A 144,179-nucleotide genomic window follows, 5' to 3' on the forward strand; every position below is an offset into this window, starting at 1 on the left:
TCCTGACTAGGTGGGTTGCAGGGGCCCCCTGAGATGAAATGCTCTACTTCTGCCCCTATGAACTCTTCCTCAGTGAGACTGTGAAACTGCCCACACATGGGAAAGATTTAAGCAGAGAAGAAGTTGCGGCATGATATATCAGCCTTTTCTAGGGTTAAGCATGTTTTCTCTAGCTAAAGAGACTGCTGTGGTCTGGGGAGGACCAGCTTAGTCCAGGTGGACTAAGAATTTTCCAGACTCTGCAACAGGCAAGGAAACACATCCCCAAAATGAGAGTTAAAATGATGTAGCTACATCATTTGGACAAACGCTTCTGTTGAACCATAGCAAATCGCAAGTGTTGTGAACCAGTTTAAAAAAAGAACAAAAGAAATCTGTTTTGGAAATAATTTATTACTGTAGCAAGAATTTTTTTTTTTTTTTACAGTGATGTAACTTCTGCCATTTCAATTTTAGATTTTGTTTTCCAGGACCATGCAGCAGAAGTGTGGCTGCTAAATAGGTCATTCTAGTTCAAACTGAGAAAAGGCCTTTTGCAGAGCCAGAGGATTGGAGCAAGGATGGAGTGTGCCTCAAATGAGAGCCCAGAATAGAGGTTAAACTAGAATTTGAGAAGTGACTTTTAGTGTCTGCATTTGAATTGCACCATAAGATTTGTATGTACCTTTTTTGGAGTCATTTAGCCTCCTTGTGTCTTCATGGCTACTGAAAAGTAGATGTAACAATAATATTTGTACAGGTCTTCTCTTGGTCTCTTACCTATTCTCTGAGATAGTGCCATCCAGGAGAGACCATAGCTAGCCTGGAAACAGATTTTTGCCTCTATAGTTAATTAATCTTTTTAAGCTTAAGTCTGAAACTTGTCTGCACCTGCTGGTGAAAGAGAAAAATCTAAAGCGGTTCAGCTAATAGTGAGACAGAAGCATGTGGTGGAGGTACCTGTAATCTGGTAACTCCAAAGGTTTGATCTTGTGCATTCACAGCACATCGTTCAAAGGCTTTGAATGGGAAGAAGATTTAGATTAGACATTCAGAAGAAATTCTTAATGATGAGTGTGGTGAGGCACTGGCACAGGTTGCCCAGGGAAGTTTTGGCTGCCCCATCCCTGGAGGTGTTCAAGGCCAGGTTGGATGGGACCTTGGGGAGCCTGGTCTGGTGGCACGTGTCCCTGCCCATGGCAGGGGAGTTGGGACTGGATGATCTTTAAGGTCGCTTCCAACCCAAACTATTCTATGATTCTATGCTTCAGAGCTGATGGAGATCTGAACCACTCAGTGTCATGAAACTCTGAAGACCCTTCCTCCTGACACTGCTCCTGCATATCTATGCTGTACGTTCCAGACATAATGTCAGTTTGTAGAAGCTATTAGGATATCCCCTACTCCTTGGAACTCTCCAGTTTTGCTTTCATTTTTTTTTGCAGAACCTACACTGTGTCTTCTCATGGCTATGTCTGATCTTCCCCAGGTCCCTCAGGCAGCCCCAACAGTCTCTGCTTCATTCCTGCCTTGTTGGCGTGGCTGAGGGTGGAAGATCAGCCTGAGGACTGGTATCTGGTCTGGGTTGCAGTGCTGTAAGAGTGCTGGCAAGTAGATGAGAGGTGAGGTGAAATGGATAAATGAGAGGAAAAAAATCATCCCGGAAGAGTGAACAGCAAATTCTGCCTCTGGGAGAGGAATTTCCGGGATGAAAAGTTGACAGGGTCAGAAGAAGGGAAAAAGAGAAACAGAGGACAATGATAAATGAGGGAAAGGAGGGTAGCAATGGTTTAAATTATATTTGAGATGGTAGAAAAAGGGGAAAAGTTAAGACTGTGGAAGAGAAGAGGCTGAGCTTGGATGGTGAGGGAGAAGTAGAGAGGATAGAGCTGAGGAGGGAGAGCCTGTGTTGCAATCCAGAAGTGTTTGTACAGCTCTTGAAGATCTGAGGCACTTGGTCAGATACTGCTGGCAGCACGATTGTTGTAGCAAGGCTTCATAACCTGTGTGACTGTCTTTGGATTGGGTCATGTTTCACAGCTGTGGTGCTGCTATGGGCTGCTGCTGGGCATCGAGGTGGAAGTGCTGGGCTGTGGCCTGGGGGAGGTAGGAGAGGGAACTGGATAATTCTGATCTTTATATACAGAGTAGGGTGCTAAAACAGACTCTACTTCACTCCTACACGCAGTGTGCTCAATTGCTCAATTTTTATATAATGGGAAGCACTGAAGAGTGTGATTCTGCAGGTAGTGGGTGGAGGGCAGAAAATCTTGCTATTAATGGTAGGAGAGGGGAGAAGGGGGCTTTGTAGACAGGAAGCATCTCACCTTTACAACATCTCACTTTTTTTCATCTGAATATTTTAGAGGCTTGTGGATTTCCATACATATCTGGAAGAAGACACTTGAAGTGTGGACACTTAGGATCTTGCAGGCATCAAATGCCAGCTTGTTAAACTGACAATTTTTTTTCTGTATCTAGATATTTGATAAGCTCATATTTTCTTGCACAAGGTAGATTAGGCTATAACGGGCCTGGAAAGGAAACTAAAGAGGAGAGTACAAAAAACATTTCCTGTTTCTCCAGTCACTGCTTATAGGTCAGCCAAATGTGGTTAGGAAGTAAAGAGACCGTGCAAAGACCTTTCTTAATGTCTCGCTAATTAGGCTTGGCTGTGGAAGAGCCCGTCCCCATCTCTGGGCTTCCCAGCTGTTTCCCACTTGGCTGCTAGTCTGCATTCACAACTGGGAGGCAGGAGTTCCGCTTTTGTTGTCAATCCCTGTCTTCTGTTTCTCTAGTATAGACCAGGGTTCTGTGTTTTCTCTTTGCACTTGAGCTGATTGTGAGGATAATGAGCTCACGAGTCTTTCTGTAGCTACCTGGTCTACTCAGCTCCCTGTTAGAAAGCTCATTCTGAATAGCTATCTGTTTCCCTGATCCTCTGAGCCATCCTTGTACTTGATACATTTGTGCTGTTTCCTTCTATGTAGTCAATTAGCATCTGTAAGAAATGGGATTTTTGCAGGAAACCAAAGGGAAAGCATCCCTTGAAGGAATGCTCTGAAATCCTCTGAGGAAAGGTGTTCTGGAGACTGAAGGTATCAATGCTGTGTGCTCAGCAGCACATTATTAAAATAGGATATGGGTGAATTTCCTGCCTGACAGCAAGATTACTAAGAAGTAAAGTCTGCGGTCAGAGAGCTCTCAGCAGTCACCAGGTGGCTTTTGCACAGAGCTGTGCTCCAGCCTGCACACACAGGGTAGCTTTGCTCCATAGGAGATGCCTCACTCATGGTGTGAAGGTACCTGTAAACAGTGTTGAAAAGCACCTCTCACGAGCACTGCCCGTAACTGGGAGGTGTAAGGAGTCCCTTTCCTGGTGAGCTGGGAAATTACTCTGTGCTGAGTGTGTAGAGTAGCCACTCCGTGTGAGGGAAGGGTTGTAGAAACTTTGAACAGCCGTTCATGGCTCTCACTGAAGTACACTGGCCACATGAATACTCTGAACCAGACCCACAGGAGCTTCACTCCTGGAGTTTCTTGTTGGTTAATAATGCTGTGTTGCAGGAACTCCTGCCTTCATCTGTCACTGTTGCATTTGGGATTGTGAGGAGTGTGGGCTGCTGGCAAGAGACCAGTGAAAGGATTTTATCCTTTAAATCTGCCAGCAGGAAACCTAGTAATATAGTTAAATATCCACAAATATGGAATCAATCTGAGCATTAAGCAAACAAAGAACTGGAAAATGAGATGTCTTCTTGCACATGGCTAATGTTACTTGGGAATTGGAAGTGGTTCTTCAAATAAATGTTTTAAATGTGGTTTGCATAGATGCCTAAGTATCAAGAATAAAAGACAAGGGTGGGTGGTTTTGTACTGAATAGCAATGATGTATCCGCACTGCTGCAGAAGCATTACTGAATTGTCAGGCTGGGTAGAAGAGAAGAGCGCTTGCATGTCATTTTGACTCTCACAAGGCAACACCTTTTGCCTAAGGCCTTATTTTGAGTACAGACTTACATCTTAGCATTTGATCCTGCTCCTATTGAAACTGATGGGAGTCTACTTATTGAGGAAAGCAGACAGCAGGACTGTGGACCTGGGTGAATATATTCAACTTAAAAGGGTGCAGTATAGAGCTTTCTTCTGTTCCAGCAGAAAGCACTGTAAAGGGATTTTCCTTATTGTTCAGCAGCAGATCTGGGAAAGAGTCTCACATTACTCTGTTATTTCCTAACTCTGCAAGGAAGCACACTCTGTATTTTGGCCAGATAGGCAACAGGACTGCTCTGTTCTTTTGCAGATGTAGTATTATCGTACTGATGGTTTCTAGTGGGAAATTCCGCCTGCCACCTGCCTTGCCAAAACACAGCATGGAGGAGAAGAAAATGAGTCCTGTGATGATGGTGATTCTTTCCCAATAAAACAAGAAGCAGGGAAATCCATCAAGCTGTTAGTCATGCATGTATACATATCTATATCATGGTGTGAGTGTATGTGTATATATATATATAAACTAAATTGCACTTACACTGTCTGTATAAATGCATCATCAATATCAGGCTTCAGAATGATAAGAAAATTGGTTCATAGAATATAAAGATACATCCAGTAGAAATTGGCCCAGCAGGTAAATTTGTTAATAATCCTTATATTTAGTTTTTATGAAAGATTTTATGATTACTGTGGCTAGAAATTAGATTGTGCCTCTTTAAATGAGCCTCCTTTCTTTGTAGCCTTGTGAAGCCTATAGGACATTTTTAATCATCTTTAAATGATGCTTGTTAAAAACAAGTGAAACTAAAGAGTATTGTGGCATGTAGCTTTTTCTTTAAATGCATTCCTTCTGGAGAAATCTACAATTGTTCACACCGTAGGTGCTCAAGCTCCTTTAATATGTTTTTGTGTGCATCATTTGTATGTGAGGGCATGAGGTGACAGCATCTTACGAACTGGTGTAAAAAAGATAATTGATTTTTGATTCTTACTAAAATGTGGAGCATAAGCATTGAGCAACCATTGTGAGTATGGAAGTGTGGAAATTTGCTTGAGAAGTAAGTCAGAGGAGGTTTTGATTCTGACCACTTCTTAAGTGTATAATACTCTACATGTGCATCCAGGGAATTTTATATCTTCCATGAATGCAGCACATATCTTCAAAAAATGTGTGTGCTTTACCTCTTATCAAAGATTAAGATATGGAGGACCAGATCTTCAAATGTACTGTGACTGTGGGCAAGATCCTACTTGATGCTTGAAAGTGTTTTGAAGATGTGCAATATACTTCTGAAAACCAGGAAGACATCTGGGGTTTGAATGTTAGTAGAGCAGTATCTTGGCTGCAGTTTGGAACAGTGAGATGGTGGCTTTGTTTTTAAATGAGACGCTCCCTAAGCCAAGCTAATTTCTAGTGTAACATTGCAAAAGTCAGCGTAGCAAACTGGTCTTCAGGATGACTTTGGTTAAGAAATTACATGGAGGATTTTATGCCCATAAATGTGCTTTCATATCGTGTTTCAATACAGGATGGGGTATGATGTGATTGAGAGTAGCCCTGGGGAGAAGGACTTGGGGGTGCTGGTTGATAAGAAGCTCAACATGAGCCGGCAATGTGCTCTCACACCCCAGAAGGCCAACTGTTTCCTGGGCTGCATCAAAAGAATGCCAGCATGGCCAGCAGGTCGAGGGAGGTGATTCTGCCCCTCTATTCCATTCTTGTGAGACCCCATCTGGAGTATTGTGTCCAGTTCTGGAATCTTCAACATGAGAAGGATGTAGAGCTGTAGGAACGGGTCCAGAGGAAGGCTACAAAGATGATCTAACAGCTGGAGCACCTCCCATATGAGGACAGGCTGAGGAAGTTGGGGTTGTTCAGCCTGGAGAAGAGAAGAGTCCAAGGAGACCTTATAGTGACCTTCCAGTACCTAAAAGGGACTACAAGAAAGCTGGGGAGGGACTGTTTACAAAGGCTTGTAGCGATAGGACTAGGGGCAATGGGTCTAGACTGGAGAGGGGCAGATTTAGACTGGACATAAGGAGAAATTTTTTCACAAGAGTGGTGAGACACTGGCACAGGTTGCCCAGAGAGGTTGTGGCTGCTCCATCCCTGGAGGTGTTCAAGGCCAGGTTGGATGGGGCCTTGGGCAGCCTCATCTAGTGAAAGGTGTCCCTGCCCATGGCAGGGGGATTGGAACTGGGTGATCTTTAAGGTCTCTTCCAACGCCAACTATTCTATGAATCTATGATTCTATGCTTTATATACTTTTATGTACTTTTTATATACTTTTTTTCCTTCTCAGAATTGGAATGTTTATACTTCTGTGTTTGTCTGATGGTAAGTTATTTAAAACAAAATTGCAACAGTGCTTAAATATTTGAGACTAATGGGAATTTAGCCTCTAGCACCATCATCAAGGAAAGCCGAAGAAGTCTTCAGAGCAGAGCTATTTCTCCAGGCCCCTTGAGGAGAAAGGCCGTATTCTGCAATCAGGGCTCTGTCTCTCAGGCTGTTTTCTCCGCAAAGGGTACTATGAACTGCAAATGTGTCATCAGTCATTAATTGTGTATTAATTAGTCCTGAGTCCCCTGCTCGATATGCTATCAGTGTCCAAAAAGCAGAGAGATACTTCTGAGTATGGAATCGCAATTTTGGTTTGTATTTTAGGTCCTTGCCTCTAGTGCTTGGGCAGAAGTGAGCTTTGAGGGCAAATGTGAGCAGAAATTTGAATGTATGATGAGACTTGGAGAAAAAACACCACTTCCTTAAAATCCACTCAGAATCTACCATTATCAAATATATATAAAATTACACTTGCCATTCACTTTGATTCCTCCCCCCTAAATTAACTACAGTCATTAGTATGTTTCCCCAAAGGGTTCTTCAATGATGAATGCTTCTTCCCAGCTGATTTTATTTAAAATGCAACTTCTAGTTTCCCAGCATCTATTCAGAAATGTAATACATAACCTACAAACCATCCTTCAGAACAAGGCAGAGAATTCCTCTCTCTACTCCCTCCTCAGAGCACAGACGTTTCCCTCTTTTCCCTGCCAAGTGCTGTCTGCATACTGAGGATTTCCATGCAACCAAAAAATGAGGTTATCTGGCAAAATCCCCCCAAAGTAAGACAGTAGCAGTGCTCCTGGCCAGAGTGTCACCCTTGCGTATGGATACCTGTGTGCCAGGATTTGGTGTTAACACTAAAGTTGCCCCCTGCATGGCTGCTGTCATATCACAAAACAGAGGCACTGCCTGGTGCAATTAAATTGGTTGCCGAAGTAACTTGGATCGTGTCTCTCCCTGCACCAGCACCCCTCCTTGTGCTTTTTAGTCGAGCTGTACCATCTCCAGGAAAGCTTGTGTCAAGCTGCAGCCCAGCCTGGCAGGTCTGGGCTAATTCTCTGCTGCAGCTTCTCCGGAATCACATTCGTGAAAGAATGAGCTATTTCTTCCTGCCTTAAGTACACAGTGCTTTGTTCAAATATTGAATGTTTGGGACTAGGGTTTTGAAATATTGATGCAGGAGAAAGCACAGGCCATTTCGGTCAAATCCTGTGCAGGCTCTACTCAGCTATTTTGGTGCATGTAGGACCTGTAGGGGAAGTGAAAAGGTCGGTATGACTGGATTTCTGGGAGCGGGCTGGGGAAGTGTCTGGCTTTTAGGGTATCACGTAGGAGAGCTTTGCTGGGGTGAGATCACTCATGATTTGGCAAAAGTAATACTAAAAGCTGTTGTTTGCAGTTGACTTCTTGTACCGTATTGACTGGTGGAAAAGCACCTAGGGGTGTTGGTCAACATCCGGCTGAATATGAGCCAGCAGTGTGCACAGATGGCCAAGAAGGCCAAGAGCATCCTGGCCTGTATCAGTAACCATGTGGCCAGGAGGACCAGGGAAGTCATCTTTCCCCTGTATTCAGTCCTGGTGAGGCTGCAACTCGAATACTGTGTTCAGTTTGGGGCCCCTCGTTGCAAGAAAGACATTGAGGTACTGGAGCGAGTCCAGACAAGGGCAAAAAACTGGTGACAGGACTGAAGCACAAGTCTTATGATGAGCACCTGAGGGAACTGGGGTTGTTTGGAGGAAAGGAGGCTGAGGGGAGACCTTATCGATCTCTACAACTACCTGAAAGGAGGTTGTAGTGAGGTGGGTGTTGGTCTCCTCTCAAGTCATAGTTGATGGGATGAGAGGAAATGGCCTCAAGTTGTTCCAGGGGAGGTTCAAATTGAATACTAGGAAAATTTTCTTCACTGAAAGGCTTATCAGGCTCTGGCACAGGCTGCCCAGGGAAGTAAGTGGTTGAGTCACCATCCATGGAGGTATTTAAAAGTATGGTTTAGTAGTGGACAGGTAAGGTTGGGCTCGGTGATCTCAGAGGTCTTTTCCAACCAAACGATTCTATGATTCTGTGACTTAAACGGAGCATGAAGCCTGCCTATGTGCTGTGCACAATCGTTCCTTGGATACTTCAAAAGCTCTGCCACCCTTTGGATAGAACAGCAGTTCAGCCAAACCTATATCATGAGGGAGAGAAAAAACTAAGCATGCAAATAACATTTTAAAGTCTTTCATTGATCTTCATGTGTACTGAATAGTCTGCCTTTCCGTTTTCCATCAAATCTTTCTCTTAGAACCATGTCTCTCCTTATGCCTTAGTGATGTCTGCAGCGATGACAGAAGGATGACCCGTACATTCTTCAGTGGTTTTTTTATATATAAATCTTTCTGATGTATTGGCTTGACATAAAATGATCTCCGTGGCCTTGGGGCTCTGTGTGAGATTTCAGAACCGTGGGGAAAGAGGCCTGTGTACTCGTACCGGCGCCGAGCTCTGCAGGCAGTTCTCCCAACATGCTAATTCCACTCTATGACTGAGGAAGGAAACAGCTTGCTCTGCCTTAATGGGAACAGGTTGATGAATTCGGCAGGAGGTTTTTTGAGCTGTGACAATCAAGGGGGCTGTTGTGGTGGCAACAGAAGAACAGAGCCCTTGCTCAAACATTACAGATCCTTTGGGGAGGGCATAATCTGCATGGGAGTATTTGCGTACCCCAAGCAGCAGGCAGTGCTTTGCGTAATGTTGCTGTGGGTCATGCTGAAACGTGGCCAAGCTACAGTAGCTGTTTTACTTAGCTTCGTTTTCTAGAACTGTAAGCAATAACAGCAGGATTGTCAGCATTAGTTCTCCCATACTCTTCTTCATGTTTCCTCTGGTCTTTTAGAATGATAAGAACTTTGGACATTTGACCACCATGGTATTGGCATAAGCCACAGCACACCAGGTATGAGAGACACCAGGGCTCTGGAAACACCTGGCTGTTTGTACACATTGAATTTCCTTAATGGACAGCAGTGACAGTAAAACACTTTGCTTTGGCTGTTAGAGGCTTTTTTCCCCCTCTTTTTTTCTCCTTTACATGATTTCTTCTGCTGTGAGAAATGAAGATGTTGCAAACAACCCATCTGCGTTTTTGCAACACCTCCTCTGTGCCTTGATTATTTTAGTTTGTTGGTGTCATTTTGCATGTTTATACTATTTTCAAATGTTTGTGCCACTCTCCTCTCCCTCTCTTTTTTTTTTTTTTTTTTTTCTTTCCCAGTTGCTTTACAGTGTTTGGAAGATCTTGACTGCTTTTCTTTTGAATTTTTATCTTCTTCTCTTTGCTGAGATTTTTATTTTCATCTTCCATCTCAAAAAGTTTATTCCTCACACCTAAACTTTTTTTTTTAATCTTTTAAAAGGAGTTTTCTATCAAAAATTCTAGAATCATTAAGGTTGGAAAAGACCTCAAAGATCATCAAGTCCAGCCTTCAGTCCAACACCACCATGTCTACTGAACCATGTCCTGAGGTGCCATGTCTACACACTTTTTGAACATCTCCAGGGATGGTGGTCACCACATCTTTGGGCAGTCTTCCCTGGGCAGCCTGTTCCAATGCTTGGTAACCCTTGCAGTGAAAAAATTTATCCTAATATCCAATCTAAACCTCCCCTGGCGCAACTTGAGGCCGTTCCCTCTTGTCTTATCACATGTTATTTGGGAAAAGAGACCAACACCTACCTCGCTACCACCTCCTTTCAAGTAGTTGTAGAGAGTGATAAAAGTCTTTCCTCAACCTTTTCTTCTTCAGACTAAACAGCCCCAGTTCCCTCAGCCGCTTTTCATAAGAATTGTTCTCAAGACCCTTCACCAGCTTTGTTGCCCTCTTTGCACGCACTCCACCACCTCAATGTCCTTCTTTTATTCAGGGGCCCCAAGCTGAATGCAGTATTTGAGGTGAGTGTTTGAGATCCCACCAGTGCTAAGTGGGATTAAATCAAAAGTGATACTTACAAGGTGGGTATATTCCTCATCTGTTTGGAATGACTTGTTACACTGAGAGGGAGTGAGGAAGCAGTTCAGTGCAGTTGTGTGATTTTAGGAAAGGCCTCGGTTCAGCCAATCACCACTTCATGCCTTATTTTTCATAGGAGAGTAGCCTGACCCACGTGCTCTGGTGGGACTGTCTTCTCTATGTCTTCAGGAGGGCAAAGCATAATGTTTTTCCTTTTCAAAGACGAGGGAAGACACTGTTAACCTCTCTCTGGGCTCACTGCGAGGAGGGAAGTAATTGTTTAAAATGTTATGTCTTTTCCGCAGCCCACTGAGGAGATTTCAGCTGTGGGAGAGATAGGTGGGATTCAGAGGCACTGGAGCCCATCCCTGCTGGCTCACTGCTGGTCAGTGTTCATGTGCCAGTGTGGGCACTACCCTGTGATTAAGGAGACCCTCATCTGAAGTGCTCCACTAGCCGGGGGACATACAGGTACAGAATATCAGTGCTTCTTGTAAGAAGTTCCTTTTCACTGGCAACAAAAGGACACATCTTTAGTGTCTCTGCATCCAGGAGGTACAACAGTGGCTTGCTCAACTGCCACACAATGGAAGTCTGGGTTTCATTTGAATTTCCAGAGTTATCGGAAGTGCCTTTATTATTTTTATCATCTTGGGAGAATAGTGGAATCATTAAGGTTGGAAAAGACCTCTAAGATCATCCAGCCCAACCGTCAGCTCAGCATCACCATGCCTGCAAAACCATGACCCAAAGTGCCACGTCTACACATGTTTTGAGCTCCTCCAGGGATGGAGACTCCACCACTTCCCTGGGCAGGCCATTCCAGTGCTTCACCACTCTGTCAGTAAAGAGATTTTTCCTAATATCCAATCTAAACCTCCCCTGGTGCAAACTGAAGTTGTTTCCCCTTGCTCCCCTTTTCTTCTCCATAGATACATCAGCCCCCAGCGGAGCGTGGAGAAGAGGAATGAAGAAAAGAGGGGAGGGGGAGTAAAATAAAGAGAAAAAGCAGGCAAGCTATCACTGGCGTTTCCCTGCCCCTGGAACGATTCATTTGAGCATTCAGGGAGGGCTGTTTCCAAAGGCTTGCAGTGATAGGATGAGGAGTAATGGGTATAAAGTGGAGGGGGGCAGATTTTAGGCTAGACATGAGGAAGAATTTCTTCACAATGAGTGGTGAGACACTGGAAGTGGTTGCAGAGGGAAATTGTGGCTGCCCCATCCCTGGAGGTGTTCAAGGCCAGGTTGGATGGGGGATTTGAGCCAGTGGGAGGTGTCCCTGCCCATCTCAGGGGGTTGGAACTGGATGATCTTTAAGGTCCCTTCCAACCCAAACTAATCTATGAATCTATGAATGCAGCGAGGGGGAGCCCCGAGCACGAACACGAGCGCTGACACACGCACCAGAGGCGCCGCGGGGCGGGGAAGCGAGAAGGAGGGCTGGAAAAGAAAGGAAACCCCGCAGTCCTGCGCTCATTTCCTCTGCGCGGCGCGAACGCACAAAGAGCCGCGGGCGCTGCGGGGAAGGAGAGGAGGAGGAGGAGGAGGAGGAAAAGGAGGAGGGAGAGGTTCCCCCGTAGGCGGGGCGGCAGAGCCGGGCCCGGAGCAGTGGGCAGCGGCGGCGGCGGAGCGGCGGTGCCGGCGATGGAGCCGGGGAGCAGGCGCGGGCGCGGCGGCGAGGAGGGACCGCGCCCCGAGGAGGAGGAGGTGGATCCGCGCATCCAGGTGGGGCGGCGCGGGGGCTGCGCTGCTCGGGGCTGATCCCGAGATACCGCGCTGAGCGAGCGCTGGGCTCATCGCCGTGCCCCTTGCTTTTGCGGTTTAGTGCCTGTATGCGCGCACAGACGTGTACGCGCGTGCATAGACAGACGCATACACGCGTATGTGTGCGCCTAAAAATATGTGCGGACCCGTGTGTGGGTATATATGTACACGTGTGTGTGTGCGCATCGGTAAAAATGTGAATAGTTGAGTTTGTATATATATAAACATTGAAATTTTCAAGTGGCAAGGGAACAGGCTGATGTGATTTTATGCTTATAAAACCATTATATGTATTAGATGTTATAGGTTAGATCATAAACCCATTATATATATAAAATATATGATATTATCTATATTATATATATAATATAATTATATATTATATATAATATTATATTATATATATAAAACTAACTATAATATATATAAAACTATATATAATATACATATTATATATAAAATATATATTATATATAAAAATCATTATACATTACACATTACAGTAATTTTATATATGCATTTTAATATCTGTTATATACAATGATTTATAGGTAATTAAACTATTACATATAAAATAATTATATATTACATATTGCAGTAATTTTATGTATGTATTTTAATATCTATTATGTGTAATGATTTATAGATAATATATATAACACGCCTGTGTGTGTATATATAAAAATATGTACACACATATATGTGTATATGAATATATATGTATACATATATACGTATGTGTTTATATATGTGTATCTAGAAATATATATATGCACACATATATGTGTGCGTATATAAAAACACATATGTGTATCTAGAAATATTTGTGCGCACATATATGTGTGTATATGTGTGTATGTAAAAACATATACACATATATATACATATGTATATACACATATTAATGTGTGTGTATGTGTGTATAAAAACATGTATACATGTGTGTATGTAAAAATATATGTACACACATATATGCATATATGCCTGTATGTGTATATACATAGTATGTATATATACAGACACGTATATATGCGTGTATGTGTGAGTATCCATATATTTATTTGTGAGTGCCAGATGGGGATGCAAGCAGACCCGGGCTTCTAGACACCCACTGGGTGCCGGGGAAGCAGCCTTGGGGCGCCCCAGCCCTTTGTCGCCCCGGGCACTGCTGCTCCAGGCTCCATTGGGCGTCCTTCCCTTCATTCTTGGAGTCAGAGAATCAAAGAATTCTATGATTTACCCCACAGCCCCAGGCAGCGCTGTGCTCTAGGCGTCCTTCCCTTCCTCCTTCTCCTTCTGATATCCCCCTCCCCTTTTATATTTGACCATGACAGCGTGACCTTGCTTGTGAAACAGAGCTGATGGCCAGAAATTCATAAATAGGGGAGAAGATAGATTTTTTGTTTTGTTTTAAATGATTATTTTCATTTGTTTAAAAAAGGGAGCTTTAGTGGAAGATGTTTTTTTCCTTTCTATGAATGCCTTCTGAAATGCTTTTTATTGTTGCGTGGTTTTCTAAACAAAGCTTTTCTCTCCAAAATCATGTCTTGACGAATCGCCTGGTGCAAACTCGAGCGTGCTGTGGTCCCTGAAATGAAATGTATTTTTAGGTCTCTGCAGATTTATGGCTTTTGCTTCCAGCGTTGCTGGGACCATTTGTCACGAGTCAATGTAAGCATGTGTGTACATCGCTGAGGGGATGGAACCTTGGCGTAGGGCCCTCCTTGCTCTAATTGTCATTCTTTTCTTTATCGTGAAGCATTTCTTTTCCAGGGCTGAGTAGGGTGATTGCAAAATTCACAAGCCATGATTACACAGAGCAAGGCCCTTCGACAAAAGCTGCGCTGTTACTGCCCTGATTTTGAGAAGCTGAGCTTCCATAGTGCCTATTGCTCTAATTTTGACCTCAGTTCTTCGGTTTGAAACATGTTTCCATATACCTGATTTGCAAGTTATCAGTGAAGCAGTTTTTTTTTTTTGAGTTTTCTGCTTGGTTGAAAGAACAGGCTGCTATTTCTGCCTCCATGAGAGCCTTAACGTTCTTCGCCTTACAGTAAAACCCAGTTAGGTAATTTCTGTATGAGTGGCTGTTTCACAAAACATGGGTGTGCAAATATGTATCTTCCAAATCCTAGAGGCTGGAAATGAAATCTGACCTCTGAGGAAAAGGGAGCTAAACTGTTGCAATTAATTCCTTTCTGATTGTAACCAGAGTAATTCATGTAATCCAGGGGGAAATCACTCAAGTGACAATCAATTTACAGTTGTTCGATTATACAGCTGAACATGTCAAGGCAGATACTGTTACACTGGTTGAAAATTAAATAACATTGGAGTTAGAGAACACTCTGGTTGAAATCTGGGACCTCACATGGAGTAACATGTTGCTCAAATAAAGAAGACTATTAGAGTCTGCTCCTGAGGATTGCTTTTTGTGGTAAGAAAGTAATTAAGAATGAGCTTTATTTTTACAGTGACTTCATTCATGCCAACACCACCTCTAGTAAATATTTATTCATGGGATTTAACACCTTTGGTTTTGCTGTTAAAAGATCAAAATATTGGCTAAGTAAACATAATCGTATGTCCCATTGACTGGCTATGTTAGAAAATGGTTTGCCAAAACCCAGAAAAAAACGCCTCTCATGCTGCAAGACGTGTTTCTTATCAATGCTGGGCTTTCACGGTATGTGATAGTACTAACTTTGAAGTAATCCTTTTGGGAGGTGTTTGTGTATCTCACTGGCAACTAGCAGATACTGACTACATTGATTGATAAGACAGAACTTGCTGTGCCTTATGTTTATTTTTAATGGCGAGCAATAAGCCAGAACAGGAAATGTACTGCCTTAAAATAAAACTATAGAGCTTCTCCTGATTATTTTTCTTCTAAGTAGCAAAACAGAACACCAGTGGTAGAGTTATACTAAATGTCTCAAAGTTTCCTCTTTTCACTGACTCTGTAAGCCACAGCCCTTATGAGCTTTTGGTGGGGATGCTAAATGAGAACAGACATATTCTGCCTCAATTTCTTAATATGCCTTTAACTTTTCTTTCTTTCTTTTTAGGGGGAGCTGGAAAAACTAAATCAATCTACAGATGCTATCAATCGGAGAGAGACAGAACTAGAGGTACAGAATTCATCCTTGCATTTTCCTTTTGTGCGTGTTGGATTTTGTGAGCAACAGAACAGTATTTCTGAGAAGGCTTCCCCATGAATTGTGCTATCCTGAATGGTAGTTTGGCAGCAAAAGTCTGGTCATGATTTTTTAAAGGTGTGAATTGAGCTAGCAGCTGGAATGGAAAGGGAGAAGGTAGAGGGATGCTGACACAGTAAAAGCCTGATATGGAGAACCCCACCCCTCTCACACTGCCAAACCCTATTTTTAGGTTTTGAAACTAAACTTAGACAAGTTCTTGTGGTTATAGACAGTGAAAGTTTATTTGGTTAAGTGGTCTTTGCCATACAATTACCTGCCAGGATCTCTTGGTGGCTGGTTTTTTTAGCTTGTCATTTTTGCCTGTTATGTCATCACTTTCTGAGTAAGGAAAGTAATGAATGAGTTGAAGGAAAAGACTTCCTAGATGGAAAAAGAAGTTTTCTTGGGTACTTAAAAATCTTATAGAAAGTTCTGAAGAAATTTTTTCTGAAGCCACAACTTTGAGCTTCGGCCACTTGGTAGTTATTCTAGAAGACTCAGCATTATTGATCTGAGAACAAATAAAACCGAACTGTCCTACTTGTGTGTCTGAATTTTCTTTTGTAACTGCAAAGCCAAGAAAATAAACCCAGGGGAACTGTAAGATGAATATTCTCCTAAAGGAAAACTGGCATAAAATGCTACTTTACATCCTAAGTAACTTTGATAACGTTACAATATTTTGCGTACTGTATGAAAACTTGGTGAGGTTGCAGTGATGAGCGTACTCTAAAAGTACTGCATCTTCCAATATCAAAGTCTGTGTTGATTTTTTTCCCTGATTGTATGTGTGTTTTCATGAGATGGGTACCTGGAGCGTGGGATGGTTCCTGCTAGTATTTGTGAATATTGGAGTATCCACTGTATGCATTGAACAGAATATAGGGCTGTGTACTTCTTTAAAGACAAAGCAGCCCTGTGTGTGGCTAGTTCCTTCTCCACACTCATTTGCAATTTCTGTGCTTTGTGGCATGAATTTATTGGCAAATAAACTTAGTGAAATGGAGGATGATTTGTTATGCAAAATTAAACTATATTTCAGCTGTGAAAACTGTTCAGTGTCACTAGCTTGATTTAAATTCTATGAGTGAACTTTAAAAATCAGTATGCTAGTCTGCAACGTTTCCAATTAAATGGACTTCAGGACTATTTCTATACATGTATTGAAAAAAAATCATTATATATATATCTCTTCAGTCTCCTTATTTCATGCTGAGGTACTGAAATTGAAAGATGGTGCTGTGGATAGTTGCCTGGATTTCATTAATCTTGTCATAACCTTGCACTGAGGATGTATTATGAAGCAGATAGAATAGTAATAATAATGCAAATGTATACTCATGAAATAAGTCCCAATGATTTAAGATGGGATTTTACTGCTTGATTAAAATTATTCATGTGTTCAAGTGTTTGTAGAGCCTGGAGATTTGTAGCTACTCTCTCTGTGTGAGAGGCATGCTGAGCTCTAACGGCCGAAAGGCTCCTGGATATATCATTGCAAATAAGAACAGTGTTTCCACATTAGGTTGATCTTATATTGTTGCTTACTCGGTTTAGGAAATATTAGGTGTCAGATATGCAGAGAATGGCTATATGGTGCTTTCCGCCTCTATGTCATTGAAAGTTTGGTACAGCTCTGTCTGTAGTACATAGTGCAAGCAGTGTTTGAAGGAATTAAGTTGAAATATCATCAACAGTATGCTTCGTGACTGTTTCCTCTTTGCTTTTCATCCGAAAAATCTTACTGGATTGAAGCCAGTTTGTGGCATCAATGCAACTGCATAATTTTTAATCTGGGAAGATTTTCATTGCTTTTGATCTGCTTAAATTTTGAGGACAAATGCAGCTGGATGATGTAAGCAAGGCTTAATTTATTTAAGTTGATAAATGCATTTTAAATAGACCTAAGACCTATTTAGATGAAAGATATTAAAAAAGCATCACAACACTTGTGGTTAGAAGAAAATCCCTGCATTTCATACTCTGGACAAGAAAAGAAAGCTTTGCCAAGCAACCGTACAGGATAAATCCAGAGTTTGGAAGGGAGAGTTTAGAAACTGGATCATTCTTCTTCAAAGACGTCCAAAATACTTGAATGCTGGGCTTTTGGGAGAGCCATGCTGAATTTGCCTTTGAAGATTTGCTATTGTGGCTATTAGCTGCTTCGGGTCCCTTTTCCTACCCCTTCCTAGTTTGTGGTGTTGCTGCTGTTGCAAGATATTTCATTAGAAGAAAGATATGCGGGGGGTTAAACTGAGAATAGACTTATGTTTATCCTATTCTTCTATTATTATTTTCTTCATCTTTCAATGAAAACATAGTCAGTGTCATTAGGCTGTTGACAGCACAAAATGCTGATTGCCAGCTTCCTGTAGAATTACTTTATGGTCCATACGTCCCTACTGTTGACTTTTTTCCTTGGAATAATCTGGAAAAGCATAATGAGAGCATTTGAATAGAAGGTATATTTCTTCGAAGGAAGTCCAGAAAAAGACACCCATGTTTTTGTGACTTGATGTACTCTCTGATAAGCAGGAAGAGTAACCTTCAAGAGCATTGAAGTACTCCAAGTGTGTTCTGGACTTCCTGTAGCTTTGCACGAGTTGCTCTAAAGAGGACTGCTGACTGTCTCCAGTTCCTGTTAACTGGAAAAAAAAAACCCACAACAAAAAGCTGTAGATGTTAAATGCTTCTAAACCCCATGCTTTTGTTCTCACTGTGCCACAAGCCTAAATCTGCAAAAAAGAAGTAAAAATGTTGCCTTAGCCAGTGGAAATGTTACGGTGCTGAAATAAATCAGTAGAGGCTTGTGGGGTTTTCAGGCTTGGGAGGAGAAGTCTTAGAGGAGACCTTTTTACTATGTACCAGTACACAAAGGGTGCCTACCGAGAGGATGGAGACTCCCCTTTTTAGAGGAGTCACGTTGACAAGGGTTAATGGGTATAAGTTGGTCCTGGGGAGATTCCAGTTGGATTTCAAAAGATTTTTCATCATGGGAACAGTTAGACATTGGAATAATCTCCCTAGGGAAGTGGTAGATTCCTCTGCACCGGACATCTTGAGTCTCAGCTTGACAGAGTTCTGGGCCTTCTTGTTTAAACTAAAGCAGACCAGATGATCTCTGCGGTCCCTTCCAACCAGATACTCTATGATTCTATGACGATGCTCTCTTGGTGTAGTCACAGACATTTCCGTGTTTGAACGATGTAGAAAATATTGGCGCTTGCTGTTTACAGAAGTGATAAAATGGGTTGTTCAGCCTGACTTACTTACTTTATTTATTTATTTATTTAAAGTTCTGTACCTGAACTGTTATGGAATCCGTTCTGAGCTGATCAGCCTGCCTTATTTTAATCTTTTAAAATAACGTCTGCACCCAAGCCACCTGGGACAGGGGTGGATTTACCTGACTGACATGACTTGAACAGACACATTGAAGTTAGCTACATCTATTCTTTTACTTGATACAGTTACTCATTTTTTTGCTCTTTTGACCCTATCCTGCTAAACCCTAGAGAAATATCCTGACCTGATGATACTCACAACCTGTTCGGGAGTTGTGGAGCTGCTAAAGGGCACTGAGATGCTGATAGCTGTATATTGTGTTAATGTAGTGCCTGTTAATGAATCTTTGATTAGGCTTTATTTAAAATCCATAACGCTGCTCCTCGTAAGTGCTACTCTGAGCATTACTGACACAGCAAAAGGATGATGAAGGTCCTCCGGAGAGGTTTAACGCTTGACTTCGCTAATGTCCCTGTTTATCTTTGAAGTGTCTGTGAGGAGGAGGTGGCGAAAACATCTTGCAGTGGAGATAAAAGTTAGAGCGGCACTTTGCTGTTGGAGGCTTTTCCCTGTTTATTGGAAATGCACTTCTGTCTGAACTCATATCAGGAGTTGCAAATGTACTTAACAAATGTGCATGACTCGCCTGTCCAGCAAGCTCATACTCTTTGGCTCCTGAAAGTACAATTCCGATGTAACAAACTCACCCAGGGACCCTCTGGCAGAATTGCAAGGAGGGGAAATACAGCACATGCCATTAAAATTACCACTGGAATCTCAGCTATCCCAAATGTGGTTTTTGTTAGAGTTTTTGTTGCCGGAGCTACGAGCTTGCCGATGTTTGTTAAGGGGAGATGACTGCACGGGAAAACTGGAGCTGAACAGTGCTGCTTTCAACCGTGCTTGTTATTAGTAGGGCTTGGTAAGGATCCTTCTTGTACTCTTTCTTAGATCCTCTAGTGCTGATCTGCAAGACATTGTGTTACTTTTATTCCTGGATTTATCCTAAAGGTCACCCTGAGTTGGTGTTAGAGTCAAAGGAAAGGGGAGGGTGTTATCAGCTGTGTTGCTCTTTCGCTTGTGTGGCTTGTCCACATTTGAACCCTTCTGTGAAGGGGAAGGGCTATTTTAGTTAAAGTTACTTTTACTTCCTTACTAAATACTTGGGTTTGGGCTAAAAAGCTCAGCCTTCTGACCGTGTGACACACAAGAATTCTAAGTAGACTTAAAAAAAAAAAAAAGTCCTCAATCTCTGAATTTTTAGAAAAATGGGCTGTCAGTGACAGGAATCTCATTCTGGACACGCCTGGTTGGCCTGGGGAAACGTTTGTCTCGGCTCATCTCCATTGCTCATGAGAAACATCCATAGCCTTATCAGCATCCCTGTGCAGCTCTTTCCAGTGTCCATAAAAGAGTACACAGATAAGGGAGGAGCAGCTCACTGGCTCATGTTCCTGCTGTTTTTTGGAATGCACATGCACGATGGATTTGTCCAGCACCAGCCAAATCTTTCCATATCTCTTGTTTCCACAGGAAACGGCTCCTGTGTATGGATTGCTTGTTATTTTGCCTTCTGCTTTTATCCATGGATGAGTAAGGAAATGCTCTTTCCTCTGCTATGGCTCTGGAAAGATTTTGTTGCCTGAGTGAGTCAAAAGGCTTTACTTGGTTCATGTTCTTGAAGCAGATATGGGGAGGAAGAGAGGAAGGAAGGGTTAGGCAGAGAAATCTTATTTTGGAAGGAGCACCCAGTGCCTTTCCCTGCCTGCATTCCTCTCCTTTATTCTAAGAGGACTAAACATACCAGTGTATTTGTAGTCTCAGTCTGTAAGTGCAAGCAGGAGGTTAGAACAACTTCCAGATACCAATTTGTATTGTTCTTAGATGACAGATAAGTAGTTGTGTGGAAAAAGACTTTTCCCCATGCTTAAAAATTGAGATGTTACTTAACCCCTTCCTTCCACTTTTTTTTAAGGTTCAGTAGTCAATCTGGTTTACTTGAGCTACTCAGGCACCAAATAGATATTAAAGATGTTGTTAACCTGTTCAGTGCTCCGAGGTAGATCGCAGAGCATGTGCATATGTGTAGTGATGCTATCTTAACTTGGAAATGAGCTTTTGCAGTTGGTAGGTCTCTGTAGCAGAGGAAGGCAGGTACAAATACTGCCTGCCTCTTGGAACTAGAAGAAGCCTCTCTCTCAGTCAGCAATTTCCTTTCCCATTCACTTCCCAGGCTGGTTTAATGGGTTGTTGGAGGTTCAGTACACCAAATTGTCTAAAGGGTCCTAGGTTAACCTTTGTAAATGAAATTTATATGTGCTTGGTGCTAAAATGCTTCATACACAGTTGTTAAACTCATTCTAAAAAGACAACCGTTTGCAAATATATGCTTCACTTGATGGGCAGAAATAGTTATTTGCCTGTCATCTGGCGTCTGACACCAGCTCATCTCCATTGCTCATGAGAAAGGAAAAAACAAGTGTGCTTTATTCTTCAACAGGTGCAATATAAGTGTAAAATTGTGTTTTGTTTTTTTTTTTCCACGTTTGAAAGTGGATCTCCAAAATGCTCCTGTATGGATGGCCTCTTGTTAAGTGTGGTCCCTCTTTTGGTGGAGTAACAGAGAGCTGCCAACAGAAAGTTACTGGAAACAACGTCTGCTTTTAATAATGAACTATGGTAGCAAAAGCATATATGGGGTAAAAATCAAGCATGCTCCCTAAAATTTGTGAAATCTGTCACTTGGGAGAAGAGTGCTAAGGATTTCCAGGAAGGAATTTGATGAGAATGGAGCTCTTATACCTGTAAAATAAGGTGATTAAAAGTAAACTGCTGTTCACAAGATGCGCTAAGTGCTACACCTGCTAGAGCATGTGTATGACAAACACCTAGGTAGCGAGAGCCTGGTTATTAGGGCTGTAAGTTAAGTAAGTTTTGACTGCTACTTTTTTTTTTCATACACCTTGCAACACACAGTGAGGTTAAATTGCCTTAATTAGCTTTTGTCCAGCCTTAAAAAGGTTTATCACCATCTCATTTGAGCAAATAGGAGGGAGAAAACACTGGAAATGATAGCCAGCCAGCTTTCAGTATGGTTTTTCTGCTTGCAAAATCAGTAACAAGGCATTCTTAAAAATGATCACAGAAGATTATGAGCTGCCAGAGGGGAAAACATGCTTTTGAAATGTTGTCTGGGCATTTAAGATGTCTCGTCGGTTGCTTTGCTTCTGTTGCAGTTTATCTGGTCTGTGCATGTATGTGTTCAGTGATGAGAAAAACAAGACCATGTGGGTTTTTTTCAAAAAATCCCCCAGAAATGCTGAGTGTGACTCACAGGGTTTGTACCTACGGCTGAATTCTCGCTTTTATCAATAACTTGCATTTCTGCTGGGAAAGCATCATCTTTCAAGGAGCTGAAATACAGAAGCTAGGAATTAAGGACTGTGCTAGGAGAGTTGCATGGCATGTGCTGAACTGTCTCAGATGCTGGCAACTCGTGGCAGCGAGATGCAGAAATTGTCATCTTTTCCTTTCCCTGTTGTCCATATGTGCTAGGTAAAGGTCTGAATGAAGCAATTGTTTGGCAGTTGTGCAGTAACACTTGTAAGGAGGTGCATTATTTTAGAGGATTTCATAAGTAAGGTGAAGGTGGTATGGTTGTTTTCCCAGCTTCACTAAGGCTTCCCTCATGCTGGGACCATGGATGAACTTCACTGCTGTGGTGTTCCTCAGTCTCTAATTTTTTGACGTGAGTATTCTTACAGAAAACACTGTAAAAGGGATTTATAGCTTTGAACCACTTCACATGTGGGTCGGAGTCTCTCAGTGACAGTAACACAGGAAGCTGTACATAGAGCAGGCGATTAAATTGATTCCCAATTTAAGTTGATTTCCAAGTTACTGCCTTGACCACAGGCCCATCCTTCCCATGGACCACAAAATGCGCTTTTCATGTCACGTAAGTAGCAATTGCACCAAGCCCAGTGCTCCTGGTGCAGTTGGCTTGGTGGTTCTGACCTCCCCAGTTTCACATGAAGAGTAAAAATAGCTGCTGCACTTCTATTTCTTACTTACCAGGGCACCTGCCAGGGGATTTTTGCACTGACCCAAGTGTGATGACTTTCACAGCTGCTCTGCCAGCACATGGCAGGGCCGATGCACTGTGTGGCTGCGTGTTTGCAGGATGGAGCTGTGCCTCTGCTCACTGGAGATGTTGCTGTAGCTCTCAGATAGGAGCTGCTATCACTGAAACCATGAGAGCTGAATCAGTTTGGACTGAGGAGGCTGAGTGTTGTGAATGCGCTGGGATGCTCCTGGAGCACACACAGTGTAGATACATAAGTGGAATTGCTTGCTTTTGTAGTGTTGTTGGGGCTAGGCAGAGTACGAGTGGTGCGTGTGGTGCAGGAGAGGATATGTCTTTGGCATTACACCTTCTCAGAGACATCTTCTTGTAGTGTCCAGTGGGGATGGCTGGAAAACTTTGGTAGGGGGACTGATCCCAGTAAAGTATGAGAATCTGCTTATTCTCTCATCTGGAAGGTGGTGGAGTCTGCAGGCTTGTGTTCCTGACAATCAGGAGCCTGAGAATAAATGTCATTTAAAATAAGTCAGGTGATGATGATGCGAGTATTAAGTTTTGGGGTGTTTTGGCTTTTGTTATTGCTCTTCACCGGAGAAAATGAGATTCTGCCCCTCTATTCTGCTCTTGTGAGACCCCCATCTGGAGTATTTTGTCCAGTTCTAGAATCCCCAACATACGAAGGATGTGGAACTGCTGGAATGCATTCAGAGGAGGGCTACAGGGATGATCAGAGGGCTGGAGCACCTCCCATATGAGGACAGGCTGAGAGAGTTGGGGTTGTGCAGCCTGGAGAAGAGAAAGCTCCAATGAGACCTTATAGTGACCTTCCAGTACCTGAAGGGGCTACAATAGAGCTGGGGAGGGACTGTTTACAAAGGCTTGTAGTGATAGGATGAGGGGCAATGGGTATAAACTGGAGAGGGGCAGATTTAGACTGGACATAAGGAGGAATTTCTTCACTATGAGAGTGGTGAGACACTGGCACAGGTTGCCCAGGGAAGCTGTGGATGCCCCATCCCTGGAGGTGTTCAAGACCAGGTTGGATGGGCCTTGGGCAGCTTGATCTGGTGGGAGGTGTCCAACTCAAACTATCCTATGATTCTTTGATTCTGTAGGACAGACTTCTGTGTAAAGTGCAGTTGTGCTCATGGATGAACGTGTGCTTAACCATTTGCCAGACTTATGCTTCAGGTGCCAGTTATAGTTTTCCTTATGGTTTAGTAATTTGCGTGTGCTTTATCTAAGTAGATAGGAGATCAGTGGGTACAGAAGTTGCTGTTAGTTTCTCTGCTCTATCCTTGGTGCTTTTTGGTATGTTTTTATTGGAAACTAGTCCTCTTTTTCCTGTTGGGTAAGAGTGTATGTAATTATCACGTGAATAAATTTGGGGTAGCTTCCTTAAGCACAGATTTGGTAGTAATGGTTTCTGTGTTCTGAGCACTTATCTGACAAACATGGGAACCAAATTTTGGAATATATCACAGCATAGGGCTTTTTTTACTTTATGCCTATATTTTTAATTTTTTTTTTTAACTATTTGCTTTCCACAACAAGTATCCTGATGCAGCTTTCACAAAGGAAATGAAAAGTAAACCTTCAGGGTCACTCGTTTAACAAAATAGTTTTTAACTTTGTTTCTGCATTTCTGGGAAAAATAAATTGTTAAATATACTTCAGTACTTAACGTTTTTCTTGTAATACAGTCATCACGCTTGCAATCTTATTTCAGTTACTTGTGAAACTCATTCTGTGTAGTGAACCATGTATCGTCCAATACTTTATTTGGAAATATTCAAACTCTTTTCACTGAGAAAATCATAGACTCAATACATATTGTTTGAGTGATACATTTCAGGCTTTCACTAAGAAATGAGATAATTGACTGGGTTGGAGCTATTTTTGTAGGACTAAAATATAATTAATGCTGGTTAATGTTTTAGGTAACACTTAAAAGGAAACATTTGAGATTTCACTTAAGTATGTTTTTGTTCTGTAAAAAATAATGTATTACAGCAGGTTTTTTTTTCCTCTTCTGAGAGCATAGTGGTAGGTTCCAAAGTATTTTAATTCTTCCAATGAATAAACAGTTGTGCATTCTAGAAATCCTCAACAATAATGACAAAAACCTCCTGAATTAGAGCGCTTCTTCAAGCCATCTGCTTCCTGATAATCAACATGTCACTCCAGCAGTCTGTGCAAATCCTGCTCTCTAATTAGAATTACAAGGCTTGTCAAGAGCTCACATGGCCCTTCCTCTTCATCTCCTTAAATCCTGGGCCAGGTCCCAGCCGGAATCTGCATCTCTGCAATAATTCCATAGATTTAGAATCTGTGTCAGATGCTGAGATCAAAATCAGAATCGCTTTGCTTAAAGGTGTGGAAATTTCAGTGGAGCAGAGAAAATATTTTGATTGTTTCAGCTAATCCTGTAAAGAGTGCAACTCATTCAGTTTGGAAGTAGTTGGAATTCACTTTTCTTATATATGTAATAAATAACAACAATGAAGTGGAAAGTAGATGTACTTACACATTGATACAAACTGCAGCTGAAAAAATGGGGGTTTATGGCTGGAAGTCTTGTCATGAGGACTTGAAAGCTTTTTTGCTGCCGTGGAAGCAAGTAGGATGTGTTTATAAAAGGAAAGAGGAGCTGACTTGAAAACATACCATGTGGGGAGCATCCAGTTTTTCCTGCAGAAAGGAGATCCTGCCCATTCTCTCTTGTGTTGTGAAATGGTGTCTCTGGGGGTAACAGTACTAGGGATGGGACACACTAAGGTTTAGGAGACGTAGATTCCAGATGATTTGCCTGCCTGCTGCTGGATTTGTCCTGCTGCTAGCTGTATCCTAGTGTTGTCTAGATGAGGTATCTTTGCCACTAAACTCCCTCTTAGAACTGAGTCATTTGCAAGCTATTCCTGTCTGAGAAAGCCTGCTAGGGGTGACATCTAGCACTGGCTGTTGCAAGCTGTGTGTAAAAGCAGTCTATGGAAGACAGGTGTCTAGGATGTGAGTGTTTGGGTATGGTTCTGGGTTCCTATTATTACCTCTACTGAAGAAATCTGACTCCGTCCAAATGACAGTGGTTGTTTTGAATGTATCAGCTTGTTTGTGCACATAAAGAGCAGCTTGAAGGTGGGAACAAACAGGTAGAAATACATTTTAAAGCTCTAACCTATCTTTGTCCTTTCTTTCCCTTCTGCAACATTTTGAAGGATGCACGCCAGAAGTTCCGCTCTGTGCTGGTTGAAGCAACAGTAAAACTGGATGAACTGGTAAAGAAGATTGGAAAAGCTGTAGAAGACTCTAAACCTTACTGGGAAGCTCGGAGAGTGGCCAGGCAGGTGAGAACTTTCTGCCATATAAGCTTGTGATTGGAGAGCACATATTAATTGCATTGCTTTCCTACTATTAATAACATCTTAAGCACATGCTCTTGGCTGACAGCGTCTGTGTCTTGAATTGCATGTAAGCCATGTGAATTAAAGGCAAAAATGTGTTTCTTCATAGCTACAGCTGCTCATGTTCTTCAGTTCAGGAACAGCTACAGCAGACGCAAACTATCAGTAGCGAAAGACTAGTTCTGTTCTCCTTTCATTATCAATGGCCTTTCAGAGCCTTGTTCTTTCCCATCAGTAGTTGTAATTATTTGAAAATACAGTGTAGACTTTGTGTATCTGCTTTTTCTTCTTAAAGCAAAATGCTCAGCAGCTAAATTGGTTGCAGCTGGAACCTGTTGGGGAAGGGGGCTGGAGTGGGGCAGACCTGGGGACACCTGCAGGGTTTAGTGCTGTATTAGGTTGTGCTGAAGCAGGAACATGCTAAATGCGGCTCTAAAATGTGCTGGTTTGGGGACAAACTGAGTTCTGCTTTCTGTGCTGTCACCAGGACCTTACCTCCCTTGCCCAACTACTACTTGATTATTAAGAAGCACCTAAAATAGTTTTTTTGGGAGGGTTGGAAAGGGCCTGTGTAGCTGAGACAGGGAAGGATGAGGTGTGGAAGTAAGGGTGTGATCTACTACCTGCAAGGAAAGCAAGAAAGCTTTTGAGGTGACGGGCAGCTTCTCACTTTAGTGAAAAAGTGGCTGAGATTTGAGTGTGTGGTGGCATAGGCAGTGCTTCTGCTTGGTGTCTGTAACAGGGTTTGCTGGTGTCTGAGGCTTTTTGGTTTTTCCCCAAGGGGGAGACTGTTCCTGAGTGCTGCTTCTATTTTCTCTCAAGGCAAGGAGGGGCAGAAGTGGAAGAAGAGTTGCCTAGAGGGGCTACTTCTGTGTATGGCTAGAAGGATGTGTGCAGTGGCATCTGGCTGGGTAGCCAGGATGTGATTGTGTTCAAGGTGGGAGTGAGAGATAGGGTAGCAGGTGTGAAATACATGAAAATTACAGAATTGTAGAAATAGCTAGGAGATGAGGTTGAGGAATGAGAAGATTCGTGTAGGGGTGTGCCAGAAGGCAGAATGTAAACTCACAGGGTAAGAGAAGGGGAGAGAGGGTAATACTCGTAAATCCTCTGAACAAGACACAGGAAAGAAAGGCCTGAATGCAAGCTTTATCACTTTGAAAGCTGATGAAGCAAGACTTGAGTTGATGGGATATGGCATGCAAGGTAATACATAACCCTGTTGATCCTTTAAATTGCAGAGCATTGTTTTGGACCTATTGTCTCAGGCAGTGGGGTTGATGTGTGTGGGGCTATTAAGCTTAATCCTTCGGACTACAAGCAGGGTGGCAAATAGGTAAACTTTGCTTCAAAGCTCAGTAAGCATAGTATCTACTACTCATCTGTAACTGCTGCAAAAGCAATCCCTGCTCGCGGAGCCTGTGGTGTGTGCTAGAGAGTAACCAGTAGTGAGGAAGTTAGCAACAAAATAAGATCAATAGACGAATGGATCAATAAGATCAATTGATTATATTGTGTTAATTAGCATGCGCAATTTAAAAAGAAAAAAATCTCTAAACCCCACCTCAAATATGAATGTCTACTTCTGTTTCTGTAAATAGCTATGTAGGGCACGGAATGCATAGGGCTCAGAGCTGTACTTGGAAAAGTCAATGATAGAAATGTGTACTCTGCAGTACAAAAAAATCGGATAACTTTGAAGTTTGTGACATCAGGCATTGAGAGCAGTGAACTTTGTCCTCTGTCCCGAAGCTGGCAGCAGATTTTGTCCTGGAAATGGATTTTTTTATTCCTATGTCTTTGCCCCTGAAATCCATTCAGTCATGCTGGTTCAAAGGTGCTTTGCAAGAGCACTAAAAAAATCCAAATGACTTAAGGCCCTTAGGTTTGTGGAATCACTGCTCTTATACTGGGCTTGTTAGAGAGAACCCTATTTTATTCCCGATTCATACTGCCATTAGCAGGGTTTAAATGCTCCTTATCCCAGATCTGCTGATTTGCTGCACACTGAATTTTCTTTTAATTCCTGATAGCAATTTTTTTTTTTTTTTTTTTTTTTAAAAACTGGGGTTCACCTTCTAAGTGTTCATTCCACATTTTCCATTTTCTGTTACGGAGCCGGTCATGGAACAGAGCTCCCTCTTTGTATCTGCTCAGCAGGAAGAGCTGGAGAACGATCTCTGGTTTCAACCCCTTTGGCTCTCTGTCTAATAAAACCTCGAAATAGGAAATGTGAGTGCCAAGAGGAATATTAGTGTTGAAGAACAGCAAATCTATGTGGGAACCAGGAGACTGGAAAGATTAGTACCAGTCATCAGCAAAGCACCTGCCTAAAGAGTTGATCCAGTCTTAATTTAGTCTAGAAAAGTTCCATTTAACTGGAATCAAATTTCTATATTGAAGTGGGGGGAAGGAGTGGGTGGGAAAATGGAACTGAAGGAATGTGCTGGAATATTAATAAGTTGAGGTGCCACTCCATCTTTATTTTGTACTTTGATTTCTAGAACTGTAGAGAAATCATGCGAATAGCTTCGTGTTGTTGTGTTCAAATTTATAAAACCACCTAGCCTAGGAAGACTGTCTTCCAGCTTCTGTCTTTATGGTTATTTTAGAGCCACTAGGCTGCCTCTGAAAGCGCAGGCACAAGGTTTTTGGTGGTTGAACCAGCTTTAGTTAAACAATAAGGGAAAAATGCATGACTGTGCCTGCAAGAGAAAGGGAAGTGTAAATTCTTGTTTGTTCTCAGTAAAAGGAAGTAAAAATATGACCTATAAATTGAAGTCTTCTGGGAACAAAGAACTGCATAATTAATGCCATCTAGTTTGGCAGAAATGCAGGAGTCATCCAGACTTGCTTGCATTTAAGAGGTCAGTTGTAGGGTGACTTGGCTGATGCAAGCTGTGTTTAGTTATATTGAGGGGCTTGTTTTCACTTGGCATGAACATGATTCCCTTCTGGAAATATTTGTTTAAAGATAAAACCCATTAAAATGGTAGGAGGGCACTAATGTGGGGTCAGCAAAAAACAGGTTCCTGAGTCAAGTACTTCCCTGGAGAAGTTTTAGGACCTTGAGCCCTTTCATCTCCTCACCCTTATACCCGTCTTGTGCAATCCTGTGTTGGCAAAAGATGGTGGATTCAAAACAAATTAATTCTCCCATGCAAGAGTCCTGTAACATCTTGTTTGTGTATTATATGCCAAGAGAATTTCAACTTGTCCTGTCTCAGGGTGAAACTTCACTCTAACAGAACAATGGGCTCTTAGCATTAGGATATGAGTGCTTTGCCCTCTGAAGTGGTGGCGCAGGGAATCGGGATGCTGTTTGTTGGCACTCTAAAGCCATAATATCTAGCTTTTGCTGAGGCTGAAGCGAGAGCTGGCTAATATTCTTGCCCCTGCAGATTTCATGCAGTTTCTGCGAAGACATCTTTGTTGTGATTCCTCATTTGGTATTCCGGTGGGCCTTTCATGTTGATTGCAGGAGCACCTTACTGCCTTGGAGCATTTCAGTCCAAACTGTTTGTTTAATCAAATTTTAATTTATTTCTGCTGCGAGAACTTATTTTGCTTTTAGCATATTCTTTTTTCATGTTGTTCTTTAATTTATGCCATAGTTCAGTGGAAGAACCTGAGCGTGCAGCTGAGGGTTGTGTATGGACACAAGCAATGACCACATTGCAGTGATATGAAATTTCTGTAATCCAAAAGATGGTCCAGGTTCTAACAGTTGGGAAGGCCAGTCTCCCCATGCATGTATTATTCTCCCCTCTCACTGAGTAATCTGCTTCCCTGGTTAACTAGTCAGAGAATTGGACTTTTCACAGAATATCAAGTTGGAAGGGACCTGAAGGATCATCTGGTTAAACCTTTTTAGGTGATGTATAGTTTAAACGAGATAGTCCAGCACCCTGTCAAGCTGAGCCTTGAAAGTGTCCAGTGTAGAGAGATCTATCACTTCCCTGGGGAGATTATTCCAATGTTTAATTGTTCCCATGGTGAAAAGTTTTCTTCTGGAATCCAGTCAGAATCTCCCCAGGAGCAACTTATACCCTTGTATTTTCCATGTGACTCCTCGTAAAAAGGGAGTCTTCTTCCTCTTGATGGACACCCTTTATGTACTAGTACATGGTAATGAGGTCTTCCCTAAGCCCTTTCCTCCCAAGGCTGAACAAAGCCAGTTCTCTCAGCCTGACTTTGTATGGATGTTTTCCCAGTCCTCTGATCATCTTGGTAGCCTTTCTCTGGACCCTCTCCAGCCTGTCCACATCATTTTTGTACAGTGGGGACTAAAACTGAATTTAATACTCAGGTGCCACCTGACAAGTGCTGAGTAGAGTGGGACAATGGCTTCTTCGCTGCTGGTGATGCTGTTATTGATGAGCTCCAGCATCTTCTTGTCTCTCTTTGCTGCTGCAGCACACTGTTCACTCATGTAGTCTCTTGTCCACCAAGACTTCCATGTCCTTCTTCCCGTGGGGAAGAAGGGTGAAGTTGCCAGGAAATATAAATAATGTCAACAACATTGTAGGTCTTGAGTCTCTGAGGTAAGGAGTGTTGTAAGCCACTGTTGACTTAGCATTTTGCAGGGCTGGCGCTGGAAAGTGCCTGCGCAATGGTGTCTGGGCAAGTGATAGAGTTCAAGAAGTGTGTTATCTCCCTAGTGACATTGTGCTCTGGGACAGGATGCTTTGCGGATGCTGTACAAAAGCAACTGTGGTGTATTGCATAAATCACTGGGCTGGTGGAAGCTGATTTTGTTCTGCTGCATGGTGTAGATAAATTGCTTCATCTTTCTTTTAGTTCCTGTGTAAAATGGAGCTGTCAGGTTACTGTGAAGCCGAGTTCATTAAGGAAAGTAAAAGCACTTTGGGGTCTTTGGGTGAGAGGTGCCACTAAAACACTGTTATCTGTATGTCATCACTTGTGAACCCAGGGAGAAACTGAACAGGGTGACTTGCCTTTTTGCTTTGCTTCTGCTGGGAAAAAAAAAAAATCTGACAGAAGTGTGCTCCCACCCACTCTCAGAAATAAAACAATCTGTGCCTTTGTAGTGACCCTAAACAGAATAAAAGCTCTGGGAGCATTGCTTATAATCAAGCTTCAGCTCCCATTACTGAGCGATTTTTTGCAGAGGAATCACGTTTTATTCCCCAGTACTGGCTTACATTGGGGGTAGGAGCAGATCCTTTGCTCAGTTTTAGTATTAAGCTTGTTTGGGAGGGACATGGTTTTGCTTTGTGATATTCCCCTCACCCTCTCCGCACCATTTAGCTTTTACAAAAGAGTGACAGAAAACTTGCTTCAGGCAAAAATAGATGAAAGATCTATGCTAGGTCATCTCTATATGTATCTCTCGCTAAGGGACCCGTCTGTAGCAAGTGTTCAGACAGCAATGTGTTGAAGGGAGTGCATGTTCTGCTTCCTCTGGGTCACTCTTCCTGGTTTGGTCTTAAAACTAATTCTTCTTTTTATGTTGTTGGCGTACATTCTTAAGCATCTCTCTTTTATCTTAAAAAGCTCATAAAAACATGCTGGAATCCATATGTATAACGGTTCTTCCTGTCTGAAGTCTAGGCATGTTTGAGAGGAAATGAAGTTGATGGACAAGTAGATGGTGTTCAGTAGTGACAGGTAACCTGTCCTGTCCACTGCAACTTTTTATGTAGTAGAGCTCCTTCCTCTCACTTCACTAATAATCTTTCTCTTGTGTAATATGTTTATACTGGATTTCTACATCTGTTTGAAGAAATTGAGTGTGTTGGGCTTGTTTAGCCTGGAGAGGAGGAGGCTGTGGGTAGACCTTGTGGCAGCCTTCCAGTACTTAAAGGGACAGAGGAAAGCTGTGGAGGGGCTTTTTATTGTGGAGGTAGTGATGAGACAAGGAGTAATAGTTTTAAGCTGAAAGAGGGGAGATTTAGATTAGACATTAGAAAGAAATTTTTTACTGTGGGAGCGGTGAGGCACTGGCACAGGTTGTCCAGGGAAGGTGTGGATGCCCCATCCCTGGTGGTTTTCAAGGCCAGGTTGGATGAGGCTTTGAGCAACGATCCAGTGGACAGTGTCCCTGCCCATAGCAGGGGGGGTAGAAACGGATGATCTTTAAGGTCCCTTCCAACCCAAATCATTCTGTGAGTCTATGATTCTACATCAACTGACGAAGTAAAGAATTATTAGGGCTGAACTTTCAGATACATAGACCCTGGGTCTCTATTCTGCCTGTCTTCACAAAACTTAGGGCCCTTTAATCACTGACTGTAGTCAGTGGTGAGAGGCAGGCGCATGTGAAAAGCCTTTTGAGCTGCATACATCTTCCTTAAATGCAGAGGGAGTTAAGCTATTTTGTCTTGGGTTGTTTAGCCATCAAGTGGTTCTATGAATCTTATATCCAAATTGAATCAGTATGAGAAGTAGCTGCTGTAATCTTGCAGAACAGGAACAGAGGAGGAATTGAATCACTTGATGGTGAAGGTGGGGAAGGTGTAATCATATATAAACACACTTACCTACTTGGAAGACTTTTCCTCAGCAGATGAGACTGATACCGTTCTTTGCAGAAGTCAGGATTGCAGTGCCTGTACAGGAACAAAACTTTGCAAAGGGGCTGTTGCATCTCTGTTTCTAGGTGGTCAGCTTGAGATGTCTGAAAGTAGAGTGACAAGTGTGGAAAGACAGATGGTAACTTCCTTATCTCAGGAGACAAAAGCTCACATAACTTGGAGGTTCAAAACTGCCGATCAGCCTTAAAAATTAATTAGGAACTGGAAACTGTGGTCTTGCCAGTGTTGCTTCCTGCATACCCAAGTTTCCCATCCAAATTTGCTCAGTGAGTGAGAGCTAATTGGATCAAAGCATCAGCCAGTTCTACTGTGGACAGGAGGGCAGCACTGAATGTGGGTGACAGAGAGCTCCTGGGTCCAGATCCAACAGTGATGAGTTACCAGGTTATTCCCCTCTAGTTCATGGACACTAGATATGTTGCTATCCACGGGTCTTCATGCTCATGTTTAAGACAACAAAGAGTTAAACTGATTCATGTTATCTGCTAAGCTTATCTTGGCAAAAAAGGTGAAGGGAGGGGGAACTTGAGAAGCAAAAATTAAATGTCAGCAGAACTGTGACAGACTTGCATTCCTGTTTGGCAACTTGCCATGGAGCTAGTAAAAACCAAAATTATTGGCACGGTTACAGTGGAACAACTAACTGACCTTGCCTGGTGGAAGGAGTGTTGCTGGTTAACTGTTTAGAAACCAGAAAGCTACCTTGTGGATTCACGTTTTCAAAGCAGGGGTACAGAAACTTGAAAATTGACTTTGACAGACCTTCTACAAATCCTTCCAATTGTTTAAGAAACAACCCCAACACCCAGAACACTTGACTGCTTTCCATGGCTGTAGGTCAGTGCTGCGTTTTCTTAGGTAAGTAACCATTGTTTGTGTAGTGTTGCTGCTAGTGGAGTATTAATTCCAGTCTCCCTTAATGACTTGTTCACCTTGAACATGGAGAAAGCAGTAGAAGATAATGTGTGTAAAAGTGTCTCTTTTATCAAATGAGAATAACTCCCATCAATGTGGGGGCAGTAACTCCCATCAGCTCCTAAGGGTATTTTTACTCCTGTTTGTGGTAGTGAAGCATTCAGAAGGTATTTTATATGGACATTGGTCCTCCAACTATTTAAATAATTAGTCTAGGCTGGCAGTAGAGGTTATGTTACTTGTGGTCTACCTATGCGGATATCTTCTGTTTTAATTGATGATGCTGTGTTGCAGCTGCCCTGGTGTCTCCTGGGTAGCCTCACAGTAGTGTGAGGATAGCGGAGGTAATGATTTCTGATTTTGGAAGGTGAGATAAATGGTGTGAGAATGGGCTCGCTCCACAGGTGTATAGATCAACCATACAGAAATGGCTGTGATTTGTTTATTTGGATGACTTAGGTGAGTGGAGTGGAGAGGCTGCTCAGAGACGTGGGAGCAGCTCTTTTCCTGAATAGGGACTTACCTGTTGGTGGTCAAGAGACCTGTCTGTTGGGTGAGGCTGACATGATGGCCTCGGTTTGCGCTGAGGCAGGGCAGGCACTGGAGGAAGGCAGGCAGATAGGCTGCACAAGTCTTGCCTGGAAAGAGAGGGCTGAAGTGCTCTGAAAGGAAAAGAGACATTGAAGTTGCCAGGTAGGCAACTGGGAAACCCAGTGCTGTAAAGAAATGGTAAGGAGATGAAGTACAGGTGGGCTGTGCAAGAAGTGGTGCCTGAAACGAGGAAGCCTGGAGGCTGCACATCGTATCTGATGGCCTAAGAAGTTTTCTGTGTCCTTTTTCCCTTTCTGCTCCCTGTGGACCTGCTCTACACCTGAACCCCTTCTTCCCACCAAGACTTTTTTTTTTTTTTGTTATAGAAATACATCATTAAATCTTAGGGAAACCATGTCGATGTGACGTCAGTCCTCTTGTGAAATGTGGAGTTCCCATTGCTGTGATCCCAAGGGGCGTTCTCAGTGTGTTCATCTCACTTCCCACATGATGCGTGGCTGGCTGTGGGGCCAGGCACCCATCTAAAGAGGAAATAAGCCAAGCAAGGGAATCTGACATCAGTAATTTTATTATTGAGGGTGAGGAGTCACTTCCTGGATTTCCACCAGGGAATCCACTGAGTTTCGTAAACTTTGTTTCTAAAGTAGAATGCACTTCGGGTTAAGTAAAGAAAATGTTTTGCCACATTTAAAATTTGATGGAGTGCCTCTTGTGCTCTCTGGTCATATTTGCACAGTTGTGATTGAAATCCTGGAAGTAGTATGTAGAAGTCACAACTCCATGTTCAGGTACATGTGGCTCAGTGTTTCATTGCTGCCAGGCGGAGCTTGTGCTCAGCGTGTTCAGTTTGCTCTGCTTGAATGCTTAAAACCTCAAAACTGTATTTCAAGTCTTGCATTATGGTTCTGTTGCGTTTTTCTTCAGGACAAAGTCATGATGATGCTTAAGAATCAGGGACCTCGAGGAGACTTACCTGGGTCAACCAGATGGGTTCTGCCTCTCTGATTTACTAACACTGTTATCTGAGGCTTTAAACTTTAAGTAAATAATTTTACATTTGTGCTCTGGCTCTGTCATCTGGTTGAGCAGTGTGGTATCACAGTGTCTCAAATTAGCTGTCCTTAAACCGATGAGAAGGTAACAGATGTTGCCTGGTCGGATTTGGAAAGTTACACCAAAGATCTGATCTGTGATGGAAAGCTCCTGAATGTGCTTGTCTTCCCATCAGCCCTGCTAATGCAGGATAGTAGGTCAGTGTGACTGGCAGGTTTCTACCCACTTAATCCTGAGCAGCTGGAAAGCTGTCCAGTGTTTGGGAACACTGACAGCTGCTGCTTCACAGCTGGACTGAAGAAAATCCTTACCTGACTAATATTCAGTTCTCTGTGACTTGGTATTTCCTGCAGACTGGGTGGCACCTGTAGCAAAACCGTCTGTGGATACTGTGTCCTTGGCACCTTTGGATAGTAGGAACCAATTTTTAGCCACTTGGTTGTTGAAATGTGTATTGATCAATTCTGTGCAAGTATGTGCCCTCTCTGAAAGTTAGACCTTCTGTGTCTGTCTGTGCTTTTGCCTCACTGAATCGATTTGGTTATTTTGAGATGTATTTATACATCGTACTTTTTCATGTATTGTGAGCCCTACTCTGTTGATAGGTGATTAGTTTGTATAAGCTATTGATGCAAAACCTGTAACTGGTTTTCTCATTGTTAGTAGAAGATGCACCTGGGTGGGCTCCATTATTTAGATTTGTTAGCTCCATACTGTGAATTAGAGGTTCTTCCCTCTTCTCTTTTCTTTCCAGAAATAGAAGGAAATACTGTTTTCATCTAAGTGTTTTGAAGAATTTATCTAGAAGAGATGAAAAAAATTCTCTTTTTCTGGTCTCTCTCTTGCTTGCTTTCTCCCATGTCACAAAGCACCCATCGGTCCTTAGCTCTTCTGGATAGCAGCATTACAAAGCCTGCTATAGCTGTTCAACCTCGTCTCCAGTAATTGCCAACAATGCAATTATTTTCCCAGCCCTTCAAGAAAATTTTTTCTCATTCTTCTTCTGTTGTGAAATACTAGAGGTGTTGGGCAAGTAGGTCTGAAATGTGGAAATACTGGAGTAAGCTGGTGTAGTAACATAGAGTCATGGTTTAGGTTGGAAGGGACTTTAAAGGCCATCCAGTTCCAGCCGCCTTGCCATGGGCAGGGGCACCTCCCACCAGACCAGGATGCTCAAGGCCTCATCCAACCTGGCCTTGAACACTTCCAGGGACTGGGCATCCACAACTTCCCCGGGCAACTTGTTCCAGTGCCTCACCACCCTCATTGTGAAGAATTTCTTCCTAATGTCTAATCTATATCTTCCCCCCTCCAATTTAAAGCTGTTCCCTGTAGTCCTGTCATTGCATGCCCTTTTCCAAAGTGCCTCCTCAGCTTTCTTGTAGGCCCCTTTCAGGTACTGGAAGGCCACCATAAGGTCTCCTTGGAGCCTTCTCTTCTTCAGGCTGAACAACCCCAACTCTCTCAGCCTGTCCTTATAGCAGAGGTACTCCAGAAATGCTCTCCAGTCATTGGAGTTACAAGGAAAGGGCTAGGGTAGGAAAGTTGTGTTTGGCTTTTTTGTTGTTAGTTGTCAGCTGTTTTAGGCAGAAAGAAGTAATGCAGATGATCTGGCTATTGTGCTTATCCACAGATGCAATAGAAGATGCTGGAACTGTCAGTAAAGGTGTAAGCAGTTCTCAAAGGGTGCTGGGATGTGAAAATAGAGATGAATTCCTGTTTCCTGTGCTGTTGCCTGAATATTTGATGAAGAGGATGCAAAATTATGTTAAAGTTGGAAAATCCCAAGAGATTTAGGTGGTGGGTTCCTTTGCATAGCTGTAGCACTTTGCATAATTATGGCCAAAAGGCAAATTTACAGCATTTGGAAAAACAATAACTTCAAGGAAAGAGTTCCTTGCTTTGTTCTCTCCTAGTGTTACCCCTCCCAGTCTTTTCTGGCCATTAGTAAAGGTTATTTCAAGAGATTGGAAGCCCCAGACAGGATCATCTGTTAAAAATAGTAGCTGGCATTTGAGCCTGGGTGACTTGATGTTAAGGTGATATCTTATGTACCTGTTTTGCGAGGTAGTTACTCAGGGGTGACTTCTGAAGGCAGCACAAGTCTTGCAACTCTGAAGAAGTTGTTCAGCCACCCCACAATCTTTATTGTTTACTATGGTCTAAATACGTGGGAGTTTATTCTGAAATGATATGTGCTCCTGGTAGGGGTGGCTTCTGAAACATATCTGATATGGATGTTGTTTACTGCCTTCTGAGTGTGTTTTGTTATGTCTTCTAGTAAAACAGTATGAATTTATGAGCTCTTGCCTGTTCTTGCTGGAAAAGATTACCCGGAGAGTCTTAATTTCTCTGTAGCATGTTTGGGAATGGTTCTGTCTTGCCTCAGTTTCTGTAAGAAAAGTCTCTCTTAATTGCCTCAAACTCACAGTTCCACTATTAGAAGGTCAATTTCAGGCCAGGATGTGGAAGAAATATATCTACTTCTGGTATTTGGTTGTTTTTTTTTTTTTTTTTTTTTTCACTTTGTAAAAGAGTGCTAATGGTTTGTTCTTAAAACAGGATTTTATTGCTGTGTAGTAAAACTAAAATTTTGTCTATTCCTGCTGCTGCCTAGTCCTTTTCCTTCAAAGAATGGACTTAGTCCTTCATTGGTCCAGGACACCACTCCCAACTTTTTCCTTCCTGTTATTCACACATGCCATGGAGACATAAATAATTCTATGAGGAAAAAGTTTGAAGGATCAATAGAGTCATTCTCTTCAACAGGCCCCTTAGGAAAGTGACTGTCTCAAAAGTAGCTGTGAGCATGCTGTCAAAGATGTCAGCCGAGGCTTTTCTTCCAGAGTGTGTCCCTGCTATTGAGGATGGGCAGTTCCTGGTGGCTGTGAGGTTTTCTGAGGACTGGGAGAACATGCCCAGAACAGCCTGTCATCCAGGTGGAACTCCTCGCTGTGCATATTTTCTCTGCTATGCTGGTATCCATGCATGCACAAGATGTTCTTTCAGAAGCAGCCTGCTATTTCCTTGCCAAACCTCTGGAAACTTCTACAAACAAACACTTGCTGGTTTTGTGGCAATTAGGTGAGATAACAATCTGGTGTTTCTCTGGAACGTATCTGTTTCATCTATATGCACTGAAGGTTTATTTTCTTGGATAATTAGCAAAGTCCACTAAGGCAGGCTCTGTAAATCTTGCAGTGTGTATTCGTGGGCGTTTATTATTTGCTTCTATATTTGATTTCAGCAAAGGCAGCTGCTGCCAGGTGCAGATAAGCACACAGAGAGCCTCTGTAAACTTAGAAACCAGATGTAAACCTAGAAATCATCTGTAAACTCTAGACTCGATGAGTCACTGCCTAAGCCCTGAGAATGCAGGTGCATATAGGGAGGAGGGTTATCCTGATATTTTTTTCTGTTAATAAGATATTTTACCTTGAAGAGAAAAACGTGGAGATATTCTATGATCCCCTCTTCCAGAAGGCAGCAGCTTTATACTTTTGGCCACAAATAAGTATACGACTAACAAGCAGATGGCAGCAAGTTCCCGAGAAGGCTGTGTCTGGATATTAGAATGAACAATTTGTTGTATTCTGGTGCCATAGACTTGTTAATTAGCCTGAGTAACTCCAAGCAGACCACCGTCTCACTACAACCTCGTGAAAAATGAGGCAGGGCCAAAAGGCTTGCTGTAGCATCCCCCATATAATGTTTGTGCCTGAATGAGCATTGCCTCCCTACTCCTGTGTGGCAAGGAGCTAGATCAACTAAAACGGGCAAGGACTCTAAGAGGTTTCAAATGTCTGAGTACATAGTGGTAATGATTGGCTCAGAGATTATATTCTTGCCCTTGTTTCACAAGATCCTAGTGTACAGCCTAGATGGGAACTACTGGAGGACAGAGGAAGGCTGGCAACTGTTCGTTCCATCCAGTCCATGGTTGGTCTTAATAGCATTTAAGGAAATTGTATGTTTAGATATTTTCTTTCTCATTTCCTTCCATAGGTCCTAAAGAAGGGAGGTGGGATTCTGTCTTTGAGGAGACCAGTGGTCTGCATGCTGGTAACAGAAGTAGCTAATGAAGTGCCCAGAACTTCTTGTCTCTTGGAATGTAGCTTGTGATCCTGTCTGAAGCGGAGTTACACATATAGCCTAACTTTAGCACAGAGCTAAATGTCTCTCAGAACATGCCTTGTAGGTCTGCTCTGATTTCCTGGGCCTTTTTATAGGCTACAAGTTTGCTAGAAAATAAAACAGAGCCTGGAGTCAGGTCAGTTCTCTAATAATTAAGCTGTTTGAAGAGAAGGGATAGATGCATGGACGGGACCAAAAAGCCCAGCACAAGAACAAGACACCTAATCAAAAGTAGAGACTAAGGGACATCTGGTCATTGTCTTCCACAGGCAGTTCATTAGTAAAGCAGCAGGGAGGAGATTGTTTGTGCTCCAAGAAACTCTAGCAAGGCTTATTTTCACTTTCTCCCTTTCCCTTCCCTTCCCCACCCAAATAAAAGAACCTTCAAATCTGCTTTTGAAAAAGTAAATTTTAACCTGTGTGCAATTTTGTATTTTCAATAAATAGCTTAAAGAATACAAAGATGTTTCAGATTCTTGAGAGATTGTATTTTCTGTTAGTAATGCAAACCATCATAGATTAATATATAGCTCACAAAAAGCCTCACCGATCTGCCAAAATGAGGTCACTCCCGAGGCTTTGGATTTTATAAGTTGTTTATAAGCATCTGTACATGGCCTATAGTGCAATGAGGTTTCTGGTTTTTACTTGCAGTTCTGGTTTGGCTTGGAATTTTTAGTCCATAGGGAGAGGGGAAGGAAGGTCATGGTCCTTGAAAAAGGCAAGCAAAACCTCCACCCCTACTGCATCCCTGTTCTGATTATTTAAACAAATAAATGCATGTATGTGAGAATCTAGGAGAACATTCAGCATCACTTTTTTTTTCTACTATTTTTTTTTTTTTTGAGAAGCTGTAAGGAAAAATGGTGGCATTTGGTAGACGTGCTGGTTGTATAGGACCTCTAGAGGTCATCTGATCAGCCTCCTGCTCAAAACAGGAGTGTCACCATTGCTTAATCGCATCAACCATGGCTTTGTTAAGTCTTGAAAACCTCTAGAGATGGAGATTTGTAACCTTTCTGTGGGTCACACTGCCCTTCTGGTAAGAAATGTTTTTTAATGTGCAACCTGAACTTCTAGGCTGCTGTCTTTGGCTGCTGCTCCATGTTATATCATCCACTAGGGCTGAGAAGCATTTGTTTGACTCTGTCATTTCTGCAGCTCCCCTTCAAATTTTAGCTGGCAGCTAATTGGATCACTCCTTAGGCTCCTGCTTGCTACAATAAAACAGCTCGCATCCCACAGCGCTCCTTGTAGGAGTCATTGTAGGCCTGTCTTCACATCCCACTTGAACTCGTGGGCCTGAATGTGATATTCAGTGTGCAACCTCACCAGCAGTGAGTCAGGAGAAGTGACAACTTCCCATGACTGGTCAGCCATGGCCCTCCTAATGTGGCCTAGGACATGGTTTGCCTCACTTGCAAGAAGAGAGTACCTTTTCAGCTTTTTCAGCCTGACACTCACAGTAATGTGCTGGTCGTTTTTGGCAAGGCTGATCTTCCTGTCTGTGATGATCATTGGATTACTCCATGCCAAGTGTAGGACTCTATGCTGCTTCTTGTTGAACCTTGTGTAAAGTCCTTTGGCCCAGTTTAGTTTCACAAGGTCCATTTGGGTTGAAGTTCTGCCATTTGCCTTTTCGGCCGCGTCCTCTAACTTAGTATCATCTGCAGATTTGCTGGGGGTGCAGCTGCACTGGTATTGAGGTGGTTGTTAGGATGCTGAACGTTATGGAAGAGTTTGGCCAGAGAAGTTGTGGATGCCCAGTCCTTGGAGGTGTTTGAGGCCAGGCTGGATGAAGTTATGAACAGCCTAGTCCAGCAGAAAGTGTCCCTGCCCATGGCAGGGGGGTTGGAACTGGATAATCTTTAAGGTCCCTTCCAACCCAAACCATCCTATGATTCTATGGGATCTTGTGTTGAAGTCTGGGCTGCTGCTCTTGTTACTGGCTGCCAGATGCATTGGGACAGGTTGAGGAAAACTGGAGCCAAAATAGCAGTACTCAGTGACCAGTTACTGTGAACACCGCAGCAAACTCTTAACTGCCTCCACCTGGTAGGATTCTGGATTATTGAACCCACTGCAGTGGTGGGCAAGACAGATATGCCATGGTCAGGGTGTGGTGATCCTGCTGTCCTCATCCCCACTGGAAGCTTGTGCAGGATGCTGTGGTGCAATCGCTGCAGTCAGAGTTATCCATGAAGACAGGCAGTGCCATGGAAACTCTAGTGGGCGACTGATGGAGGGAAGTTTCTGTTTTAAAACATGTTCCCCTGTTGTACTTTGTACAGCAAATTAACTGTGGAATGTTGTTGAATGAATTAGAGGGGGTCAGAAGAGAAACATCTGAAACTTGCTTCCTTCTGAAGACTGTGACTGGAACACAGCTAATCATTATCTCTTTGGTAGTAGCATGTATGTGTTTGCTGCTAGCAATTAAATTATTGTTTTAAAGATTAACAAGTGGGAGAGATATTGGCTTCACAGGAACAAACAAGCACGTTTTAGAGCAAAGGTCTTGGGCCAGCACGTAGTGTGCCAGTACCTTGTTCTGAGCGGCAGCTGTGTATTCCCTTTATGCTCCAGATTACAGTGGTTTTTATAAACAGAGATTGTTCCTGTGTTCTATTGATACTAACACACAGATGTTGAAATAAAGTGGGTGTCAAACCTTGGCAGTGTGGGATGAGAGGTTCACCTAGATTAACGAGAAGCCACTTTAGTAAATACTTGGAAATAACTGATCTTTGCTGACTGCCATTTCTAATGGGGGATTTGATGGTTGTGTCAGCGATGCCCTTTCATGAATTTACTGGCACTTGTGGTCTGGCCCTTTTGTGAGGGAGGCTGGCCAAAGGGAGAGATTCTGTAGCAGGCTTGGCCCCACAAAGATGTACCCTCTGCATCTATTTCTGTCAATCTGGCTTGGCCGTTAGCTGTGTGCACATGTGCTCACGGGTCAGAGGCTCAGCAGTGTCTGCCAGGGTGTATCTGATGTCACCTGACCTTGGAGGAATGCTATAGCTGTGTTGCACCGTGCTTTTGAAATTGTGTAGTCCCATATAACTAGATAGGCAAACGAAAATTGGAGATGAGGGGAAATGAGGAAAAGGAGTATATGTCTTGGTTGATGCTACCGCAGAAGATTCAAACTATGTGGGGAAAATCCTCTGTTAGGTCAGAAGAGCAAAGGCTCTGGCCATAGGGCGAGTTTGAGCCAATAAAACCAAAGTGAACTAAGCAGAAAATTGCATTTTATAATTAAGGAGTACAGGGTTTTCTGCTTTGAAAGTGGACAAGCAGATGTGTCTGTGCTGGCCTGAAAATCTGCCTGTATGCTGCCTCCAGTTCCAGGAGAATAACTGCATTTTAAAAAGTGCCTAGTTTTGTTTCCTTCTATTAGCTTGACATGACCTAGCTTTTTTGTTTTCTTCACTATCTTTAGCTAAAAACATAATCCAGCTGTTGTGTGTGGTTCCCTTCTGTGCAAGTCCCTGTGTAGACTAAGCAGAGGATTACACATGAGGGTGCAGCTTTTATTGCCCCAAGAGGGATTTGTCAGGACTGAGCTCCCTTCTGGAATACATGAATAGGTTGCAATTATGAACCCTGTCAGTACCCCTTTAGTTTTACATCATTGTTTGTTTCAAAAGTTGACAGATTTTGTATCTCGGTGTTCAATTTGCATCTTTGGAGTGCTGCTACTGCATTTCACCTCTGAGTCTTTGGGAGCTGTCTAGGAAATTTGAGGCTGCGCATATCAGAGCCAGGGAGATCTGCAGCAGATGAGCTGTTGAGAGGAGATTGTCTGTGTGGAAGAGTGCAGGGTGAATAGTGGTGAAGAGAAAGCTCTCAGGCATGAAAAGAGGTGGAGAGGAGAGGGCTAGGTGAGCAAAGCAGGTCTCTTGGCGTGCAGCTTGTTGTAGGGAAGGGATTTACTATTGTGGGGCACTTGTTTTTAGCAGGTTGATTGTAGAATACTGAGGTGCAGAGAAGGTATGAACGCAGCAGCAGCAGGAGTTGGTGCTCTGTGTGGATGGTGTTTGACAGAGGCTGCTGTGACCATGGGATTCTCCTTAGCTGAGATCTCTGTGGCCGCTTAATTGCATTTCTCAAGGGGTCACACTTTGTGTTTTATGTGGATGGGGGAAGGGTTTGAAGTGGTGAAGATATTCAGGTGAGTTTCCTGGGAGAAAGCTCTGATGGTGAAGCGCAGTGAGCTCCCAGTCACTGTGGCAGTGGAAGCTGGGGCACAGGTTCCCCAGTTCCCAAGGTCTCAAGGCTTTCTTGTTTTCAATAAGGGGTTTCCCCGGTCTAGCTCGTTCTGACTTCTTCTGAAAGAGATGCTCAGTTTTATATTGGGTAGACTCTGTCAAGCACGAGGAATATGGGTGACAGGTAAGAAGTTGACATCCTACTTGCCTCCAACCTCCCTTGGAGATTTTTGTCCTCATCCCTGGTACATTTTCCCTACCCCAGGGCTAAACCTCTCTCAGTGCAAAAACTGGTTTGTGCTTGAAAGCAAAATAACCTAGTTTTCAGATATTCATTTGAATTTTGAATTCTGGTCTTTCGAGAGAAACAGTCTCTGTCTAAAATGACGAAATTCATACACAATGTCAGGAGGCTGGATGGAGACATGAACTTCTGTTGTTTTCTCTAGTTTTAAAAGCGCATGAAGAATGTGGCTACACTCTCTTCCATCAAACTGAGTGACCTACAGGCTTGAGACTGTGAGCGTGAGAGCAATCTGTTGGTGATGGTGCAGAACAACCTGTAGGTGCTAGAGGGAGTTTTAAATGAAGGCTAATTATTCAGTAACTGTACTAACTAAAATGTTACTTAAATATCCTTTTTCACATTGGCAAAACCACAAACCTGTTGATGTTTCTCTAATGACTAATGTATCATTCTTTACCCTAGCGTTTGGCTTTTTTTCTTTCCCAGGCTTTCTGTAAGTAGCTTAAAACAAAAGCCTGTAGACTGACTTAGGATAACTGTCGAAGCTAAATTGCTATTTGGACTAATTCTTTTGCTCAAACCAAAAAACTTTTGTGTTCCAAAATAGTGTTTCCAAACTGCCATTGCATAGTAGCATTCAACAAATACAGCTGGGATAGAATATTTTAGTATGGTCTTGTTTCAGGTTTCCATTTTCCCGCACAATTACAGCTGAATGTGGCCAGAGTTATGGACCTGCCTGTTAATAGCTTCAGCTCTCAATGCCCTGCTGGTCCAGGTGCAAGTAGAAATCTAGCTGAACTGTAAATTTAGCTTCTGATTTCCTTATCATAAAGAAAGTTTTCCTGCTGTGCAGCCAATTGTGCTTTAGAGGCTTCATCAGAAGAGCTGCTAGTCCTGCAAGCTACCACTAAATGTTGTTTTCTGTGAGGTTTTAGTAACTCAGCTCCTAATGCTCTGCAGACTTTTTGCTGGCTTAGGTGTGTTTATCCCTGACCTGGGTATCTGTGCCAACAGAAACTTCCAAGTGCTGATGCAGTTACAGGGAGAAAACTGTACTACTTCTGAGTTCACATTGCCCCTGGATCTGGTTTTACTAGAGTTTCGAAAGCAGTTACTTGCTAGTGCAGTTTTGCCTGTGCTAGGAATGGATCGCCAGTCTGTTTTCCTGTGTTTGTCAGTTTGTTCCTGTGCGGGCAGGCCTGCTCCTGCAGCAGGGCAGCCATGGAGCAGGAGCCTTCACTGACTATGGGCTTTGACAACTTTACTATGTGGAAGTTAATGGGGTCTGGCTCCCTCTCTGAGGGTCTTCTGTGAAAATAAGTTCTGCTTTTCCTTCCAGCATTCTTGGCATTGTACTGGGTGCAGGTTCTTATTGGAGTCTCGCAATTTATTTCACTTTTTAAAATCCAAGCCTAAACTATTTTTTATGAGAAACTTTTGGCCTTTATTTGCATTTGAGCCCTTTACTAGCACTGGAAGGAAAAAAGAAAAGGTCATGAGTTTTCGGGGAATTCATAGAATGATCTGAGTTGGAAGGGACCCTTGAGAGTGATTGAGTCCAACCCCTGTCCCTGCACAGGACAACCTCAAAATTCACACCGTGTGTCTGAGAGCATCGTCCGAATGCTTCATAAATATCGTCAGGCTTGGCACCATATCTCATTCTCTGGGGAGCCTGTTCCATTGCTCCACCACCCTCCAGGTGAAGAACCTTTTCCTAATATCCAACCTAAACCTCCCCTGGCACACCTTCCTGCCATTCCCTTAGGTCCTTTCGTTGGTCACCAGAGAGAAGAGATCAGCGCTTGCTCCTCCTCCTCCTCCCTTTGTGAGAAAGCTGTAAACTGTGATGACTTCTCCCCTCAGTCTCCTCTTCTCCAGGCTGAATAGAGCAAGTGACTTCAGCTGCTCCTCATACGACTTCCCCTCTAGACCCTTCATCAACTTTGTGGCCCTCTCCTGCAGAAGATATTTTGGAGACTAAGATTCAGGCTTCCTGCTGTGTCCTTTGTTGGATGCTTAGGTTGAGCCTTGTTTAAAGCTCCTCAGATGGCTTTCCTGTGCTTGGGTGGGTACCATGGTTTTAGGTTAGGTAGTGAATGAATTAAAATATTCTTCAGTCAGGCTTATTCTGAATTTATAAAATGTGTTAATACATTTGAAATGGGTATCTGCTGACTGGGATGGTGATGACATATAATGTGTGGGGTTTTTTTATAGACTTTCTAAAAGATCATATAAACGAGGAATCTATACCAGGATGCTGTTCATCCACCAAAATTGGCCGTAAGTTCTGTGCTGCTCTGGGATGTGCAGTCCTGCATAGAAATGAACATTTTAAAGGCGTGGCCCTTCATGAAGGCTTTATGCAGGGTGGTGTGGTGTAGGCGGCCTGAAACCAGCAAAAGGCATGGTTAGATGAATTTCTCTTCTGTGGAAAACACCAGTAGCCACTTTAGAAGGAAATGCATCAAGGACCTTGGTTGAAAGGAAATCACTGCACTGATTGTGATGACTTTGATTTCCGTCCCCAGCTTGTAGCTGGAGGACCTCTGACACATAACTCCTGTTTTTCCATGGTCACTTTGGGCTGGAGTACCTCTCTGCGATAGAGGGAAGGAAGTAAGAAGAGCTTTGCTTCTATTTCAGGACATCATGAGGGAAAATAGTGTGCTTAATTTCCTTTTGAGACTTGTGTTTAAATTGGGAGTCTGTCTCCCCTGCTACGGGGCAGGGAGGGAAGGTTTTTTCCATTACCTTTACAAATGACTGGTTTCTCGAGTGTGAAGGTATTTGATGTAGCTGGTGTTAAGGATGTGTAGCCAGCTGTTTGCTGGTGATTGTTCTACTTATTTCCCATTTTGTATCAGAGATTTTTAGCTGCTTCTCAAATGACCACCATTTCTTCACTCTTAAACTTCTTTCCCATTCATAAGACTTAATCTTCCTCAACTTAGTATTCTGTATTGCAGAGTCCTTTCACCTCTTTCAGCCTGAGATGTCTCCTCTGTATATCGTGACATGTAAGGTTTTATTCATTATTTTGTTCTGCCAGTCACATCAGGTTAAAGACATTTCCTGTAGGTACATCTGGGTAATTCCATTTTATTTTTAAAAAATCATTGAAGTGTAAACACAAACTGTCTTCACAGTGCTGGATATTCAATTAATTGAATGAGAAGCTTACATTGGATGGATGGTGTTTTAGTGCAAGACAGCTCAAAATTACTACTTTACATAGAAATTTATGACATATATAATGCAGAAAAATTCAGGTAAAGATTTTACTTTTGAGCTAAACAAGGTATTTGTGCATCAATCTCAAAAGGGCTCAAGAGCAGGAAGGTGCTGGTATGTAGTTAAGAGACAGTAAACAAGGCACACAGGCTTCAGAAATTAAAAATTTCTCCTGTTTTGGGCCATTTTGTCTACATTACTGGAATACAGAGACTCCGTGAAATATTCAGACTGGTCACAAAAAACGTGATATGCATGAGAATGCACCACTTTTGGTTCCTTTGCTCCTCAACACTGGCCTTCAGCTTTATCTCAGCAGACTTTGTGCCTTGAAGCACACCCTGAATGCCTTCGTGCCATTACCACCAAGGGAGGGAGTAGAAATTAAAAATTTCTGATGAAGGAAGACAGTGTGAAACCTGCACATTTGAAAGCCTGAATGTTAACATTGCTAGTAGTTCAGTGATACCTATAAAAAGGGATGACATCTTTATCTTATTAAAGAAAAAGTCATCCAACCAACCAGCCAAAACCCAGCCAACACCAGTAATTTGCTTATGGATACACTTTGTCTAATTGTTGTAAAGTCATCAATTTTGAACATTAAAGTGTTGTCACTGATAATAAAATGCAACACTGTAGACTGTTAAACTCTGTGATGACTTTTGTCATCAGGGTACTGCTAAAACCTGCAGTATGACTGGCATTATCTCTGCTTTATTGGCTGCTCTCTAATTTTGGGCTGAATAGGTAAGGACTTGCTGCTGTGTTAGGGATCCTGCAGGGCTGGCGCTTGGCTGTGAAGGATGGAGGCGTCTCCAGCCTGTTAGATGGGATGTGAGCGTTTTACTTGAGGATGGTTCAGAGTGGGATTTGGATATTGTAAGATCATAGAACCATAGAATAGTTTGGGTTGGAAGGGACCTTAAAGTCCCAACCCCCCTGACATGGGCAGTGACACCTCCCGCTGGATCAGGGTGCTCTAAGCCCCATCCAACCTGGCCTTGAACACTTCCAGGGATGGGGCCATCCACAACTTCCCTGGGCAACCTGTGCCAGTGCCTCCCCACCCTCATCGTGCAGAATTTCTTCCTAATGTCTAATCTAAACCTTCCCCTTCCAATTTAAAGCCATCCCCCCCCTCGTCCTATCACTCTTGCCCTTGCCTATTACATGCCCTTGTGAAAAGTCCCTCCCAAGCTTTCCTGTCGCCCCTTCAGATACTGGAAGGCTGCTATAAGGTCTCCCCGGAGCCTTCTCTTCTCCAAGCTGAATAACCCCAACTCTCTCAGCCTGTCCTCATAGCAGAGGTGCTCCAGCCCTCTGATCATCTTTGTGACCCACCTCTGGACCCTTAAAACCTTCAGGAGAGATGAAGGTGGTCCGTAAATGTAATGTCTTGGAGAATTTTTTTTTCATCCAGAATAAAAGAGATCATAGCTCATTGATTAGATGGCTTCTAAGCAGCTTGCTTTGCTGGGAAAGTCATATGTTGTTTTGGAGGAATATTTGCTCAAAGCAAGAACCATATAGTTCACCAGGAGACCATTCTCCCCTGCTTCCATGCAGACACTTGGAAATGCTTCCTTTGAGCTCAAACTTTGTGTTATTTTGCTGAAAACAAGCAGCAAGGACATAGTAGCGCCTTTATCCATGTTTTACGTGCATTGCAAATTCCCTTGGTTACCTTCGTGGCTGTGCATTGGGGACTTGATGTACCAGTTCTGTCCCAGCGGTAGAAAAGTAGAAGAACATCTGATGAATTAGCAGCCGCCTTCTCAGGAAACTTATTTAAGCTTCATAGCAATGTAATACTTTCGGAACATTATTTCAGCGTGATTAATTGTGAAAATCCACCCTGACTAAGCTTGGGGAGTGCCATTCTCTGTGTATTCTTGACGTGTTACACGTTTGCTGTTGTGTTTTCTTTTGTTTTGTTTCTCAGTGATTAAACCTACATCGTTAGGTATTTGTGCCTCAGCCAGGTGCTTATTTGTAGGCAATCAGCTGTGTACTTTTTAACTGTGAGCACCATGAGACAGTCCTTTGGAAATTACCTGTTTGAGTGGGAACTGCTGTCTTGGCAGTACTTACTCCAGTGAGGAAATATGTATCACTTTCAAGAGAAAGCTTGGGAAACAGTAATGCTGATGTGTTTTTAAAGTCCTGGGATTAGTGTGGTAGTTGTTCTAAACGTGACTGTGAGGGTTCCTTTGACTCTGATCCCAACTTCTCTTTTTTTTTAGGCACAGCTGGAAGCTCAGAGGGCGACTCAGGATTTTCAGAGGGCCACTGAAGTGCTGCGTGCTGCAAAAGAAACCATTTCGCTTGCTGAGCAGAGGCTACTGGAAGATGACAAACGTCAGTTTGACTCTGCCTGGCAAGAGATGCTCAACCATGCTACTCAGAGGGTAATACAGACATGCCTCTGTATCTCTTTTCAGTGTTTTGTCTTCTTCTGTTGTGTATGACACCTAGTTTCTGAAAAAACCAAATTTTTTATTGGCCCAGGTACGTGACTTGTAGGAAATGAAGCTACAGAAAATTATGAAGCCTAAGGTTAAATGATTTGGGCCTTGGGCTGCTACTGGGACAACTGTAGTTCTCTGTCTGGCTGTGAAAGTAATTAGTGGAGTAGCTCTCTAAAGAGACAAAAATTGCCATCTATATAATATGGATAAACAAAATGTCTTAAGGCATATCTGCATTTGGAATCATGCCAGAATAATTGCACAGGGATGCCTATACCTGAATACACGTGTTATGGAAACTCTTACTCTGGAAACAGGAAAAACATTCCAGTTTTACTATAACCTGTTCTTAGCATGGAGTAAGTTGAACAAGGCACTTCGCTTCGTAGATGTGTTTGAATATGTAGAATTACTCAAGAATGTGTGTTGAATTTTAAGCTTGCAGACTGCTCTATCCTGAATTAACTTTTGAATTTAGACAAGGTCTTAGCTCCTTTGTGAAGTCTTTTTAAGTCTACAGAAGAGATGCACCGTTTAACAATGAAAGGTAGTATTCATTTTCGCAGCTGTCAAGAAGAATTTCCCTGTCATTTGCCCTGTCTCTTATTCCTGTCTGCTTAAAAAAAGGCACCTTTTTTTTTAACATGAAAGAACCAAAAATCGAAGTTAAAAACCTTTGTTCTGTCGCAGTTCCCTTAATGTGCCAGTGAAGCTAAACTTGCTATTCCAAATATGCTAGCATGCCATACAATGTTCCTATTGTCTTGCAGCCCTCAGTGTCATAGCGCTGTTCTGCTGCAGAAGCTTCTCGGTTACAAGAAAGCCTCTATTTCAGGAGGAATTGTAAAAACCAGCTGCCTGATGAAGAAACAGCGAACAAAAAGAATGTTGGCTATGTGTAGGGGAGAGATGGAAGACCTGGTATATATTAAAAAAGAGAAAACAGGCTCCAGGGTATTGTTTGTGTTATTTTCCCTGCTGTCATTAAGTATTTGCAGATCTGGTAAGCTCTGTGTGTTTCTGAAGGGAGCCCCACACCTTTGCAGCGCGTGTGCACCAGGGCACCAGCAGCTGTCTTTTTTCCTAGTTGTTATCCCTGCTCAGTATGAGAAAAGTCCAGAAAAGCATACACGATTTTTGATTCTCAGAATGGATAAGTGAGAAAACAGGAAGCATCTAAGGAGTTGTGTAGAGCTCCTGATTGTTAAACTGTTGAGATCTGGTGGAGAGTGATAGCTACCGTGGATCAGCCACCTCTTTCTAGCTGGCATAATGAATATTTGTCTTGGAGTGGATGAGGAAAGAAGTGCTAGCAATTTTGAGAATTCAAATGGATTCCACTTTTCCTTGGCTATTTCAAGGGAATCTCTGTGTCCTTTTACAATCCTGATGGTCTGTGAGAGGAGTACAGCTAAGATGGGCAAATCCAGTGATTTAGAGCAGAAGGTGGCTCCTGACCGTGTTTGGTGGAGTCAGAGGACTCATTGAAACCATAATGTCTCTTATGGTTAGAGCTGAAACAGTAAATAGGAACCTTACCTTTCTGTACTGCAGTTATAAAATCTCCAAGGCACAGACTAGACTGTGTGGAGCAGATGATGGCTCCTTGAATGGAAAATGCGTTACCCAACTCTTCTGGTGATTAAAATAGTCTGGGTAAGGTGAGTTCCAGAGAGCACCCATCTGCACCTTTCCAAGGTACAGCAGATTTTGAAAGAGATATATGGAAGTTTATCTTGTGATTTTCCCTGGCTGTATGGGAGGCCTTAAGGCTAAGGCCAGATCCAAGAAGGGTGAAAATACTGTTGGAAGTCCTGACTGAACAGATTCAGAATTAGTTTGTTTGGAAGGCTAGACTGAGTTTTATAACTTCTTCAGGAGCAGAGTGGATACTTCCTTGGTTTCAGTGCATGCAATTAGTGAAGTGCTTAGTGTTCGGTGATGTAAACAGAGTAATTGTTTGGATTTCCTAGCTGTTTTGCATGTAGTTATAAATGACAGTTGCACTGGGCAGAGAATAATCTTGCACTGGGCCTTGCACAGCAATGAATCAAGTGTAGAAAAGCACCTCTGTGCCAAATGTTAGAATTAGGCTACTAATTCATTTGATTCGCTATTGATGAAAATGTCAGGCAAGAATAAAGTGCTTTTATTTGCTATTCTTAGACAGACGTAGCAGGCTCTGTTGAATTAATCTGAAATTCGGAACGAAAGCTGAGCCCTGTAGCAGCTTGGTAGCTGACAAAGCAAACAGAGAGCACAAAGGAAGAGGGTAAGCAAGAGAACAAATAAAACACTTATTTTTTCACGGGCATGTATAGAAATACTGCTAGGTTGCTTTTGTACTTGACCCAATGGATGTGGACAAAAACTTGGGTTCTGGAGTACCAAACAAGAAATTTTGTTTGCAGACCCTCCTTGGGGGAGAGTGGAGATAAGGGTTGCATGTTGTAATTGCTTTTTGATTTCATCATAGACTGGAAAGCTAGTAACACTATTTTTAATGTGATGGTCTAGTGAGTTACTGTGGCTTTTGTAGCCACTGATATAGAAAATAATATAATTTAACTGATATAGAAAATGGGAGAACTGCTGAAATTTTCTTACCATCGGTGGACTGGAAGCATAACAGGTGGAAGTTGTTTTTTATTCATGGAGCAGACAGGAGCAGGATGCATAGGTACAGGCTGTCATGCAGCATTTTTTCGACCTTGCAGTTTGAGCCATGTTTCCAAAGGAAGCTGGAGCCTAAATAGAAGCTGGATCCCTGCCTCTGGAGATGCAGCTATTCCCTGTAATGCCTGTGCTTGAACTATGTGCTGACTACAGTGAAGCACAGGACTCTGATGTGATCCTGCAAGTCAGGCAGCTGCTTTACCTGCTTCTACTCATAACTTGATGTGTATTTTGGGGAGAATTCCTGTGCTTTTTTTATTTAGGTGTCCATTTTTCCACAGATCCAACATATGTTACGACACTTAGGCTTGCATTTAGGTCATAATTTTCAGGTGTCTAGAACATTACTTTGTACATCCTAGTTACTTGTCTGAACTTCTCTTATAGTCAAAGGAGTTCTGGTCGGTAAGTTGATGAGGTCTGGAGAACAACTCATGTGACCAGAGGGGCAAGTTCATTGTAAGAAGAATTGTGATGGACGTGTAGTCACCTAGCTTGCATGTCAGTGGGTTTGATGAGCTTTTAAGCTGCCTGGAGAAGAAAAAGTGCTGTTGACTGTTGGGCATTGCAGTTACCAAAAAGCTGTTAAGCCAGTTCATATTGAAATTTAGAGAAAATGTTTTTGGAAAGTGGAAGTGTGTTGCCTACCTGCTAGTACCTTGAATTATAATGCTGCAGGTTAGTGTGCAGAGAGCAGGGCTAAAGAAGGGCCAAAGGATGGAGAATTTTGGAGGGATGAAGGAGAGAGATCTTCACATTTATACTCCTGTTGAAAATTGTTCATAAATGTGTACAAAAGGAAAGTGCTGACAGATGTGTTACCTCAAGTTTAAGACAAACTGGAGCAGATAGGAAGATACCTCATGAATTTCAAGAGAAATTGCTAATTTCTAATTGCTGATGCAATCTGCAATCTTAAAAAGGTTCTGCTTTTACAGTCTTTCCTGAGATATGTTCAGTTCATAAATTCTGGCAGGGAGAAGAAATGTTTTGGCTCTTGATCATGAGACATTTTAAAAGGGAAGGGATGAGGGGAGAGTGAAGAGAGAGGAGGCATGCTCCCTCCTGGTTTAGTTTGGCTTGTGAAGCTCCCTTTGATATTACACCGTGAAGTGCCATCTGTCAGTGAAAAATGCGTGGGTGCTCTCATGATATATAGAGAAGAGAGACTTCCTGCACTCAGAAGTACTTGGAGAAAAGGGGGGAAAAGAAAAGTCTGTGAAAGAAATAGCAAAAATATCCACATCCCTCTCTGCCCTTATCTTTGTTACTTCACCCTGGAAGTGCAGGGGTTAAATGCAATCCCTTCTATTGTCGATTATGTCCTCCTGGTGTACCTCTATTATCTCTTTTATTTCTAATTCTAAAAACAAGAGCCATCAATTTAATTTTTTGAGAAAGATACAGTTGTTCCAAGTAGTTCTCTGGCTTAGATGGTCAGTTTTGCTTAATTTCACTGACAGATTTTTTCATTTGCATCTATTGTTATTACTGCATTTTTGCCTGAGTCCATCTTTGACTTCAGATCATGCAAATTTTGAAGGAAACAAAGCTACTTAGAATCATAGAATTGTTTGGTTGGAAAAGACCTTTGAGATCATGGAATCCAAGCATACTTGTCCACTACGAACCCGTATCCCTGATCACCTTGTCTACCCATCTTTTAAATACCTCCAGGATGGTCACTCAACCAGTTCCCTGGGCAGGCTGTGCCAGTGCCCTGTAAACTTTTCAGTGAAGAAATTTTTCCCGATATCTAGTCTGAACCTGCCCTGGTGCAACTTGAGGCCATTTCCTCTTGTCCTGTCACTTGTCACTTGGGAGAAGAGACACCCACCTCTCTACAACCCCCTTTCAGGTAGTTGTAGACAGTGATAAGGTCTCAGCCTCCTTTTCTCTAGGCTAAACAACCCCAGCTAAACACCAGCTTTGTTAGCCTTCTACTTGCACAGACTGATTCACTACAAATATGTAATCTACACTGACCTTCCTTTGCCAGATATCTGGGTAGGAAATACAAGAGAAGAGGAGTTGATTGATTCCTATACTATTTTTTTTGTTTGATTTGTTTTCCAATAGTTGTGTCTTGTCAGCTTTGCTGCCTGGGAGAATGAATTCTGCCTGGAATAGATGATCTAATAGTTAAGGATAGGTGTTGGCTACAGAAACGTGGGCGACTGTCTGGGCACCCTAGAAGTTCCCACACTCTGGATGTTTCTGTAGGAGTATGTCCCCTGCTTGCCCCAAGGATATGGATGGCAGGTACAGCGTAAGCAGGAAAGGTGTGTCTAGAGCAGTCTTATGTGAAGAGGTGTCCTCCCTCGCTTTTATCCCTGCCTTTTTCCAAGTGATGCTGTTGCATCTATGGTGGCTTAGGAGTATCAGCAAGGCAAGGTTGGTGGTAGAAGCACAGTGACTTTTATTAGATGAAACAGCTTATTTGGTAACTGTAACCAAAAGCTTGCTTACAAGTCCATATAAGACTGCTTTTCCCCCAAATATATTAGGTCTGATCAAAAGTACTTCTTTCCCTTCTAAGACCTTTTTAAAAGGTGAGGTGTTTCCTTAGCTCGTCTTAACATTGGACCTCCCAGACACAGAGTTGGAAGTCTGTTTCTGTCCACCTGCCCTGAAGGAGAGCTTCTTTATTTAAAGGCCATTTGGCTCTTGTGTAAGGCTGGATGATCTCGTTTCTTCTTATCCAAATGAAATACTTTAAATGCATCTTGGTAGATGATGGATCTCCATGGAGTTACCTCACAGTCTGCCAGATATTGTTGTGAGTTTGTGGGCGGGCAGCTTGAGCTGGAGGAAGGAGTCAGGCTGTTTCTGGCCTCTCCACAGACTTGTGTGGGTAGTGTAAGCATGGTGACAGAATACCTGCAGGAAAACAAGGGAGTGGCAAAAGATGGTTTTCCTTACGTCACTAATTTTGCAGAGGGGTGAAGTATGCAACCTTTTTTTTTTTCCTTTCTGTAAACCATAATGAATGTGGGCATACATAGCTGGCAGCAAATTTCATATTTTGTCAGATATTTTGAGGTGTTTACAATCTGTCTTCCTCAAATTCCAGTTCTGTGGGGTTCAGCATTTCTGTGATGTTTGATATGAAAGATGTGCAAAAAAACCCCATGATACTGGACACCTAGCCTGTGTTATGACCGTGATGCTGGTAGTACTTATCATGTGGAACATCCCAGATACCAAAGTTAGTGCTAATTTTGCCCCAAGAATGGATGCAAGGGGTTGACATTTAATTGAGCTTTGCAAATTCCAGCCACTCCATTATTTTGCACCTTCCAGCAGTTTTACACCGCAGTTTCCTTGCCACAGTGCAAAGAAGGCGAATGAGCTTTTGTGCAGCCTTTGGAGACCGCATATTAATTTAAGACAGTTCCATGCTGAAACTGCCTTGTCTGACATTTTTCACTGAGGAAAGTCATTGCATCAACGTAGCTTTCAAACAGTTGGTCAAGATGAAGCTGCAGCTTATTTTCAGGATGCAGGTGACGGCCTGTTATGAATCTGAGATATATATAGATATATTTTACTTCAAAAGTGGATGCCTTATTTATACATAGAATAGTTGAAGAGCACTAGAGTTGAGTATATCATTTTACATCTAATCAAAAGAGACTTTGGAAACCTTTCTTTCTCATATTTTAAATTTCTGTAGTAACTTGTAGTATGTGTGCAGATGAGCAAAACGTGGCCTGGCAGTAAGAGTTTCCAGTTGGTTGGTGCTGATGCAGTTCAACTGCTGCGTGTAGCGGCTTCACACTTTCACTTAGGCATCAGAAAGGACATCATGATGGTTTTCCTGAGAGGAGCAACACTCCAAATGAGTCAGAGTTGACCATGCTCTTTTCCCTGTTCAGTTCAGCCTGAGGGCTGACCTTTGCCTGACACTTTCAAGAAATCGGAGCTCTTGTGGGTGAGGTTATTTAAAATCAAGATGTCTTGAGAATTCTCTCTCTGGATCTGAGAGCTCAGATTCACATTCTGGTGATGGGACCCAGCTGGAGTAAATTTGCTTGAAGTTGTGAAGTAGTTGGTTTCACAGGTGGAACATTTTGAAATCCAGTACTGGAGAAGATCAAGTCCTGACATTTTTTTTTGTATGGATACCTTCACAGCTGCAACAGAGGGAGCCTGAAAACTGTCTACATTCTCCTCATGGCCAGACCACTGGCTTTGAACAAATCAGTTACCTCTCTGTCTGGAGCTTGACTGCTCCTGCATTTCAGAAAACTATTTTTCTCACATCTGACATCTCAAATTTGCACAATAAAAGTATCCTGGATAAAATTACTGGCAAAGTGTGACTATAGGGTCACAAAGTCGAAGTGCGACTGAGCAGCTAATGGAGGGACATTCACTTTTCCTGATGCTTTTGTAGGCTCCTGTTTGCTGCAAAATGCCATGTTTGCTTATAAAGCTTTGAAGAAATGATTGCTTGAAGAATTCACTAGCTTCTGTGTAGGGCTGCAGCTCAGGTGGCTGGAGAAGACCTGGGCTGGCTGTGGAGAGCAGCTGACATGTGGGGCCTGGGACTGCTGCACATTTGTCCCCTGTGAGGACAGGCTGAGAGGGTTGGGGTTATTCAGCCCAGAGAAGGCTCTGTGGAGACCTTATGGCAGCCTTCCAGTACTTAAAGGGGGCTTGCAGGAAAGCTGGGGTGGGGCTCTTTATCAAGGAGTGCAGGAATAGGACAAGGGGGAACGGTTTCAAGCTGAAAGAGAGCTGAAAGATTTAGATTAGACATTAGGAAGGAACTTCTTACTATGAGGGTGGTGAGGCACTGGAACAGGTTGCCCAGAGAAGTCGTGGGTGCCCCATCCCTGGAGTTATTCAAGACCAAGTTGGATGAGGCTTTGAGGAACGTGAGCCAGTGGAAGGTGTCCCTGCCCATGGTGGTGAGGGTGGAATTAGATGATCTTTTAAGGTCCCTTCCAACCCAAACCGTTCTATGATTCTATAATAGTGGGTTGATCATCAACATAGCTTCCCCCATCTGCATGATAGGTGTGTGAGCTCAGGGCTCAAACCTCTGGGCATTTTCAGTGTTGAAATGATGATTTGAGGTTGGTCAGCTGTTTTAAGAGGAAAAAATGGCTTCCTAACCTTCTGCAAACAGGCAGTCATTGGACACACTGTTTTCTGGTGACTGTTCAGGCTGAATTGCATTTCAGTCCTTCCACTGCTGTGGTTGGTTTTCAACCCTTTTCAGACTGATGGGACTGCAAGCTGGGGGCTAAGCAGCCTGTCAGCTCCCTGCAGGTAACGGCAGGCTCCCATGAAGGAACAGAAACAATGCTGCTAAATGTAACTGGGTGACTTCTACTAGTGCTGCTCTACTCCTGGATATCTAACTGGGTTAAATCATGGATGATCCCAAAATCTGAGGCTTTTCTGAACTTCCCATAAGAGATTTTATGCAAGAAGCTGCAACACCTCTGTCAAAATTAACAGTGTTTGCAAATCTGACACACATTCCTGCTCCTTTCAGGAAACACTTTTAAGTAGGTTCATTGCAAGTAATTTTTTCTATACCCTTGCTTTCCTGACATGAGCTGATTGGAGAGGTTATGAAGATGCTGTTAATTAAAATGATAAGAATGGATTGTTGTGTCTTGCCACTCAACCTGTTTTTTCCCTCTTTAAGGTCATGGAGGCAGAACAAACCAAAACGAGAAGCGAGTTGGTTCACAAAGAGACTGCAGCCAAATATAATGCTGCCATGGGAAGGATGAAACAACTGGAGAAGAAGCTGAAAAGAGCCATCAATAAATCTAAGTACGTTTTGCATTTGGAGATGGGCTTAATGTTGAAATCTGTTTGGGGGAAATACCAGTTCTGTGGGGCTTTTGAAACTTGCGAACATGTGTTGCCTTTTGTACCTCTTCCCTTGGGCTCCTGTCTGTGTGCAACAGCTGCACAGCACAATTGGTTCTAGTATTTGTCCTTGCTTTTGTTTTCCTTCTAAGTGTCTTTTGAAGCTCCAAACTTGATAGACTCATGAACTAAGTAGGATAAGAAACCTTTTCTGGGCATATTCTTGGTCTTGTTCTAGTGCACTGAACCCTTTGGTAGCATCTGAGAAACAATCTCATGGGATTGTGTAGATGCCACGTACAGAGCTGCAGAGCTCTGCACGTAGATATTTTGCAGCCTAGGATTGTTTGCCGTTTAGTACTTATTTTTAGTTAGGAGAGCAACAAAGCAAATGACAGAAACCCGAAAGGTGTGAGACTGTCAGTGGAGCACGCTGTACATCAGACTTGTTTACTTCCTGATGCTGCCGTAGCAAAGCTGTGTGAGAGCTGTTCTTGGGGAAGGAAAGGCGTGTCTGAGAGCAGAGCTGAGCAGCAAGCGTCATTAATAAATACGTCTCCATTTGCTGTGCAGTTTTGCTGTGTTGTGGGGAAGTGAAACAGTTTTTTGCTTAGAACCTGTTTAAAATTTTGGCCCTCTTTCCAGCAAATTCTTAATCCTCTTTGTATTTTCGCAGTCTGTATATTCTTTATATTTCCAGACTGTAGCTTGTCTAAACAATCTGTTTGCTGTATTTAGCTTTTAATCCTTCCATCTAAAAATGTCTTTTTTGGTGAAATGGGTCAGCTAAAGATCTATTTTGACTGGTGTTTGTTCAATTCAGGAAAGGGCTAGGGCTTCTCAAGGAAAACAGGAATATGTTCGAAACAGTGTAGCAGCCTGGCCTCATAGAGTGAGCTGTGTGCGGTTTGTCTAGCACTGCGCAGGGACTGCGAAAGACACCAACAGATCACTAAATGACAGATTCTTCTGGGTAAGAGCAGTATCTGAGAAGTTTTTTTTTTTGTTAGGAGTTCCATCCTTGTGATAAGATTTAAAATAAAGACCCTGGTAAGTTGTCAGTGGGGTCCTATGTACCATTTTATACAAGTGAGGGTGCTGAACCGGATGCCCCATCTGCTCCTCGTGTGATTTGCTTTCTCAGTCTTCATTTCCTTGCTGAATCTACCCTCATTGACTGGTCTTTGTGTCATTCTCCTTGGGACACGCTACACGTGGAGTAGAAGGGTTCCAACATATTTGTTTGTCTCACAGCATGAACCACCTAGCTAAGATGTTTTGGAGATCCTTTAATGAGTGGTGTACAGAAACACCAGTTCTAACCTAGTATTAAAGAGGAAGATGCCTGATGGCACAAACAAGCTTATTGTGGATGTATTTGAAGTCATACTACATAGCTATGTTGGAAAGATGAGGCAGCTCTTAGCATTGCAATTTTCATGTAAAGGAAAATTGAAACTGAGCTGAAAACATCGCTGCTGTGAAGTGCCTATGTAAAACTGGGAAACGAGGCCGCTGAATTTGTGGCTGCTTGTGTTGTAGTGTGTAACTGGCTACTAACGCTTTTCAGGAAGGATTTAACACCTGCAGCCTGCTCTACCCTTCTCCCTGGGTGGTGTGGAAGGGTTGGCTGTAATGCCTAGGCCTTTGAGGCCCGTGTTGTCCATCCCCCCTCTCCATAAACTTGCAGGCAGACATGCTGAAAGAGTTGCTCTTTTCCATGCAAAAAAACGATTTGCATTTGGTCCTCACTTCAGTCTGCATTAAGATGCTTAAAGCATTGCTATTTGCAAGTAAGACTGGGACAACCTGGAGAAAAGTAATTTAGATAATTTGCTGTGTAAATTTGATGAGTGGATGGTTATTGGTTTGTTTTGTTTTGGTTTTGGTTTTAATTTTGTTTCTGGATGCTTACTTGCTTGTGAGCTATGAATGTGCATACACTGCGTGTTCTTAACAGTCGCCAGATCTCCTGGCTCAGTGCCTCTGAGCTGTAGGATCATGAACTTCCCTGTGTTAGCTGGTTTTTGTAAGTCATTTTCTGCTCTGGTGACTTGGGCAAAGTGCCTTTCAGTCTTCCTATCATCTACTTAAAAAACACTTTGCTTGACTATGCAGCGTTAGGGTCTTAAACAATGGACACTGATTGCATCAGGGAATGATTTGCCCGCCCTGCTGTGTCATGGACCAGGTTTCAATAGTTGCAGGGTTGTGGATGTAAGAGACTGAAGTATCCTGGGTAGATGTGAATCCCTACTCTGCCAGTGCATTGCTTTCTGCTGGCCTCGGATGCCCAGCTGTGCTAGCAATGAGCGAGGAAGAGTGCTTACATTTAAAAACCTACATGTCAGACTGTTGGTATCCTTTTCCTGACTTATGTGGCATCTTTTTTTCTGCTACTTCTAAGTGTGCCTGCTTATGTGGGCATGTGCATATGTTTACATACACGTATGTACACACACATACGTGTGTGTGTGTATATGTATTACTTTCTTTACGCCACACAAACGCACACGTGCTTGTTTCCTGATGGAAAGGGGACTTTTCCCCTAGGCTTGTTGAAGCTGATAGGAGGTTAGGATTCAAGCCTGGTTGCTACTTCCCAGTTTGCACCAGGTTAAAGAAAGGAGAAAAGAGAATCGGGTCATACGAGGTGAGTAGGTTTCACTGTTTTTCCTGCACGTGTTTCCCTGCAACACTGTTCTGTCAGTCTCTCTGCCCTCTCCTTGCTTTTGGATGTGGCTGAAGATGTCCTTTAACTGCTGGGTCCAGACTCCCAACTGCAGTTTTACCATGCCTGGCAGGTCCGTCTGTGTAGACTTTGGCAGGGTTATGTCCCAGCGAGGGAAGGCAGAGGTGAAGTTCGACTGGATCAGTGTCCCTGGAATCATTGCAGACTTGGCTGTGCTCTCCTAGTGACAGCAGGGGGTTGTTAATTAAAAACAAAGAAGCTGCAAAATAAGCTACTCTCAGGGAAATGCAACTTGGTTATTTTGTTTGTGAGGGTTTAGTGAATTCAACCCTTCAAAGCATCAGAAAGCCACAGTTTCACACTCCTGAGTCCTGGTACACAGTCCAAAGTGTAGCTGCAGTAGGATTTACAGCTCAGACAAGGCTTGCTGTCAGGGTAGAAATATGACAAGAGTAGTTCAAATTCTCTTTCATATAAACCAGTACATAATTGTTTATCTCTCCCATACTTTCCACGAGAGCATCTGAGAGGTGAAGAGGGTAGAGAGTGAGCCCTGCTAAAAAAAAACAGGGCTTTTTTTGCTGCCTGGTGTTTTATCAGATGACATTGGCTTGTGGGCTTCAAAACTTTGAAGCTGGAATGTGGTTTCTAGGCTTTGTACTGCATCTCTTGTGTCCCTGTCCTTCTGCACCTTATAAGCAAGTTTTCTTGTCTGTGGTGGGAAACAAACTGAGTGTGACACTGTCCTCTGTGTCCAAGCAAAGTGTTGCAGAGCTATGCAAAGGGAGGGAAGAGCCTGATGGGCCACTGGTGGGAAGTGCTTTGCCCTTGCATGTGGTGCTCTGACATCTCTTCGTCCCCCTCTCCTCCACTGAAAAACTTCAGAACTGCGCCTCCGCCCTGACACGTAAAGATGGTGAAGTCTCAGGTTTACCCTCTGTGGGGAATTTGTGTCCTGTGGGCTTTAAAATTAGATGGATACAGAGAGGGTACCTAGGCCTGAAGCTGGATGTTGCATTTAGTGTGAATATGAGCCAGCAATGTGCCCAGGTGGCCAAGAAGGCCAATAGCTATCTGTCCTGTAACAGAGATGGTGTGGCCAGCAGGACCAGGGAAGAGATTATGCCCCTGTACTCGGCATTGGTGAGTATGAATGCTGTGTTCAGTTTTGGGCCCCTCACTACAAGAAAGACATTGAGCTCCTGGAGCGTGTCCAGAGAAGAGCAATGAAACTGGTGAAGGGGCTGGAGCACAAGTCTTAGGAGGAGTAGCTGAGGGAGCTGGGGTCGTTTAGCCTGTAGAAAAAGAGGCTAAGGGGAGACCTTATCACTGTTTCCACCTACGTGAAAGGAAGTTGTAGAGAGGTGGGTGTTGGTCTCTTTTCCCAAGAGACAGACTATAGGACGAGAGGGAATGGCCTCAAGTTGTGCCAGGGCAGGTTCAGATTGGACATTAGAAAAAATTTCCTCACCGAAAGGGTTATCAGGCACTGGCAGAGGCTTCCCGGGGGAGGTGGTTGAGTCACCATCCCTGGAAGTATTTAAAAGACAGGCAAATTAAGTGCTTGGGGATACGATTGAGTAGTGGACAGGTATGGTTGGACTCAATGATCTCAAAGATCTTTTCCAACCTAGTGGTTCTATGATTCTATGATTTAAATAGCTTGCAGAACCTAGGCCTGAAGGAATTCTGCTGTCAACTCCAAAAACTGTGATTTGTATTTAGGTCGAAAGACCCATGAGAAATAGATAAGTTAGAGGGGAAAAGAGAGACATTGAGAACACGTGTAGGTAGGTGTTCTGTCATCTAGATAGTAGTCTCTTGGGATTGCAGTAAAACACAAGATAGCTGTGTTACTGCTATGGAGAGCAACTCCCACTCCAGTGCTCTCCATTGATTGTAAACAGTTGTTCTTTGTTTTTCCACAGACCTTACTTTGAACTCAAGGCGAAGTACTACGTCCAACTAGAGGTACGTGTGTAACTCGGATCCAGTTTCAGTAAATACTGAAATTACATCTAAAGTGCTCTGACAACTGTGCTGCGTTTCTATACAAAACCAGTTCAATTCAAATCCTTTTGAGGAGTTTGCTAAGCACATTTTGAAGATAAAAGGCTAAGAGAGGCTTTGTTTACATGTGTGAAATAAGCATTTGAACACTGCTGCTTACTGCCAGAACTCCACAAATATGGTTTGGCTGTCTTACTCCTTGTAGATTGAAGGCTCTGGGGTTGGTTGGTTAGTTTTCCCCTATGTTTTATGTGTCAGACTGTTTAACTGTGCTTGGGATGTTCTTTTCCATTCACTGGTTGGGTCAACTGACAGAAGCGGTAACCTGCTTCTAGTACTCAAACATCAGTCAGATAATTAATTTCTGATTTTTGGTTTTGCAGAAGTGGGATTTGGGGTTTGGCTGGATAGGCTGCCAGGGCTTTTTTTGGCATCTCTGTGCTGCATTCTGTGTGGTGCAAAATCATGTCTGGTCAGTGCTTGGGCACAGTACATGCTTTGCAGTGCACAGTGGCCCCAGGTGAGTATTGCCATCGTGCGTGGAATGGTAATCCCTGCTGTTGCAGCCCTTAATCTTGGAACTGCCAGGGTGGGAGAGCAAAGTCACACTGAAAATTGAAACGCAAGAATTGCTGTCTTTCTATTTGATTGACTTTTGCTGCCTGTCCCCTCCCTTCCCAAACAGGGAGCCTGGCTTCTCTGAGTTCAAGGGCAGTGGCTGGTGCTGTAGGTGTGTGGGATGTGCACAGGCCTAAGTGGAGCGCATTGCCTTGCACTGGTGGCCATGGATGCAAGAAGGCTCCAGCAGGGTGCTAGGCCAGCACGAGCCTAGCTAGAAGGTGATTCCCATTCCTTGCCTGGGATGCAAAGTATGTCCCACACCTGTTTTGTGAGCCCTTCCCTGGGCTGCCTGAGATGCAACAGCTCTTTGTAAGCCTTGGAGACTCTGGTGCACATCTTTTCCTTGCCAGGATCCAGGCTTGGGCTGTCCTCTGCTCCTCTGTCTTGCCTACCTGTGTTGCCTTGGTCAGCTGCTGCTGCCATACAGAGCTAAACTCTCACCTGTCCTGGACTGGGTGGCAGCCCAATAATCCCTTCTGGCTAGAGGCATCTTTTGAGAAATCCCTTTTTCTCCATGGGCAAAGGCCACTGTTTGAGGGTCTGTTTCTTTCCATAACAGCTTCTCAGTGTTCTCCTGAAGTAGAGTGTGTAAAATATAATACAAAAGCACAGGCTGCTTTTAAAGTACAATATAAACGAGCGTTCAGACAGCTACAGATACACAGGCAGTGTTTTACCTTTGGGAGACATGGTGTACAACACTTTTGCCCTTGCTGTAGAGTGGGGTTGTGTGCCTGGGAACACAGAAACTGCTGTATTACAGCTGTCGGGATTCGAGGCTGGCTGCTTTCTGGTCTGCAGGTTTAGTAACCAAGAAGTGATGGGTTTGGTGCTCATGTGAGGGGAGAGTGAGGCTTAGTCCCTTCAGTGATGACCAACAGCCATTGTGCCCTGCAGGCAAGGGGCTGCCAGAGGGGCTGCCTTTGGGCGTTGTAGGAAAAGCAGCTACATCTTGTTGAGAGGTGCACTCCTTAACAAGAGTTCCTGTGCGTTACAGGGGAGAGCCCTGCTCTGTGCATAGCCAGAGGATGTTACCAGACCCTGAAGGCAGTCCCAGCCCCTGGCTCCCATGGTTTGCCTTGCTGCTGTCTCCTTCACAAGCGCCACTGCTTGCACTGGGATGCCCTTGAATTACAAACTCTGAATACCAACCTTGGTTTAAGCTACTGTGCAGAGCTAAGTCATGTGGATACATAGCGGAGAACTGTGTCCTTTGCATTGTTCATTATGAAAGCACATCTAATACCTGTCTTCCTTGTTAGCAACTGAAGAAGACGGTGGATGATCTGCAGGCAAAACTGGCCCTGGCAAAGGGAGAGTATAAGACTGCCTTGAAAAACCTGGAGATGATCTCTGATGAGATTCATGAGAGGAGGAGGTCCACTGCCATGGGGCCCCGAGGATGTGGCGTGGGTGCTGAAGGGAATGATACCTCTGTGGAAGACCTGTCAGCAAGTAAACCGGAGTCAGACACTATCTCCAGTGAGTACAGAGCTTCCCTATGCCTGGGAATATCCCACAGGCACCCTAAGATGCTGACATGAAGGTTGCTTTGTGTACTCTGCAGTTTGAATTTGGGGGCTGTTGTGGGGCTGTGGCTAACTTGTTACGCTTCTCATTAGTACAGGACTTGGCTGTGTTCTTTAATAGCCAATTTTCAAGGGAAAGGGATACGGGTTGAAGTGAATCAGCTGTTCCCTTAGCATCGCTGCTGTTTTTTGTACAGTGCTGTATGCAAGGAATAAAATTAAGGCTCTTCAAAGGACGCTTCTCATTTTGAAGCCAGTGATGCTGCTGTCAGCAACTTGCCTGGGATGGTTGCAGGCTGTTGCAGATCACTCAGCCAGGTCGCTGAGGTGGCTGCGCTCTTTGGAAGCAGACCTTTTGGGTCAGTGCTTGTCTTGCAACGCTGAGCCTGTGGCAGAGGAACTAAAGTTGTGGCTACAGTGGTACAGGAAGGTGCAGTGCTTGCACAGAAGGGCTGTAAGGATAAGCTCCTTTGCACTGCAGGATCTTCTGCCAATATGTGATTTTAGCAGAGCATGTGTGCTGCGAACAAGGGAAGTGAAGAGGCAGCAATGTGCTTGATGCCGTGTACTGAGAGGCTCTGTTTGAGAGACATTTCTCTTGGGTGACAGCAGCAACCACTGAGCAAGCTCCAAGCCTTGATAACTTCTGCTTTCTGGTGGCCTGGGGGGACCTTGGGTTGCAAAGACTAGAATGATCTGTTGTATAGTGAGTTTACTTTTGCCTTGGCTCTGGGTGGAAGCAGGTAGAGGGACGTGGCATGCGGCCATATTTTTCCTCCCTCCTAGATGCCTTCTCCCCTTCTCAGTGCAGATAGTATTTTTTTTTTCTTTTTTTTTTTTTTTTTTTCTGCCCACAAATCCCAGTTTAATTTGTATTTCAGCTCCATTTCTGCAGGGTATCTAGGTCCAGGATAGCAAGAGTTTTAATTATACAGCCCCACTGCCCAAAAGCTGAACATGCAATTCCCTCATAGATGCTCTTGCTTATTAGTGCCGAAACCTTGCAGATCTGTGTTACAGCCAGTCAGTGCTGTGGGAGGCAGCCCTGGTGAGCTTTCATCCTCTGTAGTGACAGTTGTTCTTGTACGATGTGCTGGAGCTCATGCTCTCAGTACTGTGCAGCTGCGACCTGAGTTGCCACAGCCAGTGAGTGCGGTGTCTGGGCCAGCGGATATAACGGGGATGTGTGTGGATGCACATCTTCTGCCACCCTGAAGTCCCGAGGCTGAGCCTTGCAGAGTTAGGCAGGGATTGCATCTTCGGGTGCCCACAATCCCCCCTCCTTGCCCACGCGGCCTCCATCACAGAAGGTATAACTGAGTTGAGAATTTCCTTGTGCTGTAGGAGTTCAGGGGACTGGAATGTAGGTGCAGAAAGATAGAGGAAAGTTAATTCAGAGCAACCAGTTGCTGGTTCTCCTGGCTGCTGCTGAGGCTGCTAGCAAGGATGTCAGCATGGGCTCATCCTTCTCTTTGAATTACAGTCTGACATAGGTGGAAGGACTCCAGGTTGTGTCCAGTGCCAACGCAGAACCGGGTAACAACAGGGCAGGACTAGCAGCCTGCCAGACATAATAACCAAAATAGCCTCGACAGGTTAAGCTCTTGTGCATTGTAACATGATGGGGGTGGCGGTGGTGTTCCACCAAGGCCCTTTTATGTCTTGAGTTCTCTCTGCTGGAGTTTAATAAAGCACTTCATCAGCAGCAAGAGCTTCTTGGCCCTACAAATGCTCCTGTGTGTTATGGTAAATTTAGATGGTGATAAAATGAGCTACAGTTTAAGTTGTGCTTGTTGTAGGCTGGCTGGTGGCAGTGCTTCTTGCCAAGTAGAGGACTCCTGTAATTGGAAACATCTTTCTTGCCTGACTTTCTTTAGCTTTCACCCCTACAAAGTTATCTGTATCGCTCACCATATATTGATAAAACACAGCAAGTGAGAAGAAAGGCTGCTCTGCAGTCTTAGATTTGACATCATTAGAAACAAAACAACAAAACCTAAACCACAGTGAACCGGCTCTGAGCATAGAGTGCCCTGGGTGCAGCTCAGGAAGGTGGATGGATAATGCTGTTAGCTGTTCTGTGTTTGAAGCCTTTTAGGTCAGTTCTGCAGTGCGGAGGTACAGTTCTGCAATCTGCAAAAACAGCAGAAAGAGGCTGAACATCTCTGCAATCCCCATGACAGCATCCGCCTCTGTTGGCACCCTTCGTGTTTCAGGCTGCCAGCATAGAAGAATGACTTTGAAACTTTTACTTTGAGCTGTTTTGTTAATGTTGCTGCTTTGCTCCTGCTGCTCTTTCAGGGCAGTTCTGAGCCTCTCTTACAATGGCAGGAATCACAAGGAGGCGTAACTGAAGATAACCTCAGGTCGCTGCAAATGTCTTGTTATTCCTGGGACTTCTTCAGACGGGTGTGATTCCAGCACATGCTTTTGTTGTGTAGAGGCTGATGCATGTCAAAACCCTCTGATCCCAGTGGGACTACTGGTATGCAGAAGTCTGGTTCACAGGTCCCCATCCCAGAATGAGACAAGAGTGAAAAATGTTGAATTTTAGCAAAATCTGCACCCCTGTTTTGCACAAAATAGAACCTTCTTTAATAGATTCCTCCTCCTGTTGCTATCAAAGAACCTGCAGCTTAATCTAGCCAGACAGCTTGGAGTTGGTTTGCTTCAATTACAGTTCAGATCTGAGCAAACATGAACAGGGAAAATGATGTATCTGCGTGGGGCGCTTTTGAATTTGGTGTTGCTTGATGATCCTCATCCCAAAAAGAGATCTTGGGAGTTCATACTGGATTTTAACTGCAAAAATTGGAAGATAAGGTGGAAGCAATCAGCTCCTAGAGCTGTCTTTCTAAGTAGTAGTGCCTTAAGTAACCAGGAGTCTGTGCTGGGATCGAGATGGTTCTGTTTGAGGCGGGCACAGAGGACAAGGCCCTGCCCTAAGTTAGGTACCAGCAGACCACAAGTGAACAAGGCCAGCTGAGCAGAGGCAACAGGGACAGCAAAAATCTGAGAGCATCTTGGCATGAGGAGCAGTAGCTGTGTGGAGCTGGTCTTGTAGGGCATGGTTGGCAGGTGTGCTGTTTCTCAAAGCAGAATCGGGCCTTCATGATCCATGTGCAAAATGCCAGGCTGAGGCTTTGCAGAGGGGGCAGAGTACGATGAGAGGCCCCTTTGGGTGATCATGCGTGTATAGAAGGTGCAAGCCTGAGGAAGAGTGGTGGAACACTGGAATAGGCTGCTCAGGGAAGTGGTGGAGTCTCTATCACTGGAGGTGTTCAAAAAACGTGTAGACATGGCACTTGGAGACATGGTGTAGCAGGCACGGCGGTGCTGGGCTGGCGGTTGGACTGGATGACCTTAGAGGCCTTTTCCAACCTTATGATTCTATGATTCTGTGATTCCATGAAACTGTCTCTGCCTGGGAAGGTGCAGGAGGGGGGTTGATTTGCTAAGCGGAATATGCTTTGAACATTGCAGTGGCTTCAGAAGTGTTTGAGGATGACAACGGCAGCAGCTTTGTATCTGAAGAAGATTCGGAAACTCAGTCGGTGTCCAGCTTCAGCTCTGGTCCTACAAGTCCCTGTGAGGTGCCCACTCAGTTTCCTCCCACGACGCGACCTGGAAGCCTGGATCTGCCCAGCCCTGTATCACTTTCTGAGTTTGGGATGATCTTTCCTGTCCTCGGCCCCCGAAGTGAATGCAGCGGGGCATCGTCCCCTGAATGTGAAGCTGAAAGAGGTATGCACAGCTGGATACGCCCTGGGCCAATGTTTTTCAGCTTTATAAAGGGAGTGGGAAAACCTTCTCAGCTGCCCTAGGCATCGCTCACTGAGCTCTGACCCGCTGGCCACTTCCTTGGGGAAGGCAGTTCTTGAAGGCCCTGTATCCCACAGTTAATGATGGCATCTAAAATGTGTCAGTTATTCTCCTCCTGGCTGGGAAGGTTCCCTGGTTCCCTCTCAGTGGAGGGGTTTTGAGGTTTCTCAGAAAGTAAGTGGTCAGTGGGATTCTGATGATATGTTTATTTTAAGGAAAATCTGAGTTTAATTTTTTTTTTTTTAAATCACTGTCCTGCTTGCTGAAAAATCCTGCTTTCCAGGAAAAAACCAAAAGAAATAACAAGCTAAAAGGACCCTCTTGCAGGTCCTGCCAGCCCTTGCTGACACATTCAGACTAGAGGATTACCACCACTCCTGTGTACTCCAACGTAAGGCTGTTTATGCTGTAATTTGCTGATGCAGTACATAAGACGAGTGCTGCTTGGAAGGCCAACTTCAGTTTCCTTAAAGCATCTTGCTCCTGCTCCTGGTTTTTTTTTTTTGTGCACTTCAGCAAAGGAAATTGCAGAGGCACCTGCTTGAAGCTTAAGTTGCCAAATGAACTCCAGGTTTAACATCCAGTTTAATCCTTTCTTTGCAGGGGATAGGGCAGAAGGAGCCGAGAACAAGACAAGCGACAGAGCGAACAAGAGTAGGAGCAGCAACAGGAGCGGTTCCACTGAGGGGCTGGCTTTGGATAACCGAATGAAGCAGCTCTCCCTTCAGTGCATGAAAATCAAAGAGGGAATATGCGCAGGCAGAAAAGCTGCCCAGATTGGCTGAGTCCTCCTTGTGCCCTGTCCTGATTAATGGGAGTATAAATATTTATACATGAACTTCTAAGTGTTTGAAGAACATCGTGCCAATAATATATGCCAAATCCTAAGCGTTTACTCTTAAGAATTAAAAACTGCACTAAGAAGTCGAATTGATGTGGAGGGCTGAAGTTTTTATTCACTAAATCCTTTGCAGGCCGGATAAGTTATCAAATGTTTAAGCTGTACTCATACTTCAGACTTTGTAAATTGTTTTGTAGCAGCCTGGCTGAAGCAATAACTAGGAACGGTCCCGTGTAAATTCATGCCAGCAGAGGGGCTGAAATTCAAGCCAGACATTTGCAGAGAGCAGTTTGGCTTTGGTTTTGTAGAATGAAATGCTCTTTAGATACGGTGGATCTTTTGAGTATAAGTGGCATCTTCTTTAAACCTCTGTATGTGTCTGTATTATGCTGAAACTGTAGAAATATTTTGTATACAGGAAAACTGTTGCATGTGTGGGGTCTAAAAGCCTTTGCTCTTCCCTTGGTGCTCACAGAAAGATGAGTCATGCCTATAAAAGCTGGTGTCAAGAGACAGACAGACAGGGGATGGTATTGCTCGGGGGTCATAGGCCCTTTCTAGCCACCTTCCCCAGCCTGGCTTGGATGCTGAGGGTGATTCCAGTGACCAAAAAGAGTTGATTGGCCCCTTGCCCTTCCCCTCCCCTGAGAAGTGAAATATTATTTTTCAGCACTTTAAGTGGGTCTGGGTTTTTGTTTGTTTTTTTTTTTTCTTGAAAATGGGAGTTGTAGATGTTTTCAGGACAGTTATGAAAAAGGGATTCGTCCTCGAAATATGCATGAAGAAAAGGAATTGCCAGTGTAGATTGACAATGTGTTCTTAAGCTTCTCTGTAGGTTGTACTGTGTGGGGTTTTATAACTGTTAAAGGGACTTGGCGTTTTAGTATGCCTGGCAGAACGTGTTCAATAAAATTAGGAAGGGCATGGGCATGTTTTGCCAGCAGCTGTTAGGCAGTAGTAGTGTCTGGTAATTATGCTAATAAGTGGTAGTAAAAATCCTAGGACTCTTCCGTTTTGGTGGCTTAAGCGTTTCTGAAAGCACCATTTTATCTAAGATGTCAGTTTCTATTGTTAATTTGATGGGAATTTTAGTATTGCCCAAAGTATTTTCTATTCTATGTTTTTGCAGTCCTGTTGTATTTCATCCCTGCCACAGCTTGTGTATCTATTTGCAAAGTTCATGTAAAATTCTTCACACTACAGTAAACATTTTTGTTTTCCACATTTTGAGTCTGTGCAAGCTTCGTCTGTCTCAAGTGCTAAGAACCAAACCTTCTCCCACAGCAAGTTGAGTCTTTAAATATCCACTTCCAGTGGAAGACTGCAGCCTGGCATCACTCCGGTAGTAGAGTCCTATGCAGTGTGTGGAGAACTGTTACCTCCTTCCAGCTCCCTGTATCTCCGCATCCATGATTCACCTTTTATTCTGAACTCTGCGAGACCAGGGCTTTGTCAAGTTTTCCAAAATCCCTTAGTAGGCAGAAAAGGGGAAGGTGTTGTTACCCTGCACGTCCCTATTTTGCGCTGCTGCTGAAATCTGCTGTAAGGCCATACAGCATTGGAAGTACAGAAACCTGTTTTCATAAAAGTTAGACTCAACCCATTATAGCTGCTAAGCTGTAAGTACTTTAAATATTTATGTGTTTACATCTTGCAAAGACCTGAGGCTGAACTCTGCCATTGGTAGCATCTCCCAGCCCAATAGATGCTTAGGAAAGAAGTCAGTGGTTCCAACACCTGATGTGACCAACAGTTGGGGAAAAGCTAGGATTGACAGTATTAAATACAAAGAGCAAAGCAGCAGGGAAGTGCCACGTTGCATGAAATATTTTTACTTAAACCTCTGTAGTTAAGGTGGTGCCTGGGCTACATACAATTAGAATGAATGTGGCCAAGTATCTTATTTTTGCAGACTTGCCCGACAACCCGTATTATGCTTTCCTAGGTTGCTCAGGTATTTTGAGTTGTGTTTGTTTGCTTGTTTTTTATTTGAGTCATTTAACCTCTCGCTATAAAATTTCCTCTCACCTTGTTCTGACTGGAAACCCAAACTCCCTGCACTTGGGCAATAAACTAATTTTATGTTCAGCAGGACATAAAACCAGTTGCACGTGTCCTGATTGGATTCAGGTCCCAGCACAGCAAAAGCATTGATCAAGAAGTAGGAAAGGGTGTGGAACTCACCCTACCCTCACTTTTACATCACACTTCTGCAAGATTTGTTTAAAAATCCTGCTGCAGTCTCCTTCCTTTGGTAACCTCCTGGACTTTGCAGATGAATCACCCTTCAAACATGCAAGCAAACAGGCAGAACTCCGTGTCTAATAAATTAATGGAAAACTCATTTTATTTTAAACTTCATAAAAGCCATAATTATAAATACAACAAACTTAAAAGAACATACATCACTATGGAGGTGCAGGCCAAAGAACAGGCTTTCTCCAGCTGGAGCTCCTTCTGCATTCTGAAGTGGAACGGTTGTAGCTGCCCTCATGGGTATAAAAATAAGCCTCTGCTGTATCAAAGTATATGTGATCACTTCAGCTGCCCTGAAGTGAGAATGTATAAAGCAAATGTTAACCTAGGAATTCTGCTTCTTTGGTATTATTGAACTATTAAAATGTCCTCTTTCTGACTAAGTAAAGAAAACCTCTACAAGGCGAACGCACACTTAATTCTAAATAGCATAGACAGTGCGGTCAAATGCATAATCACTGTACAAAAAGTTACATGACACTTGCATCAGGAACCTAGGACAGAATCTCAGACTCCTGGGGCGGATGGGATAGAAGCTGTTTATATCCCTCATCCATGTACTACTGCTCACTGCATCCTTGAGAACTAATTGATAGGATTAACCAAGGACTAACCTGCATCTTCCTGACAAAGCAGCTAGGGGCTGTGTCAGGTTATGTGCTTCACCCTGAGCTATAAACAGCAGCGTTACGGGGGCTTGGAAGGAGCTTTAAGGTAGGATTTAAAAGAAATAAAATACACAGAGAAGACTTTGCAGTGAGTGCATAAGTGCATAATGTCAAAACTTCTGAGGAGGCCGAGTTATCCTTCCGCACCACTGACAGAAAATTAAAAGTAATTTCTTTGTGGTAGCCTTCCCTTTGTGAATCAAAGGATGTGTAAATCTTCTTAAAGCCCCTTGCAGCACTTGGATTTCATTTTGGGATTTATGTCCCTTATTCTGTAGTTTAGGTAGTAGTGACAAACAACTGAGGAGAGGATGCTTGTTAGTATAGTGTATGAGGCTTTGTATTTTAATGGTCAAAAACTTGAAGTGTGTGTTTACAGGACTTAAGGCTCAAGAGGTACATGACTTAACTGGGAAGTAAAACAACAAGACCAAAAAACCTTTGTTGTACTCTGAGCTGTTGCACGGCTATTTCAATTTTTGCACATGCAGACCTTGCTAAACATCCTGCATAACATTCCCATGCTTATATCAGCATATAATATTTTGTCATATGGACCAAAAAATGCTCAATGGTATACAGCAAAGAAAAGCTTAACCTAGGTATTGGCCTGAGACTGTGTAAAAATGCAAGCATCAGTTTACTTCCCAATATTTTTTTCAGATTTGTGGAAAAAAGATTGAAGTATTTGACAGAAAATATCAAAGCACATCATAAGTGCTTACATGAACTTATTTTTCTAAGGAAAAAAAAAGGGCAAGAAAATTTTGTTCTAAAATCAGTTTGCCACAACCAGAAGCTAAAGACCAGGATTTATAAGAATATTTTGTATTTCCCTTTAAATACTCCACCTGAGTGTCCCACCCTATATTCAAGGGGACACGTACAGCAGTGATGGTCTACTTGACTACGTGAGCACAATTTTTGAATAGGACTTGTGTTACAAAGCACACTGATATGAAGCTTATCTCCATGAATGCACAGGGTTTAAGTCCAATGCACCAATTGTACTGTATGTGTTAGAAGTACACTGACAGTGTATCAGGGTGGGGACAGGATCCTTTGTCCTTAATGCCTTTGTCTGGCATTGAGAAAGTGAGTACATTCTTTGCTGTTAGCTTAGCACAGTAGGGAAGCTGAGCCTTAAGCTTGTTTCATCCAGCATAACATTTGGGACTAGTTTGTGCTCAGAGGCAGGGGGAAGAAAGAAACCCCCCCTTCCTGCAGGGCAGAAACCAGCTACAGAAGAACAACAGATTTTACCATAGGCAAGTCTGCCAGCTTGATTTCAAACAGCAGAGGATGTGGAAGAATCTCGTCCTGAAAGCTGGCAGCTTTGGCATCTGCCTTTTGTACTGTGAAAAATATACCCAGTGGAGACTGCCTAACTAATAATTGTGCCTTCCTAAGTGGTAAAAATCTATGCAGGACTCAAATGCCACTCTGGTTTAGCCTGAGCTAAAACTTAACAAAAATCAGTAGGTATAGTGCAAGGAGTTTGAAATTTTAATTTTTTTAGGGATAAAGCAGTCCTTGACACAGACTCCAAAATCCAGGGATAACTACAAAGAACGTAATCTGTTTTTTGCTCAGCTTGTGCCTGTGCTGTTCCCTCTGTTGATTTGTTGCACTAATCATCATAAACTTCCCTGTAAAAGAAGGTAAGTCACAGTGACAAACGTGTCACAAATTTCCTAGCCCAGATGGTCTTGGAGAGACAGTCAGAAAGGCGTCTGCTTCCAAAGGCGTCTGTTTTCAGTGCCCTTTTAAAGCTAGACATTTGTTAAGCTGCTGTCTGATGAAAGAAATGAAAGAAAAGGCTCCTGTACTTTCTGGAGAGGGTGAATAGCAGACTTCAATGGGAATAATTTTAGCCCACAGGTATCTCTGGTACTCCTGTGGCACGGGGGCTCAGTTTCCCAATGACTAAATGGCACCTGTCCTCTAAAATAAGATTTAAATGCTACCTTTTTTCTTGGGAAATGGCCAAACCAACCTGAATGGAAATGAATTTCCTATGGCTGTTTTAAAAACACTCTCCCCCAGCTGTCAAATGCCACTTGTAAAAAGACAAAAAAACCTCCAAAGCAATAATGCATTTTAGGATTAATGAGGTGGGGTAGTATTTAAATTAGAAATAAACACTTGGTTATCTCTAATCCTCTTCAGGTACAATGTACACACATCTGGAGGGAGTACAAAGATAGTAGGCTTCTAAAAAAATTTATTCTGGACTAATCCTACTTCCAGTGTTTTAAGAACTTTAACCCTACTCCCATTGATGGCACCGGTTCAATTCATTCATTGGTTTCAACTTCAAAGAAAAAGGTACCTTTTAAAAGATGTTCTGTGCAATAGGATCAGCAAGTGCATTTCTTGCTGCTGTGGTTTATAGGAGGGAGAGGTTTAAGCGATCCTCCCCCTACAAGCTGAGTACTTACTTATCAAAGTGTCAAGGATAAGATATTTCTTAGGTGGGATGCTGCTGGTGGGTAGTTTCCTACCTCCTCACACCAGCAAATGAGATCATCTCAGCAGATACAGAGAATCTTAGAGCGCACCTCTAGATGAAAAGCTTTCACACCTGCTAGATGAAGGGCACACCGTGCTGTCTGGACACTGCTGCTGCCTAACCTCCTGATTTTACTGTTGATCTGGATCAAGCAAAGTCTTGCAGCTTGTAGGAAGAAAGCCATAGAGTACCTTGTGCTGTGATATTATGTACTGAAGTAACACAGATATGAAATAACAGCTCTCAAGTACATGTAACATGAGTGAAACCATTGTTCTCTTTTAGAAATAGCTAAAGCAGGAATATTTCTTTTCCTTTACTCCTATATACATATTTTAGATAAGCTGAGCATGTTTGTCTGGAGTACTACATGCTCAGCAGTAGTAAATTTAAACCTTTAGAGGTGAGAACTAGTTCAATGCAGAAAACATTCAAGACAGCAGCACAAATATGTACTAAGAGCTATTTGGTCCTGAGACTGAATAAAAAGAATACACAAGAATATTCTTTTACGTGTTTACTGTTAAGGAAAAAAAAAAAAACAAAAAAAACCCCAAACAACGAAACCTAAACCCATATACTCTGTGTTTTGGGAGAAGCGAATTTCAATATTTTTCTCTTAAGTCGCTAGACTTTGAAGTATAGAAAACCTGCAATAAATTGAGTTCTGCCAGTTCATTTGCATATAAATATTGTAACCCATTCACAAGCCTGTTGAGCAGTGCTCACTCTAATACCATAGCAGCAAAAGCCTGTCTACTACCGTTAACTGGCCAATTGGGGATTCCATGCTTTTAGCTATAGTTCAGAATAAAGTCTTCTTTTATGCATATGTGCAGTAAGAGTTATTCACCTGTTCTCAGACTGTGTGACAGACCAAATCGACCTCCTTAAATGTCAATGTACAGATCTGTTTCCTCACTGCAGCTGTGATACCTTAAGAGGAGCAGTACTGTTAAAATCTAAGAAAAAAGGACCCTCTTGTTGAGGCAGGAACGTGGTGGGGATAATGTTGTAAACTCCAGCAAATAAGTTCTCTACTTCCAAGTAGCAAAATCCACACCTGTGATGAAAAACTTCCTGTTAGAATCAAGATTTGAAGTACATTTCAAACCTCCAAGACTTCATTAAGTGAGTATTACCTGTAATCACCACTGCTCTTTTTCTGAAAGCCAGAGGAACCAGGATCTCCTACTGTCGAGACTGTGATGAGTTCAAAACCAACACTGTATTGCCTGCAAGTGACAGAGAGTTAATTTAATTTTTTGGGTCATCAAAATTGCCATAAGGAGGCCTATTTATTAAGAACTACACCGTATAACTAGAAGACAAGTTTTGCCGCATTTGTGACAGAAGCGTTAAGTCGAACTTACCATGACATAAAGGTAGGATTTGGAGGAAGACACATTGCAGGTTCATAACTAGACTATCTGGAAAATGCCTGCTAGAAGTCTGCCTCTGCACTTAAGCAGACTTCAAGTAGTTAAACTTTTGGTGGCATAATCCTCTGCCACATGGCACAGATCCTGGGGTGTGATCAGATCACAGCCAGAGAAATCAATATCAGGGATCTTAGCAGAATTTCTCATGTTGCACGATAACTTGAGGCAGTTTGTTTACTACCTGTGAACATACGTGACGGGCACCACTGCCTCTGTCATTCAGACTACTCAAATACAACCTGCAAGTGTAGAAAAAAATGCACACAAAACCTGGCTCAGTTAGTGGAAGAGCAAAGCCACACCTCTGCACTCAACTTCATTCCATGACAGAAGGAGTTTCCTCAAAGATGGAAGGGTGGATAAAGTGCTGTCATTTTGTGGGGCCCACTGTACAGCTTTGCAGAAGATAAACACTTGACTGCATGTCAGATGTTGCCATTTAGAAGCACTGTATAGTGGCATTTTGAAGCAGGTCACAAATTTTGCCGAAGAGATTTACCTGTGTAGGTCTGCTCTATAGGGTATTGACATCCAATACTTCTGGCCTGCCAGTGGCAGAGTAAATGCACTTTCAGAGATGCAGCTACTGCACAAGCCATTATTTGAGAGCCTATTAGGATATAGTATCCTGTGTGTTAGTTCTACTACAAAAGAAAAACTAATTACGACCATAATTAACTAAAGAGGAGCAAAAAGTCCTTTGTACCTTCTTCCCTTCTGTGTTCTAGTCCAGCCCTGCTTAGACCCTAAAACTAAAGAGAAAGAAGGCTCCTGCTTTCCTTGTAGGCCAATGGTTTCCTCAGCAAACAGAAAGGTTTAAAACCACTATTGGTGGTGAAGTTAGAAACAAATAGTACTCAATCTCAGCCACTTCCATTATGCTGTCTTCTGGATTTTCAGGGAGCTTCCCACCCTCCCCATGGATGATGCTGACAAAGCTTCATCTTTAGGACACAATATTCTTGCTATGTTGCGGTGTGCTTAATTCTTTACAAACCTTGGTCCCCGTAGTTCAATTAGTAACGGCCCATTCTTGTCCAGCTGGAATTGATAAATGGGGTTATTTTTGTAGGTGTCTCTGAAATTCCCACATCCTCCAGCACTGTGACCTTTCCACTGTCCATTAACCTGAAAGAAGTCAAAAGTAGAGAAAACACTTAATATCTTGAGGATTTGTGTTTCTTATTCATACACATAGGCAAGAGCAGAGGCTTATCTCACTTTAGAGATCACTAACTTCAGTAATTTTTGAAGTGCAAGTGAAAGACTACGTTAAGTATTCAGAAAGTTTCACTGCAGCCCACCTTGATCCAACTCTTTGAACATTTAGATGCACTGTATTTTTCAGCCTACATCAAAGAAGTACCAAGTGGCTGTTTCCAACTATGACAAATTGCATCTAATGAAGGGTCTGTATTCCCATCTATCCCATAATTATTGGACTATATAGGTTCATTTTTTTCCCCCTCAGACACTTCTGTTGTGCTAAGTAAGAAAGAGGAGCAGTACAGAAGTACAACGCTACTTGCATTGTAACCTTTCCTTTTGAAGTCACTGCCTCCAGCACTGTTCATTGACCTTCACGCACTCAGAGAACCAGCATTACAGGGACAAGATATCCATAACGATAAATTCCACAAGGACAAAGACATAAGAGGAAAAATGCTGCTCAGACTTCGAGAAACAGGCCATCTGTTTCCATGTTCCTCCGGCTGGTCATAAAACTGAAAGGTCAGACTTGTAAGACATGACAGGCATTCACAAAAATTTATAGCTAAGATCCATTTCTCCTGTTACTTCCCTCCCCTTTCTGTCAAATCAACAAGGAGAAATATATTTTTTTTGGTGGTTTAGTTTTCTTACTCTGTCCAAAAACCTCAAACACGGCAAGTTTGAAAGCAAGGGGGATTTCTCCTCTGCCATACTACTAACCCAGCAACCTAAAACTGCTGTGTCATGTCTGTTTTGCAGGCCTCTTCCACCTCTGCTGGACTTAGTTCAGGGAATCCCCTTAGGGCTTGGTAAGCTCCAGAGGTGACCACTCAACTTGCATATAACACATCTAACACAGTTCGCTTCTACTGGTAAACTGTGAATTAGTTATCTGCTTGTTTTAAAGTATGATGACTGCTAAGTAAGCACCAAGCAAACATTAAGCACAGGCAATGAACTTCTTAGATTTAATCATAAAGACAGAGCTGGCCTTGAATAGCTAGAACATGCCTTTTATTTGAATACTAGACAGACATCTTCAAATAATTAACAGGAGGTTTCCACATGCTTAATTTTCTTTTGACACATAATACAACATAAAAGAGATGTCCTGCCTCTAACAGGCTGTTCGCCTTCAATGCGTTTTTGACCTCGTAAAGCATTCCCACAAACTAATCCCAGTTCTGAAAAGCTAAAAAGGACAACGGTTTCTAGAAGAACCAAGCAAACCATCTCGCTGTTCCCAGGAATCTCTCCAGCCACTTCCCATACTCCAGAATGGCCTAGCTTCAAGGCACTGCTGCAGTGATATGAACAGCTGATATGAAACACTGCCTGAACTCAAGAGCCTAGCTGTAAACCAACATGTCCCCCTGACCAGACAAAGAAACGTAATCCTTGGCTTTAGACATGAGTGTCCTAGAAAATGGACTGTTCCGCCATGACTAAAACTAGCCTTGTTTCTCTCTTCCTGATGAGGTCACTGTTCAGACAGGAGACTTCTGCTTACAGGATTCTCCAGGGCATGCACAGTAGGTACAGAGATTAAAGTTAACAACTGCTGGCTTATTCTTTCTTGAGGATAAAATTGCTAATACACAAAAATACATACAAGTTACATTATCCTGTGAGCTCTTGGCTATATTTATACTTCAGCCTAAGGTATAACTGCAGCTCATGTTGACAGCTGAAACACGAACAGCAGCTGGCCCAAAAACTGCCTGGGCTTCTGGTTTAATTTCAGTCAAGTTTTTTTGCTCTCGCCCCTACTGCTGTACTCACAAGGTGCACTTCTACATGAAGTGTACCACAGATATATTGCCTTCATCCTGTTTGGCAGTGTGTTTATCCCAATGATCACAGATCTTTGTAGTGCCTTAGCAAAATTCAGGAACAATAACATTGTTATATCACCATCCTAAGTCTTACTACCGCTGCTTTTGGTTTGCCATTGCTGATTTTGTCCCATTATACCAAGAGTCCTTCCAAGAAAATCATGCAATTCTCGTAAGGGAAAATAAGCAACGCTTTTGCGGGGTTTTTACCCTGCAGTAGTACTAGTGCAATCTGATCTCTGCGGAGTAATTACATATTAGGGTAGAGATTATTATTATTATTCTAAAGGCCAGTCTGTTCTACAAAGGCTGTACAGTGTACAGCCATAACAACGTACTCTGCAATGAAGATGGAGCTTACATACCAAATGCTGGTGAAAGCTATGCCACCATCCACACATAGTGGTGTGAACAGAGTAAACCAGCCAAGGGGTTTTATGTTGGTAAGCTATGAGTGCAGCTAATTGTTTGGCAAATTACATGTAACTTGAGTACAGTATTGGTCTCGTGCTAATGATGCTTAGATTAAGCTTTAGTTAAGAAGTTTCATTTGTTAGAAGATGGCATAAGCTGGCATTTTTGAGCAGTAGTATAAAAATATCTCAAATACTGAAAAGGCAAACCAGAATTATTAGCCACTGAATCATAAATGAAAAGATTTCTTTACCCGTTTGGATATGTTGTAAGGTGTAGGAATCTTGGATAAGGTGAACTTGCACAAGGAATACACCTGTGTTGGAAAATAAGTCAGTCACACATTCATCTTGTCAGGATTTCATATGAAAGGTGCATGTTAAAACAGCAAAATTGCCTACATGTGATTTTTAGATACTTGCTAACTACATGCCTATATTAGTCAGATGACCTAATCTGAAATTGAAAATTCAGAGTAGCGTTGGGACTAACAAGACTTAGTTCTAGGTAAATTTTATTCAAAACAGCAAGATGGAAGCAATCTGCCCTTTACTTTTTTCAGTGAAAAGAACAAACATCTAGCATCAATCTCTGCCTGTACAGTTTTTTGGTTTTGTTTTTGTTTTTTTTAATTCTAGGAAATAAAAGCATCTTTCAGCTGATTTAATTGCTAAAATTTCATTACTAAAACTACATACACTATATTGTCACAACTACAACAGAGGACATTATCAAGCACTTCATCCAGTGGTTTTGCTCCACCATTCATAGCCTCACTCCCCAGTTAACATCTTGGATCTAGAAGCACACTTGTTTATCAAACTTGCAAATAAACGACATTTTATAGCTTAATTGTTTACATTCATCATGAAATTAACACTACATACCCTAATGGTGTAATGGATAGTGTTTTGCTTCTCATACTGGGACACCACTAAGGTAAACGTATGGGACCCTGCAGAGGTCAGTTTTATCTTGGTGAGATAATGTGGACTGTTGATCCGGATACCATCAATATATGGAGGAGGATCAGCTGAAAGAGAAAAGGACAAACACTTTTCCTGAATCAAAAAAAAACCCCCAGCTTGGTAAAATTTTATATCAGCAAATTTTGCCAGGAAAGTCAAACTGCTGGTGCTAAGGTTAGACTGTAAGCAGGCTTGAGTGTTCACAAAAGAACAGAGTCTCAAGATGTGCTTACAAAAAGGACATACAATCTTAAGAGCAATTGTTTTCAGGAGAGGCACACAGCATCACAGAATTGTTTATGTTGCAAAAGAACTTGAAGACCATCAAGTCCAACTGTAAACCTAACATTGCCAAGCCCACCACTAAACCACGTCCCTAAGCACCACATCTACGGGTCTTTTCAATACCTCCAGGGCTGGTGACTCCACCATTTCCCTGAGCAGCCTGTTCTAGGACTATCCTTTCAGTGAAGAATTTTTTCTTAATGCCCTGGTTTTCTAAACTCACCCTGGCTCAACTTGAGCCCGTTTCCCCTCATGCTATCACTTGCTGCTTGGGACAAGAGATCAACATCCACCTCACTACGACTGCCTTTCAGTTAGTTTTAGAGAGCAATAAGGTTTCACCTCAGCCTCTTTTTCTTCAGACTGAACAACCCCAATTGCCTCAGCCGCTCCTCATAGGATTTGTGCTCCAGACCCTTCAATGGCTTTGTTGCCCTTCTCTGGACACACACCAGGACCTCAATGTCTTTCTTGTAGTGAGGGGCCAAAACTGAGCACAGTATTTGAGGTGCGACCTCATCATCACCAAGTACAGGTGGATGAACATTTCCCTGCTCCTGTTGGCCACGCCATTTCCGACACAGGCCAGGATGCTGTTGGCTTTCTTGGCCACCTGGGCACATTGCTGGCTCATGTTCAGCTGGCTCTCAACCAGCACACCCAGGTCCTCTTCCTCCAGGCAGCTTTCCAGCCATTCATTCCCAAGCCTGTAGTGTTGCATGGGGTTGTTGTGGCCCAAGTGGAGGACCCAGCATGTTGAACCCCATACAGCTGGCATTGGCCCATCAATCCAGCCTGTCCAGACCCCTCTGCAGAGCCTTCCTTCCCTCATGCAGATCAACACTCCCACCCAACTTGGTGTTATCTGCAAACTTACTGAGGGAGCACTCAACATCCCTGTCCAGATCATCGATAAAGATATTAAACAGAACTGGCCTCAACACTAAGCCCAGGGGAACATCGCTTGTGACCAACTGTATTTAAGTCCATTCACCACAACTCTTTGGGCTTGGCCATCCAGCTGGGATTTTACCCAGCAAAAAATCACACATGACAAGACAAAAGTTCTGCACTTGAAAGTACGGCTTTAATCCCATGACTTGCAAGTACTGCTTATGCATCTCCCACCAATGTCACCTTTCAAAGGAGACCTACTGCGATCACGTAGAAATTTAAAAAGAAAGATAAGGAATGCATGAGCACTCTTTAAAAATCTGAGGAATCTGTTCTTTCTCCATTGGCTGGGCAGTTCCAGAATGCAAGCTGCCAAAATCTTTGGCCACTAGGTAAACAGGATTTTAAAACACGTTAATTTCTTTAACTAACTGACCCATGCTTTGTCTCCCTCTCTAAATGATTGCAATCATTACACAGATGTAGTTGCATCCCAGTACCAATGCACATGCAGTACTTACTATAAACATCCCAAATATTTGCTTTAACAATTAGACAGTGTAGTTTGTTATTTGGCCTGTAATTGGTTCTTTCCAGACTACTTTTAATTTCAGCAAAGCATGAACAAGTCTAGCCAATTACTTCAATAAGCCCAGGATCAGGTCCTTTTATTTTCTTCCACAAAGCAAGATGGGAGAGGGGAAAGGATTAATATAAAACAATGAGAAGTTTATGAATGGGAAATCCCAGCCTCTCTGCCAAAGGATTAACTTGCTTTGTACTGATCATATTTTAACAGATGGTAAAAATAATACTGCAGCTTGACCAATCTATTTCCATGCAAAAAGGTTTTAAATGAGTCTGAGCTTGTGAGATTAAAGTTTATAAAAGAGTTCAGGTAGCGAGACAAAACATCTGAATCACCCAGTTCTTGCTAGTGGTCTTGCTGGAAGTCTGTCTCTTTCAAGCACACCCAACAACCCCCTCCACTATACAGACATGTTTGGTTTGCCCACTTAAGAATAATTTCAGTAAGAGGTGTAAAATAAGCACTGCTACAAGTACTAGCAAAACCAGAAGCAGATGTCTTTGGCTGTATGAAGATGCCGGTGTTTTAACAAGATCAGCTCTTGCAAAAACAGATAATGATTTGGTCAGTTCTCAACAGATTCTTTCTGCAGAATGACAGCTTGGATTCTAAGTGAGTTGGTTGGCAGAGTTCACTGAACAAGACCAGAGATGAACAATGCAACCCTTACCAGTCATTTGAACAGACAAAACACACAAATTCCACTCTTGGTTGAAAAGAGATTTAAACGCTACTCCCTAATTAAGTGTTGCTATTGCCTGTTGCATGAGCAGCTACCTGAATGCAACCCTGGTTCTAAAGAAGCTGCCCAGCTGTAAAAGCAAAAGGCTAAATCCTACCTGCCCTAGGATGCACCCTCACCGAATTCTTCCACAGAATATTTTTACACCGAGACCTCTAACTTGATGTAAGGAATAAACAAAAATATGACATCATTAGCTCTGCCTTAAAGTTGCAGTCTACCTTACTCGTTCAACTTGGGCATTACCTTTACTTCCTGTGTCTCAACCTGTGTTTCAGATCTGCTACCTGTCTTGAAATAAAATACACATGGCTTTTTCACAGCTACAACAAAGTTGCAAAAGCCAAGCCCCTTCTCTGCAAGGTGAGTAGAATCTGACCTATAATGATCAAGAGTAATAATCTGATAAACTTTGAACATCTAATTATTTTCCTTACATGTTCCATACTTGATACTCTGAAATATATTGAAGTGTTCAGCTGTATCCCATAACCTTGCTTAGGTACTTTACTAACTCAAGTCCATAGAACAATTAACTTTGATTCTTTTCATTTAGTGCAAGATGCAAGTGTTTCAATAACTTCACAAACATGGGAAATAATCATGTGATAGATAAACAAAAGCACAGGATCTGTTCCCTCTAAGCATTAACTATTGCCACTGCAAAATACACAGAATAAAGAAAATGCTGTGCCAAATTAAGTGTCAGCAGGTGAGATAAATGCTCAGTTTATTCCTTCAGCATAGACTGTTCAGCAGTCTACAGTTTAGACAGGCTAAATGACTCCTCCAGAAGACTGACCTCTTACAGCAAGGCACCTAGTTTTAAAGCAAACAGTGCCTTTCCTCTCCACAGAATCCTTTGCAATTCTTCATTTATTTTTAACACCATCTTCTTGACAATTAAGGTACACTAACCTGGATAGTAAACTTTTTTGCCATCTGTCTTGTACACAACCATTGTAATGAATTCCCGATTGTGTGCAAAGTCATCCTGTAAAAAAACACAAATTGAGTTGTATGCTTCTGCGGCACCTAACTAATGCTGAAGCAGAATCAAGTACGCGTTCCATCATCCCCTTCAGTCACCACATGCTATGATCTGACATTTGTATTTACTAAGATACCTGATCCAATTCTCTTAAAAAATACCCAAAATAAACAAACTACTACTACTACTATTACTGCTTATAACAGTTCAGAGCTACTTCATTACCTTTATGGCGGAGAAAATAATAACCACATTAAATATTCACTCTGGATCTATTTCAACAATCTTGTATACAATTATGTGGACCTGCAGAATTAAAAATCTATGTATATACATAAGTGTACATACTTAGAACATGAAAATATAAGCAGTAATATCTTACACAGAAAATTGTGTAAAAAGATTTATAGAAGATGCTGCAGAACCCCTAGAAAGTGTAAGAAAAAGAAACTGGCACCTTATCAGTGATGTGCCTGCTGAGCAGAACCCAAACAGCAGCACCACCTTGTGGACACTGGACCTCTAGCTTGTACTGAGGATTGTTAGCCAGGCTGTAGGCATCCTTCACCGGACCTTGCTTTGCATCCCACGTACTAAAAGTAATACAAACACATTATTAGATGAGTAAGATGCCAAGTTGTGCTTTGAAAACCAGCTCCAAATCCTATCAACACACAGAGCTATCCATTATCACTAACAAAGTTACTGAAGGCTAACTGTCTGCAGGAATTATGGCAGTGGTTACATATTGCACTGGTGTTAAAAGCATTATCTTACAATTTTGTTTTATAAGTGACTTTACTAAAATACAAGTGTAATAACAAAATATGCTAAATGAAACCAAGTTGTTTGGTATGGTGACTGCAACCACACAAACCACAAAAAAAGCTGAGAGCAGAGGCTATCCAATTATTGTAATGATTGCACACACCACCTTCATTATTAAGGGACAAACATCTATGCTTTTTTAACTGTTCAACTTAATATTTAAGCTATGATGCCCTCAAAAAGCTTACAACATTTTTTTCCCCTCCAGCTTTTTATTCAGACAGTTTTTCTTTTAAATTTGATCCATTTCATCTTTGGAAGGGTATCCACATGAAATGTTATAAAAAACCCTAATCTTTGAGGTACCCTACTGCAAAATCTGCCTGCTGCCTCATGAACTGCCTAGGCGAGGAAAATAAGATACAAAACTGTGGCATGCTGCAAACAGAAGTGGATAAAACTACTCCTAAGTCTCACTGACCCTCCCATACTTAAACTGAATCACACGTGTCCAAGGCTGTGTTATCAACTAAGCTTCATAGTACTACCATCATTACTCCACCTTTTATAGCAATTGCTATTGTGCTAGGCATTTCCCTACGTGCAGGCATGACACTCACTGATAATATAAGGAAAGACAGAACAGTAGATTAGCTTTGAGATTGGCATGCACATTATCTCATCTTGCTACATCACCAAAGTGCATCTTAGAATTAATTAGAACACAAAAAAATAGAAGGAGCCTTTAGAGATAAACTGAGCAGTCGTACGACGGATGAAGAAGCTTGTGCAGAGCTAACATAGCAGAAACATCGTGGGAGCAACAGCAAAGTGCAGCATGGTGGAGCGGAAAACCAGAGAAACTTACTTTCAGGAACTGAGTTTGACTTATCCTCAGACTGGGTGACAAAAGACTGAATGTGATGGACACCAAGTAGGAGACAGGTATAGTGTTCAGAAAAATCAGCCAGCAAGGAAGATTACTTATGACAACCACAACCGGTGAAAACCCAAATTAGTTAAACTACTCTGACATCAGTGAACGTGACATTCTAAAAATGTGACATCTAAAAGTGACATTCTAAAAAGACAACACAAACTGCACAAGTGACTTGCAACTGCCTAGGAAAATGAATTCCTAATAAAAGCTAGGTCACTCAAGGACTGTCACTGCTTAAAGAAGGACTACACAGAAATTTGATTTCTATTCAGATAGAGACGTGGGACTGAGTCAGAATCTGGTTACACAATCTTTGGTCCACAGCAACATCAGAGATCACAGGAGTTTTAGTGTTACAAAAGTAGTTAAAAACAAAGCTCAGGCTGAGAATTTAGAAGTGTAAAGACAGGCTCAAGATCACGTGGTTAGAGTCCAAGCTTGTCAGCTGTAACCAGAAAGAACGGAAGGAAACACCACATCATAACATTTAGTCAGGCATTGACAAAAAAGTTTTCTCTGTTGAACCAACCTGTGAATACACGTAGATTCTTTGAAGAGACTTGGGTTCCAACTCAAATAAATAACATCATAGTACTGGCACAGGTCCTCCCAGGCAATCCAGAAAATGCCTAAAACCGAAATGCTGTTATTGTTTGCTTATCAGACACTGTGATTTTACTTTTTTTTTTTTTTTTTTTCAAAAGTCTCTTTGCAGGTAAATGATACAGCTTGTAGAATCCAACATTACTGTAAAACTTAGTAGCAACATCTGCATTGCCCGAATGTATAAATTTAAATTTAACGCCCATAATAAACAAGTTAAACAAACAAAAAAAAAGTTGGTCTACGCTTATCATCAGGGACTTTCTGAAGCTGTGAAGATGCTTTTCATTCTCAAGCACTAAGCAGAAGGAATGAGAAAATGTGTTGTATTGGAAGAGATGTCATTAATTGACTTGCTTTCCCCTTTCCTAAGGATCTGACAAAGAAAAAATTCATCAAATAGGTTTTCCCAGTTTAACAACCTACTTCAGTAGTCATCCAGCACAATCAAGTATTCAATCAACACATGAGTTCTTTTGAAGGAATCTTTAAGGTACTTCATGCAACATCCTGGTGACTTCCTGAGCACCCTGAATCTGTTTCATCTCTACACTGTTCTCCTGCATGTATTCTAATTCTCTATAGCTCCATTAATTGCAACTCCAGCTAACAAGGCCTGCAAGCTGACAGATTCCTGATGAAATCCACTCTCAAAAAGGTAACAGTCTGATACAATTATTCAAGCTCCTGACACAGGCAGCTGCAGATCTTGCAGGACTAAAAAAAATAGCTAGAGGCTTACACGAGACCAGAATGTCAATGTAGTCAGAACTCCCTTAAAATTACTGATGTATTTTTATATAAATTTTGACTACTAGATGTTACACATATAAATTGCTTACTAAGTGAATTGGTAAATAAATAATGAGCTTATCTCTCATAAATGTCACAAAGCCAGGGCTGCTATTCTTATATTTAAATCAAAAGTTTTCCTTACAAATTTGCATGAGGCTTAACACTAAATGCTATAAATCAATTGTTTTGAATGCATACTGTTGTCAAATAGTGGCCCTGAAGAAAAAGGCTCCCTCAGAGATACACAGACAGCACCTCAGAAACAATAAAAAAGAGCAGACATCTCTTCTGAATGCAAAATGCAGCTTCTGCAGAATTTCTGAACTGTCAGCAGCCTGCCCTTCCACCAGAAAACCCACACTGACATTGCTACACTTTGCTGTTCCCTAGGGATGATGGGACAGGACTACACTGGGCATCATTCCAAGCGGCTTTTCTAGACAGCAACGCAGTAGTGCTGCTGCCTCAAAGATAGATCTTAAGCTGCAAACAGAACGTATGTAAAGATTTGTTTGCAGGTATATTAAAGTAATGCAAGGGAACACATCACACCCCTTACCTCCAGAGCATAACCTCAAATACAGGGAAGACTAAATTTAAATACTGATTACAGCAAGCATATTGACACACATTCACAAATACTGGAGGAAAAACCCGCAAAAAATCTATTTGCATATAAAAAAGCAGCATTTACACAGCTTATTATCAGAATGTTATCTTTGCACTGAAATTCCCCACATTCAGATACTGAGACAGCAACAACTAAGCAAAGAAGTAATTTCTTGTCAATGAATTTGAGACATTTAAAACAGTCCAGATTACTTAAACCCTAGACAAACCTGAAATGGCAAATATAAACATGCAAATACTTCCTAATGTTTTTGGATATTTAGTTTCTTGTATTTGTTATACTGTCTCTTTCCTGGTGCTTGAGCATTTATTTCCAACTTCATGTAAAGATACACAGCAAAGACCTATATTGTCTGAAAGATAGTAGCTTTTTAAATCTTATTACCATTGTCTATTTTCTGAGCTGTTCTGGGATCAAAGTTCAAGTACTTTTGTAAATCTGGTGTCCAGTTTCTTGTGTCATTTTCACTGTATCGCCCCTTCCAACGTAAGTGGCTCCAGGGATTTTTCAACTGAAGAAATCGAAGCCCCTAAAGAAATGCAAAATTAAATTGCTAGACTCAACTTGTCATGATAATTTTTGTATTTATATTAATATGGAATATGACCAATAGCTCAAAAAAAAAAAATATAGCATCACTAAGCTTTCTGGAATTTCCCAGTGGAGCTCAAGACATAATAAACTATATAAGCTATTAGAGAAAAAAAATCAGCAGCTGCCCATTGCAGACAGCTTTCAAACAGGCATCTGAAAACATCTTCAGTGTTACTTCATACCTTATATTCTCTTATGTCCAAGACTGCATATGCATGGGTTGGAACTAAACCCCATTTTTCTCCTTCCTCTTCAGACATCACCCCTGTTGCTGTTGTGATAAGGACATCTCCCTTGTGAAATCTGTTCAAAAAGGAGGTGAAAATAACTCAAAAATTTTGCAAGTTGCAAACTAAGATTTTTCAGACACTGCAATAGTATGTTTTCACACTGCTCACTCATAGAATCATAGAATCACTAGGTTGGAAGGGACCCACTGACCCTGCTTTATAAAAAGTGGAATACTGGGTTTTTTTTGAAAGCAGAAATCACTCCTGAAAAAGCAGAACTATTTACTCTCAGCACAGGCTTAAAATTAAAAATTATTTTTATTATATAAAATAAAAATTAATTTATCAACCTGAAGTCCAATCTCTGTCACTTAAAGACTTCAGCTGAACACAAATGCTGTTTCATCAACACTTGGCCAATCTCTGCATAAAACAAATTACCAACTCGGTCACAACCACAGGATTCTGAAGGAACTTCCCAAAATCTGAAGAATGAGAGGTTTGTGCTTCTACACTTTTGCAGGTGTTTACACTAAAGTTTTGTGTCCGCCAGCACAGATCTTAGAGGGTCCAAATTGTCAGTTCACAACAACTGAGTTCTCCAACTGTTCTGAATTGCAATTGTTAATTTCACAACAGTTGTGAGGACACACTATTATGTTTCCCAGCCCATGATGAAATCCAACTACATGCTCAACATCCCTGGACAGTTTACAGGGTCACTAGACTAGAGATTGATACATTTTCAGTTCACATTTAGAGGTGAACAACAGCACTGCTGCAACAGCTAGATCCCATCTTAATTGCAGTCACACCTCCAAATCGCAATGCCAAAACACGTGACAACCAACTGAGAGCTCCTAACCTATTGAAAAAAGCACCGTAGAGAGTCACACTGTTATCATGAACGCAGATGTTTCAGTCAACACAATATCTCCCTTCACTGCACTGAAACGCATAAGAAACAGGTTGCACAAAAGAGTTTTGAAAGAAATCAAAGTACTCGCCAGCTGACATTTATGAATTACATTCGTATCTTTCACCATAAACATTGTTATGGTAGATCTGAAAATCAGTACTGCAGTTTTGATTTATAGACTTTTCCCATTCCTCCAGATTTATTACCAGGGCATAACAACCAAGATCTTGTAATATAGTATTTCTAGTCATATCACATCTGCTTGCTAAGGACAGCAGATCAATGCCAAGTTCTGGGGAATTGCATTGTAGCACAAAACACGTTTCCTTAATCTTTTTAAATGCTTCTAACTTGGATATCGATTCCAAGCTGCTCTTCTATGACTCTATTTTCTTCATCAAGAACTGGGCTACTATTTTTTTTTTTCTTCAAAAGTAAAGAAGAAAAATCACATCAAACTAAATTCCACAATATTTTACTCCTGTTCTATCAAAGCCACCAATACCTCAATTTTTATTCTTCCAGAAAGCACATGGAGGTTTTATAAAGTAGAATTTGCGGTAGTACCAAAATGCTATCAAAGGATCTGTGGTGACTGTACTGCTTTTACAGTGGTAACACAGCTACTACACAGCAAGCATTTTAATTACTTAGAAAAGAACAAATTTCTACCTCTGATAAAGCATCCTGAAAGTACTATCTTTATTGAAAGCTTGATTGTCAGAGTGCATGGCAATTCTTTCAGGTATCCAACCCGTCAGTGCATGTAGATCAATATTCTGAAATGCAAGCATTCAAAAGAAATCGGAATAGACAATTATTTATAAGCGTATGATGTCTGTATATAAATTCAAAAAGTGCCTTCAAAGAAACAGAGTATACACAAGCCATAATATAGCTCCACACATAAGAGACTCAAAGACTATATTAAAAAAAAAAAATCAAAATCTTACTTTATTAGTTTAGGACAAACTAATATACTTCCAAATAGCCTCTCAAATAAAAAGAAAAAAAGCTAGGAAGTGAACTGATGAAACAAACTGCAATTTCAGAGCAATAGAAGCATAAGAGAACAATCAGTCATGCTCAATTCTATGATGTATTCTATTTATTTCATTGATTCAAGCACAGTTTCAGAAGCACTACTTGGAACCTTGCTATTATATATGCATTCTAAATAATTTAAGTTTTACTTCTAAGGCTGATGGTGTGGATTCTTTATTCTTTTTGGTAAAGCTAACACTGACATGTATTTCCATAAAAAGAGGCTTTAATCTCTCCATTTCATTTCCTTGAAATATTGCTTATTCTCTTTTCTTTTGCTTTACACTCCTCAAAGCAAAAGCAGAGACTATAAATTCTTGAAGTGTCAACAACCAGCACTGCTGGGTGGGACTTGAGGAATTACAAGTACAACACTGCCAGAAAGTAGGTCTGATTACACAAGGAAGCTATAACACAGTGGAGAGCACAGGGTGGAGGAAGGGTGGAGATAAAGTGCCACAAGTCAACCTGTTTCTCCAGATAGTAAGTTAGAGGCCGATGATGGGAATAAACCACAGCAATTCTCAACAGCTTCTGTCCTCCAAAGCAAAGGGGCCCAACACTGACAAACATACATAAAAATGTATGCTACCTTCACCCCTTTATACAAAGCCACATTTGTCTCTAAAATAGTTTTTCAGAAGATGGTAACTACCTAGCACATCCTCCAAGAATGTGATTATCAGGACATCAACTACAGTATGAACAGCACCATGAAATAAGAAATATACTGTTACAATTTTAAAGAATTTCAACATTAAAATCGGAAATGCTTCCCAAGTAATGAATGAGGACTATGCGGGCTACTGATTTCAGTAGACTGGCCCTCTTTAAAAGAATAATTTGCACGCCAGCCTCGCTGCAGTACGATGACTGTTTCTTTAGTAACTACTTTACAGGAACCCATTACACGTTTATGTAAATGAGTGGAACAATCTGATAAGCAAACTTTCACAGATCAAAGTACGTGCTCCCTCTACAGACATGTACGACATGACTAGCTTGTTCTGTTCCTAGCTGACTGCCCTACCTCAGGGGGAGAATTGCCCTATTTATGAATGACAGCCAGAAAACAAACCCAGCAGTATTGAGAGAAGGGAAAAAAAACCCCACAACTTTATATAATACTTTAATCTAGACACTAAATAAACACAAACACTTCCCAACCATAAGTGCCAATCCTGCAGTCAGAGCACTAAGATTAACTCTGCTCGCCAAGATGCCTTGCTTATTCTGTTTTGATGGAATAAGTCTCATCAAGTAGAGCTAAGCATATTTGTGAAAGCAAGAAATAGGAAAAATAAAAAAAAAGAAAACATCAAACCCAACACTTTCCTTCTAGTGAAAGAAGGGTAAGCAAGTTATTTGACCCAAGATTATCTAAGTGGAATTTCTGCATCTTGGAAATAATCTCTTACTTACAGAATTTGATCCAGGAAAATCATATCCTCCCATGACCTTCATGTAAGCCTTTTCTATTAGTGATACCCATAATTCATTCTTGTTGTTAGAATAAGAGCAGAGAAGTTCACCACTATGATCAATAGGTAACTGGTCATCTATGATTACCTGTGTGAAATAAACAAATGAAAAATCATCATAAAGCTAATAAATCATTCTGGAAGCATTTAAAAAAATAAAACTAAACTCTCATCAATGTACAGTTTCTCAAGCAGCCACATCTGACCATTGGGCTCAGAAGTGGACACCTCTATCAATCCCGCAGTGGTTTGCCCAAGTGAACTAGAAATTCTAATGCCAGCTCTTAAGTTGGGTGACCTGTCATCATCTGCCTCGCTTTCCCCTATGTAAACTGGGGATGATGACAATATGCTCTTGTGAAGTGTCTGATACCTATCGAAAAAGGTAGCCACAAAAAAGTTCTGTGTAATTACCAGCATGAGAAAAAGGAGAGAAAAGCCTAACAATATCCATCACATAGTTAGAAAACAAAGCTTGGACTGTACTTGGCAGCCAGCAGAAAGATAAACATTCTATAAGGAAATGGAACTATGCGTCACATTGCTTTCATAGTCTCTACCTTAAATTTCTTCTCTCTGGAAAGGAAAAAAAAACCCAAAGCAGCAGTTGTGAAAGCATTAGCATTTCTCCTTTAAATTGCATAGAATTTATTCATCGTTATTACAGATTGCTACTACAGAATCTGCAGTGGTCTGAAACAGTTTCCCAGAACAGATGTTTATTTCATGCTGGCATTAATCTGTTACCAATACAAGCTACCAACACCACACATTTCCCAGCCAAATCCTGTCTGTGCAGGAATGAACAACCCTTTTCATAGAAGAGCAAATGCCCACTCATCCTAAGAAAATGCAGCCATTAAAGGATATTTTGAGAAAAGTACTAAGAGCAAGGCAAGTATATTAACAATACTTCCCTGAAACGCTCACCAGATTCCGGAATTTTGCAACTCAAAGACTTCCTGATCCAGGGGTTATATCTCATCAATGAACAGCCTTTGAGGACCTTCCCCTTACTCCTGTGCCCTATGAACTTCTAACTCCCACAAACACCATTAATTACTCTGATCAGCAATTATCAGTGCTACAGTTAAGAATTATATGAAGAAATACATTATTTTATGCTCTTACTCATCGCACTGGAAAGAAAACAAAGATGTTTGAGTTTACAAAGTTCTGTCACCTATCTTCAGGCATCTCCCCCTCCTATTAAAAATTTGTGGTCATTCCATTTATTCCTCTATGGTCATTCCAGATCTATACACTTCCTGGACACCCCTCCCTGTACTTTTTAGTTCTGTTACTTCCTTTCTAAGATGTATTATTAAAGTAGATTACTTGCATTCCCTGCTCATAGATATGGGATGCATAATTTTGTTCTTTTATGCTTGTCATAATTCTTTTAAACAATATAAAGTTTTTTTAAAATGTATTTTATGTAAGGCTACACTCATGAATGCCTGTAGAATAAATACTTACACTCTTCTCACATACTTCACAACCAAAATGAATCTCAGAAGATTTAACGGTTTAAAACTCCTTTCCAAAAAAACATACCTAAAGTTTTTGCTGTGCAAGCATAGCTTCACTGTTAAGCAGACCAAGCCTTTAAAATATATGGCTTAAACAGTATTAAGTCTCTCCAAAACAATTTACCTTTCTAGGTACACCATTGATGTGAAGCTTCACCATGTATTTGCCACATGGATTATACTCTGGTTCTCCTTTCTTATTCTGAGGGTAAATTATGCTGTTAAAAATAAATAAATAAATAATAAGAAAACAGAGGAAGTTGTGACATAAATGACTTGGCTGTACATACATTGTAAACTATAGAAGTGGGATTAACATAGCCTGTTTCTGGAATTTACAATGAACATAAATATGGAGTGTTTAATGCAAGAGCAACTCAAGTTTAGTAAAAATGACAGTGATGTTTAAATAGGTTTTATTTTTCAGGCCTCGCTCTTGCTGCAGTTCTCTGCTTAATATAGTAACAAAAACAACATAAGTAACCTAATTGTTTCTCCAACAGAAACAGGGCAAACAAATTTATACTACTATTAAACAAACTGTATTTATATATATTTGTAGTATAAATACGTATTTGCCTGAATAACAGGTGAAACATTTGAAGAAGGAGAGAAGACAGTGCAGAACTCACTGCTCTTAAAAAGAATACAAGTTCAGGTCTAAGGAGTATAGGTTAAAACAAAAAGGTCTAGGAGCAACGTTCACACACTGGTCTGGTAACGGGCTCCTGACAGTCTGTCAAACCTGTGCCAAATTTATCATGGGGGACCAGTTCAGTGGAACTAAGATAGCGTTAACATTAATTCTGCAGTGAGATGCAAGTGGACCACCTGTTGCACAGTATTTGTCACAGCAAAGCAGGAAAACAAACCTATACAGCATTATAAGTAAAATGTCTATTGAAAACCAAACAAAGCCTTCCAATCTATTTATTCCTCCTCAAAATGCATCTAAAGTTGGATTCCAGTGTCTATATACGTAACTATACAAAGTGGTCTCCCCTCTCAGAAGTGTTAAAGCCACTCAAGTCTCAGGGAGACGAAGGTGAAACAAATACTAGTTTTTATTGTGTCACAGAACACACTTCAAACCCATGGCAGAATTACCTCTGAAAAGATCTTAGAAGGAACTGTTACTTACCTTGTGATCAATTTTTTGTTATATCTTCTTTCATATGCTGCACTGATAGCTAATGATGCCACAAAAGAACAATCTGACACTATTGTCTATAAAAAGAGAAACATTAAGGACATTTATATGTAACTTAGATACTGAAAGACAAACTGGGCATGTAGAGGGAAGGAAAATCATCAGTTAGCCATTCCCTTCAAAAGCGAAAGGATTTAAATCAAGAGAAGCAAAGTTACTACTAAAAAGGCAGGAAACGTATGCTTGCTCCATATGAGGCCCCTAGCAAGCATATCAGTGATAGAATGATAATCATAGGCAAGTGCAGATACCACAGCATTCACTCATGCTTACTCCCTTCTCCCCAAAACACGCTGTGTAATACAAAACATATCCCATGGCATAATCTGTTGCTGGTTTCAGAATAGCTTGGGCCATCTGCAGCTTAACACTAAACATTTCTACTACTCCCAGTGGGCCACTTTACTTCTGTTCAAATAAATATTTGAAAATCTTGACCATTATTTTTTCCATGCAGTAAATTAAGTGAACAATTCACTGCAGATCACATCTTCCATTTTTCCATACTAACCATATCACTATTTCTAGAAAACAGGATTTTCAAATTCTCATTTTTACTTCCACTGCTAACACACTTGTTTATTCTGCATGGAATCTGAACTGGTACTATTTATTAACTCATTTATTTAATATGATAAGAGCTAAGATAAGCACTCTCATATTTAGAGATTCTTTTTTGAACAAGAAGTTCTTGTACGCCCTGCAATAAACTGCTAGCAGCACACTTTTCTCTTTAGGAACAATTTACCTGTTTGATGCTGAAACTTGATACAGTATAAATCATCGTAGGGTTATTTGTTATGTCATCTGGTCGCACCCACTTGGCAAACATTGCTTTCTGTTTGGGGGATAATGGTAACTTCCCACATTTATCACTAAGTTTAAGAAAGAAAGAAGAAATACATCAACAGCAGATTAGGAAAAGCTTTTCATGTTACGTTCAGTCTTCCATCTGCCTAAGACGGTGCAAAATACATGCAGAACAATTACATAAGTTTGTATACAGAGCTGTAAAACAATGTCAAAGAACACTACTGCCAAGTTTATGATTTTTAGGGGAAAAAAAGCAAAATATTAAAAACAAGAAATAAACCCCAAGAGCTTCCTTCATACAGGACTGAACAGGAGAATGAAATTCCAAAAATCCATCTACACCAGCAGAAACTCAAATTCTTCACTTTCTTTCACTATTAGTTCATCATATTGAAATGTTTCTTTAGTTCTGAAGATATTGAGGCTTGCCTGATTCACAAGCCTTTAGCAGAAAACGGAAGAAAAACGCCAAACCAGCCCCAGGCATCTTTGTCTCTTATGGCTTTGTAATCTCAAAATGCTATTAGTGCTCATGAATGAAAGTCTAGCAGTTACACTTCATTCTTCCTTGGAATAGTCCTTCCCAGAGGAAATGCCTATCACCTTCCTCTTACAAATAACTAAGGCAGAGGGAGCAAAACTCGTTCACATTCAACAGAATCAGGAAATGGACCCGAGTTGCCAGCCCAGCCCGATATTCCAAAAAGCCAAATACAGTGTCATCCTTAAATGCCTGAAGACATAAACGCAAAAACACTGCAGAGCAGGATGAATGTAAATTAAACAGTTTAAGATCAGACTGGAAAATGGAAATATTTAAATAACCTCTGCCTGAGTTATGCTTAAAAGCCTACTTAAGCAATTGTAAAAATTGGAAAAGAAAACACAAACACCAAATATGTGAAAGCTTTGGAAATAAAAACAAAAGTAAAGTTCAGTAGTTAAATCACACTTACGAAAATGGCATAGGGAAGGCAAAACGTTCCCTCAGATCAACACTCATGAAAGGTACATATTCAATGCCATTAATTTTTGAAGTCTTCCTGTGAGACATAAGAAAAAAAAAACCAAAAAACAGTTACAAACCTATCTATCACCTATCAAAGACTTAAATTCCAGAAGGTAAGATCAAAATTAGTTTTAAAAAGATAAGACATGGTGCTTCTGATGACACAACAACTACCTCTTGAAAATGAAACCCTTTCATTTATTTGGGTTTGAAATGTGCAGTACTTCATGGCTCAGTCACTAATCTTGCAAGAACACACCTACAGAGAAGTCACTGTGCCAGAACAGAAATGATCAGCCACAAACCTCTTCGTAGTTCTAGAACTGTCTGAACAAAACTTCTCAAGTCCCTTAAGATCACATTAAAAAATCTTATGATAAGTTGACAGCAATTAACTATTAGCAACACTTAGATATCATCTAACTGGGGCAGTATTTTGGAACACTGCCAAACAAAAATACTGCACATATTAATTAGAACATTTTTTACTAAAGCATACAAAACACTAAAAAGCTAGAATCATATCTAAATGTCATGATAGTTTAAGTTTCAAACAAAAAGTTAACTGAAAAGGCATGTGAAACATTTCTAAATCCAATGATGACTAAAGAAGGGGAACAACTGGAATCACTCTCATAAAACTTAAAACAAAATAATCAAAACCACACACACAAAAAAACCCCACAAATCATCCAGAAAAACAGAAACATTCACTGGACAGGCACTATAAGAGGGGGAAAAAAGTTTTAGCAATGTAATTCTTAGTGTTCTGCAACTTCTCAAACACACATACATTTCTATCTCCGTGACCATATCCTCAGTCTATTTAAATCCCCTAAAGTCAAGAAGCAGACTAAAGATTTTGTGATCAAGTCCTTGAAAGCGTTGAGCCCCATCTCTGTCTGAACCTTTTTCATTGTATGGGGAACAGGAAGTTTGAAACACCTATCAGACTTTTTTTTTTTCCCCCCAAGATATATTTGATAGTTTTCGAAAGTCATGATTTAGGCTGAAGGTTTTATGAATTATCTGTAGCTTATGGCATCTATAATAAAAATCAAAAAAAAGCAGAAGGAACTGGATGTAACAGAAGTTGCAGTCCTATAAAATACTAAGCTTCCTCAATTCCCAGTAAGGAAGTAGTTGTATAATCTATAAAGACACATTTGTACCTTGGCTTCTCAGAGCCAGACCTTTTGTGAACTCACTCAAGCAGGCATAAAAAAAAATAAGGGTATGAAAAATAAGCCTGGCAGTTACCAGAAATTGTTTTCCAAATACATTCTAGAAAGCATGCTCTGTGAATAAAAACTACTAATTACTCTACTGTAGAGACTCTGCACATTTATTAATGTGTAGGTAATACCAGCAATGGGGTTTGTAAGGGGCTGTTTTCCAGACTCTGTGTATACACCTCATGCTTCAGCTGTTTCAATCTACTGTGTAAGATCCACAAAGGACATGAGCACAAGTGATACTCTTTCAGAAAAACTTGTCTTCAACTTACCTGAGCACTTCAATCTCCTCAGCAGTGTATCTCTGACCTTGAGGTTCACTGGCTTGTACTGCTCTGATTGTCTGTGGCTTATCATTTAAAGAAAAATCGGGTCCCAGTGGGAAGAATGTTCTGACTGGCTGATTTGGTTTAGCTGCAGTTGACTTTTCCTTCTGAGATGACTTTGACATAAATTCCTTCAGTGCTTCTGCTCTAAAGCAAATCAAATACATGTTGTTTACAACAATTATAAAAATACAGTTATGGCTCAATTATTTATTCCGTTGGTTCACGTTCCCACACACGCTGAATGGAATGAGCAAATGCCCAAGCTGACCAATACCACTTTTCCCAAGCAAAATCAGATTCTGATGCTGGTACTTCTTTACTTTCCTGTTCTAGAATCAATTAAAATGTAGCACTTCCAATTCACATATATGCTACTTTAGGCATAACTCATTGGATTTTTGTTGCCTTTAAATTATGTTAATAGAAGAATCTGTGTAAGTGTTCATTATCTGGAACCTCGGAGCAAGATCACTGGAACACAGACAGAAAACTGATTTGCATCCTCTCATACCTTCAGGATTTATTTTGTCTAGCAGCTAAAATAGCAGTAGAAATCCACTAGCATTCTCACAACCCATCAGTTGAAATGCTCTAGGACTGTGTATTCCGGAGTCATATTTTGTTGTTTCATTAAGCTGTTGAATAGACAGATATGCAAAACAGGATGTTTTTTTTTTTGAACACAGACTGAAAACTGCTGAAAACCAGCTTATTCTGAAACTCAGCCCAACACAGTCTGTTATTTGCCAGACTTCAGATGATTTAAAAAGAGTTACACTGAATTTACACTGAAGTAACTTGTTTCAGATAGACTCCGCTCTACTCGATCTAACCATACAATTAGATTGCTACCATCAAGATCAGTATTTCCTGGTTTCCAAGCTGTCTTCCTTAGGGAGAGACACCTTGACTTCATGCTGGCTTGAATTCGGCATTTTTATAGAAACCAAAAACTGTGGTATTCTGATTTACATCTCTGAAGACGGAAGTAATGCATTGGTACTAAAATGCACAGCCCTTTCCTAAGTCTGCACACCCCAAGATTCCCAGAGGGTTGGCACAAGAGCTTCTATGCTCTGCTGTCTCCAAGGGGAAGTCCACAGGAGCTAGGTCTACACAGAATCCATACTCATTACAGTACAGAACAGACACTCTAGATTGACAAGTTCAGAGAGTGCACTTAGACCTGACAGCAAGTATGTTTACCAACATTAGCAATACTCACCTATCCAGTGCTTGTCGAGCCAGCTGTTTCAGTTTAGACTGGAGGCCTGCTTCTGAAGTTTCAGTAGCCTTAAGCAAAATAAAATAAGAAAACTACACATCCAAAAAACTCCACAGGTTTTATAAGCTATCGAATTCCACACATATAGATTACAGCAAACAGTAACTAGCTGGTTTTTTTCCAATTCTCTTTTGAAATAAGCAAATGTTGTTGGTTTGGGTTTTTTTTACATCTCTGCATAAAAAGTACACTAAGTAAGCAAACATCATTTTGCTGTTCTACTGAACGTTCATAGAACGGAAGTGATATTTAAAATTCTCCAGCATATATACACAAAAAACCTGCCAGAAAAAATAACCATATCAAAACACTATGGGCAGAAAGCAGACAAAAACAAACATTACAAATACTATTGAGTTAACTGTGTTCCAATTCTTTTCCCCAAATGAGAAAAAACCAATCATAGTAACTTAGGAATAAAATATTGAATGTTAACTTTCATAAAATACAAACAAACAAGATTGCTTGCAAGTTAAAAATCTTGTTCTTGCACATCTAAGGCATAAAATAAGCTATGACGGGGCACCAAAACAGATATGAAGAATGCTAACTCCCTTTCCCAGCTAGAAGTTCAGCTGTGACACTTTACACTTTTGTTTTCCTTACAGATGAAGCATGGCTACTGCAGCTGAACAATCTGCAAGAGGCACACTATGAGGTGTGACACCCACAAGCAGTTTTCAGGTTCTGGATTTGTACCTTCGCTAATTCTCTCAAGTCAGCTAGATCAACTGAGGAAACAAAAGGCGAGCAACTTTCACCCCAAGAAACAAAACTAGAAACACCTTCTATAAACAGCTCTTTTCATTTGCAAAGAAATTACATTGAGAGAAATAGCAAAGAAAAGACTTTGAAAGATGTATGAACGTAAGCAGTGGAGATGGAATACCAATACATTCATCTAAGAGTCAGCCACAGAAAAGGAGGAATGGCTGCTCTCCGAGTACTTCAAGAGTTAGGAAGAAACAAATCTCTCCACTTGAATATATTGAGGAGAAAGACAGAAGTAAAGCTTTATGACAGCAGAGTTCCTTTAATCTTCTTTCATCCTGGGAAGAAGAAGGGACTTTTTTTGATCACCCTGAGGGACAAGCCTAGATCATCTCAACAAAATAATATGCTAGTCAAGATTAAAAGAAATTTCAGCAGTATCTGGACCTAATGAAATACCAAATAAAAGCAGCTGCTTTTGAGACAATTTCAGACTAACTTCAATATATTCAAGCAATATCTGCATGCACTGACACAACAGGAGGAGGAACACAGCAGAGGAAAAAGAGCATGCTGCTGCAGTATAATTTATGTAATAGAATGAAGATTTTTCTGCTCCAACAGCTCAAGTGGAAAAACTAGAGCAGCTCTACTAACTCTGCATCTGGTTGCACTGTATCACCAGGGCTTTTTAACCTACCTAAAACCAGTTTACAGAATTCTGAGAAAAGATGATTTTACTCTAGCATGTAGCAAAAGTAACATTTCCCTCCCAACAATCCACACATATTTACATTATAAAAAGCAAAGAGAGGGGAAAGAGATAAACAGACTTGGTGGAGTTACATTATGATGGTGAGCTCTTCCTGTAATGAGTTAGTTAAGGCAATTGGACTTAATTGAAAAAGGCAGTACCTGTAATTATATTCCCTATTTACATAATTCATGGTTCATCCTTACTATCAATTTCAGTCTGAATTGAATTCACTTGTAACAGCTTTAATGTGGAACACTGAGTAATCAAATATGACTTTTACTAGTTTTAGCATTAATAGACCAATATGTTTTCAGAAAGCATTACACACAAAAATTTCCCTTAAATTACTTCCTTTGCTATAGTCAGAAAATAATATAGCTGACACATTAGCAAGACACCTTCAGCTTCAACAGTCTCAAATCTCTGTTTCAGTGTTGCATTTGCTCCAAGGCAGAAATTTACACAAAAAAAGTTCCAGAATGTTTCTAGTTTTTAGTATAATCCAGTTCAGGAAAAACACAAAAATCACAAGGCCCCATAAATTTCCAGTGTTGAACAGCAATACAACAAAGACTGGAAGAAACACGTTAAAAAAAAACAAAAAACCAAACCAGTGGAAAAAGATTAAAAATAGTTTTTAGCAATACAGGTACTCCATTTTTAAGCCAGCCTTCGAGGGTCAGTCACTTGTGTAAGTGGAAGAATTTCTTACCATCACATAATTCCACCAAGTTAACCTGTAGCTTAACATACTGTTTTCAAACAGAGTTCCACCGCTTCTGTGTACAGCTCTATAGCTTCTTCTGCATTGCCTTTATCATCTTCATCAAAAGCCTGGGTAACTAGGAAGCGAGCACGCTCCAAGTCCAATTGTTGTTTTGACTTCAGAGGATCTGTGTTCTGCAACTGAACTAAATGAAAAAGAAAGTATTTTAGCATTCTACAGAGTCAGACACGCAAACCCACCCTTAACATTGTACTGAAACACTAGCAGTTCTAATTAGATGGGTAGTACCTGTCTTTGGGGTGGAAATCTTTGCTAAAAACACCTTTGCAAGAAAAAGAAAACACCACCATCATTCCCCAAAGCAGAGATATACTCTCAGGACAGTTCACATGTAAAATAATGTAAATAAAATCTCTTTCACACTGCACTAAGGGCAAGGATGTTTAATTAAGCAAAATTCAGCATCATTTGTGATAACACATCAGCTATGACAAGATATGAGCTCCTTAGATGTCTACCTCATTTGATACCTTTATTAATGACCTGAAGGAGAAGATGGAATGCAAACTTCATCAAGGCTGCATACCCCACCAAACCGATTCACTTGAGGACACAGACAAGCAGAAGTAACAGGTGGACAGGAACCTCAGGAAATTTTAGGCTATGTTGGATGGGGGCCTTGGGCAGCCTGATGTAGTGGGAGATGTCCCTGCCCATGGCAGGGGGGTTGGAATTAGATGATCTTTAAGGTCTAAGGTCCCTTCCAACTCAAAATATTCTACAGTTCTTTGAAATTCAACCAGGCCAAATGCTATGCCCTGTGCCTGGGACAGACTAACACCCTGCAGGGTACAGCTCTGTGGAGAAGGGCCTGGGGGACAGCTGCGTGAGCCTGAGACAGCAGGACTGCCAGTGACAAAGGACAGCACCCTGGGCTGTGTCAGCAGGAGCAGAGCCAGGAGATGGAAGGAAGTGAATACCATAGTGGATGCACCAAGACCTCAGCACTAAGTAAACTGTACCTGGAATATCATGTCCAATCTCAGTTCCCTCATAATGTCTGGGGCTGGAGAACTTGGCCTTTTGAGAACCTGAGGGAGCAGGACTTTTCCAGACAGTAGAGATGGCTTGGGGGGACCTAATAGCAGCCTGCCAGTAACTGAGGTTATCAATAAAATGGATTCAGGTGCTCCACTGCAGTGCAAAGAAAGGGAATGAGAAACAGTGGCTGTGAACTGAAACAGGAGAGAATTCAACTCTCTCTCTACATATATATACTAATAAAAATCACTAGAAAGACAATTGCACGCTGAACAGGGACCTAGATGCACTGGGTAATTTCTGTCCTTAGGTGTTTTCAGGACCTGAGTATACCTGAGCAACCCAGTCCAAAAATCAGCATCTACCCTACTTTGAGCAGGATATTTGTCTACAGACATCTCAAGGTCCCTTTGTTGTCCAAGTAATTCTACGATTCTAACTGAGCATTGCAGGTGTGCACAAATTTGAGATTTTGGTCTAAGCACAAACACAAACTGGATTAAACAAGAAGACTTTTATGAGAGCAAAGAACTCCTTTGCCCTCTCAAAGTTAGTAACTCTACAGAAAGAGAATCTACTTGTTTCAAATTCATCATGCAGCTGAGGCTTAGATGCAAGTTTCGATTTGTTTCTGATCAATTTTTGTTGGTATATTTAATTACTTTCTCAAATTTGCTCTGCAGATGTGGTTCCTAAGAAAAACAAAAAGAAAGAACAACCATACCCAAGTCCTTAGGACATAAGTCTTTGCTTAATTTCTGATGTATTTCAGAATTCAAAGCACTGATATGTTCACTGCATTTGTGGTCCTTCAAAAAGGACAAGAAAACTAGAATAATGAAAACTAGAGCAAACATCACTGACACGTATTTCACAGCACCGAAAGGCTTTCCACTCAATTAATTTGAGCAGAGGTTTAATTAGAAAGCTCCTTACCCACCTGCTGAATGGAGAGCTTGAACCCTCTCCAAGTACTCATTTATTTTTTCTTGAATATTTTCCAAGTTAGAGCCTGCCATCCCAGCATAAATCAAGGCTTGTGCAGCTTCCTACAGTGAAAAAAAAAATGAGATAAAGTTATCTTTACTGCCTGAAAAATTAGTCTCCATAAACTGAGGGCCTACAACAGCAGCCATGAGTTACATGAAAGCAAGCCTTTGCATATACAAAAAGACTTAGCTGCTGCAGGGAAATTCTGCCGGAAAGAACAAGTTTCAAGTCATAAGTGATAATCTTAAATTTCTAATACATGGGCCAACCTATAGGACTATAAAAAACCTTATGACATTACGTAAGGCCAAATCTCAGGTCTATCTGTATAGTAACATGGAATTTGGCAATTTTAAGTAAAATTTTTCAAACCTGCACCAAAATCAGTTAAGTAAACTCAAAAGTCACAAACTGCCTTTTATTTTTAAAGCTGCAGATTTAAGGTTAGGGGGAAAAAAAGCGCTACTTGCATGTTTTAATATTACATAAAGCTATCAAATCTGGAAAGTCTACAAATTTAAAGCTTTCTAGTTCCTCAAACTTCATTTTTTTGAAGTGTTTTTATGTACACAAAACACTGGATATCAACGGAAGTCTACTTCCAGGAAGCAGCGTAGCCTCCAGCTCAGAAGCACAGTACATTATTCCTTATAAAGCTTTTCCTATAATGCGCAAGTCTCATAAGTAAAAAATCCTTCAGTTGCATAAGTCATTTATCCATTCACTAAATTTATGAAAAATATGTAATGTTTGGCAAGGTTGTAATAAACAGTCAGAGCTGACACAGTCTCAGAAGCATATGGAGAACTGAGATTTGTCACTCACAAAAATGAGGATAAAATCCTTATTTTGTTCATTATTGTCATGCAACCACCACCACCCCCCCACACACACACCTCTGTGGCAGCATTCGTCTCCTCAGCAGCCACACAAGAAAGAAAGCAGCAGTCATGTAGCAGGCCAAGTATGTAGGACACAGAACAATAACTAGGGAGCTGCTGCACAAAGATGGTCCTCAGCGAGTCTGCTCTGCATAGGGCAAGTGCAGAGCTATGGCCAGAGGGTCTCTTGCGTGATTTATGGCAGTGATTTTTGTCAAGCTTAGCAGTTTGCTCACATACACATCTGCCTAGTTGTCCCAAGGTTAAAACTGATCCTGATACAGCCTGTAATTATATCAGGATATATTTTCACATTTTCAAACTAGTGCTGCAAAAATAATGCATAATTGATGTTGCTGTTGTGACTTCCAGTACAACTGTTCTGTCTGGTTTTAAGACATAAACAAAGTAAAATGAGCCTTTTATTAATTCAAAGTTCTAAAGGACTGAAGCAGTTGACCAACTGCCTGCAGCACCAGCACACCAACTGCTTCCAGTGGGAAGATGGATGTGCCATTCAGAATTGCTATTCAGTGTCTCTTCAATGCTACTACTGTTCTTCGGCACGAGTAGCGTGCCATGGTTGCACTAAGCAAACTAGTGATTATTAGTTGTTAACTGCTGAGCAGCAGCCAAACCTAGCAAAGGCCTTCAGCAGTTTTGCTGAGGTGATCAGGTGCCCAAGTATGTTTCTAATATTTCTGTATCACACCATTAGCAAGTTACCCTAAGCTCATTCACATGCTCCCCTCCTCTACGGTTCTACCAAAGTTACATGACAGCCGGAAGCAAACAGCGCTTGCTAGCCATAGGAACTCCATTCTGACAGGTCCGTCTGTTTTCTATTGGTAACAAATGGTAGCATTTCCCATGTTCCTGCAGTTCTTGCAGAATCCAGGCCAGCACCCATCTTTTCCACCTTCTTAGCAAGTGCACCAATGGGCTCTGAACTGCTTAGAGCAGTTGGTAAAAAGTTGGTGACAAGCCAGAGCTTATTCGCACTGTGCAAAAAAAAAATGCATAAAGTACCTCCAAAATACGGGATGATCTTTTCTAACTGCTCTTGTTTAATCTAACATCGACAGTGATTTTTCAGGCAACACCTGGAAAGCCAAACCTATCCAGGCTAAATCATACATAAAAGAATTCTGCTTTAACAATACTTGCTGAGTTTGTTCTTGCTCTTGCTGATCACAATAGTTTGAACACCAACACCATCACATCTTACCTGACACAAGAGACAACACCTAATCTTGGACTGTCAAGGCTCACCAGTCTGAATACTGACAATTTTAGCTGGGGAGTTTTGATTTAAAGCTTTCCTCACGCAAAGCAGTGCCCATACTTGTGCTGCTTAGTGACCTACCTTTTGCAAACCAGAAAACGTTTTCTAGATTACACTCTTTGTCGTGTGTAGCTTCAAACACACCAAGACTGCTAGGGATGCATTTTCGCACATAGTAAGAATGTCACCTGCATGCAGCAAGTGAAAAAGATTTTCCATACATAGTACAAAAGCATACAGGAGTGATTATTTGCACAAAAAGGATAGTTATTATGATGAGTGTTTGATCATTTCTTACAGATATAATGAGAAATGTAGTGTAATAAAGTAGTACTGTGCACAGCTGTCAGATCATGTGCACACATTGCTGCTGATAAACACAGAGTTTATAAGTATTATTATGGTTAACTAAATTCTGCATCTACATACTCTACATATATGAGCTTAACTCACCCTATATTAACAATCAGGCTAAAAAAACCCAAATAAACATACTCCTCCTCCCTTCCCTACTCATAAAGGAAAGGCCAATCACAGAGCTGTCAGCAAGCTATGGAAGAGAATTACTTTGCCAGGATAATGGGATACTTGGAATGACCACTGCAACAAGTGTAAACATAGGCTTCAAAGAAATCCCTTCTTGCAGGTGAGAATTATACCCAGAGAGACAACTTAAATGTAACTCTGCAAAACATAAATCTAAAAAAATGAGACAACTTACACTGGTAGAAAAATGCATAATGGTTGCTCCATCAATCATGTGCAGGAACACAACAGCTGGTTACAGAATATATTTTCCACTTTACGTGTACATGTGTAATTTTTCCCAGAACTCATATGCATGTCCTGTTACTTTCCAAGGACTAATTTTAATCATAGAGCTATAAGGCTCTATAATCATAGAGCTATACATGTATAATTTTTCCCAGAACTCATATGCATGTCCTGTTACTTTCCAAGGACTAATTTTAATCATAGAGCTATAAGGCTGGAAAAGACCTTAGAGATCATCAACTCAAACCATACCTGTGCACTCCTAAATCATGTCCCCAGGCGCCTCATCTACCAGCCTTTTAAACACTTCCAGGAATCGTGACTCAATCACCTCCCTGGGCAGCCTGTGCCAGTGCTTGATAACCCTTTCTGTGAAGAAATTTTCCCTAATGTCCAACCTAAACTTCCCCTGATGCAGCTTGAGGCCATTCCCTCTTGTCCTATTACATCTCATTTGGGAGAAGAGACCAACACCCACCTCTCTGCAACCTCCTTTTAGGTAGTTGTAGGGAGCAATAAGGTCTCCCCTCAGTCTCCTTCAAGCTAAACAACCTCAGTTCAGTATTAATATAAACTTCACAACAGTCAAATCTCTCACTCTCATACTATTAAAAAAAATACATGCTATCAGAGGGACATTCTAACTTCCAGAAAATACAGATCTTATGCTTAAATAGAAACATTCCACTTTTTGTAATACTACTTTTTGTATTACTTGCTCCCACCTAAAAATAAAAGGCAGGGAAAACACATTGCGCAACCTGCCCTGGAAGGACGCTGCTGCTTCGCAGGCAGAGAAACTGCCCAAGCGCAGGCCCGGCGCCCCTGTGAGGGGAACAGGGGAGCAAGGGGGCGCCCCTGGGGGGGAAGGGAGGAGGAAGATAAGGGGGGGAAAGGGGGCCCCCCTGGCGGGAGGGGATGGTGGGGGAAGGGAAGGGAAGGGAAGGGAAGGGAAGGGAAGGGAAGGGAAGGGAAGGGAAGGGAAGGGAAGGGAAGGGAAGGGAAGGGAAGGGAAGGGAAGGGAAGGGAAGGGAAGGGGGGGTCCCCCTGGAGAAGAAGGGGGGAGGAAGGCGGGAGACCCTATAGAAGGGAAGGGAGGGAAGGGGGACCCCCTGAGGGGGGAAGAAGGGGAAAGGAAGCGCCTGTGAGGGCGAAGCGGCTGCCCCAGCCCGCACCTTGTAGTAGAAAGCCGCTTCCTGGTAGCGCCCGCTTTGGTCCCGCTGCACCGCCAGCTGCGCGAATTTCACGGCATCCAGCTCCAGCGCTGTGGGATCCATGGCCGGCGCCTTCGCGATGCCGGAACCGTCCCCGCACCGCGCCCGCCAGCCCCGCCTCCATCCTCACCGCCCTCCGCCCCGGGGCGGGCCCAGTGCGCATGCGCGCAGGGGGCAAGTCGAGGCAAGGGGGGGTGCTACGGGCAGGGGTTCCCTGAGTGGGCGGGGCTGGCGGAAGTGCAGGCGTGGTTTACAGCGAGATGGGCGGAGCTCACAGAGATGTGGGCGGGGTTTGTAGGTAGGTGGGCGGAGCTCACAGAGAGGTGGGCGTGGCAAACCCATAAGTTGGCAATACAGACTACACTTGGGGAATTTAAATTCATTTATTGGCCATTAACATAAATGTTTATTTACTGATTTGGGCACTGGCAAATAAAGATAACAGACATTTAAAACCTTTGGGAAAACACTTCTCTTTCCCCTTTTCTAAGTTTGACTTCACTCCAGACACTTCTCCTCCCCCCTTGTTATTGATGCGTTAGTACATTCAGTGAGGTGATGGGTGACACAGGAGTTAGATGTCAGTGTGTAGCACTTCATTTTTGTTGCTTCTCATTTCTCTTTTCTTCTGCTGCTCCTTTATGGTTACCTGTTTGCTGTGCTCTGGTGTTGGTCCTCCACCAGCTGTGGTTCCCTCGGGGGCATAAATGCTCGAACGTAGCCTGCAGTCCCTTTGGGGTTGTACCTGCGCCTCCTGCTCTGACCCTGTACTCTACGTCAGTTCCCTCAGACTTAGCTTTTTCTGCCCTTTCTTAAAGCTATTTTCTTAGAGGTGTGGCAAGCTGACTGGCGCAGCAGCTGGTCCATTGCCAAGCCAGTTGTGTTTGACACAGGGCAGCCCTATATTTCTTCTCACAGAGGCCACCCGTGCAGCCCCATCACTGCTATCAAAACCTTGATCTTTATCCTCAGCACACCGATAAAGAGATTAGCTTTGTGCAATACTGTCTTTGAGAGAGTAATGTGCTTAGGGCAACTGCTGGCTGAGTTTACACTTGACCATCCCAAACAGTAACGTTGTTCACATATGATACTCTTAATCTAGCGTCTCCTTCATGTGTGGTTGGTCTTTCTTGACTCTGTGTCATGTTCCTCCATCCCGTTCCACTCCCCACCCCACCCAAACCTACCTCTTACATTAGATAGATCAAAATATGCAAAACCAGACAATGCATCAGAAGAAGTTAAAACCAAGCAAAATCAATATTTAGGCGAGAGTGATATGGGTTACAAAACACTAAAAGGGAAAAAAAAAAGTAAGGGCATGCAGTTCTGAATCTTTTCATTTACTTGATTTGCCCTCATCTTTATGTACCATTCAAGTAGGAAATATTTCAGTTTCTAGACACGTGTTCAGTATACCTTCCATTCTTATGAACATTGCAAAGGTAATTTTGCCAGATGTTCTTTTGCCTTTCTTTTGTATGAAAACCAGTGATTGTCAGAGGAGGAAAAAGTATTTCTGTAAAAGACAAGGGAGTCTTCGAGGATTTTCTTTACATGTCCGTTGGTTGAAATTCCTATTATTATCAGTTAACACCACAAATTACCACAAGGTTTGACCTCAGTGATTACCTATGTCAAAAGCCAAGAGTTTAAAGATAAAGCAGAATGTATAGCCTTAAATTTTTGAATATTTTTTTTCCCTGTTAAAACTGTAGAGGTATCATTTATTATACTTGCTGGCCTTAAATACCTAGGCTTTTTGATATCTGTAGGAGGACACAAACTTAATCAAACGAGAATATGGTTTATTAGCTCAATGTGTGTTCTTCTGGACACACATTCAGATCAAGACCTTAAAGACATGATGAAGATTTAATTTGCTGGGGAAAAATGTAATGATGCAGGAGTGGCATGGAAGTATGCGGCTAAGGGCAATTGAGTTCTCACTGTAAGCTTGACTTTGACCCCTTCAAAATAATCACACAAAAATTACATTGGGCTCAAAACCTAACCTCAATAACAGCAAAGTCAGCCTGCCTATTGCTCCCCACCCCCAGTTAGCTTCTAGCTGTGAAGTACCTCAATGTGTCCAGCAGTGTAGGCAAAAAGAAACCAGGTTCCCAAGAGACCTAGTTAAAAGCTTTGCTATTCATCATAAGAAAATCAATTATACAGTACTTTTCTATTGTGCTTTGAGCTAATTAAGAAATAAAGACTGATGTTGCATTTAATTATGAAAGGGTGTACAGATGCACTGCTTTGGTAGACTGGAATGAGTTTAGTCGTAGGACTCAGTTTCAACTGGGTGTTTTAATAGGTTGTTTTGTGAAAACACATTAATATTATTAATAAAGAGCGTTAATTCACCTCTTCCTGACTTCTGCAATGCAGATGTAAAGCTTCCTGTAATGTTATCCATGTGATGGCTTCATTATCCTCTGAAACTACTAGACAGGCTCTTTTTCTTCTACTTGAAACAGGTAGCCACACCAATGACTGTGGCCATTGGTGCCTGTATGGGGTTCAGAGCAGCTCCCACCACTCCAGCCACATCACTGGGACTGCTCCATCCCACAATATACAACATCCCTCCTCAGCCACCCTCCACTCTCTCCATCTTCATCGCATCTCTGCGGCTGGACTAATGCCACCATGCCTCTTCTGTCCTGCCATCCAGAACTCTGTGCTTCCTTGGTGATGTTGCCCAGGTTCTCTTCCCCCTCTTCTTTTCTCGATTCACTGACTTGGCAGGCTGGACTGCTTTGCTCCATCCCTGAATCCTGACATGGCTCCGGGGACTCCATCCATCCGGCGTTGAGCTCTTCTAGGCTCCCGATGGTGTCAGGGGGTTTGGGGATGCTGTTCTGATTGGCCCTCAATGTGTCGGGAGAGCAATCAAGGAGCCCTAGTATTTCTCCAAGAGGCACCTCCCCAGGCAGTGCAGGGTCACCCTGTGGGTCCCCAAGGGCTTGGTTTTCCTGTGCAGAGTGGCTTTGGATGTTCTGGCAGCTGGGGATGGATGTCTCTGGCAGCGCTGTGAGAGATGGGGCCTCTGCTTTCCCATCTCTGCCAGTGTCACTATGGTCCATGGGCCTGGAGTCACTACTGGGATCATCCTGGCTGACTCCCACTGTGTCTAAGATGCAACAGGTGAGGCTTAGGTCCTCTTCAATAAGCTCTGGATCCACAGAGGCTTGGTTAGGTGGGTCAGCAGAGGAGCTAGAGGAGGTGTTGCTGCCTGTGGGTGCCCCAGCAGGAGTGGCTGTGCTGGAGTTGTCAATCCCCACCACATCCAAGGAGCAACCAACTAGACTTTGGAATTCTTCAAGAAAGCCCTCCGTAAGAGCCACTGCTGTATTCTTTCCAACAATGCCCCTCACTGTGTCAAGGGAGCAATCAAGCAGCCTTACTGCCTCTTCTAGAAGCTCCTCTTTAGAGATGGTAAGGTCACCCTCTGGGTCCCCAATGCCTTCTTTGTCGGGGGCAGTAGAGTAGCTGGAGGGAACATAGCTAGCTGTGGGGGTGTTGCTGCCTAGGGCTGTCCCCACAGGGATGTCCGTGCTGGATACATCACTCTGTGCTGATTGGCCCTGAATGTACTGGCAGCTGCAGACAGATGTTGTTGATGGTATCGGGGGAGCTGGGGCCTTGTCTCTCCCATCTCTGCCAGTTCCAATGTGGTCCTCAAGCACAGGGTCACTGTTGGGACCATCGTTGCTTACCATCTCAGTGTTCACGGGGTAACCAAAGAGCCTGAAAGCCTCTTTGAGAAGCTCCTCTTCCGATATGGTAATATCATTATTCGGGTCCACAAGGGCTTGGTTGGGGGGGGCAACAGAGGAGCTCCAGGGGCCACCACTGCTAGGGGGGATGTTGCTGCCCGGGGGCACCCATGTGGTGGGTGTGGCCATGCTGGAGATGTTTCTTTGTGTGTTTTGTCCATTGATGTGCTGGTGGCTTTGGATGGGTGCCATCAGTAGCACTGAGGGGAGCTGGGCCATCACTCTCCTCTTTTTTGCCACAGGTAGGAGGTGTTGGATCTGGCCCTGGGGGGTCCCTGTGGCTGTCCAGGCAAGAGGGGTCCCACAGCCTCCAGGGATCCACAGGACATCATCCGGCAGAGAAGTGATGTTGTGCTCATGTGTGCCTGCGGCTGGTGGAGGCACATTGGTGCTGGTCAACTGGAAGCCCTGGGAGTTGATGAAGCAGTTGTATGGAGCTCTCTGCAGCCCTGCATGGGTGAGAGGGAGCCATGCTTGGCTGGGGGACCCTCCAGGGGCACCCGTCAAGCAAGGCCTCATTGCCAAACTCCCCCAAGTCTGTGCAAGGCAAATGAGACACTTGCAGCTGGGGTGCTCCCGGCAGGGTTAGCTTCTGTGCCAGAAGGATGGGGTTGCAAATCAGGGAGGAGACACACTTCTAGTAGGTGAAATAGGAGAAATGGCCTCAGGTAAATGGCTAATTCTCTAGAAATTCAATTTAGCTCGCACAGAACACCCAGTGGTGTTCGCCCTGACTTGCCCAAGCACTGCACTACGTGTGCCAGGGAGACAGGGATGTTGGGATTGCTGTGAATGCCCAGATGTAGGGAATGCTGAAAGTGTTGACAGTGCTGGTTGTTGAGAAGACACAGGGGTGCCATACCTGCTGGTGGTGCCTGGAGTTGCTGTGGGGCATGGGCTGCCACTTGCACTGGGGCTGCCAAGTTTGTTGGGAAAGGCTGCTGCTGTCTGGGCAATTGCCACTGCATGGCTAAGCCTGGAAGAGAGACAGCAGCCACGGAAGTCAACTTTAGAGGTATTTAAAAGACCTTTCAATGCCTTTAAAGATCATCTAGTGCAGACATCCTGCAGTGAGCAGGGACATCATTCTTAAAGGTCCCCTTTAAGTCTTGTAAGCCAGCAAAAAGGCCCCCATTGCTGCTGTCCCCTGGCTCTGCACCAGGCATGTGCAGCGATTGCGGCTGGGGTGCTCCTGGTGGGGTGAGCTGCTGTGCCAATGTGATGGGGTGGCAAATCAGGGAGAAGACTGGCTTCTGGGAGGTGAAAGAGGAGAGGTGGCCCCAAGTCATTGGCAAATTCTCTGGAAATACCGATTAGCTGCAAGCGACGGCAGGGATGCTCACCCTGACTTGCCCAAGCCCTGTGCCATATCTGCTAGGGAGACAAGGGTGGTGGAGTTACTGGGAATGCCAAGGAGTAGACAGTGCTGGAAGTACCAAAGTTGCCAGGCGTCCAGAAAAGATGGTGGTGCCACAGTGCCATACCTGCTGGTGGTGCCTGGAGTTGCTGGGGGCTCTGGGCTGCCACATTCACTGGTGTTGTAAAGGCTGTGGGCAAGGGCTGCTGGTGTCTGAGCAGTTGCCACTGCATGGCTAAGCCTGGTACAGAGACAGAAGCCGTGGAAGCAATCTTTAAAAGTCTTTAAAAGATCTTCCAAAACGTTTAAAGGTAATCTACTGCAAGCCCCCTGGGGCGCTTGCAACTGGGGTGTTAGATTTAAACCATTACCCTTTGTCCTATTGCATCAGGCCCTGCTAAAAAGTTTGTCTGTATCAGCCTTATAGGCCGCCTTTAATCTTTGGAAGGTGTCAATGAAGCTCTCATTGCTGACATCCCCTAGATCTGCACCAGGAACATGGGGTGCTTGTGGCTGGTGTGCTCCTTGTGGGGTGATCTGCTGTGCCCGTGGGAAGGGGTTGCAAACTTGGGCAGAGACTCACTTTCAGGACATGAAAGAGGAAAGATGGCCCCAACTAACTGGCAAATTGTCTGGAAGTGCTGGGCATGCCTCAGCCAGGCGAGGGCAGGGAGGCTAGCTGTGGCTTTCTGAAGGCCCTTGCCATATCTATTGGGAGACACGAGTGGTGAGAGTGCCCAGGGGTTGGGGATGCTAGAATGCTGAAGGTGTGAGAGCAGACTGGGGTTCCATACCTGCTGATGGTACCTGGTGTCCCTGCAGGCCCTGGACTGCCACTTGCACTGGTGGTGCAAAGGCTGTGGGCAAGGGCTGCTGCTGTCCAAGCGGTTGCCACAGCATGGCTGAGCCTGGAAGAGAGACAGGAGCCATGGCTGGTGGTCACCTCCACTCTTGTCCCCGAGAGCATCCTCAGGGTGCATGGCTTGGGTTTGGTCCCTACCTTGAGTGTATAAGGGGTTTGGGATCACAAGGTTCTGAGGTGTCTGGGGCCATGAGGTGGCCCAAGAACCACGCACTATGAGCTGCCATGGTGGCTGCGCCATGATGCCTTGTGACTGTTGGTTGCTAAGGACTCTCTGGCACCTCCCAGGGTATGATGCAGGGGCTCCCCGTGTTCTGCCCCGCCCCCACAGTAGGAGGGAGGGGTATTAGGGGGACTGGATTGTCCCCAGCCCCTACCTGTGGCTGTCAGGGACAGAGGTTCAAATGGCCTTGACTGGAAGCCTTGGTCCTTTCCCACAGCTGGGCTATCCTTGGGATGCTTGTGACCTGGTGGAATGCCTGCCATGCTGGGAGTGCTGGGATCTAAAGGACAGGTTGCTTGCGAGGGGTGGGCAGGGCAGGCAAGGTGGAGGTGTCGCACTGTGTGGAAGAGAGAGATGTGCTGGTACAGCTCTTCCAGTCAGCAGTGATGTGGTTGAGAGGCTTCAGGTGAGGAGTCAGGGAGTGGAAACCAAAGCAGGTGTTGGGTTTGGTGGCTGGTAGTCATCACCCAGCAACGATGCCAGCCCTGAGTACTTATCCTGTTGGCCATGAGGAGAAATCTCTGGATGAGTAGGCCTTCTCCTTCTGAGGGATTTGAATTCCCAAACACAAGTTGGGAATGCCATAGTGTTGTGACCTGCAGGTGTGGGAAATGCCTGATATTTGTGGGAGTGAACCTCTAGTCAGGAGTACTTGAGGAGGTACATAGGAAAGGTAGAGAATAGAGGAGCACCCGTGGGAGATAGGATGGTCTTGACCGCAGTGCTTGTGAAATGGCTGATTTTCAACTTGCAGTGGCATGAGAGAAAAGGGCAACAGACCTGCTACTCTGGACTTGTAGAGAGAAAACATTACACTCATCAGGAAGGTCCTTAGTGGAGTCCCCAGGCAATCTGCTGTTGAGGGCTCAGAAGCCAGTCAGTACTGTCCAGTCTTTCAAAAGCCCCTTTGCAAAGTTGGGGAGCGGGCACTTCCCCTGTGTCAGAAGTCAAGGAAGAAGGGCAGAAGCATGGCTTGACCAAACAGAGAACTCCTTGCAGAGCTCCAGAGGAAAAGAGAATTGTAGGATCACTGGAAGCAGGTCAGGCTTGGTAGGACAATGAGCAAACTGTGGCTCGCATATGCAAAGAGAAGGCCCGAAAGGCCAAAGCTTAGTTAGAGGTGAAGGTGGCCAGTGCTGTTCTGCCCCAGAGAACTGAAGGAGCTGGCACATGTTATGGGCAGACCCCTCTTGATTGCCTAGCAAAGGTCTTGGGAGTTGGGGGGAAGTTCCTGTAGACTGGAAGATAGTGAACATGGTTCCTGGTGACAGGAAGGATGTGAGGGAGTCCTGGAGTGATGGAATATTTTGTGTTGGAAGGGACCTTAAACGGTCATCTACTGCATCCCCCCTGCAGTGAGCAGGGACATCAAACAATAGAGCAGGCTGCTCAGAGCCTCGTCCAATCTGACCTTGATTGTTTGCAGGGATGGGGCTTCTTCTAGTGCCCTAGGCAATGTGTATCAGAGCTTCAGCCCTTTCACTCATTGTAAAGAAGGTCTTCCATATAGCCAGTATAACTCTACCCTCTTTTCAGATTTAAACCGTTACCCTTTGTCCTTTCGTATCAGGCCCTGCTAAAAAGTTTGTCTGTATCATTCTTATAGGCCACCTTTAATCTTTGGAAGATGTCAATGAGGCTATCATTGCTGACATCCCCTAGATCTGCACCAGGAACATGGGGTGCTTGTGGCTGGTGTGCTCCTTGTGGGGTGATCTGCTGTGCCCGTGGGAAGGGGTTGCAAACTTGGGCAGAGACTCACTTCCAGGGCATGAAAGAGGAAAGATGGCCCCAACTAACTGGCAAATTGTCTGGAAGTGCTGGGCATGCCTCAGCCAGGCGAGGGCAGGGAGGCTAGCTGTGGCTTTCTGAAGGCCCTTGCCATATCTATTGGGAGACACGAGTGGTGAGAGTGCCCAGGGGTTGGGGATGCTAGAATGCTGAAGGTGTGAGAGCAGACTGGGGTTCCATACCTGCTGATGGTACCTGGTGTCCCTGCAGGCCCTGGACTGCCACTTGCACTGGTGGTGCAAAGGCTGTGGGCAAGGGCTGCTGCTGTCCAAGCGGTTGCCACAGCATGGCTGAGCCTGGAAGAGAGACAGGAGCCATGGCTGGTGGTCACCTCCACTCTTGTCCCCGAGAGCATCCTCAGGGTGCATGGCTTGGGTTTGGTCCCTACCTTGAGTGTATAAGGGGTTTGGGATCACAAGGTTCTGAGGTGTCTGGGGCCATGAGGTAGCCCAAGGACCACGCACTGTGAGCTGCCATGGTGGCTGCGCCATGATGCCTTGTGACTGTTGGTTGCTAAGGACTCTCTGGCACCTCCCAGGGTATGATGCAGGGGCTCCCCGTGTTCTGCCCCGCCCCCACAGTAGGAGGGAGGGGTATTAGGGGGACTGGATTGTCCCCAGCCCCTACCTGTGGCTGTCAGGGACAGAGGTTCAAATGGCCTTGACTGGAAGCCTTGGTCCTTTCCCATAGCTGGGCTATCCTTGGGATGCTTTTGACCTGGTGGAATGCCTGCCATGCTGGGAGTGCTGGGATCTAAAGGTGTTGTGACCTGCAGGTGTGGTCTAGTGTTGTGACCTGCAGGTGTGGGAAATGCCTGATATTTGTGGGAGTGAACCTCTAGTCAGGAGTACTTGAGGAGGCACATAGGAAAGTTGTCTTGCTAGTCTTGCTAGTAGTGAACAGAGGAGGACTCGTGGAAGATGGAGTGTTATTGGTTGCAGTGCTTGTGAAAAGGCTGATTTTCAACTTGTCATGAGAAAACAGGGCAGTAGAGTTGCTACCCTGGACTTGTAGAGAGCAAATGTTACACTCATCTGGGAGGTCCTTAGAGGAGTCCCCAGGCAATTTGCAGTTGAGGGCTCAGGAGTTGGCCAGTACTGGACAGTCTTTAAGAAGACTCTTTGCAAAGTTGGGGAGCGGGCACTTCCCCTGTGTCAGAAGTCAAGCAAGTAGGGCAGAAGTGTGGCTTGACCAAACAGAGAATACCTTGCAGGACTTAGGGGACGGAAAACACAGCAGATGTTGGGGTGGGCATTTGCTTCCCATTGCCCAGCCCCTTTATGTATTCCTGTTACCTTCTCTTCTCCTTGCTCATCAGCATTATTTCTCTAAGCCTTTTTATTGAAGATATTTTCCTTTCTTCCGATCATTTTTGTGACTCTCCTCTGGACCTGATCCAGCAGGTCCATGTCTTTTCTCTGTTAGAAAGTAGCATTTATGGACTCAGTATACAAAAATTGAACGGCAAGCTAGTTATTTCTACTTGTGAATAGTGATTGTAGTAAATTAATGTTTAGTCAATACAACTGCAAATGGTAAGGCCATGGCCACCTAGGAATACTTCTAAGGTCTGCCTTGTTTTCTTCCCGGTTAGTTACAGTCATAGGACTCCTTCCAGAGACCACTGCATGCAGAATGTGTATAAGAGAGTTTAGTCCTTGAGCACTGCTTAGAGCAGATAGACTCATGTAACATCTATTCTGTGGCAGCTGGGTTGCTACGTATCCAGGTTCTGATGATTTGTGGAGACTTTGCAAACAGTTGTTTTAAATGAAAGATTTCATGGTTGATCTTCAGGCCTTAACCCGTAGCCCGTTTCTCTGCAAGAGAGTGTAACGTATCTAGCATGTTATTGTACACTACTTTTTCAGGTCTAAGATGAGTAAGGGGAAGTTTTATGAGGAAGGTACACACCCATAAGAGAAATAGGAGAGAAAGACAGGCACAGTGTTTAATGTCATATGATGCCAAGAGTCCCTGCAACTCAGTTACATGTGAACTCTGAGTAATTTCTTTGGGCTTCATGTATGATATTTTTAGGCTTAACTTTGTGCTTTGTTGTTTTTTTGGTCGGCTTTTGTTTTCAGGTTACTTTTGCAGAGGTCCACAGGGACTTGAAGAGAAGAATCTGGTTATTTTCAGGTAAAATGTAGCAGATGGACAATTGGAGTTCTTTGGAGGCATTTTTTGCAACGGTACAGTAAAACCAACCCTGAACAAAAAGAAGAAACATTTGCATTTTTACTGAGTACAGGGAGGTAGTGGGAGTGCTGGTCAGGAACGGGTGGAGGCCAGGCTCAAGCCTTCGATGGCAGCATTGGTTTACACTGGCTCTAAGTTATGAGAAAGCTGCCTCAGCAAGGGGAATCTTTTCACACTGAAAAAAGCAGCAGTTTCATTCTGAGGGTTGTAGTAGATCTCAGAAGAGATGTGGGGGAGATCCCATCATGGTCTATGGCTTCTTCGCAAGGGGAGGAGGAGGAGCAAGCATTGATCTTTTCTCTCTGGTGACCAATTAGAAGACCCAAGGGAATGGCAGCAAGATGTGCCGTGGGAGGTTTAGGCTGAATATTAGGAAGAGATTCTTCACCCAGAGAGCAGTGAAACACTGAACAGGCTCCCCAGAGAAGCAGTCATGGCATCAAGCCTGACAATATTCAAGAAACATTTGGCCAATGCCCTCAGACGCACGGTGTGAATGTTGGGTTTTTCCTATGCAAGCATAGGAGTTGGACTTGATGATCCTTGTGGGTCCCTCCCAGCTCAAGACATTTTATGATTCTATGATATAATCTTAAAGGAGCCACATCTGTTTCTTCCCTGGTTGTGCTCACCTGTCCTCCAGTTTTTAGATTTCAGGCACAAGCAAATTATAGAACCTCAAAAGACTAACATTCACAAGTCAAAGTAAATAGTCAGTCTCCGTTTTCTGGACTGTGGGCTGTTACTAACATATACTTGTTCTCTGAAATGCTGCAAATTGAGTCTGTATCTCACAGCACCCTCTGGAAAAAGCATGATTTCCTACAATGTGGACTCTTTGGGTGTATCCAAACATGGCTATGACACAACAAGTCCACACTGAAAACCAGTGTAAAGCAGGGACTGCAGTTTTGAACTGACTCCGCTTTAGCTGTAAATTTAGATCCTGTTGATAATAAGATTTCCAGCTTCAGGATTGCTTATTGTGCTCCTTGTTTTATCTCCTGTTTGTATTTCTAATGTCTATTCCTGATTTCTTCTGTGCAGGAGAGCACACATGCTTTCACCTAAAGGGAAAGGGGAAGCCAAGAGGCTTTATCTGATACAATAACTTACTTAAAAATAGATTGCTCTTCAGAAAGGCAAAATTGTGTAATTATTTCCTGCTAGTAAAATTAATTATCCTCCTTCTAGTTAATATTAATAGAGTAATTGACCTCTTCTGTGGAACATGTCATGGTTTTTAATTTTTATCACTGTTCATGGCAGTGCAACACACTGCAAGTTGTGTTTTGAAAGCTCCGGCTAACTGAGTCTCTAGACCTGGACTACATTGGATAAAGAGGTGCATAGGAAACTCTTCCCAGAACTGGGGCATGGCATCCTTGCCCAGCATAGGGCAAAGCCCCAGCATATACACAACAGGTTCTTGTTTCCTTTTGTTGGGGAGATCCGTTCCAGGAACCATTATCCCAGCTGCCCAGGCTACTGTCACAGGCTGAAGTGTGCTCTCCACCAGCTGCATCCTTACATTGAAGGGGTAAGACAGAGCTGCTCTCCTCTGTCCTGCTGTGCACTCCTTATTTGGCTCAGTGGTGATCCTGGTCTCACAGGCTGGCATTCTACCTGTAGGCTCTTTCCCACAGATTGATGAAATATATTGTGAATCCTTGTTCTCAGCATGTTTGTCCAGTATTACACAGCAATGTCAAGAATCCTGTGCATGTTCCCCACTCTTTTTTTTTTTTTCCAATGTGCTTCTGTTTTTATCAATTCTAGAGTAGCTTTCATTTGAAAAAATAGAAAACAGACTCCGAGAGGACCAACTGCCACAGTTCCATTAACTTCAAGATTGATTCACCTTTTACTGAAACTGGTTTGGATAAAAACTAATTTCTGTGTTTTAAAGTCAGTTCCAAGAATCAAGAAATTCTTCCAATATATCTTGCTTTGGGATTTTGCATAGGTGGCCACAGACACAGATGTGGCATAAATCTTCCAACACAACAATTACTAAGGCTTTGAGTCAAAAGAGGAAAAGAAAATAAATCTTGAAAGAGGCAAGTTACAGACTGTGTTAGGGTTTTTTTTTGTTTTTTTTTTTTGTTTGTTTGTTTTGTGGTTTGTTTTTTTCTGTAGTAAGCAGGGTTATTTTTACCCTTGGGGTGCTCTCAGAGCTTTTTGGGCAACTGGTTCCTTATTGTTCATCTGTCTATCTTCATAGCTGCATGAAAGAAAGCCTTCTTCTGGAGCGTTTGAAACATGTTCTGTCAGAGTTTGTGTCTGATGTCTGATGTTTTCAAAGAAAAGACTGGAGGAATTCTTCTGTTTAGAGATCATGTTGAAGTCAAAACAAGAGGGCGGAATTCCTGAAATAGTAATTTCCATATGCTTTGTCATGTTAAGTTACTTGTGGTGAAGCAAGGAGAAATTGATCCTTCATATATGTATTTTAAAAATAAGCCCTGAACTCTGCCAACATGACTCAGGGCTGTGCTGCGGGAGCCAGAGGAGATAACTTTGTGCGGGGGATCCCAGTGGCTGTGGCTGTCCCTCTGAGCTATGCTCTAGGCTGGCACTTTCCCTGCTGCAGCTGATGCAGACATGATTGTCTCAGCTCAGCCAGGGCAAAGCACCTGGATGCAAAGAAGAGAAATCAATATATATCTTGCAGACAGTTTGACCCTGTGTGGAAAGAATGCAGTGTCTGGGTTACCTGTCACAAGACCCTCACGCCTGCAGTGCAGTGTGGGGATGCCTCAGTCGCAGAGGAGGAGGTGGAATGTGCAGCTCAAGGAGTGACTGCGTTAATAACAAGCAATGCAAGAAGACCACTGAAACTAAGAAATCTTCAACAAACACTCTGTCTGCCTTGGGCAGCGTTACTTATTAAAATGGTCCCATTGTATGTCAAATTCCAAAACCGTCCTCTAGTGCCAGAACTGCTGAGTAAATAAAACAGTGTGGTTGCAGCCTTTGGTACTGTGACAAGTGATATACTGTCCCAGAAAGGTTTGTTTGTGTGATAGGTAAAGCTTCAGTGGAGACAAGTTCTCTTGATGTTGGATACTATTTCCGCAAAGAACACAGAAGAACAGTACCTGTTGAAAGAACTTGAGGTTTACACTCTGCTTTCTAACCGTCCATGTGTCGGGGCTTTTAAGTTATCTGCACTAATCAAGAATAATGTGTTTTCAACTTGTTTTTCCAATAACCGTCATCATATGTTAGATCATACTATTCATTAAGCAGCAATGATTGTGAAAAGGGAGTCACAATTATACCCATCTTGGAGAAAGGTTGCTGGTTCTTTCTCAGTGCTTTTAATGTGCGTTGCTTTTGCGATATTGTTAGGAATGGAGATGATGTTATCAGATAAAGCTTGGAATTTTGTGTTTTTGAAATGGAAAACCATGAAAAGACGTGCTAGTTTTAGAGATATAAGAGTATTGTTAAAAAAAAAAAAAAAGAATGTTAATTCTAGACTAATTAAACTTCTTTTCCCCTCCCCTCTATGCTTTGGAACTGCCTGGGGAGTTTGTGGGAACAAATGTCTGGGAAAGCAATGAGACTGTTGATTCTGAAATTTAAAACCAGCTCATACAAAGTAACAAGTGTGTTTCAAGTGAAAATGAAAGTCTGCAGTTCATGTAAGCTCATCCTTTCCCTGTACATCTTTGTCAGCTTCAAAATGACATCCCGTGAATTTCTTACTGCTTCAATATAGGATCATAGCTGAAATTAGTTGCAGCAGCCACCTACAAAACTTCCTCAGTGTACTTGAGGTTTTGCAAACAAAAGTCCCAAAACTTTTTTCACTCTTGCTAAAATAAGAATGCACACAGAAAACAGGTACTAGAAAATTTTAGTTCTACCATAGACTTTTAATATCCTCAAATCATTGCAGACATTAAATAAAACATATCAGGAATCAAATTGTGTAGTTGATAACCATTTGTGGTACACATATGCTGCTAGCGTAGAGCATTTAGAAACTCACGAGATGCAATTTTTATGGTTTCAGAACTTCTGAGGAACTTAATCTTTCTTGTCCTTCATAATGTTAAATGGCACTCTGAAATGTAGTTTGAAAAGAGTTATGGCTGAGACTTTCAAAAATCTCTCAGAAATTTGAAGGGTGGCGGTAATTTCAAGGTGAATGGCACATCCAAATCTTGCCAAATCACAACACTAAAGTCTTCCATTTGACTATTTTATACAACTTTAAAACATTTTTTAATTTTTTGGCAGTTTCAGATAAAAAAAATTAAAGCTTTTTGGGGTGTTTTGTAGAAAACAGTAATAAAATTATTATTGCCAATATTACTTTACATAGTAGTGTCTTTCCCCTGAGTCTCCTTTCTAAATTATGTGCCACTACTGTAGTTCTAGCCTTTCTGTACCATCTACTGGGAACTGCTGTAGTTTCCCTGTACTGGAAAAGTATGTTTGACCAGGTAGTTATTAGAGTCATTAAAAAAAGTTGATCACCATTTCCCACCAGTTTACTATGCCTGAAGTTGTATACATATTGTAGAGTCTGAGCCTGTCACCTGTGTGGTCTGAAGATCCATCTCATTATTCCAAACAGAAGCTGATGGAAGATGCTGAGGGAAAATTTTGAGAGCAGAAGCATGAAGTGATAACTTGCTATAAAACCTCTATGAACATCTGGCAGCTTGCAACGAAAGGAATTTTGGCCCTAGAAGTGGGGTCGTTGTGTTTATAGTCTTCAGTGTATTTTCCTCTTGTGGAATTTTACACTTGTTATTTAGATTCTCATACTTCTAAGATCTTTTGTTCCCTGACTCGTTTTACAGCAGAAGTATGCGGGGAGTAGCAGACTTGCCTTTTTGATGAATCGGGTGCACCATCTACAGGCTATTTCTGTGCATAACACCCTAGGTTTCTGAATTCACAGAGACTCAGGATCACTAGATTGGAAAAGACCTCCAGGATCGTCGAGTCCAACCATTCCTATCAACCACTAAACCACGCTCCTGAGCATCTCATCCACCCGTCTTTTAAAGACCTCCAGGGAAGGCGATTCAACCACCTCCCTGGGCAGCCTCTGCCAGTGCCCAATGACCCTTTTTGTAAAATATTTTTTCTGATGTCCACCCTGAACATCCCCTGGCGTAGCTTGAGGCCATTCCCCCTTGTCCTATTCCCTGACACTTGGGAGAAGGTCAGCTCCCTCCTTTTTACAACCTCCTTTCAGGTAGTTGTAGAGAGCAATCAGGTCTCCCCTCAACCTCCTCTTCTCAAGGCTAAACAACTCCAGTTCCCTCAGCCACTCCTTGGAAGACTCGTTCTCAAGCCCCTTCACCAGCTTCGTTGCTCTTCTCTGGACAAGCTCCAGAGCTTCAACGTCCTTCTTGGAGTGAGGGACCCAGAACTGAACACAGGATTCAAGGTGCGGTCTCACCAATGCTGAGTACAGAGGGAGAATAACCTCCCTGGATCTGCTGGCCACGCTGTTTCTGATACAGGCCAAGACGCCATTGGCCTTCTTGGCCACTTGGACACACTGCTGGCTCACATTCAGTCAGCTGTCAACCAAGACCCTCAGGTCCTTCTCCTCCAGGCAGCTTTCTAGCCACTCTTCCCCTAGTCTGTAGCACTGCACAGGGTTGTTGTGCTCGAAGTGCATGACTCTTCACTTGGCTTTGCTAAACCTCATGCCATTCATCTCAGCCCATCTGTCCAGCCTGTTCTGATCCCTTTGAAGAGCCTCCCTACCTTCCAGCAGATCAACACTTCCACCTAGCTTAGTGTCATCCGCAAACTTACTTAGGGTGCATTCAATACTCTCATCCAGGTTGTTGATAAAGATGTTGAACAGGACTGGACCCAGCACTGAGCCCTGGGGAACACCGCTTGTGACTCTCGTGAGTTAACTCCATTTACCACCATGGTAAATGGCTTTCTTGATTATCTTGATTTTCGGCAGAAAAGCAGGATAATGTAGGCAAGTTGTTCAACAGGACATGTAAGTATTACAGCTGATAATATAAATACAAGGGCATTTACAACTTTTTGTATGGAGCTTAAAATGATTAAAATGCTTGAGATGGTAATTAAATAAAATATTACTAGATTCATTCTTCACACAATTAAAAAGTGAAATGGCTGTGGAATAGCACACCTGGCTGTTGTATAATGTTTCTTTTAGAAATTAATACCTCTTTATGCACTGTAATAACAGAGTGAAATGACCTAGTCATGGTTCAAAAAACTTACTCAGTGTTTTGCTTTATTAGCTGATTAGTGAAATGAAAAATATTAGAAGGCAAATCTTCAATACATATGACTTCCTTTGTTCCATAGACATTTTCCAAAAGCTTGCTGCTGTTAAAGATCAAAGAGAATGGGTTAAAGCAAATGGAGCACATAGGGTAAGTGCTTTATAAAATTGCTAATTATAACCAATTAGCTACTTAACTGAATGACATGATTTTCAGATTTGATCTAGGTGAGAGCAAATTCCTTACTTCATCAAACCTGTAAAGTAAGATAATCTCAATTTATAGTTGCATTAGTACTATCATAAATTTCTTTCTTGTCTGTAAGTTAATTGCCCTGATGTACAGTTACTGGTTGTTTGAGATAAATAGGTCTTAAATGTTTATACTAAACTTGTTCATATTAAAATTAGTACTCATGTTTACACTGTCCTGAGCTACATGTTACTATACTATAAATTATCTTGTATAATTTTTAATATAAATAAATATTTACCACTTCCCTGGGCAGCCTGTTCAAATTCTTGACAAGGCTTTTAGTGAAGTAATATTTCCTCATATCTCGTTTAAACCTCCCCTGGCGCAATTCGAGGTCATTTCCTCTTGTTTTCACAAAACCAGACACAGACATACCGCTTAAGCTATCCCTTCTGGTGTTTCTCCAGTTTATTTTTATTGTGATTTGATTTTTTTGTTCCTAACAGTTCCAAATATACACATAGTGGCAGGACATCTGTTCCTGAAATTTTCTTTCCTTCTAGAGATAGCAGCATTGCTTTATTATCTGTTTGCAAGCTTTCTGTGTCAGTTTAAACGTAATGAAGATTTTGTTCTTATGTACCTTTAATCATTTGAGCTTATAATGTAGGTGTGCAGTAAGATGCTGAGAACTTGTCAATTGGTATTATCTTCTGATTTATCTGAAGTAACATGGGTTTTAATTTGTGGTTTCTATGCAAGGCTATTTATATTGCCCTTTCTCTGTTTCCAGACAAATAGAATACACACAAAGCTGATTTTAGCGGACAAAGAAATGAATGCTGAAAAAACTAATTTATTACAGGTAACTCCTTCATTATCATTGCATACTGAAAGCCCTCAAAAGTCCCTGAACATTTTTTATGATTTTTTAAATGACTTTTTAAATCGCAGTAAAAAAAAAATTAATGAAAGCGAGAAACAGAGCCACCAAAACAAAATCAGGAATAATAAATCAGCCAGGAACTAAAAGTTGAATAGTAACTCAATTTCTGGTGTTCTGTTCTGTTTGTTACTGGCACGTCACATAGTGTAAAGGAAAGTGAGTATTCTTCTTTCAATTATCTCTCCTCCAATATTTCAGACTGCCCAGCAGTAGATTTTCTTTTTAGTTCCTTGATCTCCATTGAAACTTACTGTAGATTTGACACTGACCTAATATCTGTTTCTTTCTGGAGCATCTTACTGTAGTTGTTAAGTAAAATATAGGAAAACATCACATGAAATAGAGCAAACTTAAATGTAGGATAAATATAGAGCTAACAAGCCTAGAATGGCTCTTGGTTTTACACGTCAATACCACCATATTAGTAATTCATTATCTGGCACCTCTTCTCCAGCCTCTGTGAAGTGGTGTTGATGTCTCTCTAAGCTATAGAAAATAGCAGTCTGAGGTTCAGAGACAAACACAACTGCTGCTGCTCCAGTTACCCTTCTGTGGGCAAGTGTGAGGAAATCCTTGGCACAGGTGAATGGAGTCAGGATCCTGCCTTTCACCTGGTCTTTGTTCTGGCATGGCTCTACACTAACATGGTGTCATGGTTTAGTTCTGGTCTGGCTGAATTTCAGCAGCTAAAACGCTGCAGTTATGCTCCCAAATCCCCTCCCACCCCCAGGGAGAAGGAAATGGGAGGAATAACACTTGTGGACTGGAAACTGAAAGTACAGCTTTAATGAAATGATAATAATAATAATGGGAATAATTATGAGGCAATAAAATATATAAGATTGCATCCCCACCCAATCACCTCGATGAGTATACGTCACCATAAATACTGTAGAGAGTGGGTCCACAGCTAGGAGGGAGCTGAGCTGAGGAACTGCATTGAGGAATGCACGGATCAGGAGCAAACAGACAGACTAGGTCCTCACTGGATGTCAGCCATTGCAGAAGAAAGGGAGTTGTTCATGTGCCCTCAATTTTATACCAAGTATGATACATGTGGGATGGAATACTCTGCTGGTTAGTTTAGGGTCACCTGTCCTATTTGCCCCTCCTCACAAGTGCGGCTACTTTTCCACCAGCTCGAGGATGGCCTTGGTTACTACAGGGATAAGTATAAGCACTGGCCTTTTTGCATACCAATGATTTGCATTATCACCTCTAGAAAGGAACACTGTCTCAAAAACATGCAGTTAGCTTTCAGAAAATGAAATTACTTAGAGTTAAGAGTTGAAAACCTGACTCTAATTTAGCTCAACCCACAACACATGGCTGCATAGCTACTCAACTGTCTAACCAGGTAGACATTCCTGAATAGTGAGGGAAGGCATTTCCAAAATGAATAAATAAAAAAAATTCACTGTAGCGTCATCCTTCTCATCACAGTTCTTTTAGATCAGAATTGGAGTGCAGATTCAGTGCAGTAGGTACCTTCCTTCTGCAAAGCAGTTATATAGTGCACTTCAGTTAAATCAGCTTAAGGGTGAGATAAATAAAAGATTTCATAGAGGGTATATGAAACCAACATGGAGTCTAATAAACTGGAGCAGGTATTCAGTACAGTTGCCTCACACAGCTGAAAGGATCTTAATTTGTGCTCTCCATGTTTTTTAGATTACAGCAGAGAATGAAAGGAAATAAACCACAAGAGATACTAAGCAATTGTAATTTGTTTAAAGATGAAGCCATATGAATTAATAATGGACTTAACCATCAGATACAAAACCAGCATCTGTTCCAGGAAAACAATAAGAAGTATATATTTTTAATGAAACCTTGTTCAGATTCTCACGCGCTGTCCGTGTTGCCTTTATCATTGTTACTGCTACTGCAATACAGTTGCAGCTATTGGAATAACTTCTTTGAATTTCATAGGCCTTTTTCTTAGGATTCTTAGAATGCTGTTTGTTTTCCTTACTGCTCCGTTGTCTGTGTTTTCAATGATTAATTTTTCAGCTTCTTTCTACCATACTGTCATAGTGATCTTTATTACTTCAAATGTGGCAGTGATACCAGCCATTTATTCTGTACACATACCATATATAAAAATCATCATCCCTTAACTGAAGCATATCACAACTTTTCATATTTAATCTCACAATATTAGTATGACAAAGACAAGTATTACTGCCATTTAACATATCTACTTAGCTCATTATTAATCTATTATCATGTCCCTTCACTGATGAGCTTTCTATATACATTGTCTAAATTGAATAACTTCCAAGGTAGCTGCTATGGCTCGGCTGATCTGTGTTATTTTGTAAAACAAGTTTTGGCTGTGATTTGGCTGTGGTGTGTTGGAGATTGTAACACACCATCCTTTTCCTGTGAAGGATTTACTTTGAACTAAAAAGAAACATTGTCTGTAAAAGAGGCAACTTCTTAGCAGCATGAACTTCTGTTCTTTCTCTCTAAAATTTCAACTATCCTGCTTTCTTCAAAAGTAGCGTTTGGCCTTTATTTCCTTCCTTAAATGCATTTTCTATATATTGAAAGATATGCTTTAAAACATTAGGATTAATTCTGCATAGAGGACACAATTACCATTGTCTAAATAGGAATTATCACCCTGGATTGTAGTAGTGTTATAGTCACTGATGCAATAAAGTAGTTCTAAATTATGTTAAGAGTGTTTGCTATTTGCACTGTTTCAAGTACAAATTCTTTATTTTTCTTTGTCTTACTTTATACAAGCATCTGTGTTTGGTCAGCCATATGTATGCCATGCTATTGAGTCTTGATAGACAAAACTAAAGATGAGTTGCATAAAAGCATAGATATTAACTACTTACCAGTGACTGTTTTAAAAGAAGAAACCTTATTCCATAGAGATCATATAGAAACCAAGTTACGTAAAGATAGAAACTGAAGTACATAAAAACCCCTGTAAATAGGATTAACTTGATATTAGAAAAGTCAACAATTCTGTCTTTCTCACTTATCTTTTTTCTTTTTCATTTTTGCTGTTTCTACTGCATCATTTACAAAGCACTGATTACATTTACCATGTTCAGCATTGAAGAGTAAAGCAGGTCTCAAGTCTTGAGCTATCTGCAAATGAAAAGAGATGAGTAAGACTTAGGTGCTCTTCAGCGTGTACTTTAGCTGCAGTCACCCACTCCTTCTCCCTTCCTTGCCCCTTGCCCCTTGCCCCTTGCCCCCCCCCCCCCCCCTTTGAAAATGCTGGAGGAACTTGGTATATATTTATACTCTCTTCATTATCAGGTTAACAACATAATCTAAGTAGACAGTTAAGTACAAAGTTTACCAATGGGTAAAGTCAAGAGAATCCTTGATGTTTGTCAGTGGGTTTTCCATTTGTGATAAATTTGTCATTAATTTGAGTGTTTTTCCTGCTGTAGTGTTATGCTTTCAGAGCCCTGAGATTTCTAATCAGTATGGAAAGAAATCAACTTATCCTTAGAAAGTATGTTAACAAACTGTTTTGTGAAACTCCTTTAGGATAGCTTTCAAAAGTCATCATTTCAATCAGAAAGGCATGTTTTTTAAATGTCATTTATTTTCAAGAAAAAGAAATAGTAACTCACAACCTCTGTGCTGTGCACAGCTACAGACACTCCTTCACATGGAAATGTCTGGCTTACTTATAAGTGTTGCTGGAAGGTTCAGATCAATAAGGAGAAAACATCCTTCAACAATTACTGATTTTTACTAGCAAGATGAGAGTTTCACCAGGCTGGCTACAAAGGCTGTGTAAAACCTAACTGTTTGATTTGTAGAGTAAGGATAGTAATCATACTCCTGAGGAGGTTTGCCTATCAGTAGTGTTTCTGTATGATTTTATTTTATATCATAAATTGCTAGGATTCTAAATATAACTTTTGAGTTATTTTCACTTTTAAAAAGTGAATTTTTTACTGAAATGGCCCCAGTTTGTAATGAATGTTTATGATTGGAGTCAAGTTTTAAAGTGATAAATCTGGGCTAATCTGCTGTCTTTCATGTTTTTCCAATTGATGTAATTTTCTGTATTTCTGCTTCTGACAGAACTTTAAAAAGAAACAAACTTTCACTAATCAAATATTGCTTTTCTCAGTCCTTTTCATTTTTTTTTAGAATAGACTTCTTGAAGCAAACATTCTAAGATGGATGTTATGATTCTTTAAATGCAGACAAATTTTAATCCTATCACTTACTGCGTCACAGGAAGGAAATATGATAAAGTGATAACAAGAACAATATAAACTACTATAAGAACTTAGTGGTACATGTCCAGGGTCACCGTAGGGGGTTGGACTAGGTGGCCTTTAAAGGTTCATTCCAACCCAAACTGTTCTATGATTCTGCGATAAAAAAATAGGAAAATGACTGGAAACTCAGGAGCTGCATTAACTTTAAAGAGGCTTATACTTGTTCGGAGAACTGATACCCGCTGTTAACACGAAACTCTTGGAGGATGAAATCTGACTTTTGAAAGGTCCTTTAACTCCTGTGCGTGTAATGTTAGAAGGTTAATATCTGAATAGACTAGTGAATAAATGTGTGCATTATTTAAGAGGTTCTAAAATAAGTTTTCATTTTAAACACTAAAAAGTCTCTGCTGTAGATTAAGAGCTACTGTGTACACTCTTTCTATAATATATCAAAACTGAAACCTTTGTAGACTTCTCCATACTGTCTCCATTGATATTGGACTTGTATCTTCATTTGTATTGGATACTATGTGCTATCAGTGCTTATGAAGAGTTGGTATCAAAGCTAAATTTATCGAAGGTAAGTAAAGACCTTCATAGCTTTAAGAAGTTGTATTCTTTGCACATTATTAGCATAAGACATGAAATATTTTATATTTATGCATTTGTAATTTCATTTTTTTATAACTAGGAGGATGAATTGAAGCAAATTGCTGAAATATTGAGAGCATGAATCAGAATAAGGCACCTATAAAGCATATAGTCAATTACACAATTTTAGAGCACCTTGACAGTGGAGCTTTTGGAATTGTAAATAAGGTAAACTTCTCATTCGATTTTAGCTTACAGGTTTGAGATGAGGCTTCCTGAAGAGGGTCTAATACCTGGTTTAGGCACTACAGTCCTTTGAATTTCAGTAGAAGAATGTGGATGTGGAAAGGCCTTCATGGATCTGGGCATGCTGTTAGTATTTGCTTCGATTTTGTTTTGTACCCCCTTTTTACAAGATTGAGTGGTGTATCTCCTAGGTTTCCTGCTTCTAATTCCTTTTAATTCCTTTCCACAAACAATATTTCCGTCTATTGCGAAAGCTAACAGATCTGTGTAAAACCACGGAAATTCAAGCATATTTCATCTGAAAAACAACACCGGGCACAGATAATGTTACTTCAAACACTGTGACAAGTTCAGCAGTGTACTGCTCACCTGCATTGTGGGGCTCAGTTCTTTTGACTAATCACATCGTACACAGAAAAAGCTATGGCTGATAACTAATCCGGTAGCCATAATAATAACATCTTACCTGTCCTTATCCTATATTAACTTTACAAGGGCTTTATCTGCTTTATAGGTTAGAAAACATAATGGACAAAATCACCTGACAATGAAAGTAGTCAATTTACACAATCCAGCATTTGGAAAGGACAAAAAAAAGAGATTGCAGTTTAAAGAACATTTTTTCTGTATTAGCCATCACCAAATGCTCCTTACCAAAGATTCTTATTTTCTGTGTTGGCAGTATTTGAACTTTTTTCACAGATCCTTTAAATTAGGATTGTAATAGAAAACAGATGAGTCTTTGTTCCATTTAATGAATCCTTGTGTTTAAAATGCAATGAGAAGAGAGTCTTTTTTTATAATTGAAAATTAAAAAAGCAAACTGATCATTGGTGTTCTCAGGCTTAGAAAGCCAATATTTTGATGCAGGCATAATTGCACGTCTTCAAACTTCTCTTACTCTTTCAGTTATTAAGAGGAAAGCGGATAGGAGACATGCTGTACTTTCCTCCTGATTGCTCCAGTGATGTGCACACTCTTCTGTGTGTTTGGGGTAGCAGTGAAGGTCTACTGCTCAGCAGTTTGTAAGCAATTTTGTGGAATCCTTGCGGAATCCTTCCTTCCAATGTGTAGCTAAATATTGTAAATACTGTGCTAAATGTTTAACTTCTCTAAACACGTAAATTTCTTTCCTCATTGTAACTTTGTCATCCAAATGTACAGTATTATAGAATTTTCTTGGGAATTAAGTATAAATGCATTGAATTACCACATTGTAAGTAATGAAGAAATAGAAATATGTAATTAAAACACCTACAGCTTGGAAGCAGTGTCAAATTTAAGCAATAAATGGTGATATTTTCTTCAAGAACTGCTACAGTTGAGACAGGCTAGTGTTCTTTTAAAATTTAAAAAATTCTTCAAAATAATATTTATATTTGTTTATCTATCAGTAAAACTAGATGCAATGTAGACATGTAAAAAGCATCTTTCTTATCCTGTATGGTTAAGGATTCCAAATTTACAACTGGAATGCTATGTAGGAGGAAAATCTGTAGGGACTAGTAGAACAAGAAACACAGATTGCTCAGCTCCTTTTTATAAATACATATAATTTTTTTTTTTATAAATCTACATATGGCTTCCCACTGAGTGAGTAGCAGGCAGTGAATTCCTTACACTCTCTGTGATATAAATTGAGGGAAAAAAGGTATAACAAGGAGTAGAACTATGATTAAAGTATATTTGCCTGTACAAATACATTTTAAAAATTGAAACATAACAACATAAATATATTTTAACTTCAAATACTCTCTTTTAAACATATCTTCTGTATCAATGTAATGTTCTATTAATTAATTTTATTTTATGTAGACGAAAGATTGTATATAGTTATGGAGCTCATAGAGGGAGTGCCATTGGGAGAACACTTCCACACTTTGAAAGAAAAGCAATAACGGTTTACAGTTTTTTCTTTTTCAGAAGAAAGAATATGGCACATATTTACCCAAGTAAAGGCCTCCATATTTTTGTTGCCGGGACTTTCCTGCATGTAATTTGCAGCATCATTTAGTTTGTTAGGCTAATAAATGACAAAGTAATGTTTATTTTTTATCATGCATTAATATCAGATATGAATTTAATCTTATGTGCCTTTATTTACCTTGTAACTAAGAATGTTTGTAAGGCTTTTTTTGTTAGTTTTCAAGCTGCGTCTAGCTCTTCTTTATTTTCATAAAGAGTAAGGATTGTTCATTGAGATCTCACTCTGAATGATATGCTGAGGGGTAAAGACAAAGTAATTAACAAGTAGAGCTACTTCACTTGAAGAGAGTTTCACACAATTTCCTCTCTGAACAGAACTTCTATACTGAAACTCTCAGGAGGTTTCTTGGACATTGGTCACTGTTCCTGGAAGCTAGTAAATTACTGCATTATTATATTGTGTTATAATATAATGGCTAATGCAGATTTTGTGATCATTACCACCAGGTGTGATCAGCCATGACTATACGTCTTGCAGTTATGTGTGTCAAATATGACAGAGAAGATGATTTAACCCTAAAAATTTTAAACTATAGTTATGCTTCAAGGCCAGTTTTTGTTTAAATCAGCAAAAATATCAAGATAACCAGATTAGATAATGAGTGCTAATGAACATACTAAGTACAAAACCTGTCTGTTCTATTCCAGTTCTACCTTAGTATCATAGTATAGTAAGAGTTGGAAGGGACCTTAAAGATCATCTAGTTCCAACCCCCCTGCTATCGGCAGGGACATCCCACTAGATCAGGATGCCTAAGGCCCCATCCAACCTGGCCTTGAACACCTCCAGGGATGGGGCATCCACAGCCTCCCTGGGCAACCTGTGTTGGTGCTTCACTACCCTCATGGTGAAGAAATTCTTCCTAATGTCCAGTCTAAATCTGCCCCTCTCGAGTTTATACCCATTCCCCCTGGTACTATCCCCACAAGCCTTGCAATTGTTTAGGACCCATCAGTTGTTCCCAGTGACCAGTTGCTGTGAGGTGCTATTTGTTTAAGCCTGTAGTAGAATCATAGAATCATAGAATAGCTTGGGTTGGAAGGAACCTTAAAGATCATCTAGTTCCAACCCCCCTGCAATGAGCAGGGACATCCCGCTAGATAAGGCTGCTCGAGGCCCCATCTTGATGCATTCTTGATGTATGGCTCTATAAGCTCCACGGTGTGGAGAAAGGAGTCTAGGCAGGTTTCAGGATAGGCTTTGAAAGCAGCATATCTGTGAGCAGTACTCCAAAGCATGATGAAGTTTTACTCTTTGAGTGAATTAATACAACCTGGTGCACCAGCAAGCCTTATAGGCAATTCAGATACTGTTGTTTTTAAAGTTCTCAAAGAACTACTCCATTCTTTCTTGCTGCTCATGACACAGAACTAAAGAAACAAATTGAATACTCCATAATTATTGTGAGGATCTTCATGCAAAAATCAGTCTCTCTTCTTTAAAGATAGCAGGAAAGTGTAGATATACACTTAGCCACGAAACACTTGGCAATAATAGGCAAATATTTTTAACAGCTGCTGTTTTATAGTAGAAAATTTATACCTGATGATATACATGCAATTTAATAATGAATGAATTTATGCATGTGCTAAAAAGCTCTGATTCATAGTAATGACATATTTTTGGAAGAGGGTGATTTAATGGAGCATTTCTCCCTGCGTGGTTAAAATAAATATTCAGAATATTAAAGTATCATATAGTTGTGTTTCATATCAATATACTGCCACAGAGGGGCACTCTTGTCTTGACTTAACACCTTTGCCTTTGTACTTTCAAATGTAAGCTCAAAATTGTCCTCGGAAAGCATTTGTATTTCTGCAAAGACTGACAGGAGTTGAGGAAAACTGGAAGAACTGAAACCTATTTTGAAAATTTCTGCAGTAATTGCTTTGAAACTATTACAACACTTAAACACTTTATTTCTTTTTTTAGGTAGTACCAATATATATTGAATTGTCAGAGGGAGCTGAAGACCTGTTATCTATTACTTCTAAATTTTACTGAGCTTTTTTTGTTTTACAATCTAATGAACTTAATAATAAATTTATTTTCTGATAATAGTAATTTTTTCTGATAATAGTAAATATGTACTGTGTTGGTGCATGCTGTGGTGTTATGCCTAACTCTTACAGTCCATATATGCTGAACAGTGGAGCATTTGCAGCCTTGGTAATTATGTCCCATGGTATTTGTGGATAAGTGCACTATCCTTTTGAGAATTTTGGATGGTTCTAGATGAAAGTTAATAAAAAATGTCGGATGAAGGTGGAAGCATATGCTCAAATATTGAGAAATCTTAAATCTGCCTCAGCAATGAATTTAATCTGTTGGCTCCTATAAAAGGAGAAGGTCTATTCTGAGATCTACTCAGAACTGTAGTTCCGTCTTTACAAGCTGAACTGTCACCCTAAAGACAGAGTTGAATTTCCTAGAGTCTTTCAAATCTCAAAAATAAAACTTGCCTTGATCTAACTAGAGTAATATGATAATATGCCTGTGGGCTACCCATGAAGCAGTGCCATGTGACTACATGATTAAGATATAGCTTCCCATGGTCTAAATAGTTTTGCTTCATAAAATAAGCTTGTATATCCAATAATGCCTTTTTGTTGTTGTTCTTTTTTTCTTTTCCCTTGATCAGTCCTCCTGGAAATAGTAACTTTTGTTAATCTTTTGCTTAACAAAGGGAGCTTAATCCTCCGTAACTAATGTTCTTCAAATATTTTGTCTTTAGAGAGGTGCCTTAGTTTCAGATTCTGAGAGTAGATTTTGATTTAAAAAGTAAAAAAAAAATAATTCAGACATATACTGGCGAAAAGTGCTTCTGTAGGCTCAGACTTTCATTCTGTACTGTCCATGACTATGCATCACCCCCAAGAGTGAACTGCTTTAAGAAAGTTCTGGGACCCACAGGTAGGTGTCTCTCACCATGTGTGTGAGAACTGAGCAACTCCTGTTCCAATTCCCGCAGAGCCCTCTCATATGCTTCCTGAGTTTATGTTGGCTGAAAAGGAAAGAAGTACATAGTGTGAGATACATTCCCACCTTGCTGTCAGCACAGAAAAAAACCAAACCTGCTAAAGAATTATGCTTGCTTGTCCTGAATCCATGGAGAAATTATTATGTACAGGTGGTTATTGCAGAATGATTCCAGCAGAACTTATTAGGTAGGAAACTATGGTGAAAAGTAGCTGAAAACTAGAATTCATACAGGCAGAGAACTCTGCAATAGGCCTGGCACATTGTAAGATTATGCTATGAGGGGCCTTTTCTAGAGGTGGTCTCTGAATATCATATTTATAGCCTTACTGAAAAAAAAAGAATACCTCAGTAGCAGTAGGAAGAATTTTTTTTTATCTGTATATTCACGATGTATTTTCTTTTTATTAAATATTGAGTGGAATTAAACACTATCCTCAACCAGGTCTTTGTCTATTGTTTTGTTTTTAAACTTATGCAAGATGCAAATGAAAGTCCTAAGCCCAGGAATTGCTTCATTCTAATGCTAAGATTATATAACTTCCTTTATGTTTCCATGACTCTTTTACATATGTCAGTTAGGTCTGAATTATACCTGTTTTTCAGGCAATTTTAAGTCATGTCCTCTTGCAAATGGAAACGGATATTCACAGTCTGATCCTAGCCAGTCTAGTAGTGATGGAAGATCTCTTATTTCTGACTATGGACTGCTTTAAGCATTCTGTTGCTATGTAGTCTCTGGAACTGCCCACACTACTGATTTGTTCTGTTTCATCTTAAACATGAATTTGCTAGGAAGAAGGTCATAACTACCATCTCGTATGGTATTTAATCATAATTCATTGCACTACAAATGCTACAAAAATATAAATATTAAATCATGCTAACTTGCAATATCATCAAATATCCTATTCAAAATAGATAGTAAAGTGTCACTGAAATCGTACGTGCCTGGTCAGGTTGAATGTCTGATTTATAATTTCTGACATACACACGCAAAGAATAATCCAATTTTAGGCACAGCCTCAGTGAAAGTTGTTTTGTATAGCGTTTTTACATCAGGTTTTAGAGATTCATTGCACCAATATTATCCGTGGCTCTCAGTTTCACCTGCCCAGAATTTTTATATAAGACATTGAGAAGTTACAGTTTTCTGAATTTAAAACATCTCTTTCCTTTTATTGCAGCCAAGTTTTACTGCACCTGCATTTTGTTTCTAACACAGCATATTTCTGTCTAGACTTCCATATCTGCATCCATTCGCAGAACTGAACAGAACAGAACAGAATAGAACAGAACAGAAGACTGTAGATCATCACTTTCCTTGGTGTCATCTGTTTACAGCAGAGTTTAGATCTTGTTGGTCAAACAGGGCTGTGTGGAATCGCTTTGATATCTTTCAGGTTTGATATCAAGGAAAATCTTGAAGAGTTCCATATGCTCTTTTGAGTGACATGCCTCTCTTTAATGTTTAGTACACATGATACAATAGCAGTAGAAAGGATCTATACAGAACTGAAACCTAGTACCATGTAGCAGGAGAATACTAATTTTTAGACAACTCATCCATCTGATATGCTTCTAATCACAGCAGGCAGCCATGAAGTGTCAGAGTGGTGAAGGAAATGACACTTGAAAAGTTAAAATACTTGCTGGATGCTGGAAGAAAACTGCCTTTTAATTGCGTAATTCAGAATACTTGCTTATTGAGTGCACTTTTTAAAAGATCTGTTGGCTCTTGATTCTGTGCCATACTCAGAGAAACAGTGACCATAAAGTAAAATGGATATAACCAGTCCCTGCTGTGTGTTAATTACAAGTTTTAGTAGTTACTTGGATCTGTGCTAGGTTTTTTTTTGCAGGTTACATGCCTCCTTTAACCAGTCTTCATTATCAGAATTTCTGCCCTTCTTACAAAGATTGAAGGAAACACTTGTAGTACTTAATTTTCAAGGCTTCCGTAGTAAGCTGAGTGGAATTTTCCACTTGTTTACATTCACAGTCTAAATCAAGCATTCTGGACACTCTTGGTGGATTAATAGCACAATTGCATCCCTGTAAATCTTACTTCTAGATGTGCATCAGTGCTAATGTTCTTACTGCAGAAGTTAAAACCTTCACAAAACAGATAGCAGACTGAGTTATGAAACATTGATATTAGCACACAGAAAGGAGAATGATAGAACAGCTTGAAACTTGTATTTGGGAATGATGAGAATTTCTGTTTCCGTTCTATTAATGGAAAAGATTAGAATGAGTATGTACTACTGATGTTTAAATTGAAGATTATCTTGATTTTGTGATATGTTTTAATGGAAAAGAAAATATTCTTATATTCTGGATTGCTGTAACTCAGTAAATCGCTGAGAAACTTTCTTGATTGCAGGTGCAAACTTGCTGAAGAGAAGTAAAGTGATTTTGTCTCATCCTGAGCCTTTCAGGGTAGAAGAAACTTTTCAATAGAGATGCAGTGAATATCAGATCTCAGCAAGTCTGAAATTCACTGGTGAAATTGATATTCCATTCATTCTTTCTTTGCTATGCTTTGGTCTTTGCATGCATATTTGATTTTAGGAGAAATTAATGGCCTTTTCAAATAGGGTTCCAATATAAATGAAGGCAACAACAGTGCGAATGTGAGATCAGTGCTGTTAAGATATAGTATCTGGAAAATTTTCCTCTTGTGTTTACTGCAGAATATCAATCTACTAGGTGAAAGCTTTGGGAAATAAAATGGCAAATGAAAAAACATATTCTGATGATAAAAAGGGAATAAAAAGCCATTGCAAGTACCTTAAATGCTCATTTAAAAAGACTGCTAAGATTTAGAAAGTTTTTGTAATTCAGTTACTATGAAAGTTGAAGAGATTATTCTGTAGGAGGTTAAGATACTAGTCAAGTCAGCCTACCCATTTTTTCATAGTTTTCTCTTCACTTTATGCCCTCTTCCCCAACATGTTAATGCTTTCTGAAACAGTCTTACTTCATTATCACTTACTGTGATACTGTAAACACAATGTAAACAAGTAAAAAAGTGAAGAAGGGTGTTTCAGAATCTAAAGGGCTATGACTGCATCATTATGTGTTAATTTTTATCCCTGTTTGAAGACTGTCTTGCGTAGTTGTTTGACTATTTTTTAATGATTTTTTTAAAGAAAATTAAAACAACATTTTAGTTTTCTAGATTCCTGATATACAGAGGAAAAAACCCTCAAGGCTTAATGTTTATAGTCACAGTACATAATCTAGTCAAATATTATAACACTGTGGAGAGATATGGCTACTGCTAATGAATTGCTTGTGAAATTGCATTTATAAAGACCCATCTAATAGTGAAAATTTGTTAGTTTTTTGTTGTCTTTGAATAGACTTAAAAATAATATTTATCTTCAATGAGGGATGCCAAGCTTCCACCCATTAGAGAAATTAGCTGTAAAGAAACACATCAGTTGAAGTTACACAGTAGACAAAGAATCAAAAACTATTGCCATGGAAATTTTATTTTAGAAAACTTGTTTGCTATATTGGTGTACCTACCATTCTCCTCAGTTTACGAACTCTCATGTATTAGTATGCTGCAATAAGCTGTAGTGGTGATATGCATGTAATTCATATGAACCTTAAAAAATTAAAGTAGTTTTTAAAACCAGAACAAGTATCATTTTCCCGAAATGCCATGTGCAGATGAATACAACCATTATTTTTGCAGCATCAGATAACTCTCTTTTTGGGCAGGTAGATAGATCTTTCCGCTGATGCCATTAAAGCTCCAAGACTGCTTTCTCATGGAAGTGTCATCAACTGGCGTTTACTACAGATTTACTACAAAATAATCATTGCTTTGTTTTACTTTTGGTCAAAAGATTGTAGTTTTTGCTTCTTAGGAAGGCGGAACAATTTAACAGGCAAAATGAGGGGGCTTATTACATTTTTTTTTGGATGAGGTAACCCCTCTAATGCCAATTCTATTCCTCCATTGCAAGACTACAGAGGGCAACAAAAATCCTCTGAAGTGGTAGACAATTTGGTGATTTTAGGACTACAATATCAGGTCTGGAACTAGATTAAAGCACCATGAAGCTAGCTTAGAAGAAGTGAGAGTTAAACTCATCAAGTCTCAAGTGCCAGATGAACTGGTTTCCAGAGCCAGTGCTAAAGAATGGCAAAGGTGGTCTTTTTTAAGGCTCGCCTTTCTTGTACAATTCTACTCTGAGTCACTAAGATGGATTTATAGCTTCCCCTTTGGATAGACTGATGCAGCATGCTAATATTGGCAATGGCTAGACGGTTTGCCTGCCCTCTGCCTTCCTTCTGTCTTGTGCTATCTCTTTGCCTTTGCTCTTACCAGCTGTAGTTTTGGTTCATCTAATTTACTGAAATTGATGAGATTTGTGATCAGAATCATCTGCATTGATACTGTTGTGTGTGAATTGGCTAGGTCTAACTTCTGAGGATGGGCCCATTCCTTTACTTAGTTCTTACCACTGGGCAAATAAATTGTAGTAAATTGGGACGGTTCAGGATTTACTTTCAGGTTTCAGAATTACTTTCTTTAATTTGTGGGATTTTAAATTTCAGGAGTGATCATTAAGATTCTAACATAAGAGTGACTAGAATGGATCAAAGATTTATGTAGATCTCTCTCTATGCTGAAAGCTGACATTTGTATGAAGTTCATAAAAAGCTGAGCAAGTATTGAGTAATCTTGTTCTCATAATTCTCTTCCAGCAGATGTACAACTGTGACGTGAAGCTGTTCTGGGAAATTGCCAGATATGAACTGTTGCAGGGGGTCCTTATTAATCAAGCCTTAGTTCACAGCTGGATCAAAGAACACCAGTTAACAGGGATCACCTTTATATTTGGTCATATCTTTGATTGATGCTACGAGAGGCAGGTCTCTTGCAGTTCTCAGAGCCGATTTCATTTGTTTGTTAGTTATTTTAGGAGCTTTTGTCATCAAATACCAAATGAAGAATCACGGAATACTAAAAGTTGTAGACCAATTTATAAGCTGCAGACAGATGCCTAAATAAATTAAAAGAAGCGATTTCACTAGTCTGCTGCAGTTCAAAATTGCCCTGTTGCTTTTCATTTAATTCTGTATTACAGGCTGGAAGATGCTAAGAAAAAGCATTTACATTTAATGGATAGCTGGTTGTCCTGTGCTATGCATTCCTTAAATTTGGCAGCATCAGTTGTATTTAGGAGCTTCTCGCCGGTTAGCAGAAGACGGTTAGCAGAATTTGGAAAAAGTTATTGCCTGTGAAATGAGCTTTTCCCCTCTGTTTCTGAGGACCTGAGCCTAAAACAAAGAGAATGTATTTACTCCATCTGGCTGGTTTTCCCCTTGCTTTCTTTTTTTTCCAGATAATCACTAATGTTTTATATTAAAATAGACTACTTCTTCCAAAACAGAGGTGTCCAGCTCTCCTTTGTCCTTTCTTCAGTCTTTCAAGAACCAGGAACTGAATTGAATTTATTGATTGATGTCTTAATACTCTTTCTTCATAGAATACTATAAGAAAGATTCTAAAGGAAGGAATTTAGAATGATCCACCTCAATTAATTTAAGAAAGTATCAACATTGGAAAAACCTCTGATCAGTCCTCTTGGGGTTAATATTCCCTGGAGTGAACTGCCTGAAGACTGTCTTAACTCCAGGGCAAAAGGGATACCTCCCACTGATCCCGTTAATTTAGTTTTCTTGCTACTTACATTTTCCAAGCTGCAGAGCCAGTCCTTCTTTGAACATTTTGTTTGAAGAAAAATGATCCGTGGCCTTGGTACCTAGATTTGGCTTTCTTATCAAAGGCGCTTTCTGAATAAGAGATCTACTCCTTTTTAGATCCTTGCAACTCACACTGAGCAAGAGCCAACAGAATTTTTTCTCACTTATTTCTTCTAATCTGCAGCTGGTTTTGATGAGTAGAATAATTTTGAACTAAAATATTTATGAACTATCTCACTGTGAAAATGACTGGAATAGGAATGCTATGGGCACTGCCAAGTAGAAATGGAGCCTTAGAATATTTTAAACAATATTATTTACCACACAAATCTTCCAAGTTCTGAAGTAGTATTACAATACAAAATCTATTAACAGAATTTGACAAGTACAATGACATTTTCTTGCTCTTTGTGCTTTGCTTGGGTGTAATGAAGTGCAAGGTATCTCAGCTGCATTGTTGCATTGAGGTAGCAGTAGAGTATTGAGCGGGGAAAAAAAACTTGAACCACTTGCATGGAACTTAGGTTAAAAATATCATCTCTAAGGACTGTGTGTGACAATTTTGTGAAAGACTACCTGATAATTACACAAAAGACCCTTACATTAAAATGACTGCATTATCATCTAAATCTACAGCTTTTGTCACAAGATATGGCTAGGATTCACTTTTATTTCTTACAAATTGCAATATTTGAACATGAATTATTCAGATATTAGACCCTCCTGTACTCCTTTGAAATTAAACTTCTGAGAAAGTCCACCCTTCCCAGCAATCATAATTTGAAGAAAAGTGAAATAATTACTAACTTATTACATTATTTTATCCATTAATTTGGGCATTACATCACTGCTTATTAGACACCATTGTCATACAATTGATTGCAATATACTAATGGAAACCTGAAAATGGTCAGGCAGTTTGGATTGAAAGCAGCTGAGGTGTGTTTACAATATTTTTAAGGCCGGTAGGCTTGATTTAAATATAAGCTGTTGATTACCGTAGAGATAGGAAGATAGTATGGTCCAGTACTGCAAACTGTAAAAGACACCTCCCCCTCGGACCTTTCCACCCTTCCCCAACTTTTCAGCTGTTGTGAACCAACACTGATTGTCACGCAGAGAGGGTGGTTATTGGTATGCGTGTCTTTTTTTCTTTATTGTAGCTGACTCGAGTCTTGCAAAGCAAAAGCAAGAAAAAAGCAAACTTGCATCAGTAGTGGGAACCATCCTGTACTCATGGTAAGTGCTCCTGTGTACAACATTCAGTCCAGTGATTCCTGTCTTCATGGCGACAGTTTTGGAGCAGACAGGCATATTACAATGAAGTAAGGAAAAAGGTGTGAGTTACACATCCACAGCTACTTTACAGTAGTTGGTTGCCTGCCTATTTTGCTGTTGCCTCTTCTTTTACACTGCGGTTACTATAGGTTAAGCTGGTGCAAAAATGAAGTAACTGCAGTTGTGGAGTAATTTATTCATCTACCTATGTCCTTATGAATTAAGAAATATGTTTTCAAGCTATGAAAAGGTGTATGTAAACAATAAAGCATAATTTTAATGACTCTTAGTGTCAAATGTGGCTTCTGTGTTTCAGTTACATTTTGTGTGGACAACTTACCTTCTGAAAAATATCTGGAATTAGTGCTAGAGGATTTATGACATTTGGTTTTAATAACTGAACTGAAAAATTTGGAATTTTCAGAGGTGGAAAAACATGACACATTGTTTGCAAGTGAATCTTAGTAAATGTGTTAATGACTGCTCTAAAATTTTGCTTCAGACAATACACTCTTCAGTCTGCTGAATGAGCTGCAGTTTCTTTTGGTATCCCATTTATGGGCAAGACAAGGTGAGAAACCATATTTCATTAAATTTTGGTACCAATGTAGGTACCTAAGTTCCTAGATTACTACTGATTTGTGTTTTGTTTTTACAAGAGTATGGAACAGAAAGCATTCCTGTCCAAAAGTTTCCCCTTAATATGTAAACAGTGTACTTAACTGAGAGTATCATATGCATATCAGAGTCTCTCAAACAAAAGCAGTTGTGGGCAGGACAGAGTATTGATTTTTGTGTTACTCGATATATAAATAACAAAAATACCTGTTAACTGAGGTTACTGTAGAGAAAAAAAAAGTGAGCAAATGTAATCTGGGTAAAAATCTAAGTTGTGGAAAGCATATCCTCAGTATTTATCTAATAGCAGTTCCTGTGCTCTGGGCCTGCCATTTAAGCTGAGAATTTCTGTTGACTGAAATGCTAATGTCAGAATTCAATTAAGAAATTACTAATCCTTGCCATGGCTCTGGATCTCTGTCTTAATTTGCAAAACTATTGGTAAAGCTTTGCTTACACTAATACTTTATGAAGGAAATATGTTTACAGTATGTTCAGCTGAGCCTTGCAGATCCAAGTATTCCTCATTCCTGCATGGGCTTGTTTTCAGCTTCTTTGCAACACTTTCTATGTACAGCTGCTGTTCCCTCTCCTCAGAGACACTCTGCTGCTTCTATTCGGTGTCCAGATTTCTAAGGTCAGTTGTTTTTCTTCTTTTACGGACTTTCTGGTGCTCTTGTTACCACTACTATAAATTGCTAATTCTAGTTCCTGTAAATAAGGTGAAGTTTATTTGCCACAAGGAATAGAAAAAGAAAATTACTATGAATGACACTTAAACAAACCAAAAATGTTGCAGTGTCTGAGGTCGTTGGAGCACTGACAGTATCTTTCATGGAAGTTTACAAGCCTTTTTAATGT

At 41.6% G+C, this 144,179-nt stretch overlaps 2 protein-coding genes across 5 annotated transcripts; one reads left to right on the forward strand and one right to left on the reverse strand.

Annotated features, from left to right (window-relative positions):
- Nucleotides 1-11,875: 11,875 nt before the first annotated feature.
- Nucleotides 11,876-73,138, forward strand: SH3BP5 (SH3 domain binding protein 5). The gene is made up of 9 exons (XM_054060628.1): nucleotides 11,876-12,039; nucleotides 15,147-15,209; nucleotides 25,863-25,991; nucleotides 49,207-49,371; nucleotides 57,773-57,903; nucleotides 62,563-62,605; nucleotides 64,528-64,747; nucleotides 68,278-68,538; nucleotides 69,220-73,138. The coding sequence occupies exons 1-9, from the start codon at nucleotides 11,959-11,961 to the stop codon at nucleotides 69,399-69,401; spliced, it is 1,275 nt and encodes a 424-aa protein (XP_053916603.1). The 5' UTR covers nucleotides 11,876-11,958; the 3' UTR covers nucleotides 69,402-73,138.
- Nucleotides 73,139-73,290: 152 nt separating this feature from the next.
- On the reverse strand, nucleotides 73,291-108,203 carry CAPN7 (calpain 7). Of its 4 annotated transcripts, XM_054060623.1 has the most exons (21): nucleotides 108,025-108,201; nucleotides 103,860-103,968; nucleotides 101,905-102,062; nucleotides 99,624-99,691; nucleotides 98,342-98,542; nucleotides 96,782-96,868; nucleotides 95,761-95,887; nucleotides 94,944-95,029; nucleotides 93,927-94,020; nucleotides 92,212-92,358; nucleotides 90,418-90,524; nucleotides 88,779-88,899; nucleotides 88,387-88,531; nucleotides 86,503-86,602; nucleotides 84,723-84,858; nucleotides 84,193-84,268; nucleotides 80,684-80,829; nucleotides 80,050-80,112; nucleotides 77,333-77,463; nucleotides 76,036-76,128; nucleotides 73,291-75,956 (listed from the first exon to the last, which is right to left on the reverse strand). In XM_054060623.1, exons 1-21 carry the CDS (start codon nucleotides 108,124-108,126, stop codon nucleotides 75,812-75,814), a joined length of 2,442 nt encoding a protein of 813 aa, XP_053916598.1. In that variant the 5' UTR covers nucleotides 108,127-108,201; the 3' UTR covers nucleotides 73,291-75,811. The 4 variants fall into 4 exon arrangements, with proteins under 4 accessions (XP_053916598.1, XP_053916602.1, XP_053916599.1 ...); XM_054060627.1 differs by lacking the exons at nucleotides 80,684-80,829; nucleotides 84,723-84,858 and having other exon boundaries at nucleotides 108,025-108,203; XM_054060624.1 differs by lacking the exons at nucleotides 103,860-103,968; nucleotides 108,025-108,201 and having other exon boundaries at nucleotides 101,864-102,047.
- Nucleotides 108,204-144,179: the final 35,976 nt, after the last annotated feature.

This window comes from Cuculus canorus, chromosome 2 (assembly GCF_017976375.1).
Source record: "Cuculus canorus isolate bCucCan1 chromosome 2, bCucCan1.pri, whole genome shotgun sequence".
Lineage (NCBI taxonomy): Eukaryota > Metazoa > Chordata > Aves > Cuculiformes > Cuculidae > Cuculus > Cuculus canorus.

What these genes read in the sequence shown, in the direction of transcription:
- CAPN7 (XM_054060623.1), bottom strand. Translation starts at nt 108,126, where the DNA reads ATGGATCCCACAGCGCTGGAGCTGGATGCCGTGAAATTCGCGCAGCTG. An exon ending in TGGAACTCTGTTTGAAAACA is followed by an intron (nt 99,692 to 101,904) that starts GTATGTTAAGCT and finishes ATTTTGCTTAAG; the next exon opens with GCTACTGAAACTTCAGAAGC. An exon ending in TGGACATAAGAGAATATAAG is followed by an intron (nt 88,532 to 88,778) that starts GTATGAAGTAAC and finishes GCATTTCTTTAG; the next exon opens with GGGCTTCGATTTCTTCAGTT.
- SH3BP5 (XM_054060628.1), top strand. Translation starts at nt 11,959, where the DNA reads ATGGAGCCGGGGAGCAGGCGCGGGCGCGGCGGCGAGGAGGGACCGCGC. An exon ending in AGTACTACGTCCAACTAGAG is followed by an intron (nt 62,606 to 64,527) that starts GTACGTGTGTAA and finishes CTTCCTTGTTAG; the next exon opens with CAACTGAAGAAGACGGTGGA. An exon ending in TGAATGTGAAGCTGAAAGAG is followed by an intron (nt 68,539 to 69,219) that starts GTATGCACAGCT and finishes CTTTCTTTGCAG; the next exon opens with GGGATAGGGCAGAAGGAGCC.